General features: G+C 34.1%; 2 protein-coding genes and 2 long non-coding RNA genes across 6 annotated transcripts; 1 reads left to right on the forward strand and 3 right to left on the reverse strand.

The window, feature by feature from the left end:
• Positions 1-11,225: 11,225 nt before the first annotated feature.
• On the reverse strand, positions 11,226-12,556 carry LOC132270010 (uncharacterized). The gene is made up of 2 exons (XM_059771234.1): positions 11,872-12,556; positions 11,226-11,788 (listed from the first exon to the last, which is right to left on the reverse strand). The coding sequence occupies exons 1-2, from the start codon at positions 12,554-12,556 to the stop codon at positions 11,226-11,228; spliced, it is 1,248 nt and encodes a 415-aa protein (XP_059627217.1).
• Positions 12,557-30,492: 17,936 nt separating this feature from the next.
• LOC132271177 (uncharacterized) lies at positions 30,493-32,421 on the reverse strand. Its single transcript, XR_009469659.1, has 2 exons — positions 32,074-32,421; positions 30,493-30,728 (listed from the first exon to the last, which is right to left on the reverse strand). It is a non-coding gene; the product is annotated as an uncharacterized LOC132271177 (long non-coding RNA).
• Positions 32,422-47,669: 15,248 nt separating this feature from the next.
• Positions 47,670-50,815, reverse strand: LOC132271178 (uncharacterized). The gene is made up of 3 exons (XR_009469660.1): positions 50,227-50,815; positions 47,996-49,596; positions 47,670-47,885 (listed from the first exon to the last, which is right to left on the reverse strand). It is a non-coding gene; the product is annotated as an uncharacterized LOC132271178 (long non-coding RNA).
• A 10,684-nt stretch (positions 50,816-61,499) lies between these two features.
• On the forward strand, positions 61,500-67,830 carry LOC132271179 (uncharacterized). 3 transcript variants are annotated; one of them, XM_059772476.1, is made up of 5 exons: positions 61,500-61,694; positions 64,758-64,823; positions 65,086-65,146; positions 65,243-65,355; positions 67,267-67,830. In XM_059772476.1, exons 2-5 carry the CDS (start codon positions 64,805-64,807, stop codon positions 67,425-67,427), a joined length of 354 nt encoding a protein of 117 aa, XP_059628459.1. In that variant the 5' UTR covers positions 61,500-61,694; positions 64,758-64,804; the 3' UTR covers positions 67,428-67,830. The 3 variants fall into 3 exon arrangements, with proteins under 3 accessions (XP_059628459.1, XP_059628457.1, XP_059628458.1); XM_059772474.1 differs by lacking the exon at positions 61,500-61,694 and adding an exon at positions 62,155-62,597; XM_059772475.1 differs by lacking the exon at positions 61,500-61,694 and adding an exon at positions 62,604-63,580.
• The last annotated feature ends 41,367 nt before the right edge of the window (positions 67,831-109,197 follow it).

Below are 109,197 nucleotides of genomic sequence, written 5' to 3' on the forward strand. Positions count from 1 at the left end.
TTTTTTTAATGTGTTAGGAAAATATGTTGATACTATATGCAATTCATACATGATACATATTTTAAAAAGTTGTGATAATAATAATTTGATGTGAAAATTAATTTTTTTAAACGTGTTAAGAAAATATGTTGATCCTATACGCAATTCATATATGATATATGTTAAAAAAGAGTTGTGATATTTCAAAACATATTATATGTAGCAGAGTTTTAGGAAAAGTCAACTTGCCTTTTGGGGAGAAAGTGAAAATTGAAACTCAAAGGTTCACTTTCCTTTTGAAGAACAGGACTTGAACCCACCAACATTACAATCTGTTATTACAAATTTAAAAAGTCACAGATCTTGCAAAAATCAGAGACTCTGATTTTTGTGCAGAATAGGTGAGAATATCCAGATCTGTGAAGATTTACAGATTATTTTTTATCCGAACCACTTGTAATTATAGAATCTCCTCCGATTATGTGCTTAGATTGTTTTGGTGAGATTGTAGATCATAGAGATCAGAGAGAGAAATTAGCGAAAATCGAGAATAGTAAAAAAGTCGTCGAGTTTGTGATCTGGAGCTATATTGGGCGAAATATTTATAGAAACGTGTGTCATTGCCACTATTCCATAACCTCTTTGGATTTTTGTGAGTCAATTTCTTATTATTCGTATTATTACATGATTAATTTATGTTTAATTCATACAAACTTAGCTATATGTTGTATATGAGATTTATTTACATGCTAAGTTGATATCTAATGAAGAACTATGTTTAAATGATCATGTTTTCATGCCTATTGTGTTATAAGTGATGAATTTTGTGATTAGAAAGCATAAGATATATTTTTAGAATTTTTCTTTTGATGTAAAGCATGTATATTGTTGAATGTTAACTTGATGAGTATGGATTTCTCCATTTGCACGGCATTGAAATATATATGAGACATTCATGCATTGCATTGGGCAAAGAATTGGGAAAGTTGATTTGAAATAAATGAAAGAAAGGGGATTTTTAGGAAAAAGATTTGATAAAAATAGTTTTGTGAAAAACCCGGTGGCCATGGAGTTACCAAAGGGCCGTGGTGTTAATATAACCTAGAGGGAATTAGGGAAAATCACCATAACGTGGTTGAGCTATCTGGGCCCCAAATGACGCCGCGGAGGAACCAAGAGTCAAGGACAGTAGCCAATCATTCTCTCGTGTCGCTGCGGAGTCAACAAAGGACATGTTATGTTAACGATTTGAAAAGTGATAGATGGTTTTGAAATGGGAAGCAACATAGCACGGCATTGCATTTCATGGCACGACATTATTTGTTTTTAGCCGAAAATTGTATTGTATTCTTCTTCAGTGTAGCATGATCTCGCTTTTTTATTTTTTATTCATTGTGTGGATTCACGGGGCCTCAAAAGATGTGTCTTAAGTACTACCTACTGAGCAAATTTTGCTTACCCTTTATTATTAACATTTTTTAGGTCACGGGAAGAAGGTGGTGGATGACATTCCTCCACAAGCATGAGGGAGAACTTGAAGTGTGTTTTTTTTGCAACCATTTGTAGACTTAGGCCATCATTTTTGTAAAGCAACATTTTGATATATATTAAAAGTGTTTAGCATGGCCTTGTAAATTTAACTATGAGCCTTTGGCCTATTTGACGTAAATTTGGGACAAAAGTGTTAGGGCCTTGTATTAATTTTTATTTGAATGGAAAATGATGTTGAGACCTATTAAATTATTGTAGTAAGTTACTATGACATGTAGATCACTATTTTGCCTTGTGTTGGGACAGGTTTTGAACTTGGATTAAGGTCTCCAATGGACCAAAGGAGTGCCTAGGTGCACAAGTTCATGATTTTAGGCTTTCAGGGCATTTTTTTTTTAGTTTCTAGACTTGGGGAACTGGTACCACATTCGGGAACCGGTTCAAGGGGTACTTGGTTCATGTTCTGGGCTCTCTATCCATGTGGAACCGGTACCAAGATTTTGGGAACTGGTTCCAGCCCTCCAGTGGGCATTTTGCCCTTCATTTTTTCTCCAACTTTGATCACTTAACTTCAGACAGACATAACTTCTTCGTTCCAAACCCAAATAGGGTCATTCTTGAGTCCATTTTCAAGGATTTTGAGTTAGCTTTCCAATGAGACTAATCGCATCCTCAAACTCCATTCGTGTCAGGAGTTATGGTCATTTTAGTGAGATAGTGTCGGAATTTTTCATGAACCGGGTAAGGGTACTTTTGGGAAATCACATCCAATGACTGTAGAACTTCTTCAAATGTCATGTAATGATTAAGAATGATTATTTTAAACCTCATTTGATTAGTTTAAGGATAAATTACTCTCTCACAATGTAAAATGACCATTTTACCCTTAGTGTGTCCTCGGGTTTAGTTAAGGACCCGGTTAGCGATCTGGACCCCGGTTTGGGTCGTTACAAAGTTGGTATTAGAGCAATGGTTTGAAAACTATTAGGACGATGGGTAGAGGCCTACCAAGGGTTGTGTGGACGGGTTATTTGCATTGTCTATGTGTTTCTGTGTTAAAGTGCTTAGTTGCTTGAAAGCATGTTTATCTGCTTATTTGCCTACGTGACTATGTGCTTACGTGTTTACAGTTTTTAAAGATATATTTCCTTGCTATGTGTTCACATGTTTATATGTTTATATGCTAAAATTTATGCTACATGGCCATGTATGAGGAATAATTAGATGATCTAACCATGTAAATGAAATGTGAAAGTAAATGAAAGCATGTTAATTGTGATAAGATGACAAGTATAGGGAGTATGGTGATGAAAAGTGTAGGCATGGTTTATGCAAGCGTATTTGTATGGTATTGTGACGGTTATTTAAGCATGGTTTATGCAATTATTTTTCTTATGGAAGATGGGGTGTTTAAATTTTTTTTTTTAAAATGAAGCGAAACGATTGTATCTTGGTACGGGGTACGGTATTTACTTGTGTATGTGTTTATATACGTTTATACAGTTGAGTATGAGATGGTTGTTAGTACGGTAGAGCTCATCTTGTGGCATTAATAGTCGCGTGAGTTTTTACATGAGTAAACGAGGAGCTTGGTTGCTCTAGGATTTTAGGTGCCAGTTCTTATCGATGAATGGCTTGGTCTTTTAGCTCGTGGGTTAAGCTATTTGGTGTGCAATCATTTTTATTTTCTTGTTGAATTTGTGCGGTGCTTAAGGCCTGTTTGGTAGCTGTTTTCCTTTAGGTGTTTTTCTTGTAGGGCTTCATTTCAAGCCCAAAACATGTTTGGTAGCTATTGTTTTGTTTTAAACAGTACTAAAACATTGTTAAAATTTGGGCCCAAAAGTGAAACACCAAAATGGTGTTTTTTGTTGTTTCAATACTGTTAGCCCAATAAAAGCACTGTAGCGGAGGAAGTAACTTTAAAAGCCATTTGCAACATTCGGCCCTATATTTTCTCTCCTCTAAAACCCTAGGACGTTTGGTGATTTGGGAGGCGACAAAAATGAACCTCGCGATATTGACTGTAAAAGCAGAAGCTACAGCGGAAGAAGAAGTAGCAGCAGCCGCCTGTGGTACCTTTCTTAAATTATTCTCTATTTTTCACTTTCTTTCATAGCGATGTATTTTTTGTTTGATCTTTTACCTTCCTCTATTCAACCTGTGAGGCATCTGAAGGCTGTTTTGTAGGAGGTACCTTGGTAATTAGTGAACCCATCTACCAATTCCTTGTTTGCTGTTTTGATTTGAGTCTAGTTCCGCTTCTTGGTCCTTTGCAGCACTTATTATTTTTTTTCCTGAATGGGGTTTTTTTTATAAATTTTTTTCAAGATAATACAATTATATGTGTGTGTGTGTGTCTGTGTGTGTGTGTATATATTAATTTTGATCATTTCCAATAGCGCGTTTTAGGCAAATGGTATAAAGTTTTCTTCTATGATAAGGCAAGAAAGAGAGAAATTTAAGTCAAAGTAGAAACCTATCAAACCTGGTCGGCAAATCTGATATGTCAACACATAGCTCCCATACAAAACCACCCCAAAACAGTTTTGTAAATAAAACCACAAACTGCAATTCTATAAATAAAACCACAAACCCAGGATTGGTAGAGGTTGGCACGCATTTTATAAGGATAACACACTGCAAGTGGGAGATGTTTGTGTCTTTGAGCTAATTGAGGGAGATTATTTTGTGCTGAAAGTCTCTGTTTAGAGATCTATTAATTGAGTGATAGTTTGTTACTGCTTTGTTAATTTCATGAGAACACAATAATATCATCAATTGCATGATGGAGATAGCTAATTTTCAAGAGGTGGGTGAAGCTTCTCTCTATGTATATGCTTCTGTATCTGAAATTTCTTTGGTCGTTGTGATGTTTTTGATGTTCATTCATTGACAAAGGCTAAACTGTTTATTGTATAAACAAGTTGAGGCCATTGCCTCAGCTTCCCCGAACTTCCCATTTCCGAAAAGGGGGGATATGTTCTTAAAACTGTTGGTTTGTATGAGTGAGAGGACAAGGTAGACCTATATATACTATTCCATATAATGATAGGTGACATTGATATGTTTGTTTATAGATTAAACAGGCTGTATTAAGACATAAACAATGCAAGACATATCTCACATTTTTTTTTTTTGAAATATTGAAAGATGGTTTCCCACTAACATGTTAGTTTCATTTAAGGGAGGCCATGAACATGTCAAGATAAAGTAGGTAATATTTCTGTATTATCAAAATTTGATCATTTATATGTGTGTGTGTGTGTGTGTGTGTGTGTGTATATATTAATTTTGATCATTTCCAATAGCGCGTTTTAGGCAAATGGGTATGAAGTTTTCTTCTATGATGAGGCAAGAAAGAGAGAGATTTAAGTCAAAGTAGAAACATGTTCTTACACCTCACAACCACCATTTTATTTTATGATGTAAATTCTGCTGAAGATTGCTTGCATGAATCTGTTGTTTAAATCTTTGTTTTTTCACAATGACGAGACAATTGAATCTTACAGTAGTTTATTAAGATTGACTTTTCACTGGGGTGAACATAGTGGTTGCAGTTCAATCCATGTTTAATTTAGAACATTAATATTTAAGTGGGTTGTCTAAGTGAATGTTTGAGCAATAAAAGGTTAGTCTATATGTTTTAGTCAATATATATTATTTTTGTTATTATTAATTATAGTGTTGTTATTAATATGTTAGATGGATATGAATGTTGAGAATGTGGAACAATGCGGTGATTATCTCACAATTGAAGGAGAAGTGGCTGAAGTTACGAAGGATGAAAAATTGTTATGGGATGACTCACTCATTGAAAAATTCGTGAATATTATAGTGGAAGAAGTTAAAGCTGGCAATTGTAGTGGCACAACATATAATAAAAGTGGTTGGCATAATTTGGTAAAAGAAATGAAGGTTCAAACAGGGAGAAAATTTGGTTTAACCCAACTTCGGAATAAGTTTAATGCTTTGAGGAAAATTTATTTTGAGTTTAAGAAATTATTATCGGAGACGGGCATGGGATATGACCATGAGACGGACTTGGTTATAGTTGAGGAAGAGAGATGGAACATGTTGTGCAAGGTTAGTAATTTAATTATTAGTCCTAAATAAACAATAAAATCTCGTATATTATTGGTTATGAGGTTAATATTGTAACAAAATTTGTAAATTGTTACGGGTGCAAATAAGTTTCGTAGGCATGGATGTAAGCATTTTGACAAGATGTCAACTATATTTGGGGACACATATGCAATAGGGATGCATACCCACCCGTCCACTACAGCACCCCCCTCAATCATTTTGCCCACTCCCAATGATGATGATGATGATGATGACATACTGTGTTACATGCAGTATGTCAGTTAGGCACCCATATCATTGCCCCTCCTGATTTTTCTGTGATTCCGAATAAGATTAAAGGGTCTTCTAGGTTTTACCCTTACTTTAAGAATTGTGTGGGAGTTATAGATGGAACCCACATTCCTACAACTTTGCCAGTAGCTACACAACTTTCATTTTGTCGTAGAAAGGGTCATACAACACAAAATGTAATGGCCGTATGTGACTTTGACATGAGATTCACATATGTGCTAGTTGGGTGGGAAGGCTCCGCTAATGATTCAAGAATTCTAAAAGAGTGTATTGAGAATGAGGCAATGAACTTTCCAGCTCCACCACCAAGTATTATTATCTTACAAATTTACTTAATGTATGGTTAGTTTATCATAGTATATATATCTTTATGTATTCTAAACATGGCAGGTAAGTATTATTTGGTGGACTCAGGGTATGCCAATAAGCTTGGTTATTTGGCCCCATTTTGAGGTCATACTTACCACTTTCAGGAATACCATAGGAGTAGACCACCCCTTGGTCGAGAGGAAGTGTTCAATCATAAGCATTCATCTTTGAGAAATATAATTGAGCGATGCTTTGGGTTGTTGAAGATGAGATTCGCTATTTTGAAGGCAATGCCTCCTTATAAGTTTTCAACACAAGTATTGATTGTAATGGCTTGTTACACATTACACAACTTCATTAGAAATCAGTATCAACCTGATGATTTATTTGATGGTGACGATTCTCCTCAAAGTGATGGTGAAGACGATGAGATTGTTGAGCATGTGCCTCCGGCTCAGCTTCGAGAAATGGATCAGTTGCGTAATACTATTGCTGATCGAATCTGGAATTCTCTTGGGCACTTTTGATTTTCCTAAAAGTGATGGTATGTTTTTTCTTTTATATGTAATATATTTGTTGCCATTGTGGGCTTGTAATATATATATGTAATATATATCATTTTTGTTGTTACTATTTTGTTTTTACTATTACTGGTTGATATTATTGTTAACATTTTCCAACTTAAATTCTACCATTGCAGATGTGAAGTGTGTTGATACTTTCTTGAAGGTGATGTGTGCTGTTATGAAGATGATGTGTCCTACTATTGAAGTTTGTTCCATGGAAGTGAAATTTGTGTTTTTTGAAGTATGTCTCTTGTAAGATCTTCTGAGTTTTTCTGATACCTTCCTAACAGTTAAGAAAAACATAAGGAAACATCTTTTTATTTGTTAAGCATCTTTTTCTTCATTTTTGAATCATATTGTTGAAATTTGTAAACAATGAAGTGAATTGTGTTTGAACTTTGAATTATATCTCCTGTTTAACTTAATCTACTGTTTAATTTGTTCTCAATTTCTTTGTCATTTTTCCTAATACAGAAGAATGAGTATGATTTGAGAAGCTTCTTTGCAAGCTTCCATTCTAGCAGGGTGCTTTTTTTTTTTTTTTTATGTTATGACTCCTTGATAGATGTTTTGTGAAGTTTGACTCCAAATAGATGGATTATAAATGCAAAAGGTGATCTTAATATCTAGATCATAAGAATACAGTAAAAAGATGATACTCTACATGTCATCAAGACTCAAGTTGATGCCAAAACATTGGTCTCGGGATGAAAAAAAATAAGAATTTTGTAGTGCAATTAATGGGAACCAAGATTTTGCACAGATGAAGGCTTTCTATGTCTCTACCTTAATATCTAGATCATAAGAACACAGTAAAAAGATGAAACTCTACATGTCATCAAAACTCAAGCTGATGCCAAAACATTGGTCTCGGGATGAAAAAAAATAAGAATTTTGTAGCAATTAATGGGAACCAAGATTTTGCACAGATGAAGGCTTTCTATGTCTCTTCATTTTTCTTTTTTTTTTTTCTTTTTTTTTTTTGTAGCAAAAAAGATGTGTTTGTAATTTGGTCGGGGTTTACATTTCCTTACAGAAGAGAGGCTAGAGTTTATATTTTGGAGTTGAATTCCCACCAATGCAGACTTACAAGAGCCGAAAATTCTTATTAGAGCTGTGTAGTATGTTTTTTTTCTTCTTTCGCTAATGCGCAAAATGAGCAAAATGAATGAAACACAAACCTATGGATAATCATCACCAAAGGAATAAACTATACCAGGAAATTTCAAATAACTTGAAGTGTAGTTTCAGATCAAGATAATATGCAAAATGGTTGAAATTATTAGTTTAATTACTAGAACTAACATTCTACATTTTCGTTGAAGTAGTTGCTTCTGTAATTATACTTTGGTTATATATATATATATATATATATATATATATATATATGTTTGTGTTTAAATTTTAGTATATTTATTAAAAATATATAGACTATTTATATAGAAATAAAATTATAACTATAATTAAAATTTATAAAAATAAATTAAAAACAATGATAACCAAACATGTTTTTTGTTTCTGTTTTTTTTTTTTTTTTTTTAACAACAGTTGGAGTTACCAAACATGTTTTGTTTTTAAAATTCTTGAAAAACATAGCTTACCAAACATGTTTTGCATATTTCTGTTTCTGACATTTCCACAGCAAAACATCGTTCCCAAACGTGCTTCCAATTTTTGCCAAAACACTCCAATAGTAAAAGCATTGTTTATGTTTTAGCCAAAAACAAAACGCCGCGAACAAAACACATGCCAAACGGGCTTTAAACTAAATGGGATTGCGCATATGACAAGTATACACGGCACAAGTATACTAAATGAAATCTACACATGTGAAGTAAGTATACGAATTCAAGTACACTAAAAAAGATTCGAATACACAAAAAAGTACACTAGTCCAAGTATACAAAAAGGGATATAAATACATGAAGCAAGTATACGGTTCCAAGTATACTAAACAAGATCCAAATACACAAGGCAATCACCAATTCACAAACTACAAGTAATCCATGATTAACAACTTGGAATAGAATGCGAAATCAAGCCAAATAGTGAAAGGACTAGGAATACTTGGTTATTGACCAAACAAGTTGTTCTAGGCTATTACTCCCATAAGGTACTACCTAGTGCGCCATGTATAAGTGATTCTGGGCGATTACTCTCACAGGGTACTACCTAGGCGCGTTTTATATGACTAAAGAGACTCTTGTTGTCATACTAGAGCCATACTCTAGCCATCACATGTTCCTTTTCCTTACAAGCCTTCCAAAATCAAAAGTTTAAAACTTATACAAAATCAATAAGTTAGACCAAACTTATACAAATTCAAATAATGTCTAGGAATCAATTTACATGCACAAGTAAGGTTGAATCCACACAAACCATGTCCTAGAATTCAAGTCTAAATAGTATATGACATGTCATGTCCTCAATATGCAATTTATACACAAAGTAAGAATATTTTACAACAATTAAGCCACATTACCATCCTAAGCCATAAGTACTAAATAAGCTTCAATTTAGTAACTAGCTTTTAATGTAAACAATTGTAATATTTTAACAAGTTATATACCTACACAAGATATATTTAAACAAGTTATGCAAGTCATTGATATTCTATATCATGCTAAATCCAATTACCATTTTAAGAGGCCATAAGCACTAATTCTACATCTAATTAATAATATGCTCACAGGGTAATTAAACATACTAAGTTTCAAGAGGTTATCAACCTAACACGAAAAGTCTCTAGATTTCAAATCAAGTCGAATAGACTCAAAGTAATATATGTTAAAGGACATAGCACGGTCTTCACATATATTACACCCAATATTAATTTAAGTGACTACAACACTTAAAATAAAATTAATTAAGTTAATTAATTAATTTTCTCCAGATTTTTAAACAACTCCAAATGTCCTCAAATTAATATAGGTTCAAGAACTCACCAAGGTCTACTTTAATATCACATTACCAGTTGATTTTATGATTGTTTCAATTATGTGAATTAAACTTTCATAAAAGATAAATATTAAATAAAAGTTGCAATTCTTATTCAAATGCTCCCAATTTAATATATGTTGATAAACATACCAAGGCCTAATTTACTAGCATGTCACAATTTAATTCTAAGCTATACACAACCATGTGAATTAAATCTTAAACATAGAAATTAATTAAATTAATTTCTAGAACTTGAATTAAAGCATGCATAAAAGTTGTATAAGCTATCAAAACAATCAATACAACTCAAATATAAACCTATGACATCCCCTACCTCATTTTTTGATGAAATCACAAATCTCCACTGAAATGAAACAGCTCCGAATCTGACGAAACTTCGGGGTTTTGTCGGGGACAACAAGATGATCATTAAACACCAAGGAAGTCCTACCAAAATCCTAACTTGGCTTTAAACCCGAATTCAAAAAATGGCCAAAACGGGATTCCAATTGGTTGGAATCGAAGGCCTCATCAAGGCGAACAATAAACACTAAGGTATCACCACTTTTTACTAAAGGGAGGAGGTTTAATGGAGGAGAGAGGAGGTGGCAGCACTTCGCTGCCATGGAATCCGGCCAAGAGAGGGGAGAGAGAGAGAGAAATTTGATTTTCTCACTTTAGACCCTCTATTTATAGAAAAAAATCAAAAAATGCCTCAAACAGGCCCTACTAAGTCCAGAAAAGTGGAATTTGAGTAGACATGCTCAAATGGCAAAATTTCGTGAACAAAAAAGAACCATAATGAAAAAAAATGATCAACGGATGAAACGGTGTCGAGAATCGAGTCCCGAGTAGAGAGATATACCCCAAACAAGTTTGGCACTAACAAAGGCTGAAAACCCAAAAACTGTGGGGTTCGACCACAAGACAATTATAAGAGTACACGACTCAACGAAATGTGAAAATAAATCCCGTACAATGATTCAAGCCCCAAGGAGACACTTAGCAATTAGCTTTCATTAATTGCATAAAGACCCCTACACAAAAGGATAACTACGCAAGTGACCCTAAATTAAAATATCTTCCAAAAGATATTTTCTTAGAAATTCCTAAACCAAAATATCTTCAAAAAATATTTATAAAAAACACCCCAAGAAACAAAAATGTTTCTGAAGAATCTCTTCATCCACGCCCCTGCGGGAAAAAGAAACAACCAGCAAGCTTTTCTCCAAAAGTAAAGTTACGCCTTTCAAGGAAATCAACTAGAAATAAATACTAATTCTAGTATAGGTTGTGTTGCTTTTATAAAATTGGTATAACAAGCAATGATAATTGATCAGACCAACTCAAATGAATTCAAGCACAAAATAAACTAGTTCCAAATGAAGCAATAGAGGACAACTCCACTATCTAGTTCCAACTAAAAGTTAACAAGTTCTGGAAGCTAATGTCTCATATATAAGCAATTTCAGGCAAATTGCACATGATAGCAGGATTACAATTAAAACCATCGGATTTACGGGTAAGCTCTTTGGAATATCTAGATGAAAATATGGTACCAAAATCCTAGACGACGTCGCACATTTTGGAATCTGCAAGGGCAAACTCTGATCTGCATTTGGGCAACGAAAGAAAGCAACGAGCAAAAGGGAGCACCGATAAATTATCATCTCCTGTCACATTGAAGTTTACCATTTTGGTATGCTCCTCAATCCTCTGAAGCTTGTAATTGTAGCAATATACAGAGAATCGACTATTCAGCTTTCTATAACCCATAACAATAACGTTTGAATCAGGATAAAAAGCATAAATCTCAAACCACATGAATGGATTTTGCACGGTAGGCTGCAAAAAATTGTTAGTAGTTCGGACTGTAACATTGTGCTTTAGCGACCAATAGAAGTCATCTTTATTTAGAGAGCCATAGATGTTACCACTGGTGTGCTCCAGTGTAAAAATGAGCAGGTCTTTCCCATTATACAAAGCATACTGCAGGATGTGCCCATTTTGCAGCCCAATACATTCTCTTCTGAATGATCCCAAAACAAGTCGAGCCAGAGGAAGATCAATGGATTGAACCTGATCGGTTTTGCTGACCTGCCTATTTATTAAAATCCTCATAATGTGGCCTGTGAGAGACAGTTTGAACAGTGTTCCCTTTAAGTAGACAGATTGTGTCCCTGTTAGATTGAAGTTTTTTTGGAGATGAAACTTGGATTTAGTCCACTTCCCTGTCTCCCTATCTCCGAAGAAAAGATCTTCAAGTGGGCACGACAACCACGCCGTTTTGGGATGAGGACAACCTTATAGTGATGGGATTCACAAGGATTGAAAGCAAACGCACCAATTGCTTCAGGGGGATCAAAGGCATTCCCCAGAATTTCCACATACTCACTTGTGGTGGGATTGCAAACAATGTATTTGGGAGTTTTGTATAGATTGGAGTGGCGAAAGAGCAACAACCCATTGCAGCAGTCTAGCAATTCTCTGTCGTCATGAGGGCTGGACGGACTTGGTAACGAAGCAAGGAAAGATTGGGCCACGGTCTGCGATTGATCCTCGGCACCAAGAAGTTTTTGCTGAGAAGATGAGCGTCCGTGGCAGTACCAGATGCCTCGTGGGGTCGGATAGCCCAAGAACCCTCCCATGGAGAAGATGAATCCGGAGAAAGGATACCCATCCTTTGGAATCAGTTGGTGATTGCAAAGTTCAATGATCAAACGGCGCCAAGAACTCGAAACACCCTTGTATTTGATGAGAGTTTCAGGAGGAAATCTTCCAAGGATCTGCATCATAATGTCGTCGGTTAACATGTTAATATTACTGCCAACAACACCAGCACCATCATCCAAATCATCATCATCAACAACGTCATCAACGCCTTCGCTATACCCCATGTAGCCGCCATGGCTAATACAATCATTCTTGTCTTTGTTGCTAGTGTTGACACCACGGATCTTCTTACAGATATGCTCTCCCCAGAACCACAATTAAATAAACAATCTTACATTCTCCCACTTGGCACATACGATAACTTCTGTAGTGGTTAAGTAAAATAGTTATTAGTGTGCACCATAAATCAAATTAAGTTATTAAGTTGGTCATCATAAATACTATGGTAAATAAACTACCAATGTGAGTCATGGCGGTTGTGAGATACCCCTCGGATCCGAGACACGGGTTGATCAGGCCCAGGCCCAAACCCGAGGGAATATCAAATAATTAATATTTTATAATGAACACGGAATACAAAATAAATTAAGAAATGAAATTAAAGCTGGAAGGAACTAAAAATAGAATCCGCAAAATATTATAATTATTAAAATCCATCAAACCCAAACTCCAAAACTCCATCAGTTTACAACTTGAGAATCCATCTCTAGTGGACCCCTATTAAACATCCAAACGGAAGATAGAACAACTGTAATAAACGTCCAGAAATAAAACTATAGAGAGAGCCCTACATCGTCGGAAGAGTGAATAGAGACCTCTGCTCAGCACGAACACGTCTAAGCCTGGAACTGTCGTGTACCTGAAAAATAGAAGTGGGTCAGGCCCACGCGCAAAATCTATACTAGTACAATCCAAACAGAGGCCCGATACGCATGTACATCCTAAACAATTCAACAATAGCTAATAGTCCGTAAATATATATATATAGTCACACTAAAGGACTCTCACTGGACTACAGGCCGGTCTCAACCTGAATAGAGGTAACATGCTAAAACGCACACGAAGTGGGCATATGTACCTATACCTAAACAGGGTACACCTCCAACCATCGTAGCCAGCTACACATCCCGATGCATATACGCTCCCTAGCCATCGGTCCTGAGGCTCAAGCTCATACCGAGGCACCATAACAGTACATATATAAAATCCATCCAAAATCCTTGGTATTGCCGCTCAACAAGTAGTTGCCATGACAATACAAATCCACGGGACTTAACTTTTAGTTAATCCCATCCTTATTCCAAGTAGGTGGGTAATGGTATTATTTTAAAAACCAAACCCATCCTTAGTTTGCCACCGTCCCATACCGGTGCCTACTTTCCAATCCTCCAGTAGTTAATAATACCAATAAATCAAGTATATATCAACTAAATTCCAACATCCAACATTCAATGTTAGCAGTGATAAAATAAGCATTGATAAATAGGGTCACAACAACAACATATACATACCCAATTTAAGTTGTTCCCTTTGGTCTGATATAAAGACAGAATTAATTAAAACTTCCATTTAACACCTTACAAATGACATACAGATATGTAGGGTATATATCACAAAATCCTAACCTCCACAGTTGATACTAACTGTGATAATGTAAGCATCAAAACAATATTCACAGTATGTATGTAGACATGCTCAAATTATAGTGTTCCACAAAACCAATCTAGTGTTAAACTCAAATCCTCCTAGTATTTAAGTTCCAACAGTTGCTATTACAGAAGTTAAGATAGCTATCATCTAGACCCATCCTTCTAATAATTTATACTAACAGTGGTAAGGAAAAAGGTGAACCACAGAATCACAATGCATCCACAAACATGCTTAGTCTAGGTTGAACAAGCATACAACACTACTGTAACTACCAGTTTCATAGCGAAACAGATATCATTTTAGTTTGGTTTAATCTTCATTAATCCTGAAATCATTTAAGAGTGCAAAGAGTATAAAGCCTAAGGAAAAGAGTAAGGATAGAATCTTGCCTCAGAAACTTTTGTTCAAAGTTTCAATGTCGTCTTCTTAAAAAATCCTGGCGAGTTCCAAAACCCGGTTACTGTTCACGGGTACGAAACACTATTCCCGAACTCAAAATCTGATCTCCACCGTTCAGATTGTGTGACACTGAGTCATGAACCTATCTTCCAAATTTCAGCTCGATCGGACCACGGACGAAGCGGGATCGGAGCTTTGATTAAACCTTGGCAGAATGTGAAAAACTGCGTTTTTCCTTCTCCACTTCCACAAAACGTGTGCTTTGTTTAAAAAAAACCCTACACAGACGTTTACTTATAGAGTTTTCCTAAACCCTAGGTTCATTTAAGTCCAACTCACAATCCTAACCGGCCCATCCAATTAACGTAGAAACCTACGACGGCTATAATATAAAATCCTAATTTATACTGTAATTAAAACCCTAGTTAGATGTATTTACCTAATTACCCTATTCACCATTAAATACTTAACAAATAATCTAATTGAACAAAATAATAATTAGTAAACCCAATTAAACCAAATAAGATATACATAAAATAAGACACACATAGAATAATTAAACCAATTACACTTAAACCATTAATATCAATTAAATAATTAAAACACTAACAAGTAATTCCAATCAAATAACTAAACCAATTACACTTAAACCATTAATGCCACTTAAATAATTAAAACACTAACAAGTAATTCCAATCAAATAACTAAAAATAAATATCATTTAAATAAATTAAATCACCACAAAAGAAATAAATTAAATCACCACAAAAGAAAATAATTAAGCACCTAATAAAAAAATAATGACACATAATCAAATAAAATGCACTTAAATAATAAATTAAATACCATTAAATACCAGGAATATCCTTTTTAAAATTAGGGGTATTACATTCTCCCCTAACAAAAGGAATTCCGTCCTCGGAATTCACTCTTATCTTCTTCCAATATTTCAGGAAACCGTGAGCGAATGACATCCTCTCGTTCCCAAGTGGACTCAGACTCATTGTGATGACTCCACTGAACACGAACCAAAGGAATAACCTTATTACGAAGAATCTGATCTCGTCGGTCGACAATACGACACGGTGGCTCTAAATAAGTTACATCCGGCTGCAACGCAATCTCCCCAACATCGATATGCTGATACCGATCCTCATCTCGAAGAAATTTCTGCAACATGGAAACATGAAACACGTTGTGGACGCGATCCAAAGTATCCGGAAGTGCCAACCGATAAGCAACAGCTCCAATGCGATCCGTAATCATGAATGGACCAACAAATCGCGGTGACAACTTCCCTTTCTTCCCAAAGCGCATAACACCCTTCATAGGAGACACTTTGAGTAGAACCTGATCCCCAACCTGAAACTCCAAAGCCCGAGTACGACGATCAGCATAGCTCTTCTGCCTACTTTGGGCAGTACGCATGCGATCTCGAATAAGAGTAATCTTTTCAGAGGTATCCTTGATGAACTCAGGACCTAAGAATCGATTCTCTCCAACCTCCATCCAACAAACAGGTGACCGACACGGTCGACTGTACAATGCCTCAAATGGTGCCATACCAATAGTCTTCTGGAAACTATTGTTATAAGCAAACTCCACAAGTGGCAAATATTCCTCCCAGTGGCCCTTGAAATCCAGAACACACGACCGAAGCATATCTTCCATAATCTGATTCACCCTCTCAGTCTGTCCGTCAGTCTGAGGATGATAAGCAGTACTAAGGTATAACTCCGTACCTAAAGCCTGCTGAAAACTCTTCCAAAATCCAGATACAAAGCTCGAATCCCTGTCCGATATAATAGACAATGGAATGCTATGTAGCTTCACAATCTCTGAAATGTAAAGCCTCGCCAACTGCTCCGAAGTGTAGTCAGTGCAAATAGGCAAGAAATGAGATGACTTGGTCAACCTATCCACAATGACCCATATGGAATTATGCCCCTTGAAAGAATTTAGCAACCCTTCCACAAAATCCATAGATATGCTCTCCCATTTCCACTCCGAAATTGGTAGTGGCTGTAGAGCTCCTGGCGGCCTCTGATGATCAATCTTAACCATCTGACAAGTACTACATTGAGAAATAAAAAGAGCAATGTCCCTCTTCATACCTGCCCACCAAAACTGTCGCCTCATATCTTGATACATCTTATCGCCTCCTGGATGAACAGAGAACTCAGAGTGATGAGTCTCAGTCATCATATCCTTCCTCAAATTATCAGCAGAAGGTACCACTAACCGTCCCTTGTACCTTAAACTTCCATCATCCCGAACATAGTAGAATGGAACCTCTCCGGAAGCTATCTCTGCGACCTTGTCGACACACTGCTGATCGGTGAGTTGTGCTTGTAAAACCTTGCGAATGATGGAAGGTGTAACCACCATGCAAGCCATAAAAGCATCCGATAACTCATCCACACTCTTTAAAGCATTCCACTCAGTAGTGAATAGAGCAGAAAGACTACCAACAGGTCGGCGACTGAGTGCATCTGCCACTACATTCGGTTTCCCTGGATGGTACTGTATAGAAAAATGATAGTCTTTTACAAACTCCAACCACCTGCGCTGTCTCATATTTAGCTCCCGCTGAGTGAACAAGTACTGCAGACTCTTGTGATTACTGAATAATCTAAAGGACTCACCCAACAGATAATGCCTCCAAATACGCAAGGCAAAGACCACTGCTGCCAACTCCAAATCATGTGTTGGATAAGTAAGCTCATGAGGCTTAAGTTTCCGAGATCCATAAGAAATCGGTTGCTCCTCCTGCATCAATACACATCCAAGACTCTGCAACGAAGCATCCGTGTAAACAAGATACTCTATCCCGCTCTGCGGAGTAGCCAGAACCGGTGCAGAAGTCAGCCTCCTTTTCAGCTCATCAAAAGCTCACTGACAGTGTTCATCCCACACGAACTGTACACCCTTCTTGGTCAGATGAGTGAGTGGTCCTACTATCTTAGAGAACCCCTGGATGAATCTCCTGTAATATCCTGCCAGACCGAGAAAACTTCGAATCTCAGTAGGTGATGTAGGCTGTCCCCACTCAACCACCGCTGAAACCTTGGCCGGATCCACTGCTATCCCCTTTTCTGACACCACGTGACCCAGAAATTTCACCTCTCGAACTTGGCATATAACTGGTGCTCACGAAGCGTCTGCAAGATTATGCAAAGATGTCTAGCATGATCGTCCTCCGACAGAGAATAGATCAATATGTCATCAATAAAGACAATAACAAACTGATCCAAATAAGCCCGGAAGACTCTATTCATTAAGTCCATGAATACTGCAGGTGCATTAGTCACCCCAAACGGCATAACTCGAAACTCATAAGAACCATATCGTGTGAGAAATGCTGTCTTAGGAACATCCTGCTCCCTGACCCTCAGCTGATGATACCCAGAATGCAGATCAATCTTGGAGAAATATGTGGCTCCCCTTAACTGATCAAACAAGTCATCAATCCTGGGCAAAGGATACTTGTTACGAATCGTAACCTTGTTCAACTCCCTGTAATCTATACACAGACGAAGCGAACCATCCTTCTTCTTTACAAACAGAACCGGTGTCCCCAAGGTGACGTACTCCTACGAATAAAACCCCGACTGAGTAACTGCTGAATCTGATCCCTCAGCTCTCTCATCTCTACCGGTGCCATCCTATAGGGTGCCCTAGCAATAGGCGCAGTGCCTGGAGCTAAGTCTATCACAAAATCGATCTCGCGATTAGGTGGCAACCCTGGAATCTCCTGAAATACATCGGGGAAATCCTGTACAATCAGTATGTTATCCAATGACACAGTAATCCCCTCCTCATTTTTCTCCTCCACATGAAACAAATAGGTGCTACCGCCCCCTTTAGAACGTGGCGTAGCTACTACATACATATCCCGACCAGGTATGGTAAAAATAATAGATCTATCAAAACAAACAACTTGGGCATGGTAGTGAGACAACCAATCCATCCCAAGTATCACATCATAAGTGTGCATGTCCAGGACCAATAGATTGGCTAGAAATCTAAGTCTGCCAATATCTAGTGTCACAGGCCCATCACTCTCATGTATAATAGCTGTATCACCTAATGGTGTAGAAATACCCTGAGGTCTAGTGCATACCCTCGTCCTCATCCCAGACAAAGTAACAAAAGTCCTAGCTACAAATGAGTGTGTAGCACCCATATCAAATAAAACACGTCCATGCAAACCATGAATAAGAAACTTACCCTCAATAGTCTGAGGTGCCTGAACATCCTATGGCATGGGGTTATACACCCTGCCATAGTGCAACTGCTGTGGTGTCTGTCCCTGAGTCTGCAGCGGTGCCGGTAAAGCCAGATGTGTCTGTCCCTGAATCCGTGGAACCTGTGGAGCTGGTAGAGGCATTGGCGCCCTCTGTCCCTGCTGCACATACTGTCTCTGTCCCTGTCCTTGTCCTACTTTAGGACACTGCCTGGTGGTATGACCATACTCTCCACAAGTGTAACAACTACCCTGGAAAATACCAAATGGCCTCCTCTGTCGGTTAGCCTGTGGCTGACCCTGTCCTGCCTGTGGTCCCCCATTCTGTTGCCTCTGAATAGGTGCCCCATTCCGGTGAGCATCTGAACCACCTTTGTGCTTCTTCCAAGGCTGTTGTCCTTGGAACTTGCCTTTGTCATTCTGCCGGTGACCATTGCCATTCCCCTTTTCAGCTGACTGATTAGTAGAGTCTTTATCTCCCCGCTTCTCACCACGAGCCTGTCTGATGTCCACAGTCAACTGATACTGTTGTAGAGTGGCGTCTACCACCTGAGCATAGGTAGTATAGGCTGGACTACCTGTAATAGCTCTCTTGATAGACCACATCAGTCCTTTGACAAAACTGTTGCGCTTCTTCTCCTCTGTATCCACCTCCTCCGGTGCAAAGAGAGACAAGCGTGTGAGCTGTTGCTTATACTCCGCCACTGTCATGTTTCCCTGCTGCAGACTTAGAAACTCGGTCTTCATAGCTGCCCTGACTGCATAGGGAAAATATTTCTCATCAAAGCGAGCACTGAACTCATCATAAGACGATGTCATCCTCTCCTCTGAGGTGGTAACTGACTCCCACCACTGTAGTGTATCCCCAACTAGCTTGAAAGTAGCAAGCATCTGCTTCTCAATCTCCGTGCACTGAACCAAACGAAGATGACGCTCAATGTCCTGTTTCCACTGGTGAGCTGCTCTCGCATCGGTTGAGCCGAGAACACAGGTGGACTCCCCTTTGTGAAAGAGCTCCTAACCTTTCCCCAAGAATCCGTCTGAACCACTGGTGTTGGTACAGGTGCCGGCTGTACCTGAGGCTGATTCCAAAGTGCAGCTGTTACCCCAGCCTCTATAGCCCGAGCAACGAGGTCATTGAAGTGAGGAGGAATCTCTGGATCTCTGACCTGGTCCAGAGTCTATTGAACATTCTCCTGTTCCTCCTGAAACTGATCCATGTCATCTTGAAACCCAAGCCTTTGCTGTTCTTCCTCCATTTGCTGACGCCGTAGGAGATATTGTTGCCTACATGCCGTTCTCCTTTCCTACCTAGTTCCTTGCATGTTCTGTCCATTTCTAGCGTTAACCATCTGTTAACACGAAAAGACATACATCAGTACCCTTTCTATACGAACCATAAGGAATACAATGAATCCTAACTTAAGCTCTATTCAAGAGAAAACGCTACGCGGAAGACTTAATACGAAAACATCCTAGAGACACTTGAACCTGGAGTGCTCTGATACCAACTGAGATACCCCTCGGATCCGAGACACGGGTTGATCAGGCCCAGGCCCAAACCCGAGGGAATATCAAACAATTAATATTTTATAATGAACACGGAATACAAAATAAATTAAGAAATGAAATTAAAGCTGGAAGGAACTAAAAATAGAATCCGCAAAATATTATAATTATTAAAATCCATCAAACCCAAACTCCAAAACTCCATCAGTTTACAACTTGGAAATCCATCTCTAGTGGACCCCTATTAAACATCCAAACGGAAGATAGAATAACTGTAATAAATGTCCAGAAATAAAACTATAGAGAGAGCCCTCCATCGTCGGAAGAGTGAATAGAGACCTCTGTTCAGCACGAACACGTCTAAGCCTGGAACTGTCGTGTACCTGAAAAATAGAAGTGGGCCAGGCCCACGCGCAAGTTCTATACTAGTACAATCCAAACAGAGGCCCGATACACATGTACATCCTAAACAATTCAACAATAGCTAATAGTCCGTAAATATATATATATAGTCACACTAAAGGACTCTCACTGGACTACAGGCCGGTCTCAACCTGAATAGAGGTAACATGCTAAAACGCACACGAAGTGGGCATATGTACCTATACCTAAATAGGGTACACCTCCAACCATCGTAGCCAGCTACACATCCCGATGCATATACGCTCCCTAGCCATCGGTCCTGAGGTTCAAGCTCATACCGAGGCACCATAACAGCACATATATAAAATCCATCCAAAATCCCTGGTATTGCCGCTCAACAAGTAGTTGCCATGACAATACAAATCCACGGGACTTAACTTTTAGTTAATCCTATCCTTATTCCAAGTAGGTGGGTAATGGTATTGTTTTAAAAACCAAACACATCCTTAGTATGCCACCGTCCCATACCGGTGCCTACTTTCCAATCCTCCAGTAGTCAATAATACCAATAAATCAAGTATATATTAACTAAATTCCAACATCCAACATTAAATGTTAGCAGTGATAAAATAAGCATTGATAAACAGGGTCACAACAACAACATAAACATGCCCAATTTAAGTTGTTCCTTTTAGTCTGATATAAAGACAGAATTAATTAAAACTTTCATTTAACACCTTACAAATGGCATACAGATATGTAGGGTATGTATCACAAAATCCTAACCTCCACAGTTGATACTAACTGTGATAATGTAAGCATCAAAACAATATTCACAGTATGTATGTAGACATGCTCAAATTATAGTGTTCCACAAAACCGATCTAGTGTTAAACTCAAATCCTCCTAGTATTTAAGTTCCAACAGTTGCTATTACAGAAGTTAAGATAGCTATCATCTAGACCCATCCTTCCAATAATTTATACTAGCAGTGGTAAGGAAAAACGTGAACCACAGAACCACAATGCATCTACAAACATGCTCAGTCTAGGTTGAACAAGCATACAACACTACTGTAATTACCAGTTTCATAGCAAAACAAATATCATTTCAGTTTGGTTTAATCTTCATTAATTCTGAAATCATTTAAGAGTGCAAAGAGTATGAAGCCTGAGGGAAAGAGTAAGGATAGAATCTTGCCTCAGAAACTTTTGTTCAAATTTTCAACGTCGTCTTCTTAAAAAATCCCGGTGAGTTCCAAAACCCGGTTACTGTTTACGGGTACGAAACATTATTCCCGAACTCAAAATCTGATCTCCACCGTTCAGATTGTGTGACACTGAGTCATGAACCTATCATCCAAATTTTAGCTCTATCGGACCACAGACGAAGCGGGATCGGAGCTTTGATCAAACCTTTGCAGAATGTGAAATACTGCGTTTTTCCTTCTCCACTTCCACAAAACGTGTGCTTTGTTTAAAAAAAACCCTACACAGACGTCTACCTTATACTTATAGAGTTTTCCTAAACCCTAGGTTCATTTAAGTCCAACTCACAATCCTAGCCGGCCCATCCAATTAACGTAGAAATCTACGACGGCTATAATATAAAATCCTAATTTATACTGTAATTAAAACCCTAGTTAGATGTATTTACCTAATTACCCTATTCACCATTAAATACTTAACAAATAATCTAATTGAACAAAATAATAATTAGTAAACCCAATTAAACCAAATAAGACACACATAAAATAAGACACACATAGAATAATTAAACCAATTACACTTAAACCATTAATACCAATTAAATAATTAAAACACTAACAAATAATTCCAATCAAATAACTAAACCAATTACACTTAAACCATTAATGCCACTTAAATAATTAAAATACTAACAAGTAATTCCAATCAAATAACTAAAAATAAATATCATTTAAATAAATTAAATCACCACAAAAGAAATAAATTAAATCACCACAAAAGAAAACAATTAAGCACCTAATAAAAAAATAATGACACAAAATCAAATAAAATGCACTTAAATAATAAATTAAATACCATTAAATACCAGGAATATCCTTTTTTAAAATTAGGGGTATTACAAGTTGTATGTCCCTAAATGACATAGTCCCTTCCATGTACCACAACACTAGTAACCTATTCAACATAGTCTATAAATGAGAAGTATCAATAATGATCTAGAAATAATGTCTTTTTCAAGACTATTCCTATTATCACTTATTAAAGCAATACGTACATGTACATTAACTAATAGGAAATATCAGAAACATATTTAATGAGCGTAAAATGTCAAATATATATAAGCACTGTTAAACAATCCACTATTAAAAAATAATCATCATTGACTACATTGAAGACCCATTCTTTTAACATGTTACATAAATGTCTTGTGTGGTAATCTATTCGTTAATGGATTGTAATCATAAGTTGTGTGCTTATATATTCAATAGACATTCGCTATTTTTAAATATTTTCATTAATGATAAAGTATTTCAATTTTAGAATACTTATCATTTTTCATACAAGAAGATCAACAATTACAGCATAAATTTTCAGCAATCTGAAAATGGTACTCATAACTTCAAATCCTGAAATAAATTCTGCAATAATAAATTGTAGCCTCAAAGCATGCTACAAATTAAAAATTTATAATAGACAAAGTAATAAAAAATTACTTTGTACTTTTTCATAATATTGTTCTTCCAGCCAAATGAAACAAATAACCAATAAAAAAAATGTATTCCTAAGTGTGAATATATAATCTTTTATCCCATACCAACTTGTATATACATCAAACTTCACAATATATGTATAAGGAATATTTTTCGTTTCTTTACCCTCTAACTCATTCTTTGGAATTGCATTAGGCTGAATTTATCATCTTTTATGTATGGAACAATACTGGTTTAATAATGTTCCATACCAAATCTTTCTAGAACTCTTTCAATATATGTTTTCTGAGACAATCTTAAAAATTCACGCGATCTATTCCTATCACGTAAGATGCCTCATCCATATCTTTCATTTCAAAGTTCTTTGAAATAACTTTTAGTTTCATATAATGAACTAAGATCACTACTAGCTAACAAAATATCATCAATATATATAGAATTTAAACTTACTCCCACTAACCTCTGGTTTATACACCGATCAACAGTGTTTTCCTTAAAACCAAAAGAAATAATAGTATCATTTAACTTAATATACCATTGTCGGTAAGCTTGTTTAAGTCCATATATTGATATCTTAAGTTTACAGACCATGTATCATTTACTTTATAATGTGAAGCCTTTAGATTGTTCCATATAGACTTCCTCTTTCTAAACTCTCATTCAGAAAATCAATCAAAATCAAATTCTTACAGATATATCACATAATATCCGGAATAACAGATCACTTTTTTTAGATAGTCTTAATGTTATTCCATGTGATTCTTTTACAATATATTCATTGATGACAATCTCATCATGGAGTTGTTGATCATTTAATTATTCTTCGTTGTTATACAGTTCAACAACTGAAGGAACAATTATTTCTTTAGAAATTATGGGTAAAGAAATATATATCATAACTTCTTAAATGATCACATTCTTATTTTTATTACTCCCACTGACTTCACCATTCTTAACAAATCTAACATTACCGATTTCAATAATTATCATACTATGTTTAGGATAGTAAAACTTGTACCATTTAAATTACTTAACATTCACAACATTATGGGTAACAAGGAATTACTTAACACACTTCTAACCAATTCCATAAGAGTACGATTACGCCTTACAGCTACACGCTTCTACTGTGGCATGTATAGCAAAGTGTATTGAGCACAAATGCCATACATTTCAAAGAGTTTAATAACCAGTTAGAGTATTAACCCGTTTTATCATATTTTTCATAATATTTACCACCTTTATATGACCTTATGATTTTCACTTTTCCATCTATTTATTTTTCAACCTCATTTATGTATACTTCAAGAGTACCCACTTCTTGAGATTTTTCAATCAACAAATAGATATATCCATAATGTGAAAAATCAACTATAAAGGCGATAAAATATTTTTCTCCTCCAAAAGATGGAACATTAAAAGGTCTACAAATGTCTGTAAGAATAATTTCAAGAAGCTATATACTTATTGTGACTCGTTTCTTTGTGTGTTTAGTTTGTTTACCCTTAATACAATCTATACACATCAAAATTAGTAAAGTTTAGATTCAGAAGAATCACATCCTTTACTAATTTTCCTAACATTTCACTATATATTGACCTAGTCTTTTATGCCACAAGAAAGATAAATTTTCTATTAATTGGGTTACGCTTAATTCTAACATTATGATACCAGATCAAAAGGTTTTTTAATAAATAAACTATCAAATTTGAAGTTACAGAAATCATCAACAATAATACCATAACTCACAAATTAAAATTTCTTGAATAAACATCATTATCAAATTTCAATGAAAAACCATTAACATAAAGTTTTAAAATAAAATCAAATTAAGGGAAATTGAATAAACATAAAATAATTTAAATAAAATCCACTATCTAACATTAAATATAATGTCACAATGGTTTCAACAAATTTTTTTCCCAATTATCATAAATAAGAATTTCTTATTTGAATTTGTGGTTTGGGCCATAAAAAATTCTTGCATCTATTAGAAACATAAACATTAGTACTTAAGTCAACCTATCATGTATTAAAAAGAATTTCAATAAGTAATTCGAAATATACAAAAGGCAAAAGCTTACCATTCTTTTTCGAATCATTCTTTATATTTCATGTAATCTTTCTAAAAGTGTTCAATACATTAGTGACACTTTTTCATTATCACATTCCTTTCTTTTAGTAGATTAACCTAAATCTTTTAATTTTGGATGCATGCTCACTTAATGCCTTTTCAGGCTTATTCTCAAAAATTTATTTATAACTTCTTGTGTGACACCCCCACATGTTCCACGCATAAGTTGATCAGGCTTATACACGAAAAACGGGGGATATCAAAAACAATTGGCAATATACAAGCATGGAATACAAAATGATGGAAATAAAAGAATTTAGACAGGAAAGAAACATTAAATAATACAACATCCATCCATACTTTATTTAAATACCGTACTTCATTACAACTTGGAAATCCTATGTCAAGGATCCCTAAATATAACCCTGAGAGTTCAACGTCAAAAGTAAATAAAAACTGAAACTGAAGTATTACATAAAACTTCTACCCTGCACTGGATCGTAAGAGTAGATGAGTTCGGATGATGGTCCCACACTGCTAACCTCAGCCTTGAAACGGATACTGACCGTATCCTGAAATAACAACAATGGTGGGTCAACCCCACGAGCAAGTCCTCTCTACTATGACCCAGATCAGAGAATCAAATAAATTAATCATTATGAATCGGATGAGTACTATATCTGTATACATCCTACGGGAACTATCCGATGTATAACATGACCTCAACCAGAATAGACGGTGATCACTTAGACTCACACTAGGTGGTTAAGTGTCGCCTTTCCCTACCCGGGAAATCAGCTATTATACATGGTGCACGGTACTGACAACACAGACTATAACGAACTACACAGTGATAACACCTCGCAAAGTACTGATGAATATACGGAGCATATAATTTAGGCAATACATGCCAACAATATTAAGAAATATACCGAGAATGTCAATTTAGGCAACACATGCCGATAATATTAATAAATATACCGAGTATGTCAATTAGGCAACACATGCCAATAATATTAAACCACATACCCCGACAGCCACACATCTGTCTATCGCAACGAATGCATAAGGTATAAATGAGTCTAAACTTATTAGTCAGCTCACATGGTTCTATATGGCAACACATCCATATAATATAAATGCGACATAATAAACAGTCCATTTATTCCCTGAAATGCACACAGCATGATAATCATGATTTATATACGATTAACAGTATAAACATCCCATAAGATATCATGGATAATTTATCTGACTAAAACCATGGCCTTATTTAATTTAGCAGTAATGTTTGATACCATTTAATACGATAATAACACTATTTATATTTAACAATGTCGTTAAATAAACCACATTAGTATCCGTACTGAGAACGAGCCAATAAATGCTTAGAAAAGATTAATCGGCCATAAGAATAAGTAACGGGTATAAAAATAATAATTTCGTGGCCCGTTAAACCCGTAAATACCAACTCAGTACCTAAAAATCCAAGTTTAAGGTTCTGGAATTTACAAAACAGGCCCTAGGGGTATTCTGGTAATTTCCAGCAGCTGTAGGGACCCCACACGCGCCTTCACGCGCCTCCCAGAGCCTCCCCACGCGCAGCCAAGCTTTCCCACTCTCCCACGCGCCTCCACGCGCGTCTGGCATCAGGCACGCGCCCACACGGGCTCCCACGCGCGTCTGGAGAGTCCCACGCGCTGCCACGCGCGCACTAAGGGTGCCTTGCTGACGCGGCGTCCTCCGGTTGGTTGGCTGCATCAGCTTTCCTACATGCGCGCCACACCGGATCAATCCACCTGCATCTCCTCCATCCAACGTTCCCTGATCCGGGTGTACCGCGATAACATGGACCGCGGTGCACCGGATCAATCGCTGCTATTTAATGGTCCAGATGCGCGCGCATACCCTCCTATGGTGCGCCGCATCACACCGGATCACTCCGGTCGTCTCCCCCATTGCCGGCGACCGGAAAACTCGCCGGAAGGTCGCCGGAAATTGCAGAAAATGCCCGGAAAAATCTAGAAAATTCTAGAAAAATCCCTAAAGTCCTATTTAATTATTTTTAGCCATTTTTAATTTCATAGGACATTAAATAAATATATACCATCCTATATAATTAAAATTCCATTAATTTAATAAAATAAAATTAATAATTTATTAACCTCCAACCCTTGGCTCTATGCATAAAAATAAGCTAAACAATTAATTTATTAATTCAAAGGGGAAAAGTAGATAATAACTTGCCTTTTTGGATTTAAAATAAATCCGCCGGTCTGCGTGTAGTCGGGTAAAATTGCCTACACCGGTCCAAGCTTCTTTCTCTTTCTCTTTTCCTTTCACTCTTATAAAATAGCTCTCTAGAATTTATACCTTGCTTCTAACTCCCTTTATTTTCTTCTAAGGCAAGCTAGTTAATTTATATACAAAATATATAATATAAATATTACAAATATCCTATTTTTTTCATCAACTATCCATCCTCCCAACCATAAGGCTTCAATTCCACCCATAAGCATTGATGCAATCCTATCCTAATCTCTAATTTCATCATGACATTGGTTTAAATACTATTATTATTATTAGTATAACTATTATTATTATTATTACTAATATTATTATTAATAAACTTTTATTATTATTATTATTATTATATTATTATTATTATTATTAAACTAATATAATTATTATTATTGTTATTACAAAATAATATATTATATCATCATAATACTTTATAACACAAATATAATATTCTAATTAACTAATATTGCTTAATTAAACATAATCAACAAATAAAATTAATTATAATAATACATGCACAAATAAATGAATAAATTTACTATTTTAACATACACAATTAATTTACATGCACCATTAAATGAACTTAATATAACAATGAAGCATGCACAATAATAGGTACCGGAATCCACACATAATTGAATTTAAATACACTAAACTCTTTAATTAATTACGGGGTATTACATTCTCCCCCCCTAATAACGGAATTTCGTCCCCGAAATTCACTACATACCTGTATTAAAGAGCTCTGGATACTTGGCACGGATAATATCTTCCCGTTCCCAAGTAGACTCTGTAGCACTATGATGATTCCACTGTACACGTACTAATGGAATAGTCTTTGTGCGCAGTATCTGATTCCTACGATCGAGAATACAGTAAGGTTGTTCCAAATAAGTTGCATCAGGTTGCAACTCAATCTCACCCACATCAATGTGTTGATATCGATCTTCGTCCCGTAGAAATTTTCGCAGCATAGATACATGAAAAACATTATATACCCTATGAAGATTATCTGGTAGAGCCAGACGATAAGCTACTGCCCCAATCCGATCTGTAATCATAAAAGGACCCACAAAACGAGGCGATAACTTACCCTTTGACCCAAACCGCATTACTCCCTTCATAGGAGAAACCTTAAGCAAAACCTGATCACCAACCTTAAACTCCAAAGCACGAGTTCGACGATCAGCATAACTTTTCTGTCTGCTTTGAGCTGTACGCATCCGATCCCTAATGATAGCGATCTTTTCTGACGTGTCCTTAATAAATTCAGGACCCAAAAAGCTGTTCTCACCAACTCCAAGCCAACAGACAGGAGACCTACACGGTCTACCGTACAAAGCCTCAAATGGTGCCATACCAATAGTTTTCTGATAACTATTGTTATACGCAAACTCTGAAAGCGGCAAATATTCCTCCCAATTGCCCTTAAAATCAAGGACACATGCCCGCAACATGTCTTCTAAAATCTGATTAACTCGTTCAGTCTGTCCATCTGTTTGAGGATGATAAGCAGTGCTAAGATATAGTTCTGTACCCAAAGCCTGCTGAAAGCTCCTTCAAAATCCTGATACAAACTTCGGATCTCTATCTGATACGATGGACAATGGTACACCATGAAGTTTCACCATTTCTGCAATATACAGCTTAGCATACTGTTCTGACGTAAAGTTTGACCGAACAGGCAGAAAGTGAGCGGACTTGGTCAATCTATCAACAATGACCCAAATAGAGTTGTGATTATGCTGTGAAGTAGGTAATCCCTCTATAAAGTCCATGGAAATACTTTCCCATTTCCATTCTGGTATGGGAAGTGGCTGTAACGATCCTGGCGGTCTCTGATGATCAATCTTAATCATCTGACAGGTACTACATTTAGAGACAAAGATAGCTATATCTCTTTTCATGCCGGCCCACCAAAACTGGCGTTTCATGTCCTGATACATCTTGTCTCCCCCTGGATGTACAGAGAACTGAGAAGTGTGTGTCTCTCTCATCACAACATTTCTCAAATTATCAGCTGAAGGCACAATTAAACGTCCCTTGTACCTCAATCCTCCATCAGTCCCTATAGAATAAAAAGGAACATCTCCGGAGGCTAACTCCGAAACCCGATCAATACACTGTTGATCTGAGAGTTGCGCTTGAATGACCTGATGAATGATAGAAGGAGTTACTACCGCACATGCCATAAAAGCGTCTGCTAACTCATCAACCGTCTTCAAAGCATCCCACTCTGTTGTAAACAAAGCTGAAAGGCTGACATAGGGTCGGCGACTGAGTGCGTCTGCTACAACATTCGCTTTCCCTGGATGATACTGAATAGAGAAGTGATAGTCTTTCACGAATTCCAACCATCTGCGCTGTCTCATATTCAGTTCCCTCTGTGTGAACAAATACTGTAGACTCTTATGATCGCTAAACAATCGAAAAGTCTCCCCCAAAAGATAATGTCTCCAAATACGCAAGGCAAAAACCACTGCGGCGAGCTCTAGGTCGTGAGTCGGGTAATTAAGCTCATGAGGCTTAAGCTTCCTAGACCCATAAGAAACTGGTCGCTCGTCTTGCATCAACACACAACCCAAACCCTTCAGAGAAGCGTCGGTAAATACTAAATACTCGATTCCACTCTGAGGTGTGGCTAAGACAGGTGCAGAAGTTAACTTACTCTTCAATTCAGCAAAAGCAGCCTGACAAGAATCATCCCATACAAATGGTACATTCTTCTTAGTCAGATGAGTAAGTGGACCCGCAATTTTGGAAAATCCCTGGATGAACCGGTGTGATACCCCTCGGATCCGAGACACGGGTTGATCAGGCCCAGGCCCAAACCCGAGGGAGTATCAAACAATTAATATTTTATAGCGACCACAGAATACAAAATGAATTAAGAAATGAAAGTTTAAAGCTGAAAAGAAACTAAAAGATAATCCTTAAATAATTAAATACTTAAATTTGATAAACCAAATATCCATAATTTGAACAACTCGGGAATCCATCTCTAGTGGACCCCTAATAAAAGTCTCACACTAAATGAAAGTAAAATAAAAGATAAAACCCAAATCCAAGATCTGGAAAGAAACCCTACATCTTCGGTAGAATGGAAGATCGTCTCTGCTCTGCACGAACAAGCTCAAGCCTGGAACTGACGTACACCTGAAAAATAGGAGTGGGTCAGGCCCACGAACAAGTTCTAACCTACTACAATCCAAGCAGAGACTCGATACGCATGTACATACTAAATAGTTCAACAATAACTAATAATCCGTACATAAATATATCCACACTACTGGACTCTCGCTAGGCCATGAAGGGGGTCTCAACCTGGATAGAAGGCATCACACAATACGCACCTGAGTGGGTATGAGTACCTAAACCTAAACAGGGTATACCTCAACCTTCACAGTCAGCTACACATCCAACTGCATATACGCACCCTAACCGTCGACCCTGAGACTCAAGCTCATGACACGGTAACATAAAAATATATCTAAACTCCGTTTCTATCCATCCACCAGAAATCCAGTAAGTCACTCGGCGTAGTCAACCGTACCGACTTATATATATAAGGAGGATTGTAGTTTATAACCCGTGCCCTTACTCCAAAATAGGTAGGACTTAGCAATTTGAGCTAATCCAACCCAGTATGTCACCGTCCCATACCGGTACATACAATCCCATCCGTCCAATAGTTGATAAAGCATCGATAATTATAACAACAATACCAACAATTCCATACTAAACATAATAGAATGCATTAGCAACCATTCTTAAAAATACCAATAATTGATTCACATTGAAAATATAAATATCAATGTCAACTACTCCTTACTATGCATATTGAAATAGATAATCAACATGCTTATTTACATGCACAGTTGACAAAATAATGACCATATAAATGTCAATACCAACAGTCCAAACTAAACATGTTAGAACAGATTAACAAACATGCTTAAGTAAGCCAATTCAGAATCCATAATTTGATCATACAGGGCTTTCTTTACCTATTCCCAGTTTCCATAGAATTAACAGAGCCTAAATAGATATTTTCCCACTCACATCCATAGCATGCAGAATAAATATAAGTAATCTATTATACTTATAGTTTCCTGTCCAACAACTTTCCGCACCAACCGTTAAATTTAATCATCAACTAATTTTCAGTGAAATATAAATTTTTAGCATAGTTTCTATTGTCATGAACATATAATTCGAGTGGACAAGCTCTCACAGAAAATTTCTAATATAATTAAGAAATTAGAAACTCCAAATCTACACAGTCTACAAGACCTTCGTAATTAACTCCATGTAATCCTAATGGTTAACGCTTTGTGTCCAATTTTATATAATCTGGTCTTTGCATATTTATGTTTACCCTAGACCACTCCTAAATCACCCATTACAGTATTCAGTCACCAATAAACACATTAAAACAATCACTAGGAAGCTTAATCACTGGAAAAAATTTGGAAAAACAACCCACAGAATCAAAACTCACGCATAAACAACCGGGAGCCGGCTCCAGAATATTGGAGCCGCCTCCAATGGCCCTGGAGCCGGCTCCTAGACCATTGGAGCCGCCTCCAGTCCAAGGGGAGCCGGCTCCAATCCAATAGGAGCCGGCTCTCCCCCTCCTCTTCTTCGTGTTCTCCTCTCCGGTCGCCGTTTACGCCTCCGACAATTCACAGTAGAGGTTTACAGAGAGGTTCACTTAATCCTAGAAGATTCCAGTCCTTAACTCAGTCCTTATTATGCTACTAATATGGATTAAACCATGAATTACATAAGACAGTTCAAAGTTAAACAGTTTACAAGTTTTAAACCAAATTCAGTTTCAGTTACACTCCAAGCATGAAACAGATAACGTTTGTTTTATTTTTAAACATGTAATTCATCCTGGAACCATTGAGTATGCAAAGAACACGAGTATAAGGGAGAGAGTAAGGTTAGAACTTGCCTTGTGAGATTTTTGTTAAAATCTCTACGTTGTCGTCTACACTCGCCGGCGACTCCTACTGCAACTTCCTCTGTTCCTCGTTTCTAATTCCACAGACGTGTTTTGGTTGTATTATTTTATTCCCTAAGCAGACTTATCTTATATATTTATAGGCAACCAAAACCCTAAGTCCAATTATACCTACAGTCTGAAACGAGGCCCATAAACTCAACCTAGGTTATAAACCTTGTCGGCTCCTTAACCTAAACAGAACTAAAACCCTAACCACACTTTTTTTTACCTAGTCACAAATTAAAACATGTAATTACTAATTTAACAATAAAAATTCCAAGTTAACTACTAATTCAATTAAAGAAACAAATAAAAATTCCAATTAATGTAAAGAATGCAAATAATTAATTAACCCAAAGAAAACAAATAAACTAACTAATTAATTCAAATAACACTGAACAGAAAACAATTAAACAAATTAATGAACCAAAAATAATTAATAAACAGAAAACAATTAAACAAATTACCGAGACTATCCTTTCAAAAATTAGGGGTATTACAACCGGCGATAATACCCCGCCAATCCCAGAAAACTGCGAATGTCTGTCGGTGAGGTAGGCTGTCCCCACTCCATAACGGCCGCAACCTTGGCTGGATCTACTGCTAACCCTTCTTCTGACACTACATGTCCCAGAAATTTGACCTCTTTCTGCCAAAATTCACACTTCTCGAACTTCGCAAACAACTGATGTTCTCGAAGTGTCTGCAATACTGTGCGTAAATGTCTGGCATGGTCCTTCTCCGACTTAGAGTAAACCAGAATATCATCAATGAAAACAATGACAAACTGATCTAAGTATTCTCTGAATACTCTATTCATCAAGTCCATAAAGACAGCTGGAGCGTTCGTCAAACCGAAAGGCATAACACGAAACTCATAAGATCCGTACCTTGTGAGAAATGCTGTCTTTGGAACATCTTGTTCTCTGACTCGTAGCTGATGATAACCAGACCTCAAATCGATCTTTGAGAAGTAAGTAGCTCCCTTCAACTGATCAAACAGGTCATCAATTCTGGGCAACGGGTACTTGTTGCGAATAGTAACCTTGTTTAGTTCTCTGTAATCAATACAAAGACGAAGAGATCCATCCTTCTTCTTTACAAACAGTACTGGTGCTCCCCATGGTGAAGTACTCCTACGAATAAATCCCTGGCTGAGCAGCTGCTGAATTTGATCCTTCAACTCTCGCATCTCTACTGGTGCCATTCTATACGGTGCCTTAGCAATAGGCGTAGTGCCTGGAGCTAAATCAATAACGAAATCTATCTCTCGACTCGGTGGCAAGCCTGGAATTTCCTGAAATACATCCTGGAATTCCTGTACTACCGGGATGCTGTCAAGAGATACCGCAGTCGCTTCCTGTGAGTCCTCCTCAAGAACGAATAAATAAATGCTAGGCCCTCTATCAGGTTGTGGTACAACAAGAAGATACATCTCCTGTCCTGGTATAGAAAATACAATAGACTTTTCGTAACAGTTAACCTGAGCATGGTACTGAGATAACCAGTCCATCCCAAGTATAACATCATACGAATGCATATCTAATACTATCAAATTTGCAAGAAATCGAAGCCGGCCCATATCTATAAGGATATCACCGCTATGCTCTCGTAAAATTGCGCCAACTCCCAATGGTGTATAAATATTAAGAGGTTGGTCACATAACTGAGTCGTCATACCAGATAAGATAACAAAAGATCTAGACACAAAAGAATGTGATGCACCAGTATCAAACAGTATACGAGCAGTTCTACCATGTATAGAAAACATACCCTCAATAGCCTGAGGAGCCTGCGCATTATATGGCATGAAGTTATAAACTCTGCCATGATGCAACTGCTGTGGAGGTTGTCCCGGAGGAAATGGTGGTGCTGGAAGTGCCGAAAAATTCTGAACTTGCCCACGTGGCATCGGTGGGGCCGGTAGAGGTAACGGCTGATTAGGTCTCGGCTGCCCATACTGTCCCTGCTTAGCTTTGGGACACATCTTGGCCGGATGCCCAATCTCTCTACAGTGATAACAACGTCCCATAAAAGGACCTGCCTGCCTCCTCTGTTGACTTCCCGACCACTGTTCCTGTCCGGTCTGAGGTATCCCACCTTGTCTACCCTGATTTGGGACTCCATCCCTCTGCACATCTGGGTTTCCTTTGTTTTTCTTCCAAGGTTGATGTCCTTGAAATCTGCCCCGATCATTGGACTTGGCACCACTGCTGCTTCCTTTCTCCACTGTCTGGTAGTCTCGGTTAGTCCGCTTATCTCCCTTGGACTTCCGGTAATCACTCCTCATCTGGCAGTGCTGTAAGGCGGCATTAACCACCTGGATATAAGTAGTATATGCCGGACTACCTAAGATCACCACTTTAATCGGCCATATCAACCCCTTCACAAAGCGGTCTCGCTTCTTTTCTTCCGTATTGACCTCCTCTGGTGCAAATAATGACAAATTAATGAACTTCTGTTCATACTCAGCCACCGTCATATCTTCCTGTTGCAGATCCAGAAATTCAGTCTTCATCGCTGATCTTACTGACATAGGAAAATACTTGTCGTCAAAGCGAGTCTGAAATTCAGCATACGTCAATCTGGTCCTCTCATCGACAGTAGTAATAGACTCCCACCACTGCAATGCATTGTCTATCAGCATAAACGTAGCCAGCATCTATTTCTGCACTTCGGTACAGATTACCATCCGAAGATGACGCTCGCTCTCCTGTTTCCACTGATATGCTAACAGGACATCTGTGGACCCTGCAAATGTCGGTGGATTTCCCCGGATGAACGAGTGACGAACTTTGTCCCATGACATTGGCTGTGCCACTGGTTCAGGAACAGGTACTATCGGAGGAGGTTGCTGGTTTCGTAGAGCAGATGCAACTCCTGCTGCCACAGCTCGTGCAATGATATCAGCAACTTGAGGAGAAAATTCCTGATTCTCATTTTGAGTTGGGGAAATACTGCGATGACGGTTCGCATTCCTTGTCCCACGCCGAGACATCCTTCTTTTAAATTCAGAAAAATCTAACGTCAGTACATTATAATGGACCGACTAAAAGAATACAAAGAACCCTAATACTTAGGCTCTAATTATCAGAATACACAACGCGGAAGTATAGTAATCACAGATCCCTAAGACACTCGAACCTGGAATGCTCTGATACCAACTGTGACACCCCCACATGTTCCACGCATAAGTTGATCAGGCTTATACACGAAAAACGGGGGATATCAAAAACAATTGGCAATATACAAGCATGGAATACAAAATGATGGAAATAAAAGAATTTAGACAGGAAAGAAACATTAAATAATACAACATCCATCCATACTTTATTTAAATACCGTACTTCATTACAACTTGGAAATCCTATGTCAAGGATCCCTAAATATAACCCTGAGAGTTCAACGTCAAAAGTAAATAAAAACTGAAACTGAAGTATTACATAAAACTTCTACCCTGCACTGGATCGTAAGAGTAGATGAGTTCGGATGATGGTCCCACACTGCTAACCTCAGCCTTGAAACGGATACTGACCGTATCCTGAAATAACAACAATGGTGGGTCAACCCCACGAGCAAGTCCTCTCTACTATGACCCAAATCAGAGAATCAAATAAATTAATCATTATGAATCGGATGAGTACTATATCTGTATACATCCTACGGGAACTATCCGATGTATAACATGACCTCAACCAGAATAGACGGTGATCACTTAGACTCACACTAGGTGGTTAAGTGTCGCCTTTCCCTACCCGGGAAATCAGCTATTATACATGGTGCACGGTACTGACAACACAGACTATAACGAACTACACAGTGATAACACCTCGCAAAGTACTGATGAATATACGGAGCATATAATTTAGGCAACACATGCCAACAATATTAAGAAATATACCGAGAATGTCAATTTAGGCAACACATGCCGATAATATTAATAAATATACCGAGTATGTCAATTAGGCAACACATGCCAATAATATTAAACCACATACCCCGACAGCCACACATCTGTCTATCGCAACGAATGCATAAGGTATAAATGAGTCTAAACTTATTAGTCAGCTCACATGGTTCTATATGGCAACACATCCATATAATATAAATGCGACATAATAAACAGTCCATTTATTCCCTGAAATGCACACAGCATGATAATCATGATTTATATACGATTAACAGTATAAACATCCCATAAGATATCATGGATAATTTATCTGACTAAAACCATGGCCTTATTTAATTTAGCAGTAATGTTTGATACCATTTAATACGATAATAACACTATTTATATTTACCAATGTCGTTAAATAAACCACATTAGTATCCGTACTGAGAACGAGCCAATAAATGCTTAGAAAAGATTAATCGGCCATAAGAATAAGTAACGGGTATAAAAATAATAATTTCGTGGCCCGTTAAACCCGTAAATACCAACTCAGTACCTAAAAATCCAAGTTTAAGGTTCTGGAATTTACAAAACAGGCCCTAGGGGTATTCTGGTAATTTCCAGCAGCTGTAGGGACCCCACACGCGCCTTCACGCGCCTCCCAGAGCCTCCCCACGCGCAGCCAAGCTTTCCCACTCTCCCACGCGCCTCCACGCGAGTCTGGCATCAGGCACGCGCCCGCACGCGCTCCCACGCGCGTCTGGAGAGTCCCACGCGCTGCCACGCGCGCACTAAGGGTGCCTTGCTGACGCGGCGTCCTCCGGTTGGTTGGCTGCATCAGCTTTCCTACATGCGCGCCACACCGGATCAATCCACCTGCATCTCCTCCATCCAACGTTCCCTGATCCGGGTGTACCGCGATAACATGGACCGCGGTGCACCGGATCAATCGCTGCTATTTAATGGTCCAGATGCGCGCGCATACCCTCCTATGGTGCGCCGCATCACACCGGATCACTCCGGTCGTCTCCCCCATTGCCGGCGACCGGAAAACTCGCCGGAAGGTCGCCGGAAATTGCAGAAAATGCCCGGAAAAATCTAGAAAATTTTAGAAAAATCCCTAAAGTCCTATTTAATTATTTTTAGCCATTTTTAATTTCATAGGACATTAAATAAATATATACCATCCTATATAATTAAAATTCCATTAATTTAATAAAATAAAATTAATAATTTATTAACCTCCAACCCTTGGCTCTATGCATAAAAATAAGCTAAACAATTAATTTATTAATTCAAAGGGGAAAAGTAGATAATAACTTGCCTTTTTGGATTTAAAATAAATCCGCCGGTCTGCGCGTAGTCGGGTAAAATTACCTACACCGGTCCAAGCTTCTTTCTCTTTCTCTTTTCCTTTCACTCTTATAAAATAGCTCTCTAGAATTTATACCTTGCTTCTAACTCCCTTTATTTTCTTCTAAGGCAAGCTAGTTAATTTATATACAAAATATATAATATAAATATTACAAATATCCTATTTTTTTCATCAACTATCCATCCTCCCAACCATAAGGCTTCAATTCCACCCATAAGCATTGATGCAATCCTATCCTAATCTCTAATTTCATCATGACATTGGTTTAAATACTATTATTATTATTAGTATAACTATTATTATTATTATTACTAATATTATTATTAATAAACTTTTATTATTATTATTATTATATTATTATTATTATTATTATTAAACTAATATAATTATTATTATTGTTATTACAAAATAATATATTATATCATCATAATACTTTATAACACAAATATAATATTCTAATTAACTAATATTGCTTAATTAAACATAATCAACAAATAAAATTAATTATAATAATACATGCACAAATAAATGAATAAATTTACTATTTTAACATACACAATTAATTTACATGCACCATTAAATGAACTTAATATAACAATGAAGCATGCACAATAATAGGTACCGGAATCCACACATAATTGAATTTAAATACACTAAACTCTTTAATTAATTACGGGGTATTACATCTTGAGTCATCAGATAAACATAATGATTACCTTGCTACTTAAGTCTTGTATACTCCTAAATTAACATAATGGTCAATTAAATCACTTTTCACTTGTCTTAATAGTGTTAATTCTCTAAATGACCCATACTGAATAGACAAAAAATTGAGAATAAATTGAATAAAAAAATTCCCATTCACAATCATACATAAGGTTCTCAATTTTGCAGCAACATTAGTCATCTAAAAATAAATAAAATAGTAAAAAAAAAACATACCCATACACGGTAAGAGTACCAACAAAATTGCATAGTAGTGATATAAATTAATAATTTTCGTTTTAGATATTTATCTATAATACGAAAATAGTCTTCTAGTCAAAATATTCCTTAGCACTATCACTATGGGAAAAAATTATTCACATAACTATAATACTTAATCTGTTCGATCTCTCCCAAACTTTATAGAGAATCTTTTCTCCCTCACTGTCTTTATCAGTAATAACAGTAAGTTTCTCAATTTAAAATGCTAAATCAAGATTTAACACATCTAAATTTTGAACTTAACTTACACATTCCATTATAAGAAGTTAGTCCTATTGAGAATCAAAATAGATGTAGTATGCACATTAAGAGATATAATAAAACAAACATAATAAGATAAAATGCTCACAATAATAATGCTTTGAGTTAACAACACGTATATATAACTTTAAAATATAAATACAATGTATAACTATAGTACCCCTTTGGGTGGCAATTATAAAATACTAATAATGATACTTATTTGTATTTATATGTATACCTGCATTGGTGATGTATTATTTAATTAAACAGATATGTTACCTTTGGATATCCTATATCTACCTAATTAAAAAATACATGCAATCTCTTGACTTTCATTTAATTACTTGAAAATCAATTCCCTTTGGAGAATTATTTCTCATAATTAAATAAACTCAATATTCATAAATATCACAAAAAATAATAAGCATCATAATTCATGAAATATTGCAATTATGTTTACTACAAAAATTAATATTCATCAACCATTATGGTTAGACCACTTTGGTAGCTACTAACCTTTACATAATATGAATATTAAACTTGATAGTAACTAATTTATGATTAATTATGTCTAGTACAAAAATTAATATTCATCAATCATTATGATTAGGCCACTTTGATAACTAACAATCTTCACATAATATGAATATTAAATTAGACAAAAATTAATTCATCATTAAGTTATATTTACTACTAAAATTAATATTCATCGACCATTATGATTAGGTCACTTTGGTAACTACTAACCCTCACATAATATGAATATTAAATTAGCTACTAACTAATTAAATATTAATTTACCCATTAAACATTATACACATATACTCATAAATGTCGATTGAGGTTTAAGCAACTTCGATCTCAAAAACTTAATAGTCCGAAATTTCATAGAAAATATATTTTTATTTTATATACAAAATAAAACATATTATTTTATTTTTCGGACTTAAAGATCATAATTGAATTAATCTAAAATCGACTATCCATCATGTATATATGTTTGGGTATAAAACAACAAGTTATTTGCATGTCTAATAATATTAGATTAAATTTCTAAACTCACAAATTATTCTAGAAATTCAAATTCCTAAAATAAATAAATCACATACCTCATGATTTTCACATATTTATAATGCATAAATAAATGGTTAGATATAAATACCTCGATTCATGATATCAAACCTTGTTGAGATTAAATCCAACGTCTAGATCCTTTAACCACGAACGAATCTGCAACTCTGATCAACAGGCAAAGGTGGAAACTGGTTTTTCTCTCTTGGCCTTTTACACACATAAAACTTTTACGTGTTGTATCATTTATTGTACATAATTGATAGAGTATATGCACTTTTATAAAGGAAGAGAAATGACCAGTTTTCCTATTAGTAACATAATTCTACTTTCCATCAAAGTAAGAAATAAGAAAGGAAAACACTTCTCCAATAAGTAATTACCAAAAAGGTAATTATAAGTTGAACATAAATAAATAATATTAATTGATATCTATTTACTTAACCACCAAGTAATATGTCACATGTCCAAATCATGTGGGCTACAATTAAATAAATAATCTTACACTTGTACCTTTGTCGAATTGTTCAAATTAACACCGGAATGAGAAAACCCTCCACTCGATTAAGAGGTTTATAAAAAAAAAACACCCCCTCACATTGTTCTTTATGTTGATAGATTGGACATGCCAATTAAGAATGACGATTATGGGGACATACCACTGTTGCGTACAATCACTAGAATATTGGGATCGCAGCTATGGTACAAGACCACTGTGGTTCTGACCCCATGCCATGGAATTGGCTCCACCTGATCATCACCATCTCCATCTCGGGGGTGCTAGTAGTAGTTATGATATGTTTGTCACTCAAAAGTCTTATGTTGTACAGAAAAAAATTGCCAGGCAGTGGGGATGATGCAGATCATGAATTCGATTATTTTAGCACCGATTCCTTTGAATTTCCTTTTTTCCTCCCTTTTCCAATCAATCCCCTAGTTGTGTCCCCAACTCCATCATTTTCTTAATTTTCCCGCAGCAGATGATTACTTATCATCAGATTCGGATGGTGAATCAGATAACTACGATGATTTGCCACCAATTAAGGTTCTAACAAAGGCCCAGGTAGCAAATCTCACAACAGGCCTGAAGGCGGCTTATTTTGATGAACTGAAATACCGAGAAAAACTATTCCTGAAGAAGCAGTTCTACTTGAAAGGAAAAAAATGTGTTACTCCTTGCCATATGAGAAGGAGGATGAATTTCCTATTACTTTCGATTCTCAGCATCCAACTTACCCGAATCGTTTTCCTTCTAATACCTTCAGCTATTGGTTTATGAGGCCAGCTGAAAGTATTGTATTACCCAAGGATCATGAGTTTGGTTACAACTCGTTTTTCATAGGTAAATTCTGTGAAGTTAAAAACAGTATACCTATAAGTTTTTTGGGCATATTTTTGAAGGAGAAGAACAGATTCGGAGGCTGCGGAGGCTGCGTGGAAATAGCTAGTAAAGCAAAGCATGTGGAAGGGAAAGAAACTTCTTTACATTTTAAAACAGGGACTTTTAATAGGACAGTAAGCTCTTTTTATGCTACTCTCATTAGTAACACGAGACTTATTAATCACAGAAAAAACAAAACAAGTTTTGGTACTTCAGTTACTTTGCTTGGTGATGGCATAACAACTGGAATGAAAGTTGAGGACAAATTGCTTGTTAAGAAACAACTCCAATTGGTGTTGTGTGGGGTTGTAGTAGCTGGTAAAGGTGGTGTTACTTATGGTAGCAGTTTTGAGGCCACCTTGAGGGATGAATATCATCCAGTACGTTGCTCACTGGTAACTCTGAGGGATGAATATCACCCAGTAGGTTGCTCACGGGCAATTTTGGGGCTCTCTCTCGTGGACAATCATGGAAGTCTTACCGTTGAATCTCATTTTAAGTCCGTGATCCCTATTGGATGGTTTTCAAAGTTGACTACCCTTTTCAAGTTAAATAACAAGGGTACTGGAACATTCTCTGTAGGCTTTAGCAGCTCAGAACTTCTTCAAATAGCCATCATTGGCCTTATGATACCTCTGCTGAGGAAGTTACTACTTGGTTGTCCTCAAAAGTTGCATTTCAGATAAAGATGATGAAAATTAATCATAAAATATAATTTGTATGTTTAGGATAATTTCTATTTTTTATTCTACTACTAATTATTTCTAGGTTTATACATTAATTCTTTCTTTATGTGGATGTTAAAGGGTCTTATAGATTTGTATACCATGCCAAGTACATGAGATGCTTCATGGTAATGCCAGGAAAATTTATGTTAAAGGGTCTTATAGATTTATATTTGTATACTCGATTAAGAGTTTTTAGTTTTCAGCTTTCAAAAACAGTTTTCAGAGAATTACAACATAAAACTGTTTTCAGTTTTTGTAGTTTAAAAATCAGTTTGGTTGAAAATAGTTTTTTTGAACTAAGAAAAAATAAAGGAAAGTGCACATCACTCTTTTATTTATTTAATTTTTGAGATATTAACAAACAACTAAATACGAGTTGGAGGTGAATTACTCTTCAAGTACTCTTAATAAAATTGCACAAATACCACATCACAGGTTTAAATAGAACAGTAGAGGTGCTTGACTAGGTTAAATTAAAATAGAGAGAATGATGTATATGAGATGTGTGTCATGTACAATCATTAAGTTCAATTTTACATTACCAACACAAAACACTGGTACGAGAGAAATGACTTCATCTAGCATTGGCTACATACGACGCCACATTGATCCCGCAATTTGGTTTTTGGTTTCTAAAAGCCGCCATTTCTATAGTACAATCAGCAAATAAGTGCTACCATTCTCCTCTACCAACAAGATCAACATCTATTGTTGTTCAATCTGAATTAGTTATTCACGAGCAAATGGAAAGGAAGGTCATGATCACTGCAACTAGTAAAAAAATACATCAAAGTCAAGTCTAAAAGTAGAATCAATTGAGCACAAATGAGAAGCTGGACTCTATCAGGACTTTATTAGGACTACCAAAAAATATATATAATTTATATTATATATTATATGGGTTGATTGTAAAATATAATGATATATATATATATATATATATATATATATATATATATAAATGTAATACCCCTAATTTTAAAAGGATAGTCTCGGTATTTATTTATTTGTTTTAATTATATTTTTAATTATTTAATTGATTATTTAACTAATTGCTTATGTGTTTAATTGAATTAGGTATTACTTGATTATTTGATTATGTGTCTATGTATTATTTGTATTTGTCTATGTGTTAATTGTTTAATTAGATTATGTGTTTAAATGGTGTTTTGATTAATTGTAAATTAAATGTTTCCCTTTTTTTATTATTTTAATTTATTTTTCTTTTATGGTTATGGTTAGTAGTAATGGGCAACCAATTGGGTCTCATGGATTACTTGGATAGTAGATTGGATGTGTATGGATTATTACCCATGAATAGTTGTGTATGTATATATATAGATATATATTATATACATATATAAAAAGGAAAGTAATTTATTAATTACTTTTATAGTAACTTAAGTAGTAATATTTAATCTGATGTATATGTTTTATATTTAAATAATAAAAATATACATAGATTTGATACGTGTTATATTTTAAGTTGCTTTATAATATTATGGTAATTAAGTAATATTGGATAATCCATTAATAAATAATGGAATGTGTATAATTTATTTATTTAATAAACATATACATAAATTATATACGTAACATATTTTATTTACCTTTTTAATATATATAAAAGGAAAAGTAATTTATTAATTAATTTTATGGTAACTTGGGTAGTAATATTTAATCTGATGTATATGTTTTATATTTAAATAATAAAAATATACATAGATTTGATACGTTTTATATTTTAAGTTACTTTACAATATTATGATAACTTAAGTATTATTGGATAATCAATTAATAAATAATGGGATGTGTATAATTTATTTATTTAATAAAGATATACATAAATTATATACGTAACACATTTTACTTAACTTTTTAATATTTTAATATTTATTTTTTTTAAGTTGACTTGGATTGGGAAAATGATTAGGGTTATTTTATTTAGCCTATAAATATATAGCTATAGGTTGTAAAAGGGGGTTAGAAATATTCACATGATATATTCTAGAGAGAGAGTTAGAGAGGGAAGGAAGAAAATGAAGGAAGGAGGAAAAAAAATCCTGTAGAGAGAAGATCGAGGAAGAAGAAGTTTAGCTTTCGATCTGAAAGTTTAAGGCCTTTGATTTGTGTTTCTGTGTATGCCTAGGAAATTCCAGGATTTATTAAATACATAAAATTAAATAATTATGCATATTTAATTGGATTAGAACATAAGTTTTATGAAACTGGTTCATATCTGTTCTTGTGTTATGAATTGATAAATGCATGATTTTGATTTGATTTCCGGTGTAAATTTTTATATGTTTACATTATGTATTTTTCATATATGTAGAATGATAGAACGTAGAAACATGTCTAGGATTCCTGAACATTAAATAGAAACTAGGTTTGGGTTTAAATAAATTTAAATAGACTCAATCATAATGATGCTTTCTATTTGAATGTTTTAAACAAACGAATGGATTTAATCTTTTAAAATGTTTTAGCAATTAAGATTAAATGTGTAGGATGAATTGGATATGGAAAATACTTATTTGACGGTATAATAAAATATTATCATGTATAAGATTCAGTTTGTGTAGGACATATAATATAGAAAACTTAAATAAATAATAAGTCATTCATATTTTGTGATAACTTGATATCATATTATCATAGTTATTTCTGGATTGTTTGATGTATTTTCTTAATCGTTATATCAATTGTTGGATTGTGTGGTTTAATGCACCGATATGGGACGGTAGCATTCTAGGGACGAATTAACTTATCAGTTAAGTCCTACCTATTTTATATAAGGGAATGAATTAACTAAAATGTTAAGTCCTACTTATATTCAAGTCAGGTCAGCTGAACAAGTTGAATAACTTATGGAGGATTAATTTATTATATAAGGGAATTGATTAACTAAAATGTTAAGTCCTACTTATATTCAAGTCAGGTTAGCTGAACAAGTTAAATGACTTATGGAGGATTAATTTATACTGAATAGGATAGTTACTAGATTATATATATATAAGTATGGTGCCATGATATGAGTATGAGTCTCAGGATCAGTGGTTAGGGTGCGTATATCGCCAAGGATGTGTAGCTAGATATAGTGTAGTTGTGTACCCTGGTAGGTCTAGGTACTCATGCCCATTATATGTGCGTTTTACATGTTGCCTACTATTCAGGTTGAGACAACCCTATAGTTTAGTGAGGTTCCTTTCGTGTGTGTATGTATATATATACGGACTACTAGTTATTGTTGGATTGACTAGGATGTATGCGTGTATCAGATTTTTGCTTGGACTGTAATAGAGTAGAACTTGTTTGTGGGCCTGACCCACTATTATTTTTTAGGTGTTCGTCAGGAGTAGAGATTGTTCATGCTGAGCGGGGATTAGTCTACTTCATTCTTCCGATACTACATAGGAGTTCCTTTATGATCTAGTTTCCTGATTTAAACAGTTATTGCTGTCATTTGTTTAGTTTAGATTTTCTAGGGGTCCACACAGTATGGATTCCCGAGTTGTATTTTGGAGGATCAGTTGTATCAGAAGAGTTTATTAATTAATGAAAATATATTTTGAGGTTTATTATTAGATTATCATTTTAGTTTCTTGTCAGCATTTTATTTATTCTTCTTTATTCTTTTGTACTCTATGTTCGTTTATTATCAATTTGTTTTGATATCCTCGAGTATTCGGGCGTGGGCCTGGCCAACCCGCATTCAAAAATTCGGGGGTATCACAGTTGGTATCAGAGCACTCCAGGTTCAAGTGTCCTTATGAGTGTCTTTCGTTATGTGACTTCCGCGTTGCGTCTCTTAAAACTTAGAGCCCATATTAGGATTCGTTGTACTCTATTTACAGTTTGTTAGGCGGAGCTGATGACAATTATATTATATAGTCATTGAATGGTTGGCACTAGGAAAATGATGGGTTCAAGGCGAAAGCAATAAAGACCCAAAGGAGTAAATGAGTACGTTATCGATTTCGTTGCTAGAAGGCAGAGTTAAGGATCGATGGTTTAGGTTCGTTTGGCGTTACTTTAAAAGTATAAGTCAAGGAAGGATTTAGGTGTGCGTGATAGGTCACCACATATCGGGGCCAACACGACTTCAGTTGATCTCAAAAAGGAGACAAGTGAGGAGTAGGAGCCGAAGAGGATCCTAATGGAGGAGATTTATGTGTATCCAATACAGAGGGTACTAAATCTTGAAGATGATTGATCGCGCGAGGTGATCCGAATTGATAATAGTATAACGAATGTTATTAGTAGAATTAGGGTTGATTAATCTACAAATAATTAAGCTTTCTTATCATCTCTAAAAGAGGTATATAAGAAGTATTGTTCAGGAGTTTGGGGATCGGATGTGTTCTTATCAGAATGAAATACATAATTTTTAAATCACATACAAGAGGGCATTGGTATTATGTTGTGATGTTCTAATTCGCTTTAAAAGCCAAGTTAGATAGTTTACATTCAACATATAAGAAGGATGAGGGTTAAGCTCTTGGTATTTGCTTAGGCAAACATTTGTGTTTTTAAGCGATATTTTAAAGGATATGTTTCGAAATTGGATGATTATTTACGAAACTATAAAAGGAAATTTTGAAACAATCTAGTAAGGTTGATTTCAAATGAGACTTTCTTTAATAAAAAGAACGATGTCCTAAGTAAGAGTATATTTTGTTTTATTGTGTTTATCATATGTGTTTTATTTTTATTTTTGTTAATTACTCGGGATTTGGTATGTGGTTTAGTTGGGGACATAAGTGTGTGATCAACCAATTATTGTTTTAATAATATGGAGTAATAGCGCTATTTACACTAGATTTGTGAGCGTACAGTCGTAAGATTTGGTAAATACACATAAATCTAGTCAATATATTGGACCTGAATATGTGTCATTATGGTGTGTTTTGGGATGAGATTAAATCATCACTACGAGTCAAACAATCTAGAACGATTAGTTTAATATACTCACTACAACAGTTTCAGCTTTTACCAGCGCTCAAAAACGCTGGTAAAAGCCTTAAAAAATGCTGGTAATTCAATTACCAGTGCTTCTGAAAAAGCACTGGTAAATCCAGTGTCGGTAGGGCTTTACGAGCGCTTTTAGAAAAGTGCTAGTAAAGACCCTTTACCAACGCTTCTAGAAAAGCGCTGGCATAAGGTATTTACCAGCGCTTTTTGAAAAAGCACTGGTAAAGGGTCACAATTTTTTTTTTTTTTTTTTTTTTTTTTAAAAAAAACCCACCAGCGTTCCTTAAAGAGCGCTGGTGATTACCATTTATTTATTTGGTGGTGGTTTTGGTTTGTTTTTTTTCTTTTCCTAAAGAAACCCATTTATAATACATGTTTATATATATAAACAATTATCATCCAAATGTCTACCAATTAACCTGTCAAATATGAAAATAACATCCAAATTGCATGTCTACTAATAGATAATGTTGTACTGAACACCAAGTTTTTACAAAAGAACTATACACAAAATGAAAAGAATTTTTCACAAAAATAGTAAACTCAACCACGACCCCATCTTCAAACTTTCTTTGTTCTAGCGTCAACTTTATCTTCAAACTTCTCCAAAAACACTTCTTTTTCAGAACTGTTCGCCCTTACAATGTACACCTGGATAAAGAAATTGAATTAATATGACATGTTTTTGCCAAACCATCTGATAGCTTCATTCAAAGATTGGTAAAACAAATATACATGAGGGACATTATTAGAAAAATTACCTCTAATCAACGGGCAGAAGTACAATCTCAATTTCTAGAGTGATTTTTCTTTCGTTTCCATTACATTCCTCTACACAAAAACCACAGCTATCAAGCAAAAAGTAGCGAAGATTGTGTAGAGAACTTGTGCCCCAAGTTGCTCCAGCAGGCGCAGAAACAACAAACCGACAAAAAAATTTATTAACTGTTGAAGATGCCAATTTCTATAAGCAGGGAATAATCAGAAGTTCAAGATATTGAAAAAGGCACAGAATTCATCCAAACCATATGCGTCATCAAGCTATATATAAAAAAGTAAATTAAGAACTTGCAAATTTAGCTAAATTAAGAACTTGGTTACAAGGTTATAAATTAAGAAGGTTACAAGATTATATTATTATTTTTATATAAACTATCTTTATTTTATTAATAGGATAACAAGTCTAATATTAATTTGTTTTGAATATACATATTTTTATTTTAAATAAAAGTAATATAAGAAAATAAATAAATAATCTTCTAGGACATTTAGGGAGAGATATTTACCATAAAATAATTGCAAATTTTTCACTCTAACATTGCAAACCTCATTTCTACTCTACTCTATTTTTTTTCATTTGGATTTGAGTTGATATCTCTTACCAGGTTATATTAGACAAACAAGGCAAGTTCTAGTGGAGAACTTGGGGTTCATCTAATTTCAACTTTGGAAATCTAACCTGGGTTTTCTAAAATGTTTTATAGATGTCAAACATGTTCCGGTAAAATGCAACACCAAAAGAAATTGAGTAATGATATAAAAACCGATTGATTTGTGTTGACATTCCTATGAAATAGAGTCCAACAAGGAACTGTTATAGTTTCTCACACAGTGGTACCTACTGGCTTGCAAGTCTTAGCCCAATGTCTAAAACCTTATCCATTCATCCCACTAAATTTCTCTCTCTCTCTCTCTCTCACACACACACACACACATACACACAGTGTTTGCAAGTAGCATGATGTTTATATACTCAAAACTCTTTCTGGCTTGGCGAGGAAAGCTATAGCATTCATTGAGGTGTTTGCTGAACAATTTGTATTAAAGAGTAAAACATGAACCTTCATCTGAAATACAATCTTTACTAAAACATGCGACACAAAAATGCATTAATAGGCTATCGTGGTTGGTTCTTTCCTGCTGCTGTGCTTTAGGTTTATTCATAAATGATGCGAAAATTCATTGAACAACAGAAAAACATATAAATAGCATAATCATAAATTGAACTGAATTGCAAAAAGAGATCAACCAAACAGTTCCTCCTTATATGTTTCTTGCCATAGTTCCTCAATCAATGCTTTTGGTGCTGCAATAGTAAAAATGAAATAATGATATATAACGAGAAAGTAAAAGAACAAAGACCTGTGAAGTACCAAAATTAAGAACTTGCAGATTAAACAGCTTGTTGGCTTCGTTTTACCGGGAAAGCCGGCCAGTGAACATTTCACAATGTAAAATTGCTTGATAAATGAACAACTTCAGCCCAATAACACACTGGCTCCTGATTCTTGTGCTTCTTGCATGAGTCTGGTCCATTTTAGTGTGTAGATGGCATCAAACACTAAGGACTAATGACTCGAAGCTTTTTGCCAAAAAAATAGTAATTATTAGTCAGTAAATTTGGTGGCCAATTTAAACACACATAACAAGCTATATATAAGAACTTGTAGATTTAGGAGTTTAGATAATAACTGCCTATCACATCAAGCTATATATAAAAGAGTTATCAAGGTTATAGCCTCCACAAAAATTTGAAACTCTAAACATAGAAATATATATCAAAACATAGAGCATGCTTCACAAAAATTATTTATGACAACACAGATAAATTTGGAACTTCAAATCTCCAAAGTTAGGGACACAACCCTTGACAAAATTTTCAGAAATAATTTTCAAACACAGCCCATCATCACTAACCATCCTCACAGAATATAAATCAAAGCATTCTTAAAATCGCAGTCCCAATGATCAAATACAGGTTCACAGTGATTTCTCAATTTTTCCACAGTCTTCATTATCACAGTTTCATGCTTCACAATATTTGTAACATGGCAAAACATATATAAAATCTCACATAACTAAAATCCCGAATTCCCATTTCAAAATAAAATTCCAAAAATCTCCAAAACAGTTTAATTAACCCTTTCTTCAGAAATTTTCAAACATGAACTCATTTATATATTTATATGAATGACAGGGGAAAGATGTTTACCCGAAAGATAGAGAGAAGAGCAAAGGAATGAAGAGAAAAATTCGAGAGAGAGACCAACTTGAGAACGATGAGATGACGGCCTGAGATTCTCCGGAGAAGATGACCGAAAATTGCAGCGGTGGATGGCGGCGAGATGAGAATGTTATCTCCTTGGCTGAGGGTCGGCCGGAGACGAAGCCGATGGAGAAGAAATGAGATCTAGAGCGAGAGGCCGAGGTTTGGCCAGAGATCTAGCCGAAAAACCCATAGCAGAGAGCTCGAACAAAGAGAGAGGGGTTGGCTTCAGTGGTGGTGTAAGGATATGGGGTGGAGTGATGGTGGTGGCTGTGGTGCAATAGGTTGAGAATGAGAATAGAGATGGAGGCGATTAGGGAGTTGCAGAGAGAAGGAGAGAGGGCATGTTCAGAGTTAAGACCGAGAATAGAGATCTGGCAAATAGGAGGCTGAAGAGAAACCTAGGGCTCGGATGAGATAAGGTTAGAAGAAATAAATGGAAAATAAAAAAAATAAAAAAAGTGAAATAATGTTAAAGCGCCAATTTTTCCCGCATTAAATTTCACACTATTAGCCCTATACCAGCGCTTCTACTAAGAGCGCTGGTGTTAGTTCACCTGTACCAGCGCTTTTTAAAAGAGCGCTGGTACGATTGCACCTATACTAGCGCTCTTTAAAAAGCGCTGCTATGATTACACCTATACTAGCGCTCTTTAAAAAAGCGCTGGTACGATTGCACCTATACCAACGCTCTTTTAAAGAGCGCTGGTAAAACCCTAATATGTTGTAGTGACTTTATGTTAGGTATGGATTCGTATCATATTACAACGTCATGATATTGGTGGTTGTTAATGTTTCAGTATGCATGAGGTAGTGGTAAATAAAGATCACTGTAACGCCATGATGATATATCAGAGGTGCTAGATTTGCTGAACATCTTCTTGAAAATTTCAGAAGTTGTTACCAAGTCGGAAGGAGGATTTAGTACTGGATTAAGTACTTATTGGAATGACACCGAGTGAGGATAGGAGACTGAATAAATATTCATCAGTAAATTCTTAATGAATAATTTATTCACAAGGGTGTGCCATTAGGAGGAATTTGCCGGTATTGCACATAGAGGAGGAAACTAAGTCTTTTCATTTCCATAAATAATATGGAATTATATTTTAGTCACAATTTGCAATAATTAGCTGTTGCTAGGAAATTGATGACTTATGTAGAGGATGGAAAGATATCATATTATTTTGAAGTTAGACAAAGAAGTTGGATTGTCATTAACTTATCTTAAAGAAACAGGGTGTGTCAAAGACAAGATGGTGAGACCAAACACTTATATAAAGATAAGGTGCATGGTATGTATGGAAATGTTGTAGTTTGTTGACTTTTGTTGAGTTAAAGTCATAGTTGACTATTGATAAATGGAATTACCGATTGACTTTCAATATCAGTAAGTTTATCACAGATCAGTGGTGGATAGATTTAGTTGTAGAATTCGCTTTTGAAAATGCTCCAATTTAAACAATGGGTACAGACGAAAGCTGATGGTACCGGATTAATGGTACTTTCTGCAGACAAATTGGATGGAGGATGCAAGGACTGAGTTTCACAACTCTTAGTTCTTTATTTATCCTAGTGGAAACATGATGCTTCACGGTATAAAATAGACGTTTGGAGGACAGGTAGGAAGGGGGACATAGTGATTTTGTCTCCCATTGTAATTTTTATTAGATAGTCGAGATGGACCATCAGAGATCACTAGATCATTTACATTTATTCCCTATATTGAAGTGGAAATGAGAGAGCATTTTCCACGGATTTAGTTGAGGGATTGCTGACTTCGTACAAGGGTGATTCTGGATGCGATATTGGTTGACTAATAAGTTAGGTCAGCTTAGTTCTTGTCTATTTCGAACTGGTAGGACTTTAGTTCATACGAATAGAATGGATTACGAGACGGTTTAGATAGATAGAAGTGGTGATTCATACTTTATATCAAGTTCCGTCTGGTGAAAACAATTATGGAAGTGGATGCTCTTAACAACCGATAAGATATAAATCTTTCAGTTTGTTGATGAGTTATCAATTGAATGTATAGTAGGTGTAATAATAACACTTGTTATTACTAAGGTAGTTCAGGAGGTCAATTTTAAATATTGGAGCTGACCCTAGAGAAGGAGTTTAAGGAACTGGAGGAGAGTTAGTAGTTTCCGTAAATAGTGATATGACGGTCGGGCGACTGAGATGAAAATTTATAATTTTTCTTGGTACACCCAAATGGTTAGAAGGTACATCACAACATTAAATGTCAGTTTTGGTGAACAGGTACGGATAGGGACGTGTATATAATTGCCCTAAGTGTAAAACCTGCTACAAAGGTGGAAAGTTGATCATCGGATATCATAGGAATCTTTAGCCACTTCCTATAACAAATATGGAAGTTGAACTAAACAGGAGTGACGGTCGGTGGGAATGATCGACATTGATTTGGAATTTCAATTTTTCATATGGAATCCGAGTGGTGGATTGAGAAAGATCGCTTGAGGACATAAATTTGAGCGATGCTTATTTTAGAACTTCATAGTAGTTCTATAGTTCAGTGATAGTAGTGTTATAGCATGTGGTTGTCCATATCAGTGGATGCAAAGTTCTATTTCGAATGAGTATTATGAAGATTTTGGAGCAGCAGCTCTATTCATATCTATAGACAGAAGAATTAATCGAGAGATTAAATTAGACCACACATGATATGTTTGAGGCGTATAACCTAGATTTTCATGGACAATTGAAAATGTTTACTTCACTTGTTGGAATTTTGTTTATGATATTGTTGGCACAAGGAGGTTAGTGTGACAACTTTGGAGGTTTTGTATCTTTCACAATGCATACCTCTCATTTGTTGGTTGGAAATGGAAGTAAGGGTTATACAATCAGACATCGACTTCGTTTAAAAATATGCCGGAAAGAGATACTTCTCTTTGTATTGAACTACGCGCGGTTGGGAGGCGACAATGGGATGTTGTAAATAGTTGAACTCGTATACTAGAGTTTTTCTATCAGGGAGTAGTTTGCTCGTTCTGTTTTCTATATAGGAAGAAAGACGATTTTTGGAGAAAGGTTAATTTTACTTATTACATTGACTTTTAGAGGATTGTGTTTCGCAATTGAGGCAGTCGCCTCTGAATTAACGTTACCAAATTATTAGTGCTGGGTGTATAGGAATTTGTGCGTATATTCTATGGCACTTGGAGGTATGTAGATCATTCCCTTGTCGACATGGGAGGATTACGTTGATATAACATACGCATCGTATGATTATTGTGTTTCTTAAAATATAAGAGTCCTGTATACCACTTGGTATATTGGAGTTAAGTGGAGCCCTTATAGTGAGGTTGCGTCTACTTGGGAATAGGAGGATGTTTTTCGTTCACAGTTTCCAAGCATAATGGAAGAAAGTAAGGGCGAATTCCGAGGACGAAATTCCTTTTATTAGGGGGGAAGAATGTAATACCCCTAATTTTAAAAGGATAGTCTCGGTATTTATTTATTTGTTTTAATTGTATTTTTAATTATTTAATTGATTATTTAACTAATTGCTTATATGTTTAATTGAATTATGTATTACTTGATTATTTGATTATGTGTCTATGTATTATTTGTATTTGTCCATGTGTTAATTATTTAATTAGATTATGTGCTTAAATGGTGTTTTGATTAATTGTAAATTAAATGTTTTCTTTTCTTTTATTTTTCTTTTATGGTTATGGTTAGTAGTAATGGGCAACCAATTAGGTCCCATAGACTACTTGGATAGGAGGTTGGATGTGTATGGATTATTACCCATGGATAGTTGTGTATGTATATATATAGATATATATTATATACATATATAAAAAGGAAAGTAATTTATTAATTACTTTTATGGTAACTTGGGTAGTAATATTTAATCTAATGTATATATTTTATATTTAAATAATAAAAATATACATAGATTTGATACGTGTTATGTTTTAAGTTGCTTTATAATATTATGATAATTTAAGTATTATTGGATAATTCATTAATAAATAATAGAATGTGTATAATTTATTTATTTAATAAACATATACATAAATTATATACGTAATATATTTTACTTACCTTTTTAATATATATAAAAGGAAAAGTAATTTATTAATTACTTTTATGGTAACTTGGATAGTAATATTTAATCTGATGTATATGTTTTATATTTAAATAATAAAAATATACATAGATTTGATACGTGTTATGTTTTAAGTTACTTTACAATATTATGGTAATTTAAGTATTATTGGATAATCCATTAATAAATAATGGGATGTGTATAATTTATTTATTTAATAAAGATATACATAAATTATATACGTAACATATTTTACTTATCTTTTTAATATATATATTTTTTAAGTTGACTTGGATTGGGAAAAGGGTTAGGGTTATTTTATTTAGCCTATAAATATATAGTTATAGGTTATTAAAGGGGGCTAGAAATATTCACATGTTATATTCTAGAGAGAGAGAGAGTTAGAGAGGGAAGGAAGAAAATGAAGGAAGGAGGAAAAAAAATTCTGTAGAGAGAAGATCAAGGAAGAAGAAGTTTAACTTTCGATCCGAAAGTTTAAAGCAAATTCTTCTTCTATCTCTTTCCCTTTGATTCATGTTTCTGTACATGCCTAGGAAATTTCAGGATTTATTAAACACATAAAATTAAATAATTATGCATGTTTAATTGGATTAGAACATAGGTTTTATGAAACTGGTTCATGTATGTTCTTGTGTTATGAATTGATAAATGTATGATTTTGATTTGATTTCCGGTGTGAATTTTTATATGTTTACATTATGTATTTTTCATATATGTGGAATAATGGAACGTAGAAACATGCCTAGGATTCCTGAACATTAAATAGGAACTAGGTTTGAGTTTAAATAAATTTAAATAGACTCAATCATAATAATGCTTTCTATTTGAATGTTTTAAACAAACGAATGGATTTAATCTTTTAAAATGTTTTAGCAATTAAGATTAAATGTGTAGGATGAATTGGATATAGAGAATGCTTATTTGACGGTATAATAAAATATCATCACGTATAAGATTCAATTTGTGTAGGACATATGATATAGGAAGCTTAAATAAATAATAAGTCATTCATATTTTGTGATAACTTGATATCATATTATCATAGTTATTTCTAGATTGTTTGATGTATTTCCTTAATCGTTACATCAATTGTTGGATTGTGTGTTTTAATGCATCGGTATGGGACGGTGGCATTATAGGGACGGATTAACTTATCAGTTAAGTCCTACCTATTTTATATGAGGGAATGGATTAACTAAAATGTTAAGTCCTACTTATATTCAAGTCAGGTTAGCTGAACAAGTTGAATAACTTATGGAGGATTAATTTATTATATAAGGGAATGGATTAACTAAAATGTTAAGTCCTACTTATATTCAAGTTAGGTTAGCTGAACAAGTTGAATGACTTATGGAGGATTAATTTATACTGAATAGGATGATTACTAGATTATATATATATAAGTATGGTGCCATGATATGAGCTTGAGTCTCCGGATCAGTGGTTAGGGTGTGTATATCGCCAGGGATGTGTAGCTAGATATAGTGTAATTGTGTACCCTGATAGGTCTAAATACTCATGCCCACTATATGTGTGTTTTGCATGTTGCCTACTATTCAGGTTGAGACAACCCTATAGTCTAGTGAGGTTCCTTTAGTGTGTATATATATATATATGGACTACTAGTTATTGTTGGATTGACTAGGATGTATACGTGTATCGGATCTCTGCTTGGACTGTAGTAGAGTAGAACTTGTTTGTGGGCCTGACCCACCATTATTTTTCAAGTATTCGTCAGGAGTAGAGGTTGTTCGTGCTGAGCGGGTATCAGTCTACTTCATTCTTCCGATGCTACATAGGAGTTCCTTTATGATCCAGTTTCTTGATTTAGACAGTTATTACTGTCATTTGTTTAGTTTGGATTTTCTAGGGGTCCACATAGTATGGATTCTCGAGTTGTATTTTGGAGGATCAGTTGTATCAGAAGAGTTTATTAATTAATGAAAATATATTCTGAGGTTTATTATTAGATTATCATTTTAGTTTCTTGTCAATATTTTATTTATTCTTCTTTATTCTTTTGTACTCTGTGTTCGTTTATTATCAATTTGTTTTGATATCCTCGGGTATTCGGGCGTGGGCCTGGCCAACTCGCATTCGGAAATTCGGGGGTATCACAGTAAATGAGCCTACTCACCTGTTTACGAGCTCACAAGTAGGGTTTAACATTGTTTAAACTCGGCTCATATACTAAACGAGCTTGAAAATTGAGTTTGAGCTCAGCTCGTTTACTAAACCAACGAACCAGTGTCGAACTTTTAACAAGCCGAGATAGAACTATTGATAAATAGCTCAGTTCATTTGCAGCACTAACTAAGAGTTGTATATTGCTTTTTCCTCAGCACAGTGCTCCAGCCAAGCATTCCATTTAGGACTACTAAACTAATCAAACATGTGGCGATAAGACATAAATTCAAAGCAAACTGTGAAAGTGACATTTTAAAACAAATTTTAAACCATTGTGTGTATGGTCAGTGCAATCATCCAACGAAGTGATAAAGAACGAAAGTGGCTCGTTTCTAAATTTTAACAGCTTTAGAGCATCTCCAATGCTAAAAGCTATTTTTAGCTACCAAATGCATATTTTGACAGGTGTTATAGTGTAAAAATACTATATTTGCTGCCAAATCTATATTTTGACAGGTGCTATAATGTAAAAATGCTACATTTGCTATTTTTAGTGCCAAATCTATGGGATGGTTTTCAATACCCTTTTCAAGTTAAATAACAAGGGTACATGAACATTTTCTGTATGCTTTAGCAGCTCAAAACATCTTCAAATAGCTATCATTGGCCTTATGATACCTCTACTAAGGAAGTTACTACTTGGTTGTCCTCAAGAGTTGCAGTTCGGACAAAGATGATGAAAATTAATCCTAAAATATAATCTGTATGTTCGGGATAATTTCTATTTTTTATTCTACTACTAATTATTTCTAGGTGTATACATTAATTATTTCTTTACGTGGATGTTAAAGGGTCTTATAGATTTGTATAGCATGCCAAATACCTGAGATGCTTCATGGTAATGCCAGGAACATCTATGTTAAAGGGTCTTATAGATTTATATTTGTATACTCGATTAAGAGGTTTTAGTTTTCAGCTTTTAAAAATAGTTTTCAGAGAATTACAACATAAAACTGTTTTCAGTTTTTGAAGTTTAAAAATCTGTTTGGTTGAAAATAGTTTTTTTGAACTAAGAAAAAAATAAAGGAAAGTGCACATCACTCTTTTATTTATTTAATTTTTGAGATATTAACAAACAACTAATGTAATTAAAAAAAAAATTCCCCAAGTCTATAAATACAATTTTTATCTATTAAATATGAGTTGGAGGTGAATTACTCCTCAAGTATTCTTAATAATATTAAATACGAGTTGGAGGTGAATTACTCCTCAAGTATCCTTCATAAAATTGCACAAATACAACATCACAAGTTTAAATACAACATCACAAGTTTACATAGAACAGTAGAGGTGCATGTCTTGGTTAAATTAAAATAGAGAAAAAGATGTATATGAGGTGTGTCATGTACAATCATGAAGTTCAATTTTACATAACCAACGCAAAACACAGGTATGAGAGAAATGACTTCATCTAGCATTGGCTGCATACGACGCCACATTGATCCCGCAATTTGGTTTTTGGTTTCTATAAGCCGCCATTTCTATAGTACAATCAGCAGATAAGTGCTACCATTCTCCTCACCAACAAGATCAACATCTATTGTTGTTCAATCTGAATTAGCTATTCAAGAGCAAATGGAAAGGAAGATCATGATCACTGCAACTAGTAAAAAAGATATATCAAAGTCAAGTCTAAAAAGTAGAATCAATTGAGCACAAAGGAGAAGGTGGACTCTATCAGGACTTTATTAGGACTACAAAAAAAAAAAAAATTATATGGGCTGATTTTAAAATATAATGATTTATGTTTTTTTATATATAATATATATATATATATAAGAGTCTGCTCACGAGCTTACAAATAAAACTTTTTATTGTTCAAGCTCGGCTCATTTACTAAACAAACTTGAAAATTGATCTTGAACTTAGCTCATTTATTAAACCAACAAATCCGAACTAAATTTTTAATAAGCCGAACTAGAATTATTCATAAACAACTCGAATCATTTGGGGCCTAACTAAGAGATGTATTTTGCTTTTTCCTCGGCGCAGTGCTCCAGCCAAGCATTCCATTTTGAACTACTAAACTAATCAAGCACGGGGACACTCAAAATTTGAAACCATCACTGTGTATGGTAGTAAGTGGAATCGTCGGATGAAGTGATAGAGAATGAAAGTGGCTCGTTCGTAAATTTTAACAGCTTTAAAGGCCTTACATAAAGATGGTGGCAACATATTCAAAGATTTAAGCCACTTGCCTATCTGCATTTTGTTCTACTATGCTTTCTTTAAGATAAATTAAAGCTCGATTTCTTTAAGATAAAAATAATAAATAATGCAGCCATGTTAAAAACTAAGTACGAAATGCCCTCTAATATCCATCCAAAGGTTTAATCTTCTATTCACAATCTTTTTCCATTATTTTTCCTACCTTTAAGAGCTTTCTACACATTTACACCATAATATTGAAAACTGAGATCATTTAGAAGAAAGTCTTTGAACTCTCAGGAATACCCATTCCAAGTATGAGCTACAGATTAAGCAATTTGAATTGTTCTGTATTCAACTACCACTATGCAAGACAAACTCAAAATCTTCAAAGTATTTAAAAACTATATAAATAATAATAATAAACTTCCCTCAACTACTACGGTGTTGCAAGAAATCCCCAAAAAAAAAAAAAAAAAAAACCTTTCAATTATGTTTTTGTTTCAACTTATCCCACCAACTCACTTTTCGGTTCCGGAAAAGTCAAAAGACCACGGTAACTTTTTTATAAAAAATACAATTTTAATTTTTTTTAAAAGGTAAGTAATGCAATTTTAATCTTGAATCAATTAGTGTAAACCATTAAGTGTCATCACGTGTCTAACACCGCTCCCTTCTCTCTAAACCTCTCCCTTATCAATCATTTAAAATAGGGTTATCATTTAATATAGGGTTATTTGATGCATTAACTTATATCTATACATATACGATGCTATATCTATATATCTCCATCACCACCTTTATTGCCGCTGTTGACCATTGCAAGTCGCAGTGGCCGCTGCCGCAGATCTACGGCAAGAAAACCCACCAGCAGCCAAATTACGTCACCACCACCGTTCCGCTCCCAATCACCAACAACAATCCTATATTCCGGCGAATTAACCACCACCACTTGTGCCGTCACCACCGCCATCCTTACCTGCAACCACTGCCTCAGACCGTCACCGCAGCAGCCGCTGCAGATCGTATAGGAGAATGACTAGCACATCTACACAACAAAACCACCACACCCAAATCGGCATTGCCAGCACATCCACACAACAAAACCAAACACAGCCAAATTGGTGTCGCCACCACATCTACACAACAAAATCCACCACAACCAAATCGGCGTCGCCACCACCATTGCTGCTCCAAAACCACCAGCAACAGCACTATATTCCGGCGAACTAACCACCGTCGCCATCCTCACCCTACAGTAGCCGCCACATTCCCATAAGCATCACCACCAAAAACTCCCCAGCAGACAGTGATTCCCCCGACGGTTATGAGAAAGAGGAAAAGTTGAGAGAGACGATCGGGACTTGAGTAGTGGGTTGACAAGTGGGAGCCGAATTATGCTTTCAGGTAGTCGATTTAGGATTGAAGGCAACTGAGGTGGTGGTGGTGGTGTTTGGGTGTGAAGGCAACTGAATTGGTGGTGTTTGGGTATGCGGGTAACAAAAAGGATATCATTGTCCTTCAATATTCAAAAGGGCACTATAGTCATATAAATGCAAGCTGCGCATCACGTGACAACACATGATTTTTTAACTGCGAAGCATTGCCGGATGGGACAATCTATCAAAAAAAAAAAAAAAACAAAAAGAAGAGTAACTTTAGGAGGTTTATTGCAATTTTTGTAATTCAAGGTGATTTATTACAATTTTTGTAATTAAAGGTGATTTATTGCAAATTGACTAATAGTTCAAGAGTATTAGTACTAATGTGGTGACTAGTGGGCTTTCATTATATAATTCAAGAATTATTACTAGTATTTTATGAGTTGCTAACTAATATCATATCTTTGATTGAAAAATTATGGTAAATGAAGTACTAACTTTGATTCTTTACAATTCTAAAGTAGAATGGCCAAGCCATATGAAATCATTTGAATTTTGTATGTTAACCCATTAATCCATAAATGAACAATTTATAGAAATTTGAATCCCTCGTTAGCATGCCAATTAGGTAATATAGATGTCTCTATCAGTTTTTTTTTTTTGGGCCAAATTTTATTAACAAAACAAAACCAACGCACAATTTTATCCATAAATGCCTCGGATTTTGCACATAATTTAGATATAGGTAAAAGGTGAAAATCAAATATATGTAGAGGCCAAGTGATTTTGGATGCTAACACAGGCTCTCCTCCCTCAATTGTGAATGTGGAAAGGGAGGGAGCATGATTATCATTATACATTTTGTAAATGCGTAGACAATGTTGCTTATCATTGCGGGATTCTTTGAAAAACGTTTCCCTCAGCACTTTCAGTTACCACCGGCATGAATAGAATGCTAAATTGTATGTGTAACTTGATGCTATTGCCAACTAATATTATTTGGTTCAACCGATCAGGTTTTGTGAGATGAGCATTCTTATGCTGGTTGATTTACTGTGTGTGTGATATTAGTGGGAGGTTCCTATTACACATCTTCGGCCAATTTTGCTACTGTTCTAAACAAAACCATCTCTATCTACAGGTGTGTCTGTGACTTCTTATTGCATTGGAGGGACAATACATTGCGCCCATTTCTCTCTCTAAAAGTACAAATTGTCCCTCTGTTTTTCTTTTACTGAAAAGTTAAAAATGCCTGCTGCGTGGCATCAGAAAATCACATGCCTCTTGACCAGTCAATTTTAAAGTTCATTGGGTGAAAAGACCCGTGTAGCCTTTCATCCTACTTTAAAATACAACCATTTCACCCCCTTCAGACTATAGATCTCTTTCATTTCCTCCATTTCTTTCACCTCTCTCCCTCTCTCTCTCTAAAACTTGGAGGCAAACCCATCAACAAAACCCTTTCTCCTATCTCTCCCCCCCTCTCTCTCTCTAAAATTGTCCCTCTTTTTTTCACCTTCTGATCAGGAGACAAAACCACCATCTTTTGCTCTCTCTCTCTCTCTCTCTCTCTCCATAATCGTGTTCAACTGGTAAGTATCTCTTCTTGGATGCCTTTAGTTCATTTTTATTTTATATGATTTTCTTGCATAATCACAACTCCATATTAGCATTTTATCTCTTCGATCTGTTTGTTACATGTGGTATGTATTACACAAAATTAATTAATTTCCTTTTTTCTTATTTTCTTGGCATATACATTTTTGTTACTAAACTTCTTCAAATCCAAGTGTTTTTGTTTCTTTGAATTAATATTCATCTTTGCAACCTATTTTGTGATTTTAACATTTCTCAACTCCAAACCTTAACTGACTGATTATTTTTTTTTTTAGCTATTTAAGTTCATATAGTTCATCTTGTCTCACAAAATTTTGATGTGGACAAAGTCTATTCGACGCTAATTCGGTTTATTTCTTATAAGAGGATAATTAATGGCGTGGGTAGTTTCGGAAAAGGCATATATATAATTTGTTTGTTAAACCTAAATGAAGGCCCAAGTCAAATAAGTCCAGGGCCGACCCTGACCAAAGGTGACAAAGGCGGTCGGCCCATGGTTGATGGGTCAACAAAAAAACAAAATATCTTTAGGGCAAATCAGTTCAGCCTCCATCTCTATTCTCGTTCTCGACTCTGAACCTGCCCTCTCTCTCTCTCTCTGCAACTGCAAACTAGAAAATCTACAAGAATCGGAAGTTCAAAAGGCCATATATTTCAGTTTATCTATCTGTCTGCAAGAATCAAAAGTTCAAAACCTATTATTACCTATATCAAAACCCATATCGGCATATCATTTCAGATTGTTCAAAAAATCAAAACCCATATCTTTCAGTTTCCATCGCCCGCTGTTCCAGTTCGGGTTCGCCGTTCGCAAGCTTCAGCCGCTGTCTCTCAACTCTCAAGCTTGCTCCCCTCTCTCTCTCTGCAACTGCGAACTTGTATGTATGGGTTTTGTTTTAATTTTTTTTTCTAAATCAACTAATCAAGGTCTGTAATTCTTGTTTTGCAAACTAAATCCTATTTAGTGAAATTTTTTATGATCTTTTTTAAATATATTTTTCATTTTTAACAAAATTTGCATTGTATTTTGAGGTAATTACCGTAATCTACCTATTATTTCAGCAAAACAATTATTTTTTTAAAAATATTTCTGTAACTTCTATTTCTGTGGTTTTTTGTTGTTGTTGTTGTTGTCAATTATGCGTACAAGAAAATTTGAATCTGGGCATGAAAAGGAAAAAAAAAAAGAATCTGAATTGGATTAGAAATCTGCAGAGATTGAATCTGAAACAATTTTTATCAACATGCCAAGCTTTTTGAAGATGGAAATCTTTTCAGAACTAAAAAAAATTCATAACAAGAACTTTGGTGATAAATTATTGTACTTTGTGAGATTGAAAACTCCAAAAACGGAATCAGATTCAAATCAGCAAAATCCTGTAATTCCAGTACCAAATCTGCTTTTTGACCGATAATTTGACCAGACCTGCTTTTTGACAGGTAAATTTGACCAAACCTGCTTTTTAAGGCAAATCATTTCAGCCTCCCCAATCGCCTCCATCTCTATTCTCGTTCTCAACTCTGAACTTCCTCTCTCTCTCTCCCTCTCTCTCCCTCTCTCTCTCTCTCTCTCTCTCTCTCTCTCTCGGCAACTGCAAACTACAAAATCTACAAGAATCAGAAGTTAAAACCCCATGTATTTCAGTTTAAGAATCAAAAGTTCAAAACCTATTACCTATATCAAAACCCATAACGGCATATCATTTCAGATTGTTCAGAAAATCAAAACCCATATCTTTCAGTTTCCATTGCCTGCTGTTCCAGTTCGGGTTCGCCGTTCGCTGTTCGCAAGCTTCAGCCGCAGTCTCTCAACTCTCAAGCTTGCCTCCCTCTCTCTCTCTCTCTCTGCAACTGCTAACTTGTATGTATGGGGTTTTGTTTTAATTTTTTTTTCTAAATCAACTAATCAAGGTCTTTAATTCTTGTTTTGCAAAATAAATCCTATTTGGTGAAATTTTTTATGATCGTTTTTAAATAATTTATATTTTTTTACAATATAAAGTAACAAATTTTGCATTGCATTTTGAGGTAATCACGTTATCTACATTTTATTTCAGCAAAACAATTTTTTTTTTTTTCTTTGGTGTCAATTATGTCTACAAGGAAATTTGAATCTGGGCATGAAAAAAGGAAAAAAAAAAAAAAAAAAAAAAAGAATCTGAATTGGATTAGAAATCTGCAGAGATTGAATCTGAAACAATTTTTATCAACATGCCAAGCTTTTTGAAGATGGAAATCTTTTCAGAACTTAAAAAAAAAAAAAATCATAAGAAGAACTTTCACAAGAAAAAGTACTTAATATAGGGTAAAACTCTAAAGTTACATCTTGAAAATTAAAGTACATACAAAAAGCATGCTTTTGAGTGAATTCCATAGTGTTATTGGAAGGGATTTGCCATGAACTACCTCACACTCTGCTTCCACTAGTAGATTCTCAAATAGGATTGGTAAATTCGTCAAAAGAAGAGATAGGGTATTGAGTGGTGAATTGTTCAGAAATAAATTGGTAATTTTTTTTATTAATTACCCAAATAGGATTTTCTATGCCTTAATCAGTTAATTGTCTAAAGAAACATTGTTAGTTAATATTTTGGTTGATATATTTTGATTTAGCTCACCCCATTGAGAAATCTTGGATGTTTTGTTTCGCATAGAAATACAATCTGTGTAATGCACCAAGGATATATTCAATCTTTCTGTCATATTTTTATTTTCAAATTTTGGTTTTTTATTTTCTTTTGCTATTAGAATGCAGAATATTAGGATATTGATTTGTTATTTGAAGATTATTCCTAAACTGATGCATTGTATTTTGTTATTGGATTAATTTAATGTAAGAACTAAGTATAATATGTGCTAATCACACCTATCCGCAATCACACCTCTTTCTACGGATAGGTGTCCAACATTTTGACTGAAAGCATAGTTGGGTTAGGTTGATATATGATACAGATAATACTTAGATGGTAGTGTTTTAAGTGTTATGAGTGAGATTGTGAAACCTCTTCCTAACAACTTGGGTGTTTTCTTATTTTTAGGGTTAGCATCGGGCTTTAACATTTAGTAAGAACAAGGTTCAAGAAACATGTCTCCTCAGTCATCAGGTAACAAACTCTTACTTTTTTTAAAATTTTAATTGGCATTTTTAGCTATTGGTTACGTTTATTTATTCATGTTTTACATACTGATTTTTTGTTTTTATTTTTGTTTCTACATACATATATATAATATCGTTATGATGTGATGCTCGAACAATTTATTAATGGGAATTAAAGACTTGGAAGTTTAATTTTTAATTTCAGAATATATGTTTTACAAGTTTAGTAACGCTTTTAAAACTTTTCCTCTTTTGTCCTGATAATATAGGTCTCTTTTATGAAAGAAGAGAGTTGATTGGGAATGGGTGGAGTTGGCAAAAAGAAGATAGGTATGTTTTTTTTTTGCGAGATGGGTATGTGCATCTATATATATGTTTATTTAAGTTTATTCTTGTAATTTTTTAACTAAAATTAGCTGATATCAGCTGCTGCCATAATGTTGAAGCTCCGACGCCTGTACCGGAAGTCGGTGAGGATAATGTTGAACCACTGATGCCTGTACTGGAAGGCAACAAGGATAATGTTGAAGCCCATTCAGGTATGTAGAATTAAGAGAGGGGTTAAAATTTATGGATTCTTTACATAAATTTTCTTTTTAATTTAGGTAGTAATGAAAGATGGACCACAAACTCTTGCGGTGGGTAAGATTTCCTTTAACATAGTCATACCAAATGGATTGCCCTTTGTCAATGAACAAATTCAGAATGTGTCTGAGCATAGATACTCTATTGAGAGTAGGAAGCTTTGGCAGCCCAACACCTCCATAATCCTTAGGTCTACATAATTCAAACCGAGCTACCTTAGCACTTGTAGCTCTAAGGTTAAACTCCAGCCCAAAGAAAACTCCTCAACATTCCATCAATCTGATTAATAACCATTTTAGTCAGTAAGAAGAAGCTGTTCCAGTATCCCACAATACTAAGTAAGATAGATTTGATGAGTTGCAGGCGCCCTGCATAAGAAAGGAATTTGGATGTCCAGCACTTAATCCTTGCTGTGATTTTCTCCACAACGGCCCCACGGTCAGTAGCCTTGAGTCTGGTAGAAATTAGAGGCAGCCCTAGTTATCTCTGATTGGGAGATCACCAATCTCAAACTCACACCCCATGGCTAAGCATGTTTGAGTTTCAATAGGAATACCAGCAGTAAGGATAAGACTTTTTGAAGGGCTAGGAGACAACCCAGAAAGAGAAGAAAATAACTAAAGAGCCTCTGTAAGAACAGCAAGGGAAGCCGCATCACCATGACAAAAAAGCACCAGCTCATCAGCAAATGAAATATGAGAAATCCTGCTTCTAGTACACTTCGAGTGAAACTCGAAATATGGACTCCTATTAACAGAGTTCTTAATGATTGTAGATAAGACGTCCATGACCAAAACAAAGAGGAAGGGAGACGTAGGATTCCCTTGTCTGAGTCCAATGGTACATTTAAAAAAAACCCACATAGTTCATTGGTGCCTTAGAATCCGATCCGAATCGGGTCGGGTATGACCCACTGACGTGATGGTTTGGGTTTGATTACCCAAACCTTTCCCCGCCTACGGTACTTTCTCCTCCAAGTCCGGTGGTCTTTCAGGTACACACATATACACACATTTACACGCACATTTACACACACATATACACGCACATAAACACGCACAATTACACACACATATACAAGCACATTTACACAAATACACCATCATTTCAGAGAAAAAGAAAAGCCAGCGAGCAAATATGATGTGATCACTTTCTCCTTACTCCGGTAGTCTTTCAGTGCACTATCCAGGTATACACACATATACACGCACATTTACACACAATTATACACACATTTACACACACATATACAAGCACATACACACATTATGTATTTATGCATTTCAATACACGCACTTGGAAATTGAAAATTAAATTTATGATATATATATATATATATATATATATATATATATATATATACTCGCACATATTACTGTGTAAATATGCATAGGTACACATCGATGTTTACACACCTCCTTTATATACACACATATTATATCTAGGTTCAATTTTTATTTGCTTGTATATATATCAGTTTTTTTTCTTATTCTATACTAGCATGAAACATTATATTTGTTTTTGAATTTTCACTTTAGGTTAATGTACTGATTTCTCCTGATTTTATTATATATATATATATATACACACACGCATATATACATTACATGTAATTTTGCATTGATTTTATGTCTTATTAGGTGTTCGTCAGGATCATCATTTTCCTTCCCCGACTTCTCTTCGTTTTGGGATGGTCTCTTTGTAATTTGCAAATAGTAATTTTATTTAGGTTTTTTTATTAAATTATTTGTTTTTCAAAATCTTAGATGCTAATCTTGCATCTGGTGCATCTCGTGTTCGTGCTATTGCTATTCGTGCTCCAATCCCATGCTTATCACACACTAATTATCTTGTTTTTATATTAGGTCGGTCATCTCGATTGATCCTGCATAGGGCAGTAGCAACGGAAATGGTGCGGCAACGGGAGATGGCCCTCCCCACGCAAAAAGGGTGGCCTTGGCAGCAGAAAATGAAATTTGAAAATTTGAAAAAAAAAATTAATATTTTTATTGCTTATCTGGTATAAACTTTATATAATTTGATTTTATTAGGCCGGTCATCTCGATTGATCTGCACAGGGGCAGTAGGAACCAAACCAAAATAGTGCAGAACGGGAGGAGACAACGGGAGGAGACGGCCCTCCCCAGGCAAAAGGGGCGGCATTGGCAGCAGAATATGAAATTTGAAAATTTGAAAAAAAAAAAATTATATTTTTATTAGTCATTAGAATATTTAACATTTTAATAATAAGAAGAATCAAAAAAATTAGTGAACTTTGCTCAGAATCATACCATGGGCCTTAGTAGATGGGCTTAGGGTTGATATTTTATTTTAAAAGACATGAGATTGTTGTACAAGTATGGATTGGTTGGATTGGTTTGGGGTGGGTTTTTAGTTATGACTGATGAAAATAAATGGCATTTGACAAATATTATTTATGGGCTTGAAATCATGTTTTATAAATTATTATAAAATTGTAGTATATACATATATATTCTCGACTCAAAACCAGCCTATAAATTCATGAATTACCGAGTAGGGGTATTCGAGATTGATTAGTTTATTAATTGAATATATAAATTTTGTTTTCCCTTCTTATATAAACAAACATGAACCAAGCCCTTAGTGAACTGAGCTTGCAATATTCATTGAAAACTTGACTAGCTTGCAGCCCTAATTCCCCTCATGTTCATTTCTTATAACTAGAGAGGGAGAAAAAAAAAAAAAAAAATGCACGTAATTAGAAATCATAATGAATAGGTAGTGGTATCTCCCTAACTCTGTATTAAGCATTACAAATACTGTAATATATTAAGACTCACAAAGCAAATTGATGGTTGTACATGCAAAAAGTTTCTGAAAATAGACAAACAGAGCCCTTGCAATGAATATCTAATTTGCAAATGATTGCTATTCTGTAAACTCAAATTCAGGAAGCTAATATTGAGTCAGTCCATAAACATATAGGCTATATAGCAACCCCTCGGGCAGTTATTTATCTTTTAAAATTTTTTATTTTCTTTTTGTTTTCAAAAATTTGTGACTTTAATGTACTGTTCATTGTTTCATTTTATTTGCTTCTTATTTTCGATTTTTTTTTTTTTTTTTTCGCAATCTTATTTTCAATTTAATTGCTATAATTCTGATTGGTCCCATGGTTGAACCGTCAACCCTTAGCCTGGGCACTTTATCTCCAGTTTGATGAATGGTTGCGTTTAAAATATTTATTTTTCTTCACTTTTATATATTATTATTATTATTATTATTATTATTATTTACTAATGACAAAACAAACACACACAACCGTCCTTTTATCCGTTCGGACTCAAACCCCTCCCTCCCTCCCTCTTTAAGAATAGAAGGGTTATACCTTCAAACCAAAGTCCCTTTAATTTTCGGTTTAAAACATTGACATACAAAGAAATTAGACTTTATAAGTACAAATCAGCCGTCATGTAAACATAAATTGCCCCCTATGAGAATAAGATTTGGTTAATTGGTTTAATTGAAAGGGTATGTTGATTTTCCAAATCACGGTTCAACGTGATAGTTCAAAAGGACATAATATAGTTGGATAGTCTTTTGTTCTATACTTGTAATGTTCTATATTTGTATTATTCAATCCAGATGTTTCATTAAGTGTTACAGATTGTTTCAAATGTATAGTGATTTTCTCTTTCGACTTGAAATATGTCATCATATTAGACCATTTGATTTAATGTACGGGCGTAATATTTTTGATTTAATGTACTAGTTTTTGAGTAATGTTATTGCGAGCCACTGTCATGCTCCGCCTATGGAGGTTACACCACGCAGACGACACGCAGGCGTTGGGTAAGACGCTGCATGGCAACTGCATGGCGAGAGGAGTTTCTAGAGTATTTCGAAATTGTTTGGAGTTGTGTGGAATATGTGTAGAATATAATAGAAGTGTGTAGAAGGTTTCAGAGTTCTCCAGAGTTGTGTGGAGTAGTATGGAGAGTTCTAGAATTTTATAGATACTTGTAGATATATACGGAAGTGTGAAGAAAATGGGAAAAGATTCTAGAGAATTGATATCCACCGTCGGTTAGAATGCATCTTAGCCATCCGTTAGGGATGGGGATGCCTATAAATAGGAATAGGACTTCATTTTGTAGCCATCAAGTCCTAAAGTGAGTTTTGAGAGCCTTTGTAGAGAGTTTGAGAGCTAGCCTTGTACAAAGCATTCTTTGTAGTATTAAAAGCGTTATTTCCTTGCCAACTTAAGTGCCTTAGTGTATGTGAAGGTGCAAGCCAAGTGAGGAGAGGGCGAGGGCCACTATAACACTAGTAAACGCACGAGGGGAGTATGTTGGCTAAGGTAGGGCATGGGAGTTAGGTTGACTAAGTACTTGTGAGAGTAGAAGCAACGTCTTGGTGTCGCACAGGAGTAGTTAGAGTGGTGCTGAAACTCTAACCCCGTGACAGTTGATATCAGAGCAGGTTCTTCAAGGGAGCTTTGTTGGAGTAACACATAGCTAGCGAAGAGACCACCATGTTTATATCATGGAACAGAGCTTGGATCGAGGAGAAGCTCGCCACACACTTGGTTTACACGGAGACCAAGTTCAACAGGCTCGAGAGAAAGATTGCGGAGCTCTACAAGTTGATCGACAGCATGGCCATCAAGGCACGAGAGAAGGAAAAGGACTTGGATGATCGAGTAGACGACTTGCGCTTGGAGATTGCCGAATGCAAGAAGGAGTTTTCCCAGGGGCGAGAGGTCGTGGTGAAGCCAAGGAAGAAGAAGGCTCTGGAGCCCAAGGAGTATGTGGGGCAAGGAATACGCGTCAAATTGATAACTTTTTCTGGCACATGGAGCGGTACTTCGAGTGCATGGACATCGAGGACGATGAGGAGAATATGCAGATAGACACTATGTACCTCACGGACACTGCTGCTCTATGGTAGAGGCAGCACTTCACAGGTAGGGGCGCAAAAATGGTTGACACATGGGAGGAGTTCAAGAGGCAATTCTACCCCGAGTGCGTTGAGGACCTCGCCATGATGAACTTAAAGCGCCTAAAGCAGAAGGGCAGCATAAGGGAGTATGTGAAGGAGTACTCCAACTTGATGCTGGAATTCCCATAGATGCCGGAGTGACAACATGTGTGCTTGTTCTTAGATGGGTTGCAGTCTTGGGTGGCCACAGAGTTTAGGAGGAGGGAGGCTAGAGACTTGGCATCCACAATGGCTATAGTGGAGCGCCTTGAAGACTTTATGCGTGATGACAAGAGGGCCACGTCTCCCAGGAGGGACCACGGCAAAGGTGGGGGAGACTGGCGCTCCAAGAAATGAGACTCGCCCAAAGCCAGTGATGTTGAGCACAATGACGAGGAGAAACGCCCACACCATGACAAGAGCAAGGACCATGGAGAGAAGTCTAAGCCTAATGGCAAAGGGGAGCGCTGCGACAAGGGCAAATGGGAGCCGAAGTGCTACTTGTGTGATGCGTCGCACATATTACGACACTGCCCCAACAAGAAGACCATGAATGCCTTTGTGAAGGATAAAGGCAAGGGCAAGATGGACGATGCGGGCAACGATGAAGACAGGTGCATGGGGGCTATGCAGATGCTGAGTAGCATGGTGTATGACACCAAGAGGAAGGGCAAGGTGAAGAAAGTAGCCGGAGTGCGCTATGTGGATGCGCATGTTAGTGGCAAAGTCGTACAAGCATTGGTAGACACGGGCGCCACACACAACTTCATTACCCCGATGGATACGCAGCGACTTAGCTTGGAGATGCGCAAGATATAGGGTTAGATTAAGACCGTTAACTCCGAGGAGGCACGCGTGAGCAGAGTATGCAAAGAGGTGGAGCTATGTATACAAGGGTGGAAGGGCAAGACCAACTTCCTGGTTGCGGAGATGGACGACCACACCATGGTGTTGGGCTGGAATTCATGGATAGGAACAATGTCGCGCCACTACCATGCCTTGGTGCGTTGATGATACTTGGAAGCGAAGAAGGCAAGGCTGCATGCATGGTGACGCTCGTGGACAGAAATGAGAGTCTATAGGTGGTAGTCAATACAATGGAGCTCGTGAGGACCTCATACCTCCCGAATGGCTCATGCACGTTTAGGCCAAGGACATATGCGCAAATGCTGATGACTTGCGAGAGGCTGGGTCAGCTGAAGAAACCATGACAAGGGCATTACGGAAATGGGTGGGGGAGAATGTTACGCCCCGCCTATAGATGTTAGGCCATGCAGCGATACGCAGGCGCTGAGTAGGACGTTGCATGGCAATTGCATAGCGAGAGGAGTTTCTGGAGTCTTCTGGAATTATTTGGAGTTTTGTTGAAGATTCTAAATATGTGTAGAATATTATAGAAGTGTGTGGAAGCTTTTAGAGTTCTCCAGTGTTGTGTAGAGTAGTATGGAGAGTTCTAGAATGTTATAGATACTTGTAAATATATATGGAAGTGTGAAGAAAATGAGAGAAGATTCTAGAGAATCGATCTCCACTGTCGGTTAGAATGCATCTTAACTGTCCATTAGGGATGGAGATGCTTATAAATAGGAGTAGGATATCATTTTGTAGCCATCAAGTCCTAAAGTGAGTATTGAGAGCTTTGTAGAGAGTTTGAGAGCTAGCCTTGTCTAAAACATTCTTTGTAGTAATAAAAGTATTTTTTCCTTGCCAACTTAAATGCCTTAGTGTATGTGAGTATGCAAGCCAAGTGAGGAGAGGGCGAGGGGCACTGCAACATTAGTAAGCGCACGAGGGGAGTGTGTTGGCTAAGGTGGGCACAGGAGTTAGGCTGACCAAGTACTTGCGAGAGTAAAAGTAACGTCTAGGTGCCCACGGGAGTTGCTAAAGTAGTGCTGAAACTCTAAGCCCATGACAGTGCGCTTACGCGCTCCCCATTTTTAGCCGCAGGATGTGGTATTTTTGAGATTAGGGAGCACTAAAGAAATAGAAAGACTTGTTTGGTTTATAATTTTGAAAACAATTCTCAATAATTCTGATAACAGAAAACAGTTTTCAGAGAATAATAAAAAACACTTATCTGAAAATAAGTTTTTTTATAACTAAATTTTAAGGCGGATATGGGACACCGGTACGACACGACATGAATACGGCAATACGACAAATTTTAAACAAATAAGACACACACACGACAATAAAATTATATATATATATATTATAATTTTTTTTTTTTTTATCTCTATTTAAATTAGGCTAATCAAATAATCTCTACTACTCTTAAAAAAAACATAAAATAAAAAACATAAAAATCATAAGTTCAAATTTTATTAAAATATAAATTTATATGGAACATTTGAATAAGTTATCTTTATAACCAAACATATAAGCTTTTTAATTTATTTGTCTTTTTAATACACTTTTTAAGATGATAAAGTAACAATCTTTTATCCCATTTCTCTCTCCAGCCGTGGTTCACTTCGCTCTCCATCATCTACTCCACCTCTCTCACTCCTTCTTTGTACTTCAGTGTGACATGTGGTGTATGTCGGACCTTCAAAAATAATAATAATAATTTGAACACGTGTTCGATACGAGTACGACACTCTTTTAGGGTATCGGTGCTTTATAGCCAGAAACTGAGCCAAAAAAAAAAAAAATTTATACAATTTTTTATTTTTAATTTTCTGAAAACAAAACACTGTTGTCAAAATTACAAACAGCTCTCTCCCTCGTAACCCTTAACCCAACTTTATCCTTCTCTTGTTTTACCCTCAACTCACTTCCTCTTTCTCTCTCTGTCTCTTCTTTGCTTAAGCACTGGGATTAAAAGCTAAAAAATTTGAGAGAATTAATTCGTTAGGCAGAAGCTGAAGGATTTGGGTCTGCATATATGGATTCTCTTCCACTGCATATATGGCTCTGACAACAATGCGTGGTGCGATTTGGATCACAGGTCACAGCATCCTCATCCCAAAGATTCGATCTTTTTCTCTCCCTCACGGGGCGGCTGAAACGTTCTTCTTCTAGGGTTAGGGTTTCTCTCTCTGTGTCTCTTCCATAAACTTATATTCGCATATCGCATCCTCGCCGTGTCTGAGGATCTGGGTTTCAATTATTTTTTCGTTTTCTGTAGATCTATTCGTAGAGCTTATGTTTACCACGTCTCTTCGTATTCTTTGTTCGCAGATCTTCTGCTCTGTGTAGAAGTAGAAGTCTCAGTGGTGTTCCCTTGTAGTGTAATATCTGTCCTCCATCCGCTTCCTCCAGAACAATATACCAAGCAACGTCTAATTAAAAAGGAGAATGAGATTCAATTCCATAAAACACAAACAGGTTCACATGGGTTACTCCCCTCTCCACCAGATACTTCATTAATTTTTGTTGTTCTCTTGCATGGTGTGTGGAAGAGTTAGAATAAATTCTCCTTTTTTAATTAGACTGGTTATTACCACTGAGACTTTTACTTCGACGGAGAGCAGGAGATTACAGGGAACCAGCATTGAGGTACCCTACAAAACCCCGGGGCACACACACTGGTAAGGTACCATCATTTTGGTTTGTTTGTTGGCTGACTTATTACATAAACTCATAAACTTGCTACTTTGATTGTTGACACTGTTGGCCACTGAGACCTTTGCAATGACTCACTCACTCCCGCGTTGCAATTATTTTTTCGTTTTCTGTAGATCTGTTCACAGATCTCTCATAATATAATCTTGGTTCGGATTCTTTTTTCGTTTTCTCCGTCTTTTACTGATCATCTTAAAATAGTTTTAGATCTAATGGAAAAACATATATTTTTTTAAGAATTACATTTTTTTTTTTTTTTTAAGTTTCAATCTGCATATTTATTTTATTATATATTTTGAGAGTTTGAATAATTGATTGTGTCGTGTTAGATCCTCTACTATTGTTTGGGATTTTTTTTTCTTCTTTGGATTATATATATTTTCATAGTTTCAAAATACTCGTGTTTGAGTTGGATCTCATTTAAGGATAAATGAGAATTACATATTGTTTTTTCCTTTAAGTTTCAATCTGCATATTTTTATTTTTTATTATTTTTTTTGTAATTTTTTTTTTTAGAATTGATTATATCAACTTATTCGATTGCGATGTTTCCTTTTTATACACTTTTTTCTTTCTTTCTTCTTTTTCCCAAAGAGTTCTTGTTTAAAAAAACTCTTTCATGTTATATTCTTTTATGCAAAAACCTTCTTTTTATTTTTAGGCCAATATCGTAAGTGCACTATACTTATTGAATATATATATTTAGGTTACAATTCTTCTCTTATCTAAAAACTTTTTATGTCTCCCTGTATTTTTTTATATTTATTTATATTTATTTCTATATCACGTTATTATTGAAATATTTTAGAGTTCTTTTTTACATATAACTTTTATTCAATATACTGTAATTATTACATGAAACAGTTTCTTTGTAAAACTATCTCTATCTTTCTATGTATATACATTTTCGTCCAAGTCATTGTTTTGTTTCTTCGCGATAAGTTGACAATACTACCAATAGTATTGTGCGGGTGTTCAATAAAGATGAAGTAGATTAAGACTTTCACGGACATGACAGAGTGATTGTTAGTTAAAGTTATTATATATAGGAGTCATTTGATTTTTTTTATTTGATTTTTGTATTATTTTCTGCGATGATATTCATATTTTAATTAATAATTAGAGTTAGAATCAAACATTAACACCTCTTTAAATTCTTGAAAAGTATTTAACTACTAACACCTTTTTGAAAAAAAAAAAAGACTCCAGACACAAGTTACTGCAATTTTTGTTAAAGACATACCACAAAATTTGTTACGTGTCTAATTATTATTGTATCTATATTCAATTTATTGTAAGAACTTTTAAAGGTCTCTCTTCACTTTTTTTTTTTTAATTAATTAATTAATTTTATTTGTTGAATCTTTTGAGACATTATTATATATTATCACTTTTCTATTCTTTTTCAAGAGTTGTGTATGAATGAAACTTTTCCTCTCTTTTTCAAGAGTTGTGCTCAAATAATACACCCATTCAATTATTATTAGTATTATTATTATTTTTATTATTAATTTTTTTTTTATTTTTTTTGGAATTTAAATAAATTTATGAAGAGTTGTGTGAGAAAGGTTTTTGCAAGTCGAAACACATATACGATTAAAATTATATGATTACACCTTATAAATTCATACATCTTTACTAAGATACATTTCCATTACATGCATCTATAAATACTGAGAGTCATTCAATGGACGTTTCTAAAACTCCTTGGTTTCAAGGTTTTTCTCTCCTTCTACTTGCTCTCCCTATCAGGAAAATATTTCAATTGCTTGGGCTTTCCACGCACTACATTGCAAAGAGCGTTTTAGACTTCTACGTTTCTTTTGCCCCTTTCCATATGTATTAAATATTTTTCTTATTTCGGTAATGAATGACCAGACAAGATGGAACATAGTTCAATATGAATAGACAGAGTAATTTATTTTTTCTTTTTTCACAGGAGTATCTAGGATGAGTCAATTTCGTCAACTGAAAAATAGAGTTTCAAATTTATTATTTATTTATTTTTAATAGTTTTTCATTTACATTGGTATTTTGCTAACTGATACATCTGGTATTTAATTTTTATACACTTTTACTAATATTTTGTTCATTATTTGCCTAAAGAATTTTATATTTTAACACATTTTTAACCTTTTACCTTTTGAAATTAGATTGAAAGTTTCTTGACATACTTGTAACAAGTTGCAAAAGTTGGGAATAATTATTTTATAATTTTAAATTTAAAAATTAATAATAATACTTGTCTCACACGACTATAATAATTAACAAGTGAAAGATTTAACCATGCCAAAAATAGTGGGAGTGAATCATCTCATGCAATCAAGGGCGGATGTAGGGGTGGATTTGAGCCCCACCTAAAAAAAGTATATATTTTACTATACTAATTTTACCTAGCGAAAAAAAAAAAAAAAATAGCCCACCCCAAAATTAATCCACCGCTAAATTAACTCACCCAATCAAACCCAAATCAACTCAGTCACCGACCCAAGCCAAATAAGCCCAAGGACGCCACCACCCAAGCCGACAAAGGCAGTAGCCTAGGGCCTCAAAATTTATGGGGCCATGGATGATGGGTCACCAAAAAACAAAATACGGAGGGCTCGTTTACTAACGATTTTACTTTCTTACTTTTACTTTCTTCAAAAGTAAAATCGTGATTTTCATTTCTGAAATTGAAATATAAAGTAGAATCATGTTCACTAAGATTTTATGCTTTCAATATTTTCAAAGCAAGAAATTAGAAAGCATGTTTAATAATTACAATTTATATTTTGTAGGTACAAAATTTCTTCAACCCTTTTCTCTCATTTCTTGCCTGAATTGAACCCAATTCCCTCTATCAACATGGCCCTGCCCAACACCACCCAAATATCTATACACAAATGATTACAAACACACACATATATATACACAACCTCTATATAAAGGTGTCATTCTCTAGATCAATTGCATTCACTCGACCCACCTTTAGGCAAATCAAAAGCCCATTTTATGCACTCCTTACAATTGAACTTTAGGAAGCCCCTTATTAGATCACTTAACCGATGAGGATTTCACTGACTTAGTTTGGTTGGTGCAAGATGGGATCCTGATGCTATCTCCATGGGCATATAGAAAAAGTATAGAGAGAGATTGAGGCTACTGATGTTCACCTCCTAGAGACCAGTAGAGAGAGAAAGTGTTTCTATCTTCTCTCTCCTCTCATCGGATGCGACTCCAACTCCATCATCGGCGGTGGTTTGTGGTGGTAGAGAGAAGAAGAGAGGAAAAAATGGTGGCGGTGAGGCGACTGATATTCACCTCCTAGAGACCAGTAGAGAGAGAAAGTATTTGTCTTCTCTCTCCTCTCATGGGATGCGACTTCGGCCAACTCCATCGTCGGCGGTGGCGGTTTGTGGTGGTAGAGAGAAGAAGAGCAAAAAAAAAGATGGTTTGCGGCGCCGATAGAGATTGGTGTTGATTTTAGAATTTTTTATTTTATTTTATTAATAATGCTACAGTAGAGGAAGTAATTTCTGTGAGCAATGTAGAAATTAGAGAAAGCACAGAATTCTCACTTTCTCTTTCCTTCACAAAATTAGAAAGTACTTTCTTAAAATTAAAAAGTAAAAATATTTTATTAAAGATGATTTTTACTTTTGATTCTCGATTTTAAGAATTAATAGTAAAAATCAGGAATCATTGATGTTACTAAACAGGCCCGGAGTATTTTTAGGGCAAATAATTCATCGCCTCCATCTCTATTCTTGTTATCAACTCTGAACTTCCCCCCCTCTCTCTCTGCAACTGCAAACTAGAAAATCTACAAGAATCAGAAGTTCAAAACCCCATATATTTTAGTTTATCTATCTGTCTGCAATAATCAAAAGTTCAAAACCTATTATTACCTATATCAAAACCCATATTGGCATATCATTTCAGATTGTTCAAAAAATAAAAACCCATATCTTTCAGTTTCCATCGCCCGCTGTTCCAGTTCGGGTTCGCCGTTCGCAAGCTTCAGCCGCTGTCTCTCACGCTGTCTCTCAACTCTCAAGCTTCCCTCCCCCCCCTTCTGCAACTGCGAACTTGTATGTATGGGTTTTGTTTTAATTTTTTTTTTCTACTGTAATTCTTGTTTTGCAAACTAAATAATTTTTTATGATCTTTTTTAAATATATTTTTCATTTTTACAATATAAAGTAACAAAATTTGCATTGCACTTTGAGGTAATCACCGTAATCTACCTATTATTTCAGCAAAACAAATTTTTTTTTTCTTTTAATATTTCTATAACTTATATTTCTGTGGTTTTTGTTGTTGTTGTTGTTGTCAATTATGTGTACAAGAAAATTTGAATTTGGGCATGAAAAAAGAAAAAAAAAAAAAAAGAATCTGAATTGGATTAGAAATCTGCAGAATCTGAAACAATTTTTATCAACATGCCAAGCTTTTTGAAGATGGAAATCTTTTCAGAACTAAAAAAAAATTCATAACAAGAACTTTGGTGATAAATTATTGTACTTTGTGAGTTTGAAAACTCCAAAAACGGAATCAGATTCAACTCAGCCAAATCCTGCAATTCCAGTACCAAATCTGCTTTTTGATAGGTAATTTGACCAAACCTGCTTTTTGACAGGTAAATTTGACCAAACTTGCTTTTTAAGGCAGATTATTTCAGCCTCCCCAATCGCCTCTATCGCTATTCTCGTTCTCAACTCTGAACTTCCCCTCTCTCTCTCAATCTCTCTCTCTCTGCAACTGCAAACTACAAAATCTACAAGAATCAGAAGTTAAAAACCCATATATAATATATTTCAGTTAATCTATCTGTCTGCAAGAATCAAAAGTTCAAAACCTATTACCTATATCAAAACCCATATCGGCATATCATTTCAGATTGTTCCAAATATCAAAGCCCATATCTTTCAGTTTCCATCGCCCGCTGTTCCAGTTTGGGTTCACTGTTCGCAAGCTTCAGCCGCTGTCTCTCAACTCTCAAGCTTGCCTCCCTCTCTCTCTCTGCAACTGCTAACTTGTATGTATGGGTTTTGTTTTAATTTTTTTTTCTAAATCAACTAATCAAGGTCTTTAATTCTTGTTTTGCAAAATAAATCCTATTTGGTGAAATTTTTTATGATCTTTTTTAAATAAATATTATTATTTTTTTACAATATAAAGTAACAAAATTTGCATTGCATTTCGAGGTAATCCCGTAATCTACATTTTATTTCACCAAAACAAATATTTTATTTTATTTCTATAACTTCTATATCTGTTTTTTTTTTTTTTTTTTTTTTTTTTTTTTTTTTTTGTCAATTATGTCTACAAGAAAATTTGAATCTGGGCATGAAAAAAGAAAAGAAAAAGAATCTGAATTGGATTAGAAGTCTGCAGAGATTGAATCTGAAACAATTTTTATCAACATGCCAAGCTTTTTGAAGATGGAAATTTTTTCAGAACTAAAAAAAAAAAAATCATAACAAGAACTTTGACAAGCAAAAGTACTTAATATAGGGTAAAGCTCTAAAGTTACTTCTTGAAAATTAAAATACTTACAAAAAGCATGCTTTTGAGTGAATTCCGTAGTGTTGGAAGGGGCTTGCCATGAACTGCCTCACACTCTGCTTCCACTAGTAGATTCTCAAATAGGATTAGTAAATTGGTCAAACGAAGAGATAGGGTACTAAGTGGTGAATTGTTCATGGTAATTTTTTTTTATTAATTACCCAAATAGGATTTTCTATGCCTTAATTAGTCAATTGTCTGAGGAAACATTGTTAATTAACTAAAATTGAATTAAACAACAGTTGATTTTGGTTGATATATTTTGAATTAGCCCACCCCATTGAGAAATCCTGGATGTTTTGTTTCACATAGGAATATAATCTGTGTATTGCACGAAGGATATATTCAATCTTTCTGCCATATTTTTATTTTTAAATTTTGGTTTTTGATTTTCTTTTGTTATTAAAATGCAGAATATCAGGATATTAATTTGTTAATTTTGAAGATTATTCCTAAACTAATACATTGTACTTTGTTATTGGATTAATTTAATATAAGAGCTGAGTATAATATGTGCTAATCACACCTATCCGTAATCACACCTCTTTCTACGGATAGGTGTCCAACATTTTGAATGAAAGCATAGTTGAGTTGATACATGATACATATAATACTTAGATGGTGGTGTTTTAATTGCTATGAGTGAGATTGTGAAACCTCTTCCTCACAACTTGAGTGTTTTCTTATTTTTGGGGTTAGCATCGAGCCTTAATATTTAGAAAGAACAAGGTTTAAGAAACATGCCTTCTCAGTCATTAGGTAACAAACTCTTACTTTTTCTAAAATTTTAATTGGCATTTTTTGCCATTGGTTAAGTTTATTTATTTATGTTTTACATACTGATTGTTTGTTTTTGTTTTTGTTTCTATATACATATATATAATATTTTTATGATGTGATGCTCGAACAATTTATTAATGGAAATTAAAGACTTGGAAGTTTAGTTTTCAATTTCAGAATATATGTTTTACAAGTTTATTAACGCATTTAAAACTTTTCCTCTTTTGTCTTAATAATATAGGTCTCTTTTTTTGAAAGAAGAGAGTGGATGGGAATAGGTGGAGTCGGCAAAAAGAAAACATGTATGTTTTTTTTGCCTAGCTAATTGAATTATATAAATTCCCTTACCATTGTAGCAGTGATGTTGGTTTTAAAATGACCAATTATGATAAGAAGTCTCTTTTCAGTTTATCTTAATTAAATGTATATCTATGCAAGAGGATTATGTGATTCTAGATGACGATTCTAGATGAGGATGTTAATGTCAACGTTATGAGGATGTTGATGTCAATGTTGACTCTAGTGATGACGACGGATGATGTTGATAATATGTTGATGCACTCAAATTAAGTCAAAGCACTTAGAATTGAAGGAAATTTAGAATTGAAGATATACTATTGTGTATAGTGTCTAATTCTTTTAGTTAGAAGATTCTTTGGTCACTTCACACACGATTTTCAATTCCTAAAATTCTGAAACTATGATGTGTAATATGATTCATTTACTTGGGCTCTTTTTTTTTTTACCTCTCTAAACTCTAATTTTATTTAAAGGCAATTCAATAAGGCTCAATCTGCATAAGTCAAACGATCAAAGCAAGGGTATATACTTGAAAAAATTGTCAATATTATTGATTGATTACTATTTTAAGTAATTAATGTGTGACGTTGACTAGATTAAGGAGGTGGGACCTTCACTGTTATATGCTAATATTATTTTTTCCACATTTCAAGTGGTTGAAGCATTACAATGACTCTTTCTATGCTTGCACTAGAAGCCTATCCTTTCAAAGGGTATAATATTGAATCCCATTACTTTGTTTTACTATGTTGTTCCTTGTTGCTTGGTGTTCATGTACAATGGGTTTTGGTTAATTTTTTAAAAACCGACTTGGAATTTTCATTTCAATTTTGTAATTTTTGGGACCAATTATTTATGTGCATTTGCATTGAATTTGGTTGTGTTTTTGCCTGTTGGAAAGACCTCTGCTTTGGCTATGTGTCTGAGGTGGTTTGCGTTTTTGTGGTTGGTGATCAAGGATACCATAATGCTGGTGAATTTGTTTGGATATTGGTTGATGTTTTTTGGTGTTGGCTATTATAATCATTCGAAGTTGCATGCTTAGAAGGTGAATGATGGGTAGAAGAAGGCTTGACAAGATGAGGAAAAAGCTGGGAGGTTGTTGGAGGAGAGAGGAAGGGTGGAAACGGGAGGAAGGGCGATTCATATATTTGATGACATTATAAATTTTGCCCAAGGCACATGGGTCACCTGCCTTCACTTGGCGTTAAATATGAGACGGGATTGTTTAGGGGTTTCTTGGGAGAGAGAAGAAAGCTCGTAATGGTGGGTTGTTAGTTAGTGCAATTTATCAACTTTTATATGCTAATATTACCTGTTTCTTTCCACATTGCAGTGGTTGAGGCGATATGGGGAGTCTATGCATGCTTGTCTATATCTTTTATTTTTATGGAGATATATTGACGATTGGTTATTATAATTAATTGTTGTTAGTTGTCAATGTTGTGCGATGATTCGACGTACTCAACTTGAGGATCGGCTTTGAGATATGGCCAAAAATCTTTTTATCCTCTCCTTTTAAGTAAGTTAGTTTTGTGACCTTGCTTAGAAGTATGCTGTTATATATCTTTGCTGTATAAATTGAAGATTTGGCTCACTAAAAAACATTTATATCAGGAAAATTCTTAAATTTATTTGTCATGCAGAGAGCTAAACCTAATGGTACAAGTAATAGACTTAAATTCCATAAATGAGAAGCTAGAGATAAGTGATTTGCAAGAATGAAATACCTTTTTTTAGGGTGTAGAATGATTTTGACTGTCTACGGGATCCACCCGGAAGGAGTCGCAAAAAAATTACTTTAACCAAATCGCAATCATGCACCATCGAAGAAACGAATGGCTGCGCAAGGTCACTGACCAAACGAATGAGATTGCGCCCACAAGTGTTTCTCAGTTGAAGGATCAAACGTCATTAATGCTGCCCTAATCCATACTTAAACTGCAAATTTATGACGTTGAGTTATTTTTACTTGTTAATTTATCTTCAACTTTTATATGCTAATATTACCTGTTTCTTTCCACATTTCATGTGTGGTTGAGGCGTTAGGAGGAGTCTCTGCATGCTTACACCAAAAGTCTATATCTTTTATGATGCAAGGAAACTTTATGATTGGATGCTATCAAGTAAAAAAAAATTTTTTATGTTGACTAGGATGGATATTATTTTGTTTTACGGAGATATATTGACGATTGATTATCATAAATAATTGTTGTTAGTTGTATCTGCATGCTTACACTAGAGGTCTATATCTTTTATTATGCAAGGAAACTTTATGATTGGATACTATCAAGTTAAATTTTGTTATGTTGACTAGGATGGATATTGTTTTGTTTTACGGAGATATATTAACGATTGATTAATTATAATTAATTGTTGTTAGTTGTCAATATGTTGTGCGATGATTCGACATACTCAACTTGAGGATCGGCTATGAGATATGGCCAAAATTCTTTTTATTCTCTCCTTTTAAGTTTGGGACCTTGCTTAGAAGTATGCTGTTATATATCTTTGCTGTATAAATTGAAGATCTGGCTCACTAAAAAACATTTATATTGGGAAAATTCTTAAATTTATTTGTCATGCAGAGAACTAAACTTAATGGTATAAGTACTAGACTTGAATTCCATAGATGAGAAGATAGAGATAAGTGATTTGCAAGAATGAAATACCTTTTTTTAGGGTGTAGAATGATTTTCACTGTCTATGGGATCCACCCAGAAGGAGTGTGCAAAAAAATTACTTTAACCAAATAGCAATCATGCACCATAGAAGAAACCCACAAGCTCATGGAAAATATATATCAGTGCAGAATCCAACGGAGAAAATAGATATACAATTTTTTATTTTTTATTTTATTTTATTATTAATTTTTTAAAAATTAATCGAAGCTACGCATTGTCCATTTCATGACCATAAATTCAAAGCTACATTCACTCTTTTAATTTTGGCTGAAAAATAATTACTTGTTCCACGTCAACGATGTTTAAGCCATTTTTAACTAAAAAAAAAACGACAAAACTTTAAAGTGATTTATTGTGCTATATTCTCGTCCGCTTGAGACATGCCTTATTCCATTTTTTCCTGCTCAATGCTTTGGCATCACCAATTCTCACATTACCTCTGCAACCTCCATTGTCCCTGTAATTGTTGCTGCAGCAAATCGTCCCTTCATTTCGAAGTTCACTGCTGCTCTCTCTATTTTTCATTCTTTGTAGAAGTGAACTATGCTCGGAATTTTTACGTGGATTATACTTTGTTGGATGAATGAGTTGAATTTTTCTGTTAGAAACCATGTTATTGAATTAATTACCTTCCTTTTGGGCTGTGCACTTCTTTTTCAGAGTTGTGGAGTTGCTGCGGTCTCCGTTAGTAGAGCTGCTGGTTATATCTGTTTTTGGACCGAGGTGTTCCTTTGGAACATCATACTGTACCGTTATAATATAAAGAATTTTTTGGTAAATAGAGAGATGAAAGTATGAAAACATACCGGGCACAAGTGTGCTAGTCCCTTACAAAATAGTTCTTAAGAACTCATAAAATAGTTCTCAACAACTCATAATATAAAAAATTGCTTTGAAAAAAAAAAAAAAATTTTCAACTCTCAGAAAACAAAACCGAAAATTATAAAACTGTTCTTAAAAAACTGAACTGTTCCGAATTTTTATCAACATTGTTGCTCAACATGTCCAAACTGCAACTCTTGAGGACAATCAAGTAGCTTCCCCATTAGAGATCAGGAGGCCAATTAGAGCTGCTATGTGAAGGAGTGCGTGTGGGTCGTGCAAGTGCATTTGACACTAAACCATCCAAGAAATGCATTCAAGAATTAAAAATTCAAATCACCGGAGAGACCTCCATGATTGTACGTGAGCTTGCCGGGGGCAGCCTGTAGAAAATAAGAATAAATACGTCCTTAACTTTGATCCCAGTTGTGAAGGCATCAGTACCCAAAACTTGTCTTCTTTTTCAGATATTTCATAAGTGTGGTTTGGCTGCGTAGAGTCCTTATTGATGATCCTCATATCAAACCCTAATTAATTAATTGGTGGCAATTCATTGTATTCACCATCATCAGCAGTATAGTAGTTGTTTCTGCATGCATATGATATGCCTAGTGGTTCTCGGCTAAAACAAAAGGATTCATGATCCGGATGTACGTTCTCCACTGCCTCGGATGCAAGATGTGACCTTTTGAGTGACAACTACTAGCGCCGACACGGTCCTGATGATGGTGGTGATGATCAGGTTGACTTGTTGAGGATGCAGCCTCCGGCTGCTTGTTGCTCCGCGGCTTTGGTGATGTTGTGCATGGAGTTTGAAGTTCGGTGCACGTACTCGCCGGTGTTCATGAATGATGAAGTTCTTCTCTCGAACTGAAGCTCGCGTCGCTATATATATTCTCTTTTGGCCCCCCATCTCGCTTCAAAGCTCGATCATCAGCTTAATGATACTGTATCATTATGTGTGTGTATATATATACAGCTCTTAGCTAGCTAGGTTGACATAAAGCTTTGTTTAATTAGCTTCTCTGCTTGCACAGTATCTTAGAAGCTCACAGCCGTTGGATTAAGGAGATGCAAATCCTTGCTTATAATGGAAGCCCTTGGATTGAACAAGCAATTTGATGCAACACTACTAAAGCTTGTAAAGATGTCTGGTTTTCAAACATTATAAAATGGGGCCGCTGTTTTATGTATAGCATGCTTTGGCATGACATTTTTATGCTCAATATATATATATATATTTATAAAATCCTATTATTAGATAATTTCAAGAAATATATATATAGTTTGAGACTTTATTTAATTGGCAGTGCCTTGAAAACAGACCTCGTTTCTCAAAGTAGTCCACCATAATTTTCTAAAAAATTTCTTTTTTCAACGTTTTTAAAAATTCATTAGAATGAACTAAATCCAACATACCTTCGCTATTAAATGGAGACCATGCTGCTTGACAAAGTTTGAGACCAATGCTATGAAGGCAATATATATATATATATATATCAATTAAATAAAGTCTCAGACTATATATATATTTTTTGAAATTATCTAATAATAGGATTTTATTAAAAAACTAAATCAATGAAACTATTGAAATTTATATAGATGCATGTCCAAAAGTATTCTTTTCAAAAATTGTACTTAACGATTAAAGCAATTCCTATAGGTGGAGAAAGGACAGACAACAAAGCCAAGCTTGGACAATTTTTATTTTTATTTATTTTTAGGTAAAAAGTAAACTTTAATAAATAAAAAAAAGAATGTACGTACAAGGAGTCCAAATAGGACAATACAAGTCCAGGCCAAAGACAAGGGTTGTCTTCTAGAGTACTAAAGTATAAGAAGTCCAAGTTAAAAATTGTCTGCGAGGACAATTTTTTCTTTCATTTCCATGCACAATTTTTTTTTTTTTTTTTGGGGTAAAATATCAATTTCCATTTTCTTTGATTGAGCATCTTATGTGTGAACTAAAACGCCATTCGGCTAGCCTAAGAAAAAGAATTTGAAAATGTTAATAATAAATAAATAAGAATAAGGTTTTAAATTGTATTTTCATTTATCCCTTTTTCTTTCAAGACTAAATTATTGTTCAAATTTTTTTTTTTTTTTTTTAGTTGATACTCACACATAGGAACTATTTGCACCAAAGAGGAGAAGAAAAAGAATTCAAAAATAATAATAATAAATAAATAAGAATAAGGTTTTAAATTGTATTTTCATTTCTCTCTTTTTTCTTTCAAGACTAAATTATTGTTCAAATTTTTTTTTTCTAGTACCGAAGAGGAGTTGAATGACCTGATACTTCCTGAGGCACTAGTGTCAAGTGACTTATCCACCCACTTAGAAAAATGATTTTCGCTTGGTATTTAAAGTGAATAGTCTAACCTATAAGTCATGCATGAAGGAAAAAAGAAAGCGTATCCCTTCAGAGAATTTCTATTAATTTCTTGGATTATATTGTATCATGTCTAGCAAGATATATATATATATATATATATAATTTTTTATTTTCTCTAAGTAGGAATGTGAGTGTGTTTCTTCTCAATTAAAAAAATAATAATAATTTTCTTTCCTAGTAACTATCAATTTAGTTCTATGATGGAGAATTACAAGTAAACCACTTATTTGATCATAATACAACAAAATGAGACAGATGATAATTAAAAGGAGAAGGAAATTATTTAAAGAGTTCATTACATAGTCAAATTAAAAGCACAACCTCCAAATTTGAAGGATTTAACAACAAAAACAGCGAGCTTTAACCCCCTTCCTCCCAATTCAAAAAAAACCCTTAAACAAGACTAATTATTTGCTGGGACATTATGAACAATATCAATGAAGTTTTTACCTTTGCAATTTGGACACGTCGGATCTTTTCCAGACACCATGATGTACATATAACAACTCTCACAACCCTTCAAAATCAACGATGGCTCTTGAAGATCGTAAGTTTTGGAAAAAGCATTATTAGGTTTGCAGTCGATGGACAGGCATGGATGCTTGAAAAATGATGATGAAGACATAGATTTGCAGAACGATTCATTTTTTCTGTTTACCCCTGGTGGCAATAGCTTAAGATCCAAATCCATGTTTGAATTCTCCCGATTTGACCTCATCATTTCCATTCTGGTGCGACGTTTCTTTCCAAATTCTTTCTTGAAACGTCCTGCTTCGATCTAGAAGAAACACATATAAATGATTATTATTTTATAAGCCTAAATAGAAATCAAAACTTTACAGGTAAAATAATTACATAAATTTATGTATAATTAACCACAACTAGTTTGATGATTGCTTGTGACTATAAAAAGAGCATAAGCAAAGAAACATATATGCAACCTTCTTAAATTTATACACATGCATACATATGAAAGTTTCAACAACACATTAAAATAAAAATGTATGACTTGGATCTTCTTTCAGACGATCCAATAGAGGAAATGTGAGGTATTTTACCTTCTTGCGAGAATTATTCTTGACGCCAAAAAGACTATTACAATCAAGAGAAAGGGAGATCTCATGGCCTCCTTGATAGTTTTTCAATTTTGAGTCCATTGCTTGAAAAATAACACTGAACAAAGGTTTTCTCTAGCTCACTTATTTATAGGAGAAGTTGGTTGTACGTATGCATAAAGTGAAAGAACCTGGTTTTGGAGTTCATCAACTTTGGACAGATTAGGGTTCAGTACTAGGGACCAAATTTAATTTGAGGGATATTGGGATAAATTTAATTTGTTGGTTTATTATTTTGTTTTTATCATAGTTATTACAAAATATTATAAGAAGTAAGTACTAAAGAAAGGGTGCTGTGATAAAAGCTTTGGTTATTACACATGTAACCTTGAATATGAGAAAGCACTTTCTAGAAAGAATAATACAAGTTTGAGTAATTTGAAAGAGTCATTTGTGCAATAATATAAAAGATAGGCCTATATCATTGTTCTTAACATTATGATTAGCAAGAACTACATTGCGTATAACAATAATCTAATGAACTTTTTAAACATATAAATTATATATATATATATATATATATATGAATGTTTTCAGATAATATATATGTTTAACTTATATTTTAATGCAGTGAAACTATTCATGCATCTCTGTAGAGTACTAGCATCTGCCACAATTTGACATAGCCTTTTAGATATATCTGTGCCTTAGAGCTAATGACCAAGTAAGCATAAAAAAAATAAATGGAAAATACGAAGTTTAAAGAGTAAAGATTTTGAAAAAAAATATATTATCCTTTTAAAATTCAAAAAAGAGTGGTTCAAAATGAATTGAACCGAAGTTTAGCAAGATAATGACGTATTAAAAACTGTGGGTGAGAAAAAGGCCAAAAGAAATGGAATCGATTACTGACTTTTTAGGAAAATGTCATTTGAAATTTGTTGCATTCATTTAGTGTAGACCAACCATTTAATTAAAGTAAGATGTTTTATTGACGGTACTCGCAAGTGAGTTGCACCTTCTTCATCCACTACATCAATAGCAATGTAACGTAAAGTTTTTGAGCAAAATATGGGAACAAAATCTTGTCAGAGTAGGTCGTAAAATTTATCAATGTAACGGCCGTAATCTTGACAAGCCACAAAGTAAAATAATTAATGATGCTTATCTTTTGGTTATTATCACTTATGGCGCCGTTGATTAACTTGCAAACGAATTATTTTGCAAATTAAATATTGTGAGGAGCTCACTATGCATGTGTTAAGCACTAAATGCCACTTTATCTTGATAGTGGATAAAAAACTACTTGTAGACACCTCGTTTTCTCCCTTCCCTTTCAATACACCAGCCATTTGGGGTACCTAATTCCTTCCCCAAGCATAAATAAACCCCCGAATTTCTCTACACAAGAATTAAATATATTTTTTCCTCTCCTTACAACACTCATTCTTTCAACACATCTTCTTCTTTACCTTCTCCAACCAACTCCACCTTTGTTTATAGAGTCTTCATTCCTTGTTGAATAAGAATTACAATTCCTTGATAGTCACTTGTCACTAGCAGGTTAGTAGCGCGGGAAAAACAATCTACAATACAGGGCTTAGGCACGTGTCGGGCTGTGAGTCGACCATTCCGGTATTTTACATTAAATGGGAAGTGTCCCAGTCATAGGCGAGTTCATTGTGCATTGACACAAAATTTGGATTTAATATATCATACTTCGTATTTATGTTATCGGTTATGTTATTTGTATCATGAGGTTGCTATGACCATGAGAATTCATATGTATTAATTGAAAACTTGCTTTGTGAACGTTAGAAGAAGAAATTTTATCTTGAAAGCATGCTTCCGTAGGATTGTATTGATTATGCTTGTTATGTGCCGTACGCATGTCTTGCATGACCTTAGGAGCAAGTAGGTTGGGCATCATCTGCTAGGCGTTGTTTGCTCGCCCCTTCTATTCTTTCATGGAAAAACCACATTCCGGACGCGATATAGGTCACCATAGAAATTGAGAGTGATTTTTGGGAGCCTTGACTACTTTTGACTCTACTTGATTAGCTTTCTTCATGTATATGGTTCACTTGAATTCTATGTACCATTCGCCTCCCTCGAGGTTATTTTTACATCAAACTTCCACATCCATTTCGTTAGAAGTTATTAGATGACCGTGGTTCATTTGGCACATGGTGGACTAATCTAATAAAAACTGGTGTTCAGAATTCTCTGTAATATATTAATACACTTTTGTAGAGCTATTTTCTTAATTCGAAAATTTAAATTTAACTAATCCATCACGTGTCAATGGTGCAGGACCATTTAATAAATAATAATTTCTCTCATTCATAACTCACATAAGACTCTGAGTGATTAAGTACATAATGAAAGTCTCAATATGAAAGCACAAGTGATTAACTATGCATATTTATTATGTGTGTGTACACATTTAACACACCATTTTCAATAGGATATACTTAGAAATTGGGAATGTCACACTGAACAACTCTGACATACAGCAAGAGTAACAAATAAAAATAAAAAATTTCATCTATAAACATTCCACAACATCCAAAGTTCCAAACAGAACTAATCAAACTTATTCTAAAATAATTATTTCAATGAAAATGTTTGCTAATATATATCCCCTTATTTTATTTTATTTTTTATTTTTTTTTAACCCCTCTAAAAAGTGTAATTTATTCTCTTTAAGTAGAGTGACAACATTTTAGCTACTTTACTATTGCGGCTTTAGCATTAGCCAGTGTGTGCTAATAATATATTGAAGTAACTTAACCACAAGAAACTCAAGCCCAATCTAGATTTTTTTATCAGGCCCAGGAAACTTCAGCTAGGTCAATCCTATCCGGCCCAAACTTGATATAAATTATAACTTATTTCTCTATCAGCCATAAAATTATTTATCAATATAAATTTATAACATAAAAAAAAAAACATTTAAATTTGTAAAAGGGATTAATCCCATTTAAAGATCAAAAGTGAATTTCGGCCTTATTTCTTTCTTTATTAGAACTGCAAATGAACTTAGATGAGACGAGTTTAAAATTGTTCAGTCTTGACTTATTCATTCGTGGGTGTAAAACACATTACTTCATGGTTTTTAATACATCTTCTTCATTTTTTTTCCCCATGTTTTTATTATAAGATGTTACTTTCTTTATCAAAAAATAGGTATAATACGCGTTAAGATCACATTTAAAAAAAAAAGAACTAAATATCAACTTAAGTACTTGTTAGACAACCATTTCTATTTCACATTCATAAGTTATATTTTTCTCTCACTGTCTTTTGTGTATGTTTGTATATGTTTATGATTGGGCTACTGTTATAAGGAGATCTTGTCCCATATTTGGATGGAGAAATAATTAAGTATATATGAATTGACTGTTAGCACTACTTAACAGTTTAAATTTTTGGATTAGATCGCAAAATACTCGGTCCATTGAAAAACAATCTCATATAAGCTCTCAAAAACCCGATTGATTATAATTAAATAACATTATAAAAGGGTCATTCCCTTTTGAGTGCTAATGTGGCTCGGTGTGCATCCAACTCTCTCAATATTTACTTTATTATTTTAATTATTTTACCCATGATACCTTGTTAATAATAAATAAAAAATTAAAAACAGTTAAGGGTCCACTTTGGTCCCAAAGTAGTCTCCACTTGAATCTCCATGTATGGAGAGAGGGATGGATACAATGGTGTGGGCCACCATTGAGGATATCTCTTTGCTCCCCCTTATTAGTCTTTACTGAATCTCCACATTAGGAGAGACAATGAAATTTTTAGTCAATGTAACGGATAAGTTCAAGTGTTAATTTTATTTATTACTTTTTGCTAGACGAAATAATTTTCATTAAACATGTTTCACTTTTATGTAATCAAACATCAATTAATAAAAAAAATACATAACAAAGTTACTATTTTAAAGTTTGAAATCGTGACTTGTCAAAAAAACTCCTCACATGGCGAGTCATTGCATAATCAACGTGTGGAAGTCCACCATGTCGTGAGTACCACCTCAACCCCATTCACTCTTCACATGTCATCTTCACTTGCCACACATACAACATATCCAATAGCCTTATCCTTTATTATCAAAAAATCTTTATTGGACTCTATTTATTATAATGGCAACAAAAACAGTTGGATTTTTGTGTCATTTCTCTAATTCAAATTGGCCAAAATGGAATCCGTACTATGGTTGAAAAGCTTTAAATATAATTTTCACTGGCATTGTAATGTCTAGAAGATTGAGTATAAAAGTAATGAAAACCATAGTTAGTAAAATACAATAGGGAAAAAATATAGGTACGAAAACGTACGAGTATAATTCGATATTTTTTTTAAAATACGTTTAAAAAATTCGGTAAAAAAATACGGAGACGTAAAAATATGAATACGGATACGTACATATATAATACGTTATATACTCTAAAAATTCGGGATTAAAAATTCGACTATACACATTTTATTATTTTCTTATATATATATATTTGTAAGGACAATAAAGAATATGTAACAGATAATGAAATAAATATATTACAATTGACAGTATAGCAATAATCATAAAAAAAAAAAAAAATCATAAGTATATAATATGATATTCTACTAAAACATTTAGGGAGTGTGGTGATCTACAAACTTCTAAAATAATAATAATGATAAATATATTAATAAAATTTAAAAGATCTCACAACAAAACAAAATTTATAAATATCTACAAATATGAATAAAAACTTATAATTTTTCAAGATTATAGTATTTTACAAATATATATATATATATATATATATCTTTAATTGCTTTGATTAAAGATCATAATTGGAATGACAACAATAAGAGATTGCACAACAAATAACATTATTTTGATGGCTTGAAAGATAATAGCTATACCAAGCAAAAGAGGGTAGAAAAGACAATAGTTTGCACAATAAATAACATTATTTTGATGGTTTCAAAAATAATGGCTATACCAAGCAAAGGAGAAAAATACTCTATTAAAAACGTGAAGTTCGTAAACGAAAAAAAATAATAATTAGGTTACGAATTAAACGGAGCAATCAAAACGAATACACGAATAAACGCGTTAGATACGGGGTGATGGAAAAAAACGCGTATTTTATCGTATCTTTCAACTCTGATCGGCAAACGGAAGTATTTTCTTAAAATTCGTACGTACGCATTTAATTTGTGTATCATACGCGAATTAACTAACTAGGGTTATGACTTACAAGATGTAAAATTATTAACTTTGTTGTTGGTTAGAGAAATGAAATTGTTAGCATACTGGTTATGGTACAATAATTGCACACTTTATGGATTTTTTTAAATAAAATGATTAAAGGTAATGTGTGTGTAACTGTGTGTATGTATATATATATATATATTTGAAGTAACTTTGATCATGTATATACGTAAAAAAAAATTAATATGCTTATCATATGATTCAGCTAAAAAAATAAGAATATTATTCGTTTAAGTTGCAAAATATATGGAAAGTAATTTTTTTTAAAAAAAAACAATAAAAATTATAGGACATGAGTATATTATATCCGTTTAAAACATGCTCGTGCTAACTATACTTCGTTCAAATCTTTTATAATTCGAATGCCTAATTTTATTTTTAAAATATATGAGAATTTAAAATGAAATACAATATTTGCACTGAATTTATACTACACTCAGATATATAATATTTACATTGGCAGAGCTATTGAAATGAAAAACTCAAGAAAGGAAACCTGATGTAAATGATGTTTGTGGACATACTTTATAAACCAATCTTTAACGAAAATTCAAGTCCCTTTGAACTTTAACATTCTATCTAATTGAAAAAGAACTCTAAAGAAAATTTTAAATTACTAAAAGTTGTAGTACAGTGATACTTTTTTATCTTCTGAAATACATGATTGAGGGTTCAAGTTTCCTAAAAAAAAGTGGGTGTGTGAATATATTTTTTGCAAACATAATAAAAAAATTAGAGTGTATATTTTCATTACTAGTAATTATCAATTCATATCAATGGTAGAGAATTGCCAGGAAACAACTCCATCATCACACAACAAAACGATGATGAGGATGATAATTAAAAGAATGATACTTAGGTCCTCACTAGTGAGGATCTACACCATCCTCATTAGTGTCATTAGTGATGTGAACCAATAATAAATCACTATTTATGTGATTAGGTTGTGATTTGGCTAGTCTGTATTTACCCATCATAATAAATTACCATCTTTGTGATGGCACGTCTATTAATAAGAAGAAGAAAATTATTACATGAGTTCATTTCATAGTCTAATTAAAAGAACAAACTTTAAATTTTACTAAAACTTGATGCATAGGAATCCCTTCGGAGGATTTAGCAATGTGAACGGAGAGAGATTTTCCCTTTTTTGAGAACACTTTAACAGGACTAATTATTTGCTGCGTTATCACGAACAACGTCAATGAAGTTTTTACCTTTGCAATTTGGACACTTTGTATCTTTTTCAGACACCATGAGGTACATATAACAACGCTCACAACCCTTCAAAATCAACGATGGCTCATGAAGATTGTAAGTTTTGGAAAAGCATTGTTAGGCGTTTCCTCTCTAGGCATGCATGAACGCCAAGATAATGATGGTGCAGACAGTGTTTTGTGAATCAATTTACTTTTTTTGTTTACCCCTAGTGGCGATAGCTTAAGATCCAAATCCATGGTAAATTTTCCTGATTTGACCTCGTCATTTCCATTTTGGAGCAATGTTTCTTTCCAAATTCTTTCTTGAAACGTCCTGGTTCGATCTACAAGAAATACCCATAAATGATTACTATTTTTAAAACTTAAATAGAAATCAAAACTCTGCCGATAAAATAATTACAGCAATTTATGTATAATTAACCACAACTAGTTTGGTGATTGCTTGAGAATATAGCAAGAGTATAAGCAAAGAAACATGCAACATGCTTAAATTTATATAAATGAACACATATGAAAGATTCGACAACACATTCAGATAAAAATGTATGGCTTGGATCCTCTCTGAGACGGCACACACAAGGCCAATTAGTGTCCAAGAAATGTGAGGTGTTTTACCTTCTTGCGATTCATGGCAAAAGGATGATTACGATCAAGAGAAAGGGAGGCAACACTACAACAAAACGTGGTTTTTGGGACGCCACTCTTTTCCGACGCCCAAAATTTAGTCAGAAAAACCCTCTTTTAGTGACTCTAAATTTTTGGAGTCAGAAATAAGGGGGTCAATTCCGATGCCCACTAGTAGGGGTCGGAAATACACCATTCCCTCCATTTTTTATTCACCTCCCCGCCTTTTTTTTTGGGTCCCCGAGTTTTTTTGTGGGCAAAATGGTAAAATTGGTTTTTTCCGACGCTGAGGGGGGTTGGAAAAGTCTAAACGACACCGTATATTCCCCAGATCTATTATTACTTTTAAATTTTTTTTCAGATAATTTGTTAGACTGCCTTTGGGTCGCCGATAACCACACCATGCATTTTCCCCAAAATTCTTTAACTCCATTTTAGCTCGAATCGCAATTTGTTCATTGTCAATCGTTTGCCTTCTGATCATCAAGCATTTCATCAACGATCGTTTGCACTCTTTGTCCTCAAGTTTGTACGGTGAGTTTGTACTATCGTTTGAGATTTGAAGAACAGAATAAGAGTTTGTGAATTTTTTTGCTTCAATTTTGGTCTTCAAGGCTTTTAGATGTGATGGTTAATCTGTATGGTTTCCAGATCTTATCTCCCGTCGATTTTCTTAAACGCGAGTTGCGAGAATGTTTCCAAAGTGTGTTCCCTAACCCGTCGAGGTAACGAAGAGTTCCACAAATCTCACTCACTCACTCTTCTCTGGTACGATCTCTGTTGAACTTCTTCACTTGCCGTAATTTTACTCTACTTTTTTTTTTTTTTTTTTTTTTTTCTTGCATTTTCATTTTTTTTGGGTTTAATATACCTATATGTATGTGTGCGTGTCTGTGACTATGTGTGTAGGCAGGAAGTTTAGAAATGAAAGTTCAATATATATATATATACATACACACACACACACATATAGATATATATTTGTATAAATTTGAATGCTTAGGCAAACCAGAGAAAACGAGGATTAGCTTATATAAAATTCAAATATATTATTGAAGAATCGCCAACATCAAATTGAAATTTGAACCAACTGATTGTAGTTTTAATGATGTGAATCTGCACATCAAATTAAGTTTGTGAATTTTTTCTAAATGGTTGCTTGATAATACCTTTGAAGCACAGAGTATGGAATGTACAAACAATACACCACAAATAATTTGATAATCAACATGGTTGGTTTGCAAAATAATTTTTGGAGTTTTGATTTAATTATGTTCTTCATTTCATTGTCTTTTACAAATCGTTTGATTTTTTTTTTTTTTTTTTGACTGTGGCTTTCTTTCAGCTAGCTTGCTGTTCATTGAACTGATATTGCTGCCTGCTACCTTGGAAGGTAAAACACATACTTTGTTTTGTATTTCGCTTGTCCATATTATAGAGAATAGAAGTGAATTTGCTGCTGCTACATTTTAATTATATTTTGCTGTTGTTGGACTGTTGAATATCTTTCTTTTTAAAATTGTATTCTCTTTGTTCTTGTATGCCCTGTTTTTGTTAGCAGGGTTGTGAACTGTAGTAGCTACTCTTATTAGGAATAAAAGAGAGCACTTTCAGTAGTCACATGAAACATAGTTACATTTGTGTTTATGGCAATGGGTACAATCTCATCAGCAAGAGCTAAACACTATGCAATTGGTTCCTTCTGGACAAACCACAAAAGCACCTTCACGAAGCGGGGTCTATGAACTTTTTGTGCTTATAAATACCAATTCCATGCTGCTTTAGGGTTTATCTACTCTTTTTTCACTGAAATTAAGATTATTCACTTTAGCACATTTCTGTTTTATCCAGTATATATATATATATACACACACACACACAGTTAGCCAGTTTTAAATCTTCCCAAGCAAACACATTTTGAGGCATTTTGTCTGTTGTTTTATGTCTTGATTAATTAATATATTGTTCTATGTGTATTTAGATGGATAAGAGTTGGATGCAAATTCCAACTAGGGTTCATCCACTGTATTTGCAAGGAATAGAAGATTTCATTCAGTTTGCTAGTGGTCATTTTGATGGTTTAAATAGAGGGCACTGTCCATGTCGTAGTTGTAAAAACAAGCTAGTAAGGCAACTAAAAGAAGTGGAGGATCATTTATACAAGTATGGAATGTATAAACAATATACGACTTGGATATATCATGGAGAGAATAAACAATTTAAAATAAAATAATTAATAAAAAAAACAAAAAAATTAAAATAAAGACATTTTTTGGGGGGTTTATTCATTTTCAAAAAAAGAAAAATCCTTAGTTTATTTATTTATTTTTGTGTGTGAAGGACATTTTGGGTATTTCATTATTCAAATTAAAGAATTATCTTTATTTGCTCAATTTGAAAAATGTAAGGTTTTTTTGAACACCACGGGGTGATTGTTTATTCATTATATAGCAGGTTTTTTTTTTTACACTTTACCCAAATATTATAACCATATATACTAAAAATTGAGTGTTATGCTATGTGGATATATACTTTGGACTAAATTAGACATAATATATTCTCATTATATTCTACGGAGTACTTCTTATTTACAAGAATTTTAGACTATTCATGCATCTTTGTAGAGTACTAGCATCTATACAAATTTGACATGATATGAACCCCTTCAAAGCTAATGACCAAGTAAGCATAAAAAATAAATGGAAAATTTGAAGTTTAAAGAATAAAAGTTTTGAAAAAAATATATTATATCTTTTAAATTAAAAAAGGAGTAGTTCAATAATTGAACTGGATTTTGGTTAAATTTTGGCAAGATAAAGACATATTTATAAAACCTGTGGGCAGGGAGAAAAAGGCCAAAGGAAATGGAATCGATTACTGACTTTTTTAGACAAATATCATTTGAAATTTTTTGCAAAATATTTAATTAAAGTAAGATGCTTTAATGACGGTAATCTCAAGTGAGTTGCACTTTTATCCGTTGGATCAATAGAGATGTAACGCAATGCTTTTGAGCAAAATATGGGAGCAAAATCTTGCTAGAGTTACACTAAATTAAATATATCAAAATAACGATCGTAATTATGAAAAGCGACAAAATAAACCGAATTAATTACCGCGCCATTGATTTACTTGCAAGTGAATTATTTTGACAATGATATATTGTGAGGAGCTCACTATGCATGTGTTGAGCACAAATGATTGTCCACTAAATGCTAATTTATTTTGGTAGTGAGTGAAAGGTTGCTACTAAGTTATGTGTGGCAAACCAACGAGGGGTTAAACTTGTTTAGTAGTGAAAGATTTGATCAAGAAAGAACTAACTTTAGTTACATTTTTTCAATAATCCATTTGAGTTACTTTTAGTTTGATAGTTTTGAATGTTTTGATCTTGAGTTTGAGTACTAGTTGTGAACAACATCTTCATTTACCGAAAAGATATGTACATAATTCAAATTGAATGTTGTGAATTTAAACAAAAGGAACTCTTAATTTTAGGTTAAAGAAGTGATTATGTACCTAGCTCTAAAATATTTGTTAAATATGTTGGAAAATATATGCTTCTCAAAGTATAAACATGTAATGTACTATATTAAAATGCTCATGTTGTGGAGAACTTTGATAGAACGAGGTTTTGGAGCCTAATCACTGGTTCAGATTACAATTATGGAAAAGTTTGACCGGTCGTACTATTTTAGACCGATTACACTTGTGTGAGTGAAGACCATTAGATTTTGGAGGATTTCAACTGGTCATGCTATTTGCCACTAGTCGCACTTGTCCAAGGGTGATTTGTTAGTATGAAGAAGTTTTGAAAATAGGGTTTGGATAAGTTTAACTGGTCGCAAATAGTGTGTCACCGGTGTTGTGTCGTGACAATGTCAATTATAAATTACCACTTGCAATATAACGAGCCTACTTAGAGGGTGTCGAACCACAGAGACTGTCGTAATTTATTAAGCGTCCAATTAATACAATTTTGATTCAGTAATAAAGGATCTTTTGCTTTGGTGTGTGTCACAAATATAAAATAAAATAAAATAAAATAAAGTAAAGAGATCAGAGAGAGAGAGATAGGATATATCTCAGGGATTGACTTCACCATGAACCTCATACTATAGTCAACCGTTCAACCTTGGGATTTTAACAATTAAACTCAATAACATTCATTTAATTCAGGTTTAAAGAAAGATGTTTCATGAATTTCAACTAACAATAACTTATCTTCGGTTAGTACGAATTATCTACCTAGCTACTTCTAATTAATGTTGTAGTATAACTCGTTTTCCTTAGGCATAGCCTATTAAAACATTAATTTATGAAAAACGTTGGAACACCATTACATACACTAAGAATAGGTTGAAAACAATTTAAGAACAATTAAATCTAAGACAAAGTATTAATCATTCAAAAACCATTACTTCATTAAAACACCAATTGATTTAAGTCAATTGTTCATAATCATGTAATCAAGATACATAAATAATTAAATTCCCAAAGTTAGAACAATCAAACTATAATACTCGAATTCGAGTTACATCAATGCCTTAAGAGAGGAATTAGCTACTCATGACAACGTAAGATATCATTTGTGTTGTTGTAGTCTTCATCATCATAGACTGCATTTCTCTTCTCAGGATCTTCACATTCAATACTTCAAAATAACTACATAAACCCTAAAAGTTGCCACTAGATCTAGAATATCTTATATGAAGAAGAGAGAAAAATAGAGAGTTTTTCTGTGGCCTTGTGCCTCCTTTTATAGAAGAACTGACTTTTAATAAGGCTTAGATGGGCTTTAGCTCTTCTGGGGTCATCTTGGCCTGTTTGGGATGAATTGTGACTTAATTAAAATAAATCCCGTAGCTTAAATTCCAACTTAACAACAAAGGCTCGAGCAGAGAAGTTTCTACTTGAGCTTTTTGGCATGTGCTCGAGCCTTTTATATGGTGCTCGAGCAGAACTTCTATACTAAGCCAAATTTCTTTAATTATTTTCCGAAGCGTCTTTTTCATCAACACTTAGAATATTTTTGAGAATTTTCTTCATAATGCTCGATCACCTTAGCTTGGTGCTCGAGCTTTGGGACTTTTGCTCGAGCTTTTTGGCAAAGGCTTAAGCCTTTTGACTTCTGCTCGAGCCTTGGCAACATGGAATTTTTGAAGCGTCTTCCGAGGGAGTTTCTGCTCGAGCCCTTTTGCAAAGGCTCGAGCACCTTGAGTCTCTGCTCGAGCAGAAAGATCTCTGCTCAAGCTTTTTGGCCTTGGTTACTTTTCTTGCTCAGTTGACTTTGTGCTCGAGTCCTAGAACTTGTGCTCGAGCTTTGGTATTTAAACTTATCCAAAATCACCATTTTGACTCCAAGCTTGCTTCAGATGATTGGCAACAATTCTGTAAACTTCGATATCAATCTTTTCATCATAAAATCCCAGTTTTAACCGTTTCTTTGGGAAAGTACCTATAAACACGGAGTAAACATAAATCAGTCTAAAACTGGATAAAAATACTACTTAAGGTCTTAACATACGTATATTTAGGGGCTCAAATATGCAATATTCAGCGTTCATCAACTGGTCACACTTTGATAAAAGTTACGCGAAGAAGATTCCATTGTTTATTTTGGACTTTCCAAAAGTCTTAGGATTGTGAGTCAAGTTAATTTCCATTAAGAGAGGATTTATATACCAACCTTAATAAGATTTTAGGGCATGAGAGAGAGATTGTGTTGTGCTTACACAAAAGAGAGAGCTAGAGATAGATTGGGAGGAAAAATTCTCCATTATAATCCTTTATCTTTTTCATATTGAAATTATTCAGTGCTCTTCATACGTAGCCCAGAGTTTGGGTGAACCAAGTATATTTTGTATTGATTGTATGATTATTTCTTTTTTGATTGCTTATGTGTTTTACTTATCATACATCATTGTTTAGGGTTTTTGTAGCAGCATGTTTGTGTTCTATCAATCATCTGCCTACAAGGATTGATGAATAAGCCTGTAGTCGAGAGCATTTACAAGGATTGATGAATAAGCCTGTAGTTGGGAGCATTTGGTTAAGGAGTTGCAAAGCCTAAGGGCATCATTCAGCAACTGATTATTGGTAGAGTAAAAAGGATGTGAGTTTGAGTCGCAAAGCCTAAGGGCATCATTAATCAATTGATTCTTGATAAAGTAGAAAGGATAGTGGATCATTTCGCTCGAGACTTGCAAAAGTCTTCATAGTTTTCTCCATATTAAGTTTTTCACGCTAAAATCCTACTATCATCTTGAGCTTTACATTACCCGTACTTTATTTATTGCTTTGTGGGTTATTCTTAGTTTCGATAAAATTAAAATAAATAAAAATTGTATAAAAATACGAATTGAATCTATTTACCCTTAGTAATTTTCTAAAATTGAATTATGCAATCATTTCCTATAGTACTCACAAATAATGGTGCACACAGGTTGCTTCTTGTTGCAACTCATATACTTTTCCCTAACGGACAAAACATCGTGTGGCCTTTTCATATTATGCAACTACCATTGCTTCTTGTTTTTTGGCCTCTTGTCATCTCACTCACACTGCATGCAATGGAGTGGTGCCTATCTTTTTGCATATGATACTAAGTTACCAACTATATATATTCAATATGTGTGTGTGCACACCATTTTCGGAGGATTAAAATATTTTGAAAGTGAGGAACTCAATAAATAAACATTAATTGTGATGAATTTCAGAAGTTTAAACTGTAATGTTAAAACTTGATTAAAGTTTGTGAATATAATATACTCCACTTAGATATATTTTTTTTTTACTGTATACAGAATCAACACTTAGATAATGACCTTTCGTAACAACAGTTTTTTTTTTGTTTTTTTTCTTTTTTTCTAAAAAAAAAAATAAATATTGTCTAATAATTTTAAAAGGATACAGTATTAACTAATGTTTCTCATAGTTTTTAACAAATAATGAGAATTTTGTCAAAAAAAATGCATTTCTTAATTAAATGATATATTTGGAAATTGGAATGTCACACTAATCTACTGACATACAGAGTAAAGTTTTTAAATAGTGTGACAACATTTTAGTTACTTTACTATAGTGGCTTTTGCATTAGTGTGGATATATTTAAGTGGACTTGGTGAATTCAATGCGACAAGGAAACTTTTCAGACAAATTTTTTTTAATTATTTATTTATTTATTAAAAGTTATTCAAACACAATTTTCACTATTTTTTTTTTCTTTTCAAATCCTTTCAAATCACTATTAATGAATTTGTAGGTGTTTATCTATTTAGATACATTTGATAATATATTTTGAATATTATCTTAAAAAAATATCATTTAAAATAAAATTAATTTTTATTGACAATATCTTCACTTAACGTTGAATGTTAAAGATTGAAATTAAAAAAAAAAATCAAGAATTTTGAAAATTTTAATTACTGCTTAAATAAAGCAGAACTTAAAATTCAACTATTAAAAATTTTAATTCTTCATTTTCATTTTATTAAATACCACCTTAGTATAAATAAAATATAGTCTTAATCCGTTGTAAAAAATAAAATTAAAACAAGATATAATTCAATAAAAGATCTAATAATTTTTTTTTCCCTAATTAAGATGTAATTGTTGGGAAACTTGCAAGTTTTTAAAATTTTTTGAGGGATTTTCATACATAGATTTTGATTCATCACATAGAGATAAATTTTATACAAAAAATAAAATATGATATATCATTCAATTAATAAATTGAATAATTACATTAAAGGTTTAAGTAAACCTTTTAAATCTTTCCTCTAAAGTGAATGTTCTCACTTATTGTAGATCTCTTAGCAAGATTATTTCTCATTCTTCTTGATAGTAATATTTCCTTTAGGAATTACCAATATACCTCGATGAATGACCTTGGAGGCAAGGCTTATGGTAGCCTCTTTTAGAAGAGAAAGTAAATCCTAAAAACTAGAGAGAGAAAATATATTCTTTCTTTTCTTCTAAAAGTCTACCTTAAAATATACATCGACCCATGTATATATAGGCAACATGAAGATAAGGAAAGAAAATAATAAATCCTTTTCAATCTCTAATTCATATATCTCAATTCTAATAGAACTCCAATATCAACTTGGGTTATGGGTGAGAATCTTTTAGGCTTACTATTTTCTTGGCTACTATAAATTAATAATTAGTCTGGTTCATTAAACCATGAACCCAATTCAATTAATTCGTAAATTAATTTTTACTCCACTAAAAGAAATTAATTGCACTCCAATTAAATAGTAAATAACCTCTAAGTTAATGTTGCATTTTGACCCCTCTATGCATAATTATTTATCGGATTATAAAGCCATCAATCCGACAACATAATTAATATAATGATTTTATTACCTTCGATTATTTCCGGCTTGATCACAATAAAAGTTGGTTTGACAAAAATAATAATTTACTAAATAAATATATAGAAAATATTTTGTCTAAAACATACGAAGGCCTTCGAATTTACTTTGTGATCAACCATAATCAATACAAAATAAATACAAGTAGCAATGATGCAAATATTGAAAATATAACCCTCTAACTATTAATTGAATAATTACCCAAAGTGTCGGACTATAGATTCTAAAGATTTCGCGGAACAGATCAAAGTAATTACTAATTAATAAAAGAGTCTATACTTCTCTCATGCTTAAGAGTTAAATGCCACGACAATGATAGGGTACAATTGCATACGACGGCTCTCGCAATATATCTCAACCTAACACGGATCCAGTTCAAGTCTTAGTTAATAATGAGTCCATCCATAATTACTGACTATGAACTATTTATGATTGTAATAACCCGGTTATTTTTCTTCTTTTCATTCTCTCAAATTTTATGGATAAATTTTTTTTGTTGATTTCTTTTTCCGAGTTTTCTTTTTTTCGTCACTTTTTCATTATCTTTTCATTTTATGTAACCTATTGGGTTGTGCTCAGATTTGATTCTAACCTTGCATGCATTCATTTTACTTGATTTCTTTGTGATCCACATTTTTACTTTTGTAAAAAAACATGCTAGATGTTTACTTTTGCTCGTAGGAGTATAAATGCAAAGATTTTTGAAAATTATTTTCTTTACTTGGAGTATTTTTCGTAATTATCTTTTGATGAAATTTTGTATTTAAGGCTTTTTTAAATGTATCTTTTGAATGACACTTCATTTTGGGCTTTCTGAAAAGCATGCTAGATGTTTACTTTTGCCCGTAGGGGTATAAATGTAAAGATTCTTGAAAATTGTTTTATTTACTTGGAGTGTTTTTCGTAATTATATTTTGATAAAATTTTGTATTTAAGGTTATTTTAAATGTATCTTTTGAATGGCACCTCATTTTGGGCAGTATGATAAATTCACTTTTTGAGTTATCTAGTGAGGGACATTTGTGTAATTATGAAAAGTTTTCGGAAAAGTTTCTCGTTTTGGGTTCGAACTTCCATAAGGGATTTATTTTCACTTTTTATGGACTCTGACACTTCTGGAATATTTTTCGGATTTTTATTTCATTTATTTTGAATTTTCAAAACCCGTTAGTCGTTAATCTTATCTGGGGTATATCTCTTTACTCGGGACTCGATTTTTGACTCTGTTTCTTCCGTTGACCTTAGAATTCCATTCCAAAACTTTTTTGTTCATAGACCATCGGCATTTGAGTGCGTCTTCACTGATTTCACTTTTTGGACCCGGACGTGGCCTGTTCGGACTATTCGGGACACCTTTTTGACCTATTTAGGGTTAGTGGATGAGAGAGAAAATACTCTAAGTTTTTATTTCCTAAAGTAGCAGCCACTATCCTCCATTGAGAACCTTAGAGCTGCCTTTTCTCTTTCCTCTTTTCATCTATTTCCTCTTTGATTTTCATTTTTGCGGTTTATACATTTTTTATCTCCTCAATGACGCGGTCATTTCTATCCGATCGGTTTCCGATTTGTAGCACTTTGATTTTTGAGCTGAGAGTTCAAGCTTGGATTTGGGTCTTCTCACTTAAGGATTCTTACTCTCTTTGTTGTCCCCATCAAAACCTCAAAGTTTCGTCGCATTTTGTGGAGTTTGATTTCTGTGGGATTTGAGATTTTCATTTCAAGTGAGGTAGGGGGTGTTTTATGTTTATAATCTTAATGATTTTTTGAACTTCGTTAATTTTTCGCCGTCTATCAAATGGTGTGCTCGGTAACACTTATAACTTTCTAAAAATTATGATGTTGCCCCTAGAGCTAAACTTGTCCGTTTTTAAAACTTCGTTTTCGCATTTTTGTTTTCTTTGAAGTTCCGTGGTTTCATAGGAAGCCATGTTTGTGTTTTAGGGATGACGTACATCTCTTGAGACTTTTTTTGTACGTGAAATGACCATTTTGCTCTTGGGGCATATTTGGTTTATTTTCACCTCTTGTTTCCGTATTTGTTCTTGTTTCCGCTTTCGCATTCCAGATCCGTTATCGGGTCAATTTTCAGGTCGCATTGATTTATCCGGGTTGTGAAAACTCATAACGTCATAATGAAAACTATTTATATTCATATATTGATTGCCATCACATACATATATAAATATCTCTTGTAATCTAGTGGAAACTATCAATTCTATAATGAATTGAAACATAATACACTGAATTCACTAATTGTATAAGGCATAAATATTTCACATATGTTAGGAACATATGTCTCTTTAATCCAAATAAGAATTTGCTATGACAGGGTATATAAATCCCAACACTAATAAGTTTAAATTAAGATGCATATTGTTTGATTTGGTTTGATTTTATTTTTACATGAAGAACATTAATCATTAGCTTATGTGATTGCATTTTATTGATTGGTATTTTAGAAAGGTGGGATAAATAATAAATTGATACGTGGGATAAATAATAAATTGATATAAGGGATATTGTTATATTACAAACCAAATGAACTAAGGGAGAATTTGCATATTTTGTATATAATGAGCGATTTTTTTTAAAAAACTTTATCCTAAAAATAAATAAATAGGACATTATATAAATCTAACATTTATTATTTTTCAAAATGATTGTTTTGAAATTCAAATGAAAAATAATGTACATGTTATTGGAGTTTTCTATTGAAGCACGGTAAGAGAGAGTTCATTCTTATCCATTCAATACTACGGACAAATCTACCATTTATTATTTCACAAAGTGACGGTTTTAAAATTCAAATGAAAAATAATATAAATGTTATTGGAGTTTTATACTAGCACACAGTGATGAGTGAGTTCATTCTTATCCATTCAATAATACAGACAAATATAACATTTATTATTTCACAAAGTGAGTGTTTTGAAATTCAAATAAAAAATAATATATCCATTCAATAATACAGACAAATATAATATTTATTATTTCACAAAGTGACTGTTTTGAAATTCAAATGAAAAATAATGTAAATGTTATAGGGGTGACGAGAGAGAGAGAGAGAGAGAGAGAGAGAGAGAGAGTTCATTCGTATCTATTCAGACAAGCCTAACATTTATTATTTGCCAGTGATTGTTCTAAAATTCAAATGAAAAATAATATAAATGTTACTGAAGTTTTATACGGACACATGTTGAGATAATTCATTCTTATCCATTTAGTATTAGACAAACCTAACATTTATTATTTCATAAAGTGACTGTTTTAAAATTTAAATGAAAATAATATAAATGTTATTGGAATTTTATACTGACTTACATTGATGAGAGAGTTCATTCTTAGCCATTCAGTACTACAAACAAACCTAACATTTATTATTTCATAAAGTGACTATTTTAAAATTCAAATGAAAAATAATTTAAATGTTATTGGAATTTTATACTGACTTACATTAATGAGAGAGTTCATTCCTATCCATTCAGTACTACAGACATACCTAACATTTACTATTTTATAAAATTATTGTTTTAAAATTCAAATAAAAAATAATATAAATGTTATTGGAGTTTTCTACTAGCCCACAATAATGAGAGAGTTCATTCTTATTTATTTATTAGAATCGCAAATTCTATTAATTGAAATAGCAACAATTTTTTTTTTTGGATTTTTGTATCATTAATCAATATTCAAATTGGCCAAGAATGGACCCCATGGTTAAGATTGAATTTTCTAGAAGATTGAGTTTAAACGCTAACGAAAACCTAACAAGTTCTCACTCTTTTTGCATATAACACACACACACACACACACACACACACACATACCATAATTTGGAACTAAATAGTTTCTCTTTCTTTACAAATCTACGGCACACACAAATGCAAACATAAAAGATTAATACTTGAGGCCTTACGCGTAATAATAGAATGCTCAGAAACACTTGATTGAGTAGAATTGTATTTAATTTATTGCTAATATTCCAAAGCTCTGTAACTATAATGCACACGGAATACTTGTAGGTGAAGGCAGTTAAATTATTGTTCCAACAAAAGTTTCTTGTAGGATTAAAAATTTCTTGATTTTGGCTCTTTATTTTTCAACGTAAAATGTTTTTATTATAGAACATTCTAGATGTATAATTTTTTTTTTTTTTCTTGTAAAATGAATGTTCCCTTTTTATTTTGTGGTGTTTGGCTTCAATTCTAAAAATATATTCCTTTCATAGTTAGCAAAATGCTCAATGAAAAAAGAAAAAAAGAAAAAAAAAAAAAATGGTACGTGATACTTACAAGATTTTTTTTTTCTTAAAAAGTACGTTTAAAATTTTGGCATAAAAAAAGGATAAATCATGAAAACTCACACACACACACACACACATATATACATACATACACGGATAAAATACAATTGCTAATGAAAATCATGGTAACAAATATGGTAAAAAATTATATATAATTTGTTTACATAAATTATAATAATTATCACTTTTATACCATTTTGTTAGTTTTTCCAAAGATATTCTAAATATTAAATGAAATTAGAAGGGTGATGAACTTGCGAAAGTCATATAAAACAATGATGTTCTTTTATTTCCCAACAAATTAAATAGAAATTTAATTACTAATCTCAATTACTATATATGACTTTAACAAAGTGTGTATAACATAGTTGAAATAATTGATCACAATATTTAATGAAAAACCTAAATATTTAGGATTGTGTAATTATGGTTATGACTTACAAAATATAAAACTATTAAATCTGCTATTGGTTGGAGAATGAAATTGTTAGGTTAATCACTGGTTGTGGTACTATAATTGCACACTTTATAAAAAAATAATAATAATAATTGAAAAATAATTAAAAGTAATATAAATAAAAAAATTATATAATTGTAGTAACTTTGATCATGTATACCTAATTTAATACGCTTATCATACCATTTATCTAAAAAAAAATATGAGTATTATTCATTAAGATAAAAATTTGTATGGAGATTGGATTTTTTTTTTTTTTTTTTAATAAAAAACAATTATAAGCACATAAGTGTATTATATGGTGTAAAACGCTTCTTGCTAACTATGCTTCCTTTAAATTTTTTATCAATTTATTTCTATGACGGAGAATTATAAGTAAACCAAAACGATGATAAAGCTGATAATTAAAATAAGGAGAATAAAATTATTACATGAGTTCATTACATAGTCTAATTAAAAGCACAACATTCAAATTTTACTAAAAACTTAATACTGGGGAATCCCTCCGGAGGATTTAGCAACGGGAATGAAAAGCTTTCCTCCCTTTTCAAAATACATTTCAACAAGACTAATTCTTACTTATTTTCTTCACCAATCTATCATGAGTTAAACGACATCAATGAAGTTTTTGCCATTGCAATTCGGACATTTCGGGTCGTTTTCAGACACCATGATGTACATATAACAACGCTGGCAACCCTTCAAAATCAACGACGGTTCATGAAGATTGTAGGATTTGAGAAAAGCATTGTTAGGCGAGCGCTCCTTGGGCATGCATGAACGACAGGATAATGTTGGTGCAGACACTGATTTGCGAAACAATTTATTTTTTTTGTTTACCCTTGGTGGTGATAGCTTAAGATCCAAATCTATGGTTGAATTCTCCCAATTTGACCTCATCATTTCCATTTTAGTGAGGTGTTTCTTTCCATATTCCTTTGTAAAACGTCTTCTTTCGATCTACAAGAAACACACATAAATGATTATTATTTTCCAAACATAAATAGAAATAAAAACATTGTCGACAAAATAATTACATCAATTTATGTATAGTTAGCCACGGCTAGTTTGATGGTAACTCGAAAATATAATAAGAGTGCAAGTAAAGAAACATGAAAAATTCTTTAATTTATACACATGCACACATATGAAAGATTCGACAATACAATCTAATGAAAATGTAGGGCTTGGATCCTCTTTCAGATAGCACAGAATGCCAGTTAAAGGTAGGTTTAAAGGAGAGGATCCAATACAGGAAATATGAGGTATTTTACCTTCTTGCGAGAGTTCTTCTTCGTGCAAAAAGGGTGATTATAACGAAGAGAAAAAGGGACCTCGCGGAGATGATCCTTGCTTAAACTAATCATAGCATCAAGATCACCCGTCTTTGGAACACCATTGTTAGCTATAGTTCCTTGATGGTTTTTCAA

Source organism: Cornus florida, unplaced genomic scaffold, assembly GCF_030987335.1.
Source record: "Cornus florida cultivar Cherokee Brave unplaced genomic scaffold, ASM3098733v1 CherokeeBrave_3.0.0_Hap2_Chr08, whole genome shotgun sequence".
Lineage (NCBI taxonomy): Eukaryota > Viridiplantae > Streptophyta > Magnoliopsida > Cornales > Cornaceae > Cornus > Cornus florida.

Bases quoted from the DNA above. Each gene is read 5' to 3' on its own strand.
- LOC132270010 (XM_059771234.1), bottom strand. From the start codon at position 12,556: ATGGGGTATAGCGAAGGCGTTGATGACGTTGTTGATGATGATGATTTG. The intron at 11,789-11,871 runs GTTTCATCTCCA...TGTCTCTCACAG, and splicing joins GGGAAGTGGACTAAATCCAA to GCCACATTATGAGGATTTTA.
- LOC132271179 (XM_059772476.1), top strand. The intron at 65,147-65,242 runs GTATGTTTTTTT...AGCTGATATCAG, and splicing joins AGTTGGCAAAAAGAAGATAG to CTGCTGCCATAATGTTGAAG. The intron at 65,356-67,266 runs GTATGTAGAATT...TTTTTATATTAG, and splicing joins TAATGTTGAAGCCCATTCAG to GTCGGTCATCTCGATTGATC.